This window comes from Myotis daubentonii, chromosome X (genome assembly GCF_963259705.1).
Source record: "Myotis daubentonii chromosome X, mMyoDau2.1, whole genome shotgun sequence".
In the NCBI taxonomy this organism is placed as follows: Eukaryota; Metazoa; Chordata; class Mammalia; order Chiroptera; family Vespertilionidae; genus Myotis; species Myotis daubentonii.
The window spans coordinates 11668552-11801872 of NC_081861.1; the positions used below are offsets into that span (position 1 = coordinate 11668552).

At 48.0% G+C, this 133321-nt stretch overlaps 2 protein-coding genes and 1 non-coding gene across 30 annotated transcripts; all 3 read right to left on the reverse strand.

Annotated features, from left to right (window-relative positions):
- Positions 1–30033: 30033 nt before the first annotated feature.
- Positions 30034–31512, reverse strand: PNMA5 (PNMA family member 5). Its single transcript, XM_059679172.1, has one exon. It carries the CDS (start codon positions 31372–31374, stop codon positions 30043–30045), a length of 1332 nt encoding a protein of 443 aa, XP_059535155.1. The 5' UTR covers positions 31375–31512; the 3' UTR covers positions 30034–30042.
- An 11660-nt stretch (positions 31513–43172) lies between these two features.
- On the reverse strand, positions 43173–110325 carry ZNF185 (zinc finger protein 185 with LIM domain). Of its 28 annotated transcripts, none has more exons than XM_059679949.1 (25): positions 110185–110325; positions 93847–93925; positions 93533–93638; positions 93036–93101; positions 90516–90554; positions 90334–90411; positions 89634–89723; positions 88595–88681; positions 87498–87581; positions 87145–87186; positions 85680–85763; positions 85161–85250; positions 79183–79269; positions 75624–75725; positions 74552–74650; positions 72249–72344; positions 71303–71392; positions 64817–65014; positions 56565–56777; positions 54138–54248; positions 52743–52823; positions 50553–50624; positions 48500–48602; positions 46370–46468; positions 43173–45401 (listed from the first exon to the last, which is right to left on the reverse strand). In XM_059679949.1, exons 2-24 carry the CDS (start codon positions 93878–93880, stop codon positions 46370–46372), a joined length of 2151 nt encoding a protein of 716 aa, XP_059535932.1. In that variant the 5' UTR covers positions 93881–93925; positions 110185–110325; the 3' UTR covers positions 43173–45401. The 28 variants fall into 28 exon arrangements, with proteins under 28 accessions (XP_059535932.1, XP_059535931.1, XP_059535930.1 ...); XM_059679948.1 differs by having other exon boundaries at positions 56565–56762; positions 93533–93656; XM_059679947.1 differs by having other exon boundaries at positions 93533–93656.
- Positions 110326–122101: 11776 nt separating this feature from the next.
- LOC132225418 (small nucleolar RNA SNORA27) lies at positions 122102–122214 on the reverse strand. Its single transcript, XR_009450927.1, has one exon. It is a non-coding gene; the product is annotated as a small nucleolar RNA SNORA27 (small nucleolar RNA).
- Positions 122215–133321: the final 11107 nt, after the last annotated feature.

Here is a 133321-nt window from a genome sequence, read left to right on the forward strand (position 1 = left end):
ACCCTGGCAGGTAGGTACTAATATTATCCTTATTCCACTCATGAGGCTCAGATAGGTTAAGGCACAGGATAAATGTACCTTATTGCAGGTAGAGCTAAAATTGGATCCTAAATTGTTACCCACAGCCCATTCAGTAGACATTTCTCCCCTGGGGGCTATATCCACATTAGAACTTCCTTCCATTATTTCTGTCTACTCACAATCCCTGTCACATTTACAAGAGAGGAAATTGGCTCAACTTCAGATTTGCAGGTTTCCTTCTGCTCAATCATGTATGAAGATGGCAAACTTTTCTAAAATTGTCTTCCTCCAAAAGTAATTATTTACTTTCTATGGCATATGGAATGGGACCTTGTCAGGATCCTTGAAAGTCTACAATGTGTGTCTTTTGTCCTTAAAGACATCTCAGAGGATACTCAGCATTCATCTCTCATAAAATGCTTGGTTTCCAGTTTCTAAATCAGCTTTTTGTGATCCTAGAAACGCAATGAAATAGGATGCTGATCTACTAGTAAAGGACCTCATCCTGATCTGAGTTTTGCCACTCTGAGGGCTCAACCTTCTACTCAACTTACAGAGGCAGAAAGTGCAGCCAAGAGAAGGGATGTGACCAGCCCAAAGTCGCACAGTGAGTGAATGGCAAAGATATGAGGCCTCAAGGAGAGATGTTCAGTATAGCCAAGGCAAAGAAGCATCTGGAATTTTTCTGGAAAGAGCAATGTAGAGGTCCCAGCCAGGTGCAGTGAAGCAGATATGAAGATGTCCTGGATGTCTAGAAAGAAGGATTTGGGGACACCAGGGTCGAGGTGATAGTTTTAATATGTTCAGTTTTTGGACCCTTTTGCAATTGGAGTTAACCTTAATCCTGGTGTAGGGGCTTCTCCACTTTGTGCCCAAAGGACAGTGAAGAATAGTGTCTCCTCTGCTCAAATAGAAGACCCTTGAAGCCAGTACAAGTGAGTTATTTTTATTTAAGAAACTTGTTTTTTTTTTTTAAAAAAAATTTTAGGTTCACAGCAAAATTGAGTGGAAAGTACAGAGTTTTCCAATATACCCCCTGTCCCTCACACATGCACAGCCTCCTGCACTATTGGCATCCTGCACTAGTGGTACATTAGTTACAATCAGTCAGTGAACCTACCCTCACACATCATCATCACCCAAAGTCCATAATTTACATTAGGGTTCACGCTTGGTATTATATATTCTCTGAGTTTTGACAAATGTATAATGACATATATCCATCATTACAGTATCATACAGAATAATTTTACTGCCCTTAAAAAGCCCCTGTGCTCTGCCGATTCATCTCTTCTTCCCCACTAAATTCTGGAAACCACTGGTCTTTTTATTGTCTCCATAGTTTTGTTTTTCCCAGAATGTCATGTACTTGGAATCACAGTATGTAGCCTTGTCAGAGTGACTTCTTTCAGATATTAATATGCATTAAGGTTCCTCCATGTCTTTTCATGGCTTGATAGCTCATTTCTTTTTAACACTAAATAGTATTTCATTGCCTGGATGTACCACAGCTTATTCATCCATTCACCTACTGAAGGACATCTTGGTTGCTTCCAAGTTTTTGCAATTATTAATAAAGCTGTAATAAAGATCCTTAAAATTATTTACTAATCTTTATTGTTGAAAATATTACATATGTTCCCATTTTTCCCTATTGGCGCCCTCCATCCCGCCACTGTACCCCACCCTAGACCTTCACCACCCTATTGTCTGTGTCCATGGGTTATGCATATATGCATACAAGGTCTTTGGTTGATTATTTCCCACCCATCCACCCTCCCCAGCCTTCCCTCCAAGATTCCACACTCTGTTCCATGCTTCCATGTCTCTGGATCCACTCCGTTTGTTATAAACATGTTTGTACAGGGTTTTGTATGGACATAAGTTTTAAGTTCCTTCAGTTGAATACCAAGGAGCACTATTGCTAAATTGTATAGTGAGACTATGATTACCTTTGTTAGACCTGCTGAACTGTCTTCCAAAGTTGCTGTACTATTTTGCATTGCCACCAGCAATGAATGAGAGCTCCTGTTGTTCAATATCCTCACCAGCATTTGGTGTTGTCAGGGTTTCAAATTTTGGCCCTTCTAAGAGGTGGGTAGTGGTATCTCATTGTTTTAATTTGCATTACCTTGATGACATATGATGCATCGTGGCATATGTTTAGTTGCCATCTGTATATCTTCTTTGGTGATGTGCCTTTTCAGGTCTTTTGCTCATTTTTTAATCAAGTTGTTTATTTTCTTATTGTTGAGCTTTAAGTGCCCTTTGTATATTTTGCATACCAGTCTATCAGATGTGTCTTTTGCAAATACTTTCTTCCAGTCTGTGGCTTACTTTCTCATTCGCTTGATACTGTCTTTCATAGAAGTTTTCAATTTTAATGACATGTAGCTTATCAATTATTTCTTTCATTGATTGTGCCTTTAGTGTTGTATTTAAAAAGTCATCACTATACCCAAGGTAATCTATATTTTCTCCTCTGTTTTCTTTTAGGAGCTTTATAGTTTTGTTTTACTTTTAAGCCTATAGTCATTGTAAGTTAATTTTTGTGAATGGTTAAGGTATTTGTCTAAATTCATTTTTTGCATGTTGATGTCCAGTTATTCCAGCGCCATTTGTCTAAAATAGCAATTTTCAACCCTTTTCATCTCATGGCACACACAAACTAATTACTAAAATTCTGCAGCACTGCAAAATTTACATATATTTTTTGCAGATCTGTCAAAAATAGTTATAATTTTTATTCATTCACATCAATGGCTATTGTGTTGGCTGTTGTCATCTTTTATTTGACAATCTAAGGGAAAAGAGGTCAGTGCCCAGACTAGTCAGGTATTGCATGTTTTAAAAATTCTTGCAGCACACCAGTGTGCTGCAGCATACCAGTTAAAAATCACAGGTCTAGGCCTGACTGGTTTGGCTCAGTGGATAGAATGTCGGCCTGCAGACTGAAGGGTCCCAGGTTCGATTCTGGTCAAGGGCATGTACCTTGGTTGCAGGCACATTCCCAGTAAGGGGTGTGCAAGAGGCAGTTGATCAATGTTTCTCTCTCATCAATGTTTCTAACTCTCTATCCCTCTCCCTTCCTCTCTGTAAAAAATCAATTAAAAAAATCACAGGCCTAAAGCACCATCTTTGCTCCTTTGTATAAGATCAGTTGACTGTATTTATGCTGGTCTATTTATAGGCTCTCTATTCTGTTCTATTGATCTATTTGACTATTCTTTCATTAATACCACAGTCTTAATTACTTTGGCTTTATAGTAAGTCTTGAAGTAGGGTAGTGTTAGTCCTCCAACTTTGTTCTCCTTTAATATTGAGTTGGCTTTTCTGAATCTTTTGCCTCTCCATATAAGTTTTATTATTTTTAAAAATATATAGTTGTATTGATTTCAGAGAGGAAGGGAGAGGGAGAGAGAGATAGAAACATCAACGATGAGAGAGAATCATTGGCTGACTGCCTCCTGCATGCCCCACACTGGGGATCAAGCCTACAACCCTGGCATGTGCCCTGACTAGGAATCGAACTGTGACCTTCTGGTTCATAGATCCATGCTCAACCACTGAGCCACACTGGCTGGGCAAATTTTTTTACGTATGTTTTTGTTTATTTTAGAGAAAGGAAGGCAGAAAGAGAGAGAGAGAGAGAGAGAGAGAGAGAGAGAGAGAGAGAGAGAGATCCCATACACATGTGCCCTGACTTGAAATCAAAATAGCAACCTTTTGGTGCATGGGGTGGTGCTGGGCCAACTGAGCCACACCAGCCACGGCTCCATATAAATTTTAGAATCAGTTTGTTAATAACCACAAAATAACTTGCTGGGATTTTGGGGGGGACTGCTTTGAATCTATAGATCAAGTTGGGAAGAACTGGTATCTTGACAATATGGAGTCTTCCTATTTTTTTTTTTTGTATTATTTGTTTTGGATCATTTCCCCACTTAACTGGGAGAAGCACATAACCTATAATATTATAGTACTGGGAACTGGGGCCTGAATTGATGCTTTGAATGGAGATCCTGTTGAAAAAATATAATGATGTTACAGAGAGAAATAGTGGAAAATAAGACTAAGCAAAGAACTACTTGTTTTTAGGTAGGAGGAAGATGGGTAATAGTGTCATGGATGAAGAGCACATTGGTTCATTCAGATAATGAAAAACACAAATTAGAGATTTTGTATACTTCCTGTGTATCATTATTCTTCATACAATTTTTGCTTTGGACTTTAGGGACCCTTGGTGGTTGTCCTGGGAAAAGGTGTCTTCCCCCCCCCCCCTTATTTCAGTCTGGCCTTTGCTTTCACATTTATTTGACTTGACCAGTTAAATCACCATGATTGCCACTCTAGAGTACATGATGACTGGAGGCTCCCATGAATGAGGTTGAACTTGACACTTCTGGCGAAGATACAGGAGGTTCAGTGATGCTTTAGGCTAGAGAGTGCTGCCTAGCCTGCCTTTGGGGTGGCAAAGGAGGATTGGTCTGTGGTGACAAAATACTGATATTGCCCACTTGAAATCAATAGTGGTTAAGTCTGAATTTGGACCAGCTGGAGTGTCCTTATCTTGACCAATAATTCATGTAGTTAATCACTATACTGGAAACCTTGATCAACTCATAAAGAAATAAGGTTTTGTTCATGCCTACCTGGTGCTGTCTTAAGTCCTAGTCCTGGTCAATGATCTTATGTATGTGTGAGTGGTGACATGCCAGTAGCTGGTGCTAGACTTCACATTTCTAGTTCCAGAAATGTCAGGTTTTCTGTTGGTCCTTAGGGAAGGCCATCAGTTTCTCATTTGATCTGTATGTGTGTGTGTGGGGGGGGGGGCGGTGGGGGAGGATCAGGTCTCAAAGGGTGCTGAATTCATAGACCAGGATAGTTCCCTATCCAAATACTCCATTCAGGGGCTTACCATTTCTGCTTTAAACTTTTTAGTCTTTCACTTCAAAACATCACCAGTAGTTCTTAGCAACCAAGGGGATGGAGGTGGAAACACACAGTATGTTTAGCTATCCCTACATGCATGCATGCTCTTGATTGCCACAGCATAATTTTCAGTATACAAAAAGTTCCCCTTGCTCCCATAACCAAATGAGTCACAAAACCTAAACTCCATACTTCAGTGATAGCTTAAACTTAAATCAATATCTGTTAAAGAAAATGAAAATAGCTTTTGGAATCACCATTTTATAAAGGGAGTCTTAAGTGTCTTTCTCCTTAATAAGGAACATACATCATTTACATCTAAATCCTCAGCCCCAAGGGCATGAGTAGGAGAGGATTGGAAGCAAGGGAGTATTTTCTAGGTGACAGAATGGTGGTTCAGGGATTCTCCAGGGTGTGGTTGGCTTTGCAAAAAGGAGTATTTCCTGAGCTGGGTCTGGAAATACCAAATCTAGTTGGCCTCTAAGAGACTTCACTTTGAGTATGTTAATTTTGCAAATTAAGCATTGAGCTTCTATGGCCACATACACTTGGGTCTCTGAAGATAACAGGGAGCCAGCCCAGATAGCTTCTCTGTTCTGGACAGACAAGTCAAAGAGATAAAATCTTAAATGCACCAGCACCATTAGCTGCCAATCCTCTGCAGTGGCAACTTCAGTGCCCTTTCTCTGCATGGGATCCAATGTCGAATCAGGGAGATTCCCCTGGGTTGACAACAAGGGTTCAATGTGCACATCAGAAAGTTTTTGATAGCAGTGTCTTTGTTACCACTAAGAACAAATAGGGACATATCTAGTCAATCTGAAGAATACTAGAGGCTAATTTGATTTTTTAAAAAGCAATGGGGATTCTTGAAAATTTTAAATTATGTTGCACAAAATAAGAAAAAACAACATCAGAAGGCTGATGAAACTGTAGATGACTAAATTAGAGAGCTGGAAGTTAATGTTGTGTAACTCTCCAGGAAGACATAAAAGTGGAAGCCATGAAAGAAAGAGCATTATCTGGATTTCCCAAAAGTAAAACAAAGGAAAAAGGAAAACAACTTCTTCCATTTGGATGTGGAGAGCTTCATGTCCTGGGGGTCTCTGTCTCTCCCACGCACCTCCCCATCCACACAGCTTTATAGGATCTTGTCTTCCTCCCTGTGTGTTCTCCAGTGGGAAAGCTTGTTCCAGAGGATTCTAACCTGGCTGAATGCAAGCCTCCCAGAGCAATTGCTCAGAGCTGCCTGGGCAAATCAACTTGAACTCTAGTTGAGACATCCAGACAGGTTATGATCCACCTGCATTTGGATAGCATATGTACCGCATGCACATACTCCATGCATGAATCGTGAAGAAATATCCCAGCATCCTGTGGGGAGACCATATCCCAGGCCATCCAGGCTTGTGAGAGGCTGCAAAAGGCACGGCGATATCTCCAACACCTCTCAGAGGCCTCCTCCCTTCCTGAGTCCAGAGACTGCTCTTTCTGGACCACTGCTGGTGCTAGTGGGAGGTCCCAATGCGGTCACAGCCCTGGAATCCAGCCTGGGCCACTGAGAGCCTAACAGTTAAAACCTCGTCCCGGTTCCCACCTGCTTTTAAAGGCGTTTAAAACACAAAGGACAGTCTGATATAGCAGGAAGGTAATTTTCATTAAATTTTTAGAAGTGTTTGATTAATTTTGTCCCCAATATTTAAAAGTTTGTGGAAAGTTACTTTGTTAAATTCATAAGTAACAAGGGACTATTCATTCAGAAGAATCCTGGTCATTTTCCTTTTAAAAATTAATTAGTTGCTTTCAACTTCATAAGACTGATAAAAAGGCATTAAACAAAGTAGAAATATCAGTCAATATTTCTCTCTATGCCTTACCCCCTTCTCCTGAGCCTTACACACAGCCATGGGTGGTCTCTAAGGTGGCCAAGGGCATCATGACCTCCAACCGGTCTCTGTCTCCATTTATCCAACATCCTGCCATCCACAGCCATCCCATGTCCCCAATTTTCTTTTTTTAAAAATATATATTTTTATTGATTTCAGAGAGGAAGAAGAGGGAGAGAGATAGGAACATCAATGGTAAGAGAGAATTATTGATAGGTTCCCTCCTGCACACCCCCTACTGGGGATCAAGCCCACAATCTGGGTAGGTGCCCTGACCGGAAATCAAACCGTGGCCTCCTGGTTCATAGGTAGACACTCAACCACTGAGCACCAGCCAGGTTCCCCTGGATTTCTTGTGTACCACTGTGATGGCAAATGTATTCTAGCGACAAATTTCAGCTAGAGGGCCATTAGTTGAGAATTCATTAAGATGGTTCCTGGTATTACTGGCCTATGACCAAGCCTTTCCCCCAGAGTGCTCCTTAAACAGCTGAGGGCCCTGTAACTCTATTCACATTTTCCCTCCTTTACCTAGCTCAAAAACTACTCATGGGGGAGTAACATTGATCCAAGCTCTCAGCTTCCCTTTCTATTTCTCTTTCCACTTTGCAGTCACAGGAAGATCTCCAAAGTCCAAACTTTTATGCTAATTCCACTGCCTCCCCCACTGCAGTCTTTGTATGTAAGCATGTTGGCAGTTGCCCCTCCAAGACTCCTAGCTCCTCTGTGACCATCGGATCTTTAGCTTTGTCTCACTAGGCTTGTGTGGAAGTTGTGGCTGACACTTCAGTGAGTTAGATTTGGTCCTGTATGAGTTTTCTATGGCTGTTGTCACAAATTGCTACAAACTGGGTGGTATAAAACAATAGAAATTTATTCTATCACAGCTCTGGAGGCCAGAAGTCCAAAATTAGTATCACTAGTCAGAAACAACTTTGGCAGGACTAAGCTCCCTCTGGATACTCTAGAGGAGGAACCTTCCTTGCCTTTTCCAGCTTCTGTTGGCTGCCAGCATTCTTTGGTGGTGTCCACATCACTCCAATTTTCAAAGTCAGAATTTTCCAATGTCTCCCTGCTCCTTCATATTCCTTCTTCTCCTCTGCATGTGTGGGCATGCATGTATGAGCATGCGTGAGCACGCGCGTGCACGTGTGTGTGTGTGTATGTGTGTGTGTGAGAGAGAGAGAGAGAGAGAGAGAGAGAGAGAGAGAGAGAAATTTCCTTTGCCTCTCTTATAAGGATAGTTGTGATTAGATTCAAGGCCCAACTGGATAACCTAGGATAATCTCCCCATCTCAAATTCCTTAATCATATCTACAAATTCATTTTTCCCAAATAAGGTGATATTTAGGTCAGGGATTAGAATCTATTATATTTGGGGACCTTTATCCTGCCTACTATAGATCCCAATTTGTGCCCCTGCTTTAGCCCAACCTACTGGGCCTACCCTTCCTTTCCACTGATATGTTCTATTGGAAAGTTCCTGCAGATAATTATTTAATAATCCAACACAGTAAAACAAAATTTTGGCTTTCTGGTTTAAAAATTATTTTTGACCTTTATATACTTCACCTACCTGGGAGCAAATAGTTCCTGGCTCTGGCTTGGGAGGTAAAGGGTGATTCTTACAGCTGTCAGTCGCTGACAGGCCCTCATAGTAATAGGCTTAGGTTTTTCACATACTTCATAGTGGTATATGTGCAAGATAAACACACTACTCTCTTATATTAATATAGGTCATGCCACATGACATAATCGCAATGTCATAACATGCCATTCTTTTTTAATTCTTTAAAATTTATTTTAGAGAGAGGAAGGGATATATATATATATATATATATATATATATATATATATATAGAGAGAGAGAGAGAGAGAGAGAGAGAGAGAGAGAGAGATTGGTTGCCTTCTGTATGCATCCTGACTGGGGATTGAACCTGTCACCTTTTAGTGTACTGGACAATGCTCAACCAACTGAGCTATACTGACAAGGGCTAGCATGTCATTCTTTTTTTAAAAATATATTTGTATTGATTTCCAAGAGGAATGAAGAGAGGGAGAGAGAGAGAGAGAGATAGAGAGATAGAGAGAGAAACATCAATGATGAGAGAGAATCATTGATCAGCTGTCTCCTTCACGCCTCACATTGGGAATCGAGCTCACAATCTGGGCATGTGCCCTGACCTCCTGGCTCATAGGTCAATGCCACACTGGCCAGGGCTAACATGTCATTCTTGACATAATTTATGCAGGAGTGATGATGGAAATGAAGACAGCTTATGAAGGGTACACTGAGTCACACTCTGTCATTTTCACCTCTTTATGTAATATTCTGTCTGAAGTTTATGTAGATACATGTCAAATGATAGCACTATTTACCTTTAAGGAAGAGAGAGTTTCAGGAAGCTTCAGAGGGACTTCTGGTTTTTACTCAATTGAATCATTTACTGTCAACATTAAATAAATATTTTATTTGTTTAAGTAAAAAAAAGACAAAAAATATATCCTATATAATAAAACCCTAATATGCAAATCAACTGAAAGGCAGAATGACCGGTGGAATGACCATCGCTATGACACGCACTGACCACCAGGGGGCAGACACTCGATGCAGTAGCTGCCCACCCCCCTCCCCTCCCTGCTCAACACAGGAGCTGCCCCTATTGGAGGTAGCTCCTGTATTGAACACCTGCGACCAGCGGCAGTGATGGGGGGGTGGCGAGCGTGCGCCACCAAACCACCAGTCAAGGTGGGTGCCAACGGGCCCCCCCTTTTATCCCGCTCGCCGGTTGCCCCACAGATCAGCCCTGATCGCCGGCCAGGCTTAGGGACCCTACCCTATATATTGGGAACAGTCTCTTAGATTTAAAAATTAAAACCTGGCAAGGCTACTCTAACACGGAAAAAACAGGATGATGCGGCGATGACATGCATGGACTCTGGCTTGCACATTTTGTGGTCAGCCCTGATTCTGACACTTATAACTGTGTGACAAAGCCAATTACTTAACTTCTCTCTGCTTCAGTTTTCCCACCCACAAGATGGGGAAAATGGTAGTACTGCCTCAGAAAGATCACGTTATGTACTACTTTTTATAATCAGGGCAAAAAAAATGTAGCTGCCCATACAACAACAAGATGCCTTTCACCTGTATGAAAAGTATGGTCATTGGTGCATGCAGCATCCTGGATTGTGAGAGAGATGTCCAACTGCCGGTTTAGGCCCACTCACGCAGGCTGGGCTGAGTCTCTAGTAATTATATAATTTAGAATTCAAGAGGGAAGACAATACACCAAGCAATACTTAGACAATGATCCCCATTAAGTAAAATAAAACCAAATTATACATGTATATGTTTACATATATGAATGTTAAAGGAATAGGGAGAGAAACCAAGATGGCGGCATAGGTTAACACCGGAGATTGCTGCCTCGAACAACCAATCAAAAATACAACTAAAAGATGGAATGGACATCACCCAGAACCACAGGAAGGCTGGCTGAGTGGAAATTCTACAACTAAGAGGAAAGAGAATATCATACCCAGACTCAGAGGAGGTGCAGTGCTGAAGTGAAATACTAAGGTGCGGAGTGCATGCGGAGCGGGCTGGTTGCGGAGGGCGCAGTTGTTGTTTTCAATCCAGAGGGAGTTTCAGACTCTGAGTTCCAGATCCGGGCGAGTCTCTAGGGACCCAGACTCAAACAGGAGAAGCGGGACTGTCTGGCTTTGGTCGGAACTCGAAGGCAGCTTTCTCTCCGAGGTTTGCAGCAGTTGCTGGGACTCTGTGAGGCAGAGCCCCTAGGGATGGAACTGAGAGCAGCCATAACTGCTCGCTCCGGCCCGCCCTGTAGATCCCTGGGGACCCGCCCCGCCCAAGCCCTGTGCAGAGCCATTTGCCGGATAGCCTCAGGCAAACACTAGATTAGCACCGCCCTAGAGATCCAGCACAGAAGTTCTCCCACTGCAGACACAGCTGACTCTCATAGCCAGTTGGCCTGGAGGTCAAATCACCCCCAGTATTGCCAACAAAAATCAAGGCTTAACTACAACAAGACTGCACACAAAGACCACAAGGGGGTGCACCAAGAAAGCATAAAAAATGCGGAGACAAAGAAACATGACAGAAATGGAGGATATAGAGCTAAAAACCGCAATTTTAAGGTCTTTCAATAATTTTCTAGAAACTGCCGATAAATGTAGTGAGATCCTCAAGAAATCTAATGAGACCCTCGATATTGTGATAAAGAACCAACTAGAAATTAAGCATACACTGACTGAAATAAAGAATATTATACAGACACCCAACAGCAGACCAGAGGAGTGCAAGAATCAAGTCAAAGATTCGAAATGCGAAGAAGCAAAAAACACCCAACTGGAAAAGCAAAATGAAAAAAGAATACGAAAATAGTGTAAGGAGCCTCTGGGACAGCTTCAAGCGTACCAACATCAGAATTATAGGGGTGCCAGAAGATGAGAGAGAGCAAGATATTGAAAACCTATTTGAAGAAATAATGACAGAAAACTTCCCCCACCTGGTGAAAGAAATAGACTTACAGGTCCCGGAAGCGCAGAGAACCCCAACCAAAAGGAATCCAAAGAGGACCACACCAAGACACATCATAATTAAAATGCCAAGAGCAAAAGACAAAGAGAGAATCTTAAAAGCAGCAAGAGAACGAAACTCAGTTACCTACAAGGGAATACCCATACGACTGTCAGCTGATTTCTCAACAGAAACTTTGCAGGCCAGAAGGGAATGGCAAGAAATATTCAAAGTGATGAATACCAAGAACCTACAACCAAGATTACTTTATCCAGCAAAGCTATCATTCAGAACTGAAGGTCAGATAAAGAGCTTCACAGATAAGGAAAAGCTAAAGGAGTTCATCACCACCAAACCAGTATTATATGAAATGCTGAAAGGTATTCTTTAAGAAGAGGAAGAAGAAGAAAAAGGTAAAGATACAAATTATGAACAACAAACATGCATCTATCAACAAGTGAACCTAAGAATCAAGTGAACAAATAATCTGGTGATTATCATGGAATCAGGGGCATAGAAAGGGAGTGGACTGACTATTCTTGTGGGGGAAAGGGGTGTGGGAGATGCGGGAAGAGACTGGACAAAAATCGTGCACCTATGGATGAGGACAGTGGGTGGGGAGTGAGGGTGGAGGGTGGGGCGGGAACTGGGAGGAGGGTAGTTATGGGGGGAAAAAAGAGGAACAAATGTAATCATCTGAACAATAAAGATTTAAATAAAAAATAAAAAATAAAAGCATAATTCAAATTAAAAAAATGTTAAAGGAATAGGCAAAATTCTGGAAATATGCTCATTGAGAGGCTGACAGTGTTCATCTCTATGGAGGGAAGGGCACAAAGATATGAGTGTAATTTTCAATATTTCTTCTATATATCTCCTGTTGTTTGAATTTTTTACTATGAAAATATAATCATGGAGTATGGTGTTTAATTTTATGTGTCAACTTGGCTAAGCTACACTGCCCAGTTGCTTGGTAGTATCAAAAGACCAGGAAGATATTGTGGAGACAAAGACAACAGAAGAGTCACAACCAAGATGTCATCCCAAGTGCAACAGCTGATCTTTACTTAAATGATACAGAGGGTCTGTCTGAATAGTAATATTAGGTTTCTAGATAATAGAAGTGTTGGAGCACTATCACAAACATCTGGGAGGCAAGGGAAGAGATTACAAATAGGACAGTTCAGGATACACTTCTAGAATCATCCAGTCTTAGCCCACCCCTCCCTTATGTTTGGACAGACTGTAAGATCACCATGTCCACCAGGTTCACCAAAGACTTGGTAGCAGGAACTACCCATGCATTAGAAGCAGTATAGTGTAACGAAAGGAGCACAGGTCCCAAATTTTAAAAAGCTTAGCTTTGCCCTTACTGTGTAGCTCAGTTGGTTTGAGCAGCAGTCGCCAACCGGTGGTCCGCTGACCAATGGTGGTACGTGAGGTCTGAAAGGTTGGTGATTGCTGAGTTAGAGCATCCTTCCAATACACCAACGTGGCAGGTACCGTTTCCAGTCAGGGCACATACAGGAAGCAAACAATGAATGCATAAATAAGTGGAACAGCAAATCCATGTTCCCCTTTCTCTCCCTCCCCTCTCTAATCAATCAATCTTTTTTTAAAATATATATAAGCTTAGCTTTACAACTCTGTGACCAGGGAAATCCCGTCATTTCTCTTGTACCCAGTTTTTACCATTGAACAAGGAAAGGCTCCATGATCTCTGGGACTAGGAAGAGTAAGGTTTCACTGCCCTGCAGGATCTCCCTACCCACCCCATCAGCCTTCCTCTCCAAACTCTTGGAAACTGAGTCCCCCCATAGAAAGCCCCAGGGTACAGAGCAGGTAGGTCTACCAGGGAGGTCCCTTGTTGGAGGATGGTTCAGCTGCCCTACCCACATGTTCATAGCCCCTGACCCCATACAGCTCTGAAGACCAAAATCTAGGGACAACCTACACCAGGGCACCCTGTCAAAAAGGATGGGGTCACAGCAGCCCCTTTTGGCTCCACAAGCGGGCACCCAGATCCCTTCCTCTCTCCCGCCTCCACATGGACTGCGGCAGTAGGAGGGGCTTCAACACCAAGGGCAGTGGGACACTTGGGCCCATCAGGCCAGCAGGAAAGGGACAGCAGGAGCCCAGGGTTGCTCCAGAGGTGCATACTGGCCCATCTGTGATCCTTGTGTGCCATCTGGTGACCAATGTGGGCACTGCAGCAAGAGAAGCGCTGCAGAAGCCTCATTTGACCCAAACACTTTGTGGACTGTCACATTTCTCTGTAGGCACTGCGACCCTAACTCTGGGCTGCAGGAAATGGCGGTATGTACAGGCACACACAAACCAGACTCAAGAGCGCAGAAGCCCAGGGCACGCACACGCAGGCGCACACAGGAAGGTCTCACACTGGACTAAGTACTAATGTGCACATCTTATGCACTGGCTGCCCAGACCCCTGGAAGACCAGTGGGTTCTTTCTGCATCCACCTTATTTTCTTCCCAATCTAGAATTTCCTAGCTTCCCACAGAGACTGCGAAAGTGCTGGCACAGTAGCTCCAGACACTGAATAGACATGAGAATAAATTGGTGAACTAGTAAAAAGATACCTATGCTTTGCATCAACCCAGAACTCCATCCTGCCTAGTGTCACTTTCCCTCCTTTCAGCCCACTTATTTTCAGAGGTTTTGGTGTATGCCCTGAAGAAACAATCCACTGAACACACCCACCAAAGTCCTATTAAAGCACTATCCAGACACTCAACTCAGTTCCTTTACTTGGGTTCAAAGTCATTGCTCCCTGGCTGGTAACCACCTTTTGCAATTAAAGAACTAAACACCCCCAATGCCAACTGGGAGTCCCAGGTTGCTGTTGCCCCCCCCGCCCCCGACATCACCCCCGGCAGACCCTTCCTTCAATTGCCCACAACAGAGGAGACACACCTGAAACAGTCAATGACATTTATTGAAGAAAAATACTTACTGAAAACATTGAAGAAAGGGAATGACAACATAGAGGAACTTCAAATTGTCCCTAGGGCCCATAGATCTCAACACCTGCCTTAGCTGCCCCCCATTCACCAGAGCCCTCCCACCAGTCCCCCTTCCTGAGGGCCCCACATTCAGCCTTTACCAGTAAAATGGACACTAACAATGTCCACTCAATGCAGGTTTCCCTCCCCTTGTGGCCAAAATGCTGGGGCCTCGCTTATGGCCCACACAGGATGGTCAAGGACACTAGGAAATAGCAAGAGACACTCCACCATGCTAAGGAAACTGAGTCACAGGGTACTACAGCGTGGCACATCAGAGAACAGTCCCCATAGAGCCTCTAGAAGTCGCCTTCTGTTCTAGTTCAGTTCTTCCCAGGGTCACTGGATGAGCACTGACCCGCAGAGTACATAGGGGGTCTCATCTACCCAATTTTGTCCCTGTTTTCCAACTCCTCAAGTATGGGCTTCAGTACCTCCTTAGGGTGCTCCTCGGCCTCTCCTCTCTGAGCCAGGCCCTCTGGCTCACCACCTGGACTTGCCCCAGAAGCATTGCCCATGTGGATAGGCAAGGGGCTCCCAGGGGTTTCTGAGGGTCCTACCTGACCTAAGCCTGTAAGGGTGGGAGGGTTTTCATCTTCCTGAGTGACTGGGAGTCCTTGGTGGGTCCATTTACTTGATGCACTCTCAACATTGTCTTCAATGGAGGTCTCAGTGGAAAGTTCTCTGGTTAGGCAGGCCTCAGCAAACTCTTCACTGATGGGGGAAGTATCTTCAATGGCAGGAGTGGTCTCAGGAGCGTCTTTAATGGGGTGGCTTCAGCAGCATCTTAATGGGCTTCAATGGCCTTGGTACCATCTTCATGGGCTGGGGTGGCCTAGGCCATCCTCCACCCACCAGAACCTGCCCTTCAGCAGCCAGGAGCTTCCTCCTTCCCAGACCTTTGAAGCCCAGTACCCCACCTCCCCTCCCTACCAGCACCCACTTGAGACCCCTGTCTGCTTCCACTGCCCTCCTGCCTAGGCAGAGATCCAGCCCCTACCCAGGGCACTGGCCTGCGGTAATTCTGGGATTTGGCCCTAGCAAAGACACTAGTCGCCTGCTGACTCTCTCCACAATGCTTCCTGCAGACTGTGGAGCCAATCCTTGGAGATCTTTGCAGAGCCCTTGAAGCCAAAGAGTCAGAAGATCGTGGCCTAGGGCTGCGCAGTCCAGGGGTCTCCCGGGTAGCTGCTTCGGAGTTAAGACCAGGTGGACTTCCCAGGGCTCCTAGAAGCCCCGGGTAGATGAGGCAGATAGATATCTGCACCTGGGTGCAGGGCAAATGACTGGATCTAGAGAGCACGTGAGGAGGCGTCAGTGTTGCCCTGGCAATGGGGGTGCGCTTGGTGAGGCATTCATGAGGCAAGGCCTGGAGCCTACACCCATTGGCCCTCCAGCCACAAAATGACCTAGTGGGGGTGTGGGGAGGTGAGGAGGAAAAGATAGCAAAGAGAAAACTCATTGTTTGGAGTGGGGGCTGGCAGGCTGGAGTCAATAGACAGCTGGGTGCTTCATCCCTAGTGCCTCTCTCCATGCACAGGTCAACGTCACCATGCCAGGAACCTCAACAACAGACACAGAATGGTTGTTCCCTACTCAAGAGCCTCATCACAGCTCCTTATGGTGCAAAGCCAGTGGGGACAGGACCTGCAGAGGAACACATCTGGTGTTTCCTGTGACATGTGGGGCCTGCATTGACCAAGACAGCATTCCATGGGTCTCTAAGGCTCTGCTCATTTTTCTTCATTCTTTTTGTTTGTTTATCAAACTGGATAATCTCATCTGACCTATCTTCATTTGCTGACTTTGCTTCTGACTACTCAAATCTGTTTTTGAATCCCTTTAGTAAATTTTTTTTGTTCAGTTATTGTACTTTCCAACTGCAGAATTTCTATCTGATTCTTTTTCATAACTTTGATTATTTATTATATTCTGTGTTTGTTGAGATATTATTCTTGTACTTCCTTTAGTTTTCTAGACATGGTTTCCTTTAGCTCTCCCCTCACCAGGGTTTATTGTTGCTGCTCTCATTATAGTAGTAATTGTTTAGTGAGTTTTCTGAACTAATTGTGTAAAGTCTGTATTCTTTGTCATATGTGCCATGAACTATCTGTTTGGTTAGCTTGGTGATTGGCTAATGATTGGACATATATTTCCTTCAATGCCTGGAACCAATGAATCTCCCAGTTTTTTATGAAGATCCCTCTGTGAATGGTTTTCAACACTCAACCAGGCAGTTTACAATACTAACTTAACCTTCACTTCCTACTTGCTTAGAGCCTTAAAATCGGGCAGATGTGAGAACTTGGGGCCTTCTAAGGTCTTCCTTGAGCATGCATATATCCCTGCAAATTCACATGGTTTCCTAGACTCCCAGGAATATGTCAGATCTTAACACAGCCTCTATGGAAATCTGTGGTGTAATAAGAAATGTATGTTTAGTCTCTGTCACCAGTACCTAGCACAGCACTTCTAAAAACCCTTGTAATTTCCTAAAAGATAGGAGTAATAGGAACATGTTTTGTTCTAATATATAGTCTTTGTCCTTGGTTCATATGATAGAGTTCCTAAATCTCTTGTAATTTCCTGAATGATAAGAGTGTTTTTTTCTTCGAATAAGGTGATTCTTGGTGGACTCCTGGATAGTTTCAAGAGGAGGCTGGTCACCAGAGAGATTAAGCCTTAATTAGAAGCCTGGAAGTTTCAGTCCCACCTCCCAACCCCCAGGGTGGGGGAGGAGGGGCTTCATATTGAGTTAATCATTAATCATGCCTACGTGATAAGACCTTAATAAATAAATAAACCCAGATAATGGAGTTCAGAAATATTCTGGGCTGACAAACACATCTATATCCTTGGAGGGAGGCACTCCATGGATTAGAGGCTTCTGCACTCAGGACCCTTCTGAAACTTGCCCTGTGTATGTGGTCATCTAGCTATTCATTTGTATACTTACTAAACTGATAAATATAAGTTAACGGTTTCTCTCAGTTTTGTGAGCCATTCTAGCCAATCATTAAACCTGAAAGGGAGGTTGTAGGAACTCCTAACTTTATAGTCAAGTGGTACAGAAATGTGGGTAACCCGAGGTCCCAATATTTGCTATTGGTGTCTGATCTGCAGACAATCTTGTGGGGTGGAGCCCTTAAACCTGTGGCATCTGATGGTAGCTCCAGGAAGTGTCAGAATTGATTGAATTATAGGACACTTATTTGGAGTCCAAATTGGTTGGTGTCCAGAGGAGGTGGGGGAGAAACAACCTCTTAACATCTCATTCCTCAGATTTTTCTTTTAAGCTTTTGGGTGGATCTACTGTTTGCCCTGGTTATTATCTATTGCCTGAGTCAGCTATGCTAAAACACTTGCAAACAGATGTTTCCAACAGATACTCCAGTTGAAAGATTTTTAGCACTGGTGACCTCTAAGGTCAAAAAACACAAACCTTTTGAGTGGGGTCTTCCAGGAAGCTACCCCAGACAGGTTAAATAATGACAGTTCTTTGGGGCTGAGACTTTTAAAAGCTCTACCTCCATTCTTTTCCCTCCAGCAATGTGGGTTGTTATTTTTCAAGGCATCTGCTTAGGTAGAGTGCGGGGGATGAGATTAAGGCAAGTTAAAACACCACAAAGCTCACTCTTGCTATTGAGATTAAACCATTTTTTAAAATAAATAAATATAACTTGGGTTGGTTCAAGCAAGACTGCTTAATTTCCAGAGTTCTGAAAAAGTTAATTCTGACATTTTTTCCTACTTTTCTCATCCCTTTCATGAATGGGCACTTTTGTAGGTCCTTACTTCACAACTTTAGCTAACATCTCCATGCCATTTATTTCTCTTTCTGATGACACTCAAGATCATGAAAACTGGAGGCTTTCCTGCACAGCTTTCCAGGGTCCATTCTCATTCTCTAGTTCTCCAAATGTTGAGTGATGACTGCTTGGTTTGGCTTTTCTTTTTATTTCAGAGAGTAAGGAAGAGGGGTAGATAGAAACATCAACGATGAGAGAGAATCATTGATCAGCTGCCTCCTGCATGCCCCAAGCTGGGGATTGAGCCCACAACCCGGGCATGTGCCCTGACCGGGAATTGAACCGTGACCTCTGGTTCATAAGTTGATGCACAACCACTGAGCCACACTGGCCGGGCTGGTTTGGCTTTTTTTTTTTTTTCTGGTTTGCAGCTAAGCGTCTCCATTCATGAGACTGGTACATAGTCGGGATCTCAACTTAAAAAAAAAAAGACTTTTTATTATAGGTAGAAATAAACAAGGCTGGAATGAAGTGGGGGAGGGAGAAGTGGGATGAAAGTATAGCATGATAGAATAGTAGACCAAAAAATATTTTACCCTGAGGCCAGCCTGTTTTAAGGAAGGCTTATTATATGTTAACTGGGGCTGAGAATAGACCAAAGTTCAGGAGCTTGGGGGAAGAAGAGAAGCTGACCTAAACTTTGCCTAATAAGCATTTTGGTTCCAGTTCATCATTGGGGACAAAACAATTTAGCAAATAATTTATGAGGCAAAGAATAGGAATCTGGAGAGTCTGTGTCTGGCCTTGTCATAGATAAACAAGAGCGGCATCTCTGAGTCTTATCTGAGTCCTTTGGGGAAGGGAGGTTATTTAAAATAAGTCCTTTCTCAGAACACAAAGAAGGAAGATTGCTTAACCTTTGTTGTTTACCAGAATCACAGGGCTCAGGTAAAATTAAAAATGTTCAGTCCCCACTTTTGTTCAAGATGAATATGTATCATCACTGAACAATTCAGATGATTATAGATCTTCTGAATGGGGCAATGCGGGGTTTAAAAAATAGTCTTCAGGCAAGTTGTAATGTTGCTCTTGCAAAATCATTTGAACCATCCTCTGAGAGATAGTGGTAAATGTCAGTGGTTTTAGGGTCCTAAAGATCAGGCTCCTTAAAAGAGGAATGGTAAAACGAAGAGAGAAATAGTAATGTAAAGGTTTGTATTCAAATATAAGAGGACAGTGGATGAAAATCTTTCAATTATGTAGCATTGTTTGTTGAATTACTTTATGCTCTTTGTGTCATTGTCCACAGTCTTGGTTACTTCTCATAAGAGACATGCATGATCTGAGCATTTTGCCAGATTTCCCTGATGACCTAGACAGTGGCTTGGTCAGAGAGAAATCCAGCCCATGTAGGGTCCATTCTGGTGAGAAGTACTTAGATTTATGTCACATCTTCAGATTTACCTTGCAACGCTTCAGATTCTGGGCTAGGGAAGGAGGGAGAGTGGAAGGACAGCTTCAAGGCAACCTAGAGTCCAGATAAGGATCTGAGCAGTCAGGTTTTAGGTCCCAGTGATGCCAGGTGAGATAAGGTGGGGTGGTGGTGGTGGGAATTGGAAGCATTATTTTGGAGGGTTGAAACCAGATCTTGAAGGAAACTGGAAGAATTGAAAATTTTGTAAGGTTTGTGCAAAGTGACAGGATGTAGGCCAAATTCATAGGTAGGTAAGAAAACCATCAGTTACTTACAATTTACAAGGAGGTGCAAAATAGCTGGATGACTAAACAGGAACAGAATCTGACAAAGTACAATAGAGTGCTATAGCTTTCTATTGAACCATTAAATCTATCTGTAAAACTGCCCTTCTTTCAATTAAGGGTTATTCTTGATAACAAAATAAGTATGATCTCATTATATTTGGCCTGAATATTTACATAGGTGCAGCAAGAATGGTAATTTTCCTTTAAAGTGGTAATATATGCCTTTTAAAATAGCTTATTGAAATTTAAATTCCCATGTCATACAATTAACCCATTTAAAGTGTCCAATTAAATAGGTCTTGGCATATTATATTATTTTTTAAAATTATGGTAAAATGTATATAACATAACATTTGCCATTTTGACAATGGCATTTTGACATTTTTAAGTGTATGATCCAGTGGCATTAACTACACTTACAGTGTTGTGTCAGATACATGTTTTAAAGTTTACTTAGCTGGAATATTTTATAAGGATTCTCAGACTGGACATTTAAAAGGTGAAAGATTTATACGGTCTGAAGAGAAACCAGAGCATCAGACTGGACATTTAAAAGCCTCTCAAGGTTAGGAAGCTAAGCCAAGAATCATCACCAGATTTCGCCTCCAATACCTAAAGATTTGAGTGATTCCTCTCTTCTTTAGGTCCCCTAAATCTTCTAAGGTTCCAGGGCCTTCTGAGAAGTGACATTTCTTACCACTTGGAAGCCTGGGAACCGTGTGAGTCAGTTATCAGGCTGTGTGTGTGTGTGTGTGTGTGTGTGTGTGTGTGTGTGTGTTTTCCAAGAGGGCTTTGGAAGTAAGCATTGGCTTCATAAAGTCAATCTTAACTCCTTATTAAAAATATCTGGTCACATATGGTTCTATGAACGTCATTATCAAATATGACATTCCAGTGTATATTTGAGTATGTCAAATAAAAATAAATCTGGACTTAAGCAGAGACTTTAATGTGAAAGGGAGAATGCTTTGATCTCAGAAATCTACAAACATCTCAAAACCAAAGAGAAAAAGGCTTTTCTTTTATAGAGTAAGGAGGAGCAAGAAGAGATGAGCAGAAGCTTTCAAAGAAAGATTCTGGAAAAGCAAGAAGATATAAACAACAGACCTGACAGGAAAAGTTTCTGTCTAGGGTCAGCTAATTCTCAAAACAAGTTGACTTGGCAGATGTTCATCTTTGGGATTGTTCAGGCTTGGGAACAAGTAGAGTTCAAGGACTTGGAGGAAGGAGAGAAACTTTCCTCAAGTTTGGCCAAGACAAGGCACAAAGTAAAAAAAAAAAAGTGGGGGGGTAATTGTGAACACTTGGTCAGTCCCTGCTGTTATGATGGACAAAATGTGTCCTTAAACAATATTAGGAATGAGCCCTAACCGGTTTGGCTCAGTGGATAGAGCTTTGGCCTGCGGACTCAAGGGTCCCAGGTTCGATTCCGGTCAAGGGCATATACCTTGGTTGTGGGCACATACACAGTAAGGAGTGTGCAGGAGGCAGCTGATCGATGTTTCTCTGTCATCGATGTTTCTAACTCTCTATCCCTCTCCCGTCCTCTCTGTAAAAAATCAATAAAATATATTTAAAAAAGAAACAATATTAGGAATGAGATCAGAGTCCATGAGGTTGGTCCAGATAGTTTTCAGGGGTGGACTGACCTTCATGTTCTTGTTGGCTCTGAATGACTAGTTGTGCCATCAGTTGAGAGTGCTGTTGGAAGGACAGCTGTTGGGGGTCATTAGCATTTAATAAGATAGACTTAGGAAAACCATTAAAAATAGTTACTAAAGGTTGAATAGGGAGTAATACCAAGACTTGCATCCTAGAAGAAGTCAGTCAAGATGATTCCTAGACATTGGACCTAACACATTTTGATGGTACAGTGAGGATGGCAGGAGCAATCTGATAAATTTCTTGGATTTTCTGAATATTTCTGGTGATTGCATGGATGTCAGGGATGTTTTTAGGAACAAATATACAGCAGTCACTTCAGACTACTGTACAAATGCCCCATTGAGAAACCAGAATCATGTCCAATGTTGGACTATTTTAGAGGACCACTCACTGGAGTTCCTGGAGTCCTCTGCTTATGAAGTTGGTGGTTTCAGGAAGGTTGTCAACAGTCATAGTTATTTTCTGGAGCAGAGCCTATAAATTGGGGGAGTTCTGGCGAACCTTCTGAGTGGTTCACACAGCATCAGCTCCAGGTACAAAGGTTGCCATGCATGATTTACTACAGCAGTCAAGTCTTTTAAGTTTCCTCCAGTCTCTTAGCTTTTTATTCCAAGGCTAATTGAGAATATGGAGAAAAACAAAGGTCCCAGACTTCTTCAGGGGCTGGGATTCTGTGCCTAGACTTATAGCTATAACACAATTATGTAATTTTGGAATCATATGGTGCCTGGAAAGAGGTAATAGTGTGGTAAGGTAAGAAAAGAAGGTAATTAAAGGACAAGATTAGCTAGATAACTGGTCCTAGTCCAAGGAATAGGTGCTGTTTTTTTTTCTCAATTTGTATTTTTTATTCCCACAAGGTAGCCAGAGGTGGAGGTGCAGAGCTGTGAGCCAGACCGGGCCCAGGGGCCTTCCTCTGGCAGAGGTGCATGCCAGGTTCTTGGGTCTGCCCCACCAGCAGGCTGGCTTTTAGACAGACTGTCATGGGTGCCAGGTAGAAGCTCCCAGGGGCACAGGCGGTGGGCTCAGATGCAGGGGTGCACATTTGTACTCTTGCCACATATGGAACTCCGGTCCTAATTTGCATTGGTGGCAAGGCAAATATGATTGCAAATACTTAAGCCCACAAAAAAAGCTCTTGGTTATGTATGTTACAGTGGAAGCATAGGTTGACCTTTAAACTAGATGTATATTAGTAATATTTTACCCATACAAATTTAATCTAGGGAAGGCTAAGCATTTTTAAAGTTTTGACACTTCCGTGCAGTTTTATGATATTAAATAAACCTAGTCCTTTTGAACCCTCTCAAAGAAAAAATCCTTTGTGATTTTCCAGGAACCCTCTGGGAGATCCCCAAACTCTGAGATTAAGAAGACATCAGAATTTTATTTTAGGAAAGCAAAATGACAAAAGTTGTCAGGAAATTTGAGCACTTGGTTAAAAGGAAGCATTTGTCAGTGAGAAACACTCCTTGGCTACCTATTAAACCAAAGTGAAAATAAAAGATTGTCAAAATAAACATGAGAGAATATGGTTGGAAAAAAAAAAGCCCTGTGCTCTTTTAGAAGTAAGAAGACTTGATTCTCCTAAATCTTTAAGAACGTGATAAAGTAGACTTAAAACACAGGAAATTATTCTGATAAAACACACAATCTGTGCTTTTTAAGGCAGATTATGAAAAAGTAAGGGAAAAGCTTTTAAGATCTATGAAGAGCAAACCAATAATCCAAGAAAATTTTGACATTTTAACAGAGAGATAACCAAATCCTAGTTTTGTACCTGAATAATATTTGATGAAAAGGTGTTTTTTAAAAATATTATGAAAAAACTCATTGAATTTTGGCCATAAGTAATGAAATTCCTTTTTCATGAATACTCTGTAACTTCCTGTATCTATTCAGGTTTTGTCGGACAGTTTCCTCATTATCATTTTTGGACAAGCAGTCACTTTATTTTAGGACAAAATTACTCACTTTTTCCTTAACAAAAACATATTTTGCATACCTTGCATGCAAAGTTGTCCCACATTGCCATTATTGCTGCAAATAGTTTTGTTAACACATATCAATTATAATTTTTAACCTCCAGTAACTTTTAGTTTACAGGGAAAACTAGGGAGTATATCAGTGTGAACCATCTGTCATGTGACAGCATTATGTGGCAAACTAGCAAATATTCTGAATATACATTTGATAATATTTATAGGTATATACATCTTTACAGTACACTTTCTCAGTGTGCAAAGAAAGAGCATTTTTATTAACAGATCCTAATATACTTAGCATCTCTGTGCCATACAAAAATAAGAAGGAAAAGGTCTATAAATTTAAACTTATGCCTAGTAATAAATTTTTCAACATTTTTTCTTACTGAGAAACGATCTAGGCATTTAAAGAATATCTATTACTTGTCTTAGTTTACCATAAGTCTAAGCTTATAAGTTACCAAAAAATATTGGAAACTATTTTTAACCAAACATATTATAACACACAATTATTGTTGAAATAATAATGAGTCAATTTGAATAAATTTAGATTTATTTTTTTGTAATCTAAAACATCTAGTAAATGTAATATTAATTTATTTGACTAGTAAACCTGTATAAATTTAGGAAGAACATATCCAGGTAAAATAAAAAGGAATGCTTGTATATGCTTAATGCTGATAACTGAAAGACAAAGCTAGTTTTATTAAACCAACAATATTAAACTATTCTTTGCCAAAACGTTACCTTAATTATATAAAACTTGAATTATTAAAACACTTGGGTTTCTACATTTCTAGGAGTTTTAAGTATATTTAATTTATATAAGCACCTAATTATCTCTAAGCCATTTAAGACAGAGCTCCTTTAAGATAAAAGCTAGTTTGGCAATACCATCTGGAGATAGGAAGCTATTACATAAATGCACATCAACACACAAACAGATTTAAAAAGAGATCTTGTGGCTTTAATTCTAAAATTTTTAGCCATGAGTCAGGTTTAAACACAGAAACGCAAATCTTGCTGTTTAATTTTTTTAAAAAAAGTTGGCTTTTTGCCCCACCTTTACATTTTTACTAGAATTATGTCTGTGGCAGATGGAATAAGTTGTGGTTAGTTGCTCAATAGGAGAGCTAAAGCATACCACCCATGTTTGTAAAGGGGACATTTTAGTCCTGTGTAATCTTATGAACTAAATTTTGGGTGAGGGACAGAGAGACATCCAACAGCCTCCAAAGCTGAGTAAATAAAATATCCAGAGTGTTTCTAATTAGAATGGTCACCCTCAGGCTTTTGTTTTGGGGTTCCTGAATCCCTGGAGAGCACCCAAAGAGGGCAGGGGCAAAAATATCTAGTGACTATAGGCAGTTGAGAAGCTGAAGTTGGAAGGAAAAGGTCTGGAGGAGTGCATAGAACGATGAGGGGAGTAGGGGTGTGGAAGGGGGGCAGAGAAAAGGATTCAGGGGAGTTGAAGGGAAGGTCTAAGGTGGTAAAAAGGAGGAAGAAGGGCCAGGGATGAGAGGAAGGGAGAAATCTTAGATGAGCCAGTTTGGGAAGAGCCCAATTTTTCCAAAGAGGCCATTAAAGTTAAAATGTTGCCCATTTCTGAGATATTGAACTGAATTAGTTCTGTAATACTGAAGCATGTAGTGAGCAGGAAAGAGAAAAGGGGTATTAGCAGATAGTTAAACCAAAGAGAAAAAACTTTCACAGGGCCAGGAAATACTCTTACTTGTTTAAATTCCCACACTCCCTGGGTCTGAGGGCTAAGGGAACACCCCATTCAATTTCCAGGTTCAGAAGCCTAAGGACCTCCATCCTTGAGCCAATGCAACCCTTCCATGGGATCTCTGAGATCAAAGAGCAGAGAGAACTACCTAACCCCAACTCCCACCCTGAGAGCAATCTCTGGGAAAAAGGGTGAGGGAACCTCCCTCATTCTCCCAGTTCATAGAGCCATAGAGCCTTTCCTGCAATTTCTGAGGCCAAAGAGCCAAGGGAACCTTCTCCAAATCTCCCAGATGGGAGAGCTGATATAACCTCCTATGCAGTTTCTGGATTCAAAACACCTCCCCCTTCCTAGGCCCTCTCCCAACTTCTGGGTTTGAAAACCAAAGAAAGTCCTGCTCAACCTCCTGGGAGGCAGCACCAGGGAACCCTTCCCCCACCCATGCCATATCTGGAGTCAGAGGGGGGAAAACAGAGGCCTCACAGAAGGGTCAAAGCAAAGTCCCTTTGCCAGAAGAATCAAAGTAACCCCTTACTACCAGGTCACTGCTGGCTCAGGCTGACGTTGGGCCAAAGTTCAGGGGTCTTTGGGAAGCAGAGGAGCTAAACCAAATTTTGGTAATAAGCACTCTACTCTGTTCCTACTTATTGATTAGTGGAAATGAGACAAAGAAGGGAAATTTGGAAGGTCCTTGTCTAGTCTTGTCAGACATAAAACAACAGGGGCATCCCTGAGTCATATGGGGAAAAGGGGTTGTGTGAGTTTTCACAGTCTGCCATAACAAGGTACCACAGACTGGGTGGCTCAACACTGGAAATGTGTTGTCTCATAATTTTTGAGGCCAGAGGTTGGAGATTAAGATATGGTTGCTTCCTTCTGAGGGCCATTAGGGGGAGCTGTTTCAGGGCTCTCATTGGCTTGCTGATGGCCTCCTCTCCCTGTGTGTCTCTTCACATCATCTTTCCTTTATGTGTGTCTATTTATCTTTGCACCCAAATGTCCCCTTTTGATAAAGATACCAGTTGTATTGAATTAGGGTCCCCTGATAACCTCACTTTAATTCCATCTCTAAAGACCCTGCCTCCAAATCAGGCACATTCTGAGGCACTGGGGGGTTAGGACTTCAACATACCAATTTTGGTAAGGATGTAATTCAGCCATAGCAGTTCCTCACAGTAAGTCATTTTTCAGGAAATAAAAGGATAGATTTTTAAAATGAATTTATTTTTTAAAAAAATATTTTTATTGATTTCAGAGAGGAAGGGAGGAGAGAGATAGAAACATTGATGAGAATCACTGATGGGCTGCTTCCTGCATGCTCCACACTGGGGATAGAGCCCACGATGCAGGCATGTGCCCTGACCAGGAATTGAACTGTAACCTTCTGGTTCATAGGTTGATGCTCCATCACTGAGCCATGCTGGTCAGGCTAGATTTCTTAACCATGGCTCTTTTCCAGGGTCACAGGATTCAAGGGAGTTCAACATTGTCAGCAGGCCACTGAGGAAGGAGCAGGGCAGCTGGAGGTGCTTGCTGCCAAAGTGCTCCAAGGAAGGACTTGCTTGGGGCTCCAGGAGCAGGAGGCGTCTAGAGGGGGATTGTGGCCTTGAGAGGCAGCCCCCAAATGACTGGGGCTTTGGGTAAGGAAAAGCTCATTGGGCAGAGGGGGCTCCCAGGCACTGGCAAATCCCAGCTATGGGGAATGTGGGGTACAGAGAAGCAGAGGACCTGGACCTGTCCCCCAGGTCTGGGGAACTGGATAGCAATCACCTGGGCTTCAAACTTTGCACTTTGAGCTCCAGGTAAAGGAGCCAGGGGTAACAGGGAGAAAAGACAACAGGGGAAAAAAACTCACACTAGTATCTTTGTAAATACTCTCCCTTTGGGGGAAGCGGGCAAAAGGCTGGAAGGGGTAGCCTCCAGGGGCCAGGTGGCAGGCAGGGAACTCTCTTTTCTGTGCCAGCCCAGAAGGAAGAGAGCTGATCCCCGGGGCCCAGGAGCTAGCCCTCCTCCTGTTAACTCTCCATGGGAGGGGTGGGAAAGTGGCTACCAACACATAGTCCACCTAGAAGGATTCCAAACACACCAATTGCCCAACACACACACACCCTCACACACATTCTTTTCTCTTCAGCTATCACGCACCTGCATGCCCACAAACATCCCTCCATGGCTATACCAATGCTGGCCACTTGTTAGCTGGCAAGGGTAGGCTGATCACAGAAGGGTAGGCAGGCACCCAGCCCCACCCTGGAATCCAGCACCTGGCAGGGGCGTCCCAGGTGTCCGACCTCACTCCAGGGCCCTTCTGTGGCCAGCTGGTCTCTGGGACTGTACATCTGACCTCTCTGACCCATATGGGTACTCTGAGCCCCCACACCTCTGCCAGGGATCCTGTGGCCTCTGGCCTGCCTTCTGTCCTTTCCCTTCCCTTCAAAGTCTAACCCACTTATTCCTGGTGGATCCCAGAGCTTCCTGGGGATGCAAACAGATACTCTCCTGTGCTCACAAATTCCTGCTACCTACACCATCCAGCCCAGAGGACTTCACAGCCCTCATGGACCCTGTTCCTACCATACCCCAATGCTGACTTGGAGTCCCAGGCCATCATTGCTCCCCAACCCCGCACCCAGCAGACCCTTTTCTCAATTGCACATAGCAGAGGCGAATCTCTGATGTAACAAGAAAATTTATTGAAGAAAAACATTTACTGAATCCAGTGAAAAAAGGGAAGAACAACAGTAAAGAATTTCTAATAGCCACTAGTGTACATAGTTCACACCCCCTCCTCCTGGGGTCCCTGACAAGGTGCCTCAGCTCCCCCCCACCACCACGGCCCTCCCACCAGCCTCCCTCCCTTAGGGCCCCACGATTGGTCTTTGCAGGACTATGGACGCTGGTGATGTCCACTCACTGCAGGGCTCCCTCCCCCTCTGGATGACATGCTGGGGCCTGGCCCTGCCCTAGGTCTGTTCGGGTGGCAGATGTCTTCAAGTGCCCCTCATTTAGGCCTGGGAATGCTGCTCAGGGGTGCTCCCAGGCAGGCTGCCCAAGGTGGCAGGATTTGGGGCTGGGGCTGGCCTTGGCATTGGTGGCTGAGTGGTGGTTCGCCAGGCCAGTTCCTGTTCTCCTGCCTGCTGGCTCCATACCTCCAGTGGCCCTGCATAAACAAACAGAACAAAAGACTGCCCCTCCCAATAACTCCCCCTCCTCCTGACCTCCTCCTCCTCTCCTGTTCACCTCCTGTTCTCCTCCTCCTCCGCCTCTCCTGCTCACCTCCTATTATCCTCTTCCTCCTCTCCTGCTCACCTCCTGTTATCCTCCTCCTCCCCTGTTCACCTCCTGTTATCCTCCTCCTCCCCTGTTCACCTCCTGCTATCCTCCTCCTCCTCTCCTGTTCACCTCCTGTTATCCTCCTCCTCCTCCTCTCCTGCTCACCTCCTGTTATCTTCCTCCTCCCCTGTTCACCTCCTGTTATCCTCCTCCTCTCCTGCTCACCTCCTGTTATCCTCCTCCTCCCCTGTTCACCTCCTGCTATCCTCTTCCTCCTCTCCTGTTCACCTCCTGTTATCCTCCTCCTCCTCCTCTCCTGCTCACCTCCTGTTATCCTCTTCCTCCCCTGTTCACCTCCTGTTATCCTCTTCCTCCTCTCCTGCTCACCTCCTGTTATCCTCCTCCTCCCCTGTTCACCTCCTGTTATCCTCCTCCTCTCCTGCTCACCTCCTGTTATCCTCCTCCTCCTCTCCTGCTCACCTCCTGTTATCCTCTTCCTCCTCTCCTGCTCATCTGTTATCCTCCTCCTCTCCTGCTCACCTCCAGGTTATTCTCCTCCTCCTCCTCTCCTGCTCACCTCCTAGTTATTCTCCTCCTCCTCTCCTGTTCACCTCCTTGTTATTCTCCTCTTAGTTTTCCTCCTCCCCCTCCTTCTCCCCCCTTCTCCTCCTGCTTTAGAACAAATTTCCACCACCTCCCCACCCCCCGCCCCCGCACCCAAGCCAGCTGTGGTACTAGCCCAAGTCCCCATCCCGCTGCAGGCTGAGCCCATGCTCTCCCCTGGGGCTCTCCTCCCTTTGCCCTCCTGCCCCTATAGTCTTCCCAGGCTGCAGGGGGAGGAACTGCCTGCAGGCTGGGGCCGGGCTGTCCTGGTCTCACTGGCGCAGGGGCTCAAGGGTGGTGCCTTCATGGGGCTTCCCTAGAGCAGTGTAGATAATTCTGAAGACGGGCTGGACCCTGCGGCCTCCCTTCCGGGGGATCACCCCATTTCCACCGCGCAGCTGTTCCTCACAGGTGCTGGCTTCTTCTGGCAGGGGTGGCCCAGGGGAAGGTTCTTCTGGGCTTGGTGGGCCTGTAGGCATTCTTAGCTCTGAGTCCACAGGGTGGGCATTTCGGGGTGGCCAGACGACAGGGCCCATGCCCGAGTCCTCAGCTGCAACTCCTTCAGCTTCTGCCATGGTGGGGCCCCTGCTCATGACTAGAGCACCCCATGTTCTGGGTGTGCTGGCCGCCTGCTTGTGTCGCTGGCACCTCTTCAGGACTCTATACTTGTATTCCCCTGAGGGGAATCTGGTCTTGTGGGTGGGGTTCCTTTCAGCTGCTGGAGGATGAGGGGGGTTAGCCTGTACCTGACTGCCCTGCCCCTCTGCCCCACTCAAATACTCTATTTGCATGGAATGCCCCTTCCCCTTGTTAAAATTTCCCTGCTGCTTGCTAGGGGAAAGGGTACCTGGATTTTCTGAGCCTGTACTGCCTAAGACTCGGGGTGGCTCGTGCCCCCAGCCCCCGCCTCGTTTCCCGACTCTCCTACAAGCTGAGGCCTCTCCCTTTCTGGCGATTTCGGTTCGACCTTAATGCATGTGATCAGGCTGTGGCTCCCCTCTGCCCTATTGTAGCGGGGCACTTTCCTGCCCCTAAATGACACATTGCCAGTCCCTTCCTGGATGGTCTGAGTGCTGCTATCACAATACTGCACTGCCTTCTGGGGGACCTGAGGTGCAGAATCACTGACTTCCTCGGACACCTGTCTGCTGGAAGGCCTGCAGCCCTTTTCTGCAGGCTTTTGCTTCTGCTTCAGCATCACCGCGGTGACCTTGCACTCCTCTTCATCTCGAACAAGCTTCATTAACTCTAGGAAAGTGGGAGGACACCCTCTCTGATCCAGGAGCTCAAGCTTGCCTCGGAGGGTGCTGCACAGGTAGGTATGAGACAAGACATGTTTCAGGCGAATCAAATCTGCGCTTCGCGCTGCTGTGGGGCTGTGCTGCAGGGCTTTGTGCAGCAGCGGCTCCAGGCGCACCAAAAACACAGAGATTTTCTCTCCAATCTTCTGAATGGTATGGAGAAACTTAAACTGCGCGGTTCTAGAGTCCTCTTTGCTCCCAAAGATCTCCTTCAGGGCATCCAGGAATTGCTGTGAAGTCATAGAGTCACTGGTGGTCCGGAGCACCCGCATGATGGACAGGGCAGAGCCACGGAGGCTCTCCAGCAAACGCCGTATCTTCTCTGTCTCAGACACTTGCCAAACCGGCATCACCTCAGTGACCTGCTCCAGCCAGGCTTCAAAGTTATCTTCGCCTGGACCTGTAAAGGCATCTCCTGAAAACAGTCTGACTTTTCGGTACCACATGCTTTCTTTCTCAGACTGCGAAGCTGTGGATTTCTCTTGGGGAGCATTGCCTGGCTCCTGGTCCTCAGTGGGAAGGGCACACCCCAAGACACTGGCCACATCTGTCATTTTCCGGCCCTCATCCCTCAGGAAGTAACTCAATTTATTGATGAATTCATCATCTGGGTTACGGGGTTTCACCACCACTTCCCAGGCACCTCCTTTTCCTGGTATCTGATTGGGTGTCTTAGCATAATTGACAGTGTCTCCCAGTTCGATGATAACTGCCTTAGCATTGTCTTCCCTTCTGAACATTCTTCCCAGCACCCTGTATGAGTACAAGGGCTGTAAGCTTGCCTTAATAGTCTCTTTAATTTCATCATCAGTACACTCCACGGGGATCCCCACAATCAGCAGGGCCTTCCTGGGGTCCAGGTCCATCCCCTTGCACCAATCCTCTAACAGTGTCAAGGCCATTGCTCTGACTTTCTATGGACTGATCTAAAACTAGGGGTAGTAATCTGCTACAGAGTTTGACCCAGACTTGGTCAATTCTGAGCCAATGGCAAGTACAAGGCAGAAGAGTCCCAGGTTTCCACGGCCTGTAATGCAAATGGGGTGAACGCATCATTACTGCCCACTTCCCACCCTCACCAGCAGCCCCTCTTCTGCCCCAACCTCCACTCACAGGGATTCAGTCCCTGCCTCCCAGGACCCCCGAAATCATTTGGTGGTGTGTAGAGTATAGAGGGGTCTCCCCAGTCCAAACTCCCCCCACCTCATCGCTTCCCTGCTGACCTCCTGCTGTGGGTTCTTCCTCAAAGTCTAAGGACTCTGCCACAGGAGTTGAAGATGCCTGCAGTGAAAAGATAGCATTAGGAGGCAGGGCCTAATGCCTGGGGACCCTGACAAAGCCCTCCAAGCAGGAGACCAGGAGAATATCCCACTCCGTGGCACAAGGCCGTGCAGGCCCAGGGCACCTGGCATCCACTTTGCCAGGGCAAATGTGGGAGGAGGGAGGTGCAGAGTTCTCCTCTTTTCAGTAAATGCCCAACAGATCAGAGAGATGGCTGGAGTTCTATACAATGCAATTGAACTGCTGGGTGTGGAGAGCCCTGGAGAGGTGCAGTGTTGTCATGGATACCAAGAACAGTGGGGACCACGGGTGGGTTTCTATCACAGACAGGTGTCATATGATAAGGTTAAGACCCTCTAAGAGCAACAGGTGATGTCACTGGCCTCCAACCAGTGAAGTGTCCTAGCAACAAAGGGGGTTGGGGGAAGTGAGGTGGGGGGTGGGCAGCAAAGATTGAGTGCTCAAAAATCAAGAGCTTATGACGTTAAATTGCATAGGCACTGGAATCAGGAACATAAAAGGGACCCAGAAAAGGTCTTCAGTGCCACACTGCAGGAGACAGACAACTGTCCCTCTAGTTGTAACCCTACAGCGAAGAGTCTATACACAATGACAGGCAGTCCCACCCCCTCTTGCTCCTTGCCAGAGTTACAGAAGCTCTTCCCAATGTAGGCCCACCTCACAGTTGCTCACCAGTCAGAGTAGGGTCCTCTGGCAGTGCAGATGCGGGGATTCCACCCTCACTCAACGTTCAGCTCTCCAGTTCTGTCCAGCCAGGCAGTTCCCGGCCCTAGGGCAGAGGGTACTGCTCCACTGGATCTGTCCCAAGAGAAGGCAGAGGTATTTTGCTAGGGTTCTGAGCCACGTGTCCCTGCCCAGGCTGTACCCATTCTGAGTCTGCAGAGCTGTTGATAAGTACCCTGTTGCAGGGATACAAGAAACTGCTCCCTAGAGTCCACTGCTGCAGCAGAAGTAATCCTACTTTAAGGTAATTGCCACACCCTCAAGTCCGCCCCCACTCCGCCCACATACCCACCCACTGTCATGGCCCACCCCCAACGCCTCTAACCCAAGACCCACCCAGCAATCCCTGCCTCCACCAGGCCCAAGCCCTAACACCAAGCTCCATCCCCACAGTACAAGTATCGTCCCCACCCAAATCCTACCCGTGCACTCACTTTCCACCCCTCTCACACCTTGCCCCACCAAGTCCCATACCCACCCAACCCGATACTCAGTTCCAGCCCCACAGAAGCTCAATTCCCTGTCCCCACACAACTCCTACCCCTGCCACTCATGTTCCACCCCTTCCTAAATCCACCACCACCAAGCTCCACCCCACCCATGCACAAGCCCTGATGCCAAGCCCCATCCCATCCTCCTCCTGTCACTCATGTTCCACCCCCCAACCCTGCTCACACCAAATCCCACTCCTTCCCAAGCCCCAACCCATGAAACCCCACTCACACAAAAGCCCTGTTGCTAAGCTCCATGGCAACAGAAGTTTAATCCCTGCCCCCACCCAACTCCTCCTCCTGCCACTCATGTTCTAACCTTCCCAAACCCTGCCCACCCCATGCATGCCCAAGCCCTAATGCCAAGCTCCACCCTGCTCCTGTCACTCATGTTCCACCCTCCGAAACCCTGCCCACACTAAGCCCTACCCCTTTCCAAGCCACGCCCTACAAAATCCCACCCCACGCATGCACAAGCCCTGACACCAAGCTTCACTGCTCCCCAAGCTACACCTCACCAAACCCCACCCAACACAAAAGCCCTGATGCCAAGCCCCACCCCTTCCCAAGCCACACCCCGCCAAGCTCCACCCCATGCAAAAGACCTGCTAAGCTCCACACTAGCATGTGCAAGCCCTAACACCCCACCAAGCCACACCCGATGCAATAGCCCTGATGCTAAACCCCACCCCACGCAAGTGCAGGCCCTAAGGCCAAGCCCCACCTTTTCCCAAGCCATGCCCCAACAAGCCCCATCGCATGCATGAGCAATTCCTGAAGCCAAGCTCCACGCCCCACCAAGCCCCACCCCAAGCATGCGCAAGCTCTGACGCCAAGCCCCACCCCTCCCCAAGCCTGCCCCACCAAGCCCCACCCTACGCATGCGCAAGCTCTGACGCCAAGCCCCACCCCTTCCCAAGCCACGCCCCACCAAGCCCCACCCCATGCAAAAGACCTGCCACTAAGCTTCACACCACACATGTGCAAGCTCTGACGCCAAGCCCCACCCCAGGCATGCGCAAGCCCTGACGCCAAGCCCCACCCCTTCCCAAGCCATGCCCCACCAAGCCCCATCCCATGCAAAAGACCTGCCGCTAAGCTTCACACCACGCATGCGCAAGCCCTGACGCCAAGCCCCACACCTCCCCAAGGGAGCCCCACCCTATGCATGCGCAAGCTCTGAGGCCAAGCCCCACCCCTCCCCAAGCCCGCCCCACCAAGCCCCACCCTACGCATGCGCAAGCTCTGACGCCAAGCCCCACCCCTTCCCAAGCCACGCCTCACCCCATGCAAAAGACCTGCCGCTAAGCTCCACAGCACCCATGCACAAGCTGATGCCAAGCCCTTCCCAAGCCATGCCCCACCAAGCCCTACCCCAAGCATGGGAAAGCCAATGCCAACACCACCCCTTCCCAAGTCCCTCCCTACGCATGCACAAGCCGACGCCAAGCCCCACTCCTTCCCAAGCCCCACCCCACGCATGTGCAAGCTCTGACGCCAAGCCCCACCCCTCCCCAAGCCACGCCCCACCAAGCCCCACCCTACGCATGCGCAAGCTCTGACGCCAAGCCCCACCCCTCCCCAAGCCACGCCCCACCAAGCCCCACCCTACGCATGCGCAAGCTCTGACGCCAAGCCCCACCCCTTCCCAAGCCACGCCCCACCAAGCCCCACCCTATGCATGCGCAAGCTCTGACGCCAAGCCCCACCCCTCCCCAAGCCCGCCCCACCAAGCCCCACCCTACGCATGCGCAAGCTCTGACGCCAAGCCCCACCCCTCCCCAAGCCCGCCCCACCAAGCCCCACCCTACGCATGCGCAAGCTCTGACGCCAAGCCCCACCCCTCCCCAAGCCACGCCCCACCAAGCCCCACCCCATGCAAAAGACCTGCCACTAAGCTTCACACCACGCATGTGCAAGCTCTGACGCCAAGCCCCACCCCTCCCCAAGCCTGCCCCACCAAGCCCCACCCTACGCATGCGCAAGCTCTGACGCCAAGCCCCACCCCTCCCCAAGCCACGCCCCACCAAGCCCCACCCTACGCATGCGCAAGCTCTGACGCCAAGCCCCACCCCTCCCCAAGCCACGCCCCACCAAGCCCCACCCCATGCAAAAGACCTGCCACTAAGCTTCACACCACGCATGTGCACGCTCTGACGCCAAGCCCCACCTCTTCTCAAGCCCAACCCACCAAGTCCCACCCCACGCATGCGCAAGCCCTGACGCCCAGCACCACCCCTTCCCAAGCCATGCCCTACTAAGCCCCACCCCACGCATGCGCAAGCCCTGACGCTAAGCTCACCCAAATGTTCAATCCCTGCCCCCACCCAAGTCCTCCTCCTGCCACTCATATTGCAACCATCCCAAACCCTGCCCCCACCTAAACTGCACCCCCACTCAAGCCCTGCCCGCCCCCGTAAACCCAATTTGTATGCCCAAGCCTCCTATATGCTCCTCACCCCTTACACACCCCGTACCTCAAACACCCCCCATTCTGGTCAGTGGATTTTGGGCGAGGCCAGGTGAAGGGCCAAAGCCACTTTCCCTTCAGGGAAAGGCCTGGAGCCATTTTTCCTGGATGTGAAAACTGCAGTGGCACTGGAAAGGGTTAGGTTCTGCAGTTCTCAGGCTAGTCACTATGATTAGGTGCCAGGCCTAATCTCATGGTATCCCTCTTCAGGGGAAACTTATAGCCAAATTCGACTGCAAGGGTCATTGGGTGGGAGAAGGAGAAGCCCTGCAGTTTGGGTTGCTCTCGGTGTCCAGGGCCCCACTCCTTACCTGCTGGAGATCCGTACAGGCCGGAGTGCCTGAGCACCACAGCCACGACGACGCGTGCCTGCTGCTGCTGCTGCCGCCGCCGCCGCCGCAGCCGCAATGCACACTGGGTAGGGGGCAGAAGGCGGGAAGAAGTTATAGAGTGCGCACAGCACGCTCGCTCGCGCCTGCGCCCTAGCGACTTGGGCACCTCAAAAGGCGGGGCACCTTGAAAAGGGGGGCCGGGGGCTCCTTGTCCCTGCTCCTGTCACTGCTGTGCCTGGGGGTAGAGTTCAAATCAAGCTGCGGGCAGTGTACTGCAGAGCTGGACTGTGTCCAGCCTCGGGTTAGCTACAAGCTGACCACCAGGCCCAGGAATCACTTGGGGGGTCCTGCTGCACTGTAGCCATTGGAACGGAAGCTGAAGTGTGGCAGTCTCCCATTGGCTCCCCTTAGTTGATTGACGCAATCAGTCGGCTCAGGGGGCCGGTTGCAAAAGTAAAGCCCCGGATAGCTCTTTCTAAAGAAAAGTCCTGATCCCTGCTTATATGTTCTTATGCCGCGTTCTAAGGGAGCGTGGCAAAAATACAGCTGCTACCTGCCTTTTACGAGGGCATGAACATTTTTAGAGTTCACAAAGGGACAGAAAACGATCACGGATTCCATTCACCCATTATTCTCTTGACTTTGAGAGCGAGTATTACCCGCCTAGTATCCGAACTGTTTCCCGCTCTTTTTGAAAGGTTTCTTCCACTGTGGGCAGACTGGAATGTTTGCCCCGGAGTCCGCAGGACCCAAATGCTCCGGTCCGAAATGGGCGTGAGTGGGATGCAGGTGGCGCAATGGAAAGTGTGTACAAATCTCCAGCAGATCTTGATAAAAATGAAGGTCCCACTCAGAATGATGAGGTAGAGCTAAGAATCTGCAAGCTCCTCCAGAGCCGCGCGACTCCAGTGGTGCCCATTCCTGACGGGGCTTTGGGTACCAAGGCTCTGAAACCTGTAACTACTTTTCAGGACCAGAAATTGGGGCCTTTGGTGACAGAATAGATTTCTCTTCCCTTATTAGGGATGCAGAAGAACAGGCTTTTCTATAATGTTTTAATAAAAAAAATTTAAAACAAACAAAATTTTATTAATTTTTATTTTGCAATTACAGTTGACATTCAACATTATATTAGTGTATTAGTTTCAGGTGTTTAGCATGATGGTTAGACATTTATATAATTTATGAAATGATCCTCACCCATATAAGTCTAGTACCCACCTGGCACCATATATAGTTATTACAATATTATTGACTATATTCCCTATGTGGTACTTCATATCCCCATGACTATTGTGTAACTACCGATTTGTACCTAAGTGAAATAACTCAGAGAAAGACAATTACAATATGATTTAACTTACCTGTGGAATTTAAAAAACAAAATAAATGAACAAAACAGAAACAGACTCATTGATACAGAGAATAAACTGATGGTTGCCAGGTGGGAGGTGGGGGGGGGCTTGTGGGGCTTGTGAAGAGATTAAGAAGTACAAAAGCAAACGAACTTTTAAATCAAAGGTTGCTGAGCAAGATACTTGCAGACATCACCTCATTCCCCTTTAACTACAGTTGTTTGCTGTACAGCATTGTTAACTATAGTCACCATGCTGTAAATTACATCTCCTGGATTTAGTTGTTTTAGTGTGTGTGTGCATATGTGCGCGTGTGTGCGTGTGTGTGTGTGTGTGTGTGTGTAATATTTAACATTTAAAAAAATGTATTATATTTGCCCTATCTGGCTTGGCTCAGTGGATAGAGTGTTGGCCTGCGGACTGAAGGGTCTCGGGTTTGATTCTGGTCAAGGGCACATGCCTGGGTTGGGGGCTCAATCCCCAGTAGGAGGCATGCAGGAGGCAGCTGATCAATGATTCTCTCTCATCATTGATGTTTCTATCTCTCTCTCCCTCTCCCTTCCTCTCTGAAATCAATAAAATATATTTTAAAAATTTATTATATTGAGGGAGAGGGAAGAGGAGAGAGAAAGAGAGAGAGATAGAGAGAGAGAGAGAGAGAGAGAGAGAGAGAGAGAGAGAATTATTTGTCCACTTTGATTCTTCTGTGTGCTCTGACCTGGGATGGTGTATCAGGACAAGGCTCTAACCAACAGCTACCTGGCCAGAGCACGTGAGCATAATATTTTTAAGTGAACATATTCTGACAAAACTTTACTTGAGAACCAAGTCTTCTCACTTTTAAAAATATATTTTTTTATTGATTTCAGAGAGGAATGGAGAGGGAGAGAGATAGAAACATCAATGATGAGAGAGAATCATTGATCCGTTGCCTCCTGCACACTGTGGATTGAGCCCAAAACCCGGGCATGTGCCCTGACGGGGAATCGAACTATGACCTCCTGGAAAATAGGTCGATGCTCAACCACTGAGGCACGCCGGCTGGGCTGAGAGAACTAAGGTTCTTCACAATTGCGTTACTTCCTATATTGATTTTAAAATATTTTGTCACTTTAAATGGAAAGTCCATGTAGTGTGTCTCATTAACACGTGATCTTGTTTAACCAAGTATTCAAACCTCCCAACAACTTTAATATTTTGCCTTCCTAAACTCAAATCCTCAGTGATATATTCTTGATCTCAATCTTTTTTGACAGACTTTGGAAAATCACAAGTGCCCTTTTACCTTGTAAAAACAGAGGTGTTCAAAAAAAATAAGGCTTATTTCATATATCGAGTTGGGAGGCTTTGCCAATCAATCAGAAGAGCTGCTTCACCTTCCCTAAGTTAAATTTGTGTGGGCAAAATATTATTAATACAAATATTTCAGAAATCGTATGAAATTCCTTTCCTAGAGATTGGTCAATGTCCTTGCTGTCCACACATGTCCTGGTTCTGCTTTGCCTGATATTAAACGACAGTATAGCGTTATCAGCCATAATTCTAGTTATCTTTGGAAATGCTGCATGCCAAAGAAACAACCAAATTTCTTTGTCAATTGCATGGCTTTTGTAAGTCTTTTGTATGCACAGATAGTTCTTTATTTCACACTGAGGCTTTTCTGAAAGTGCTTGTAATCAGTTGCAGGCTAGAATGCTTCATCTTCAAGAAAAAGGCACTGCCTCAGACCCCCATGAAAAATGTGCTATCGGGGCACAGGCTTCTGATGACATTGCTACACAGCTTTGAGATCCTTCCACTGGACTCAGAATTTCGAGAACTCTAGTGAAGAAGCTGATGGTTTCATGAGACTGCTAGTCCAAGACTGAGCATAACCAGAATTAATCACATGGGGCTGAATGAACTCGTGAAGGATGATTATGGGTTTTGCTTGGAATATTGCTGATGTTTAATGTGCTATTTTCTGGATATAATGAACTCCTTTCTTATTTCTCTTAAGCTATTTATAACTAATAACAATTTAATAGATTATCTATAATAATAAAAGCATAATATGCTAATTAGACTGGACGTCCTCCTGGATGTCCTTCCTTCTGGACAAAGCTGCAGGTGGGAGCCGAGGTAGAGGCAGCAAAGGCCCCTGGCTGCGGGGGTGGCAGGTGGGGACCAGGGCCAAGGCCCTCGCACTAATTTTGTGCATCGGGCCTCTAGTACTTTCTCTCTGACCAATCCCTCCAGAATTTGTAATTTATTTTTATTTTCTTTTTTTACTTTCTTTTTTTTATTGTTTAAAGTATTACATATGTCTCCTTTTTCCCCAATTGACATCTTCCCCTGCCCCCCAGGACAAGCCCCTACCGCCCCAGTGCCTGTGTCCATTGGTCATGCTAATATGCATGCATACAAGTCCTTTGGTTGCTCTCCTACTCCCTCTCCCCTGTCTTCTCTCTGAGGTTGGACAGCCTGTTCAGTGTTTCTTTGTCTCTGGATCTGTTTTTGTACATCAGTTTATGTTGTTCATTATATCCCACATGTGAGTGAGATCATGTGATATTTATCTTTCTCTGACAGGCTTATTTCACTTAGCATAATGCTCTCCAGGTCCATCCATGCTGTTGCAAATGGCAAAAGTTCCTTCTTTTTTATCTTTTTATTTTCATGGTTATACAATTATTTGCCTCGGTTCAATAAGAACCTGCCCTCCTTCTTAACAGGATGTAATTGGAAACATAACCAAGGCTCTAAATGGAATGTCATATTTGAAAGATGCTCATAGAATCAGATATGACCTGATAATTTATAGTAACAAACACTACCCTATTATTTTTTTAGGTTTTAGGTGTGTGTGTGTGTGTGTGTTTTTAGGGGGGGGCGGGGAGGGCATACTGCCACCAAGTCCTGGAAATATCTAGTTAGGAGCTACAGTTGTAGTCCTTGTCTTTTGAAGTAGGAAAACCTCTTCTTCCTTTTCCAATTGTACTCACGTAGCCTAGAAGGTGGCTGAGGTTGGGATGAGAAAGTAGCTACCAGGGCACTAGTTCAGTAGCTATTAAACACTGGGTTCCAAGTTCCCTGCTCATTAGTAAAGGACTTTCTCTATCATGTTTCTATCTTTAGACTTTCTTAATCATCCTTTAAATTTTTTTTTAGTGATTTCAGAGAGAAAGGGAGAGGGAGAGAGAAATAGAAACATCAGTGATGAGAGAGAATCATTGGTTGGCTTCCTCCTACATGTGGGATGGAGCCTGAAACCTGGGCATGTTCCTTAACCAGGAATTGAAATAGTGATCTCTTGGTTCATAGGTTGATGTGAAACCACTGAGCCATGATGGCTGGGCTAAAACCCCTTTTTGGTCCCTGGGCTGGATCAAGACATAGATGGCATGCAAATTGTATTTTCAGATATAAAACTCAGCAGCTTGGATCACTTGATAAACAGAATGATAATTCAACAGGATTCTTTATATTATCTAATAAAAAGGGAATATGCAAATTGACTAGCATGCCATAATGGTCAAGGTGGCTGCGCCCACAGTGGAGGCAGGGATTCCGTAACACAAGATGGCTGTGCCCACAGCAGAGGCCGAGTTCCCGTAACGAGCCTTAATGAGCAATCAACAGGGACCTGAGGTTGCGTGGCTGTGCCCCCCAGCCTGGTGGGGTTAGACAGGGGACCTCAGGCCTCGCTCCCCGCCTGGCAGGGCTTGATGGGGGACCTGAGGCCACACCCCAACCCCAGCACCAGGCCGGGGGACCTCAAGCCATGCCCCCGCCCTGGCAGTGGGCCAGGGGACCTGAGGCTGCACCCCACACCTGGCGGGGCTTGACAGGGGACCTCAGGACATGCCCCCCGCCTGTGGGGCTTGATGGGGAACCTCAAGGCACGCCCCTGCCCAGGCCCAAGCTGGGGGACCTCAGGCCAATGTACCCTACCCTGGGCCGGGGGACCTGAGGCTGTGCCCCCTGCCTCACAGGGCTTGACAGGGGACCTCAGGCCACACCAGCTGCCCCAGGTCAGGGGACCTCAAGGTGCACCCCCCCCCAGCCTAGGCCAGGGGAACCTCAAGCTGAGCCACCCCCCTCCATGGCGCCAGGTCAGGCGACCTGAGGTCACGCCCCCCCCCCCCCACACACAGTGGGGCCTGACGGGGGTGAAGCTGGCCAGGTCTGGATCCATCCCAATGGGGGTGGGGCCAGCCGGGTCTGGGTCTTGCACGATTTTGAGGCACATGTGGGTGGGAGGGGACTCGACTCTGGTTCCCATGGTGCACCCCAGACTCTGACAGGAGGAAGATTTTCACATACATTTTACTAATTTTCTTTCATCTCTGACACTTCTATTATAGAGAAAGGGCAAATAGCAATACTAAAATATTTCCTCTAATTAATTCCCTTTTAACATTCACCGGGTCACTAGTATATATATACTAGAGGCCCAGTGCATGAAAATTCATGTACTGGAGGAGGGGGTCCCTCAGCCCGGCCTTCCCCCTCTCACAGTCTGGGAGCCCTCAGGGGTGGTAGGCGACCGGCTATCAGGGAAGGCGATGTCCCCATCACTCCTCTGCTGCCGCCACTGCTGGCAGCACAAGCCTCACTGGCCCTGGTTACCTGTGCCTTGGGCTGACCCTGGGCAGCTGGGCAGCCGCCATCTGAGGCTTGCCTGCACCTCAGGCCAGACCTGAGCAGCTGGGCAGCTGCTATCCAAGGCTTGCCTGTGCCTTGGGCCGGCCCTGGGTGGCTGAGCAGCTGCCATCTTGTGAGGGTGTGACAATTTGCATATTACCTCTTTATTATATAGGACAGTGATGGTGAACCTTTTGAGCTCAGCATGTCAGCATTTTGAAAAACCCTAACTTAACTCTGATGCTGTGTCACATATAGAAATTTTTTGATATTTGCAACCATAGTAAAAAAAAAGATTTATATTTTTGATATTTATTTTATATATTTAAATGCCATTTAACAAAGAAAAATCAACCAAAAACATGAGTTCGCATGTCACCTCCGACACGCGTGTCAAAGGTTCGCCATCACTGATATAGGATTTGTATATGTATATGCATATATCATATAATAAAAGGCTAATATGCAAATTGTTCCCTCAGGAGTTCAACCAAATGGGAGTTTGACTGACCAGGAGTTTGACCACTCGCTATGACATGTGCTGACCACCAGGGGGCAGTGTGGAATGAAGGAAGGCTCCAGCCAGCAGCAGGGGGAAGGCTCCAGGTGGCAGCTGGAGGGCCCCGATCGGCCCTGATCGCTGGCCAGGCCTAGGGATCCTACCCATGCTCGAATTTTGTGCACTAGATCTCTAGAGTGTGTGTGTGTGTGTGTGTGTGTGTGTGTGTGTGTGTATACTAGATGCCCGGTGCATAAAAATTTGTGCACTGGCAGGGGAGGGGAGGTGGGGAGTGTCCCTCAGCCCCACTTGTGCCCTCTCACAGTCTGGGACCCCTCGGGAGATAACCACCTGCTGGCTTAGGCCCACTCCCTGGGTGGCAGATGGCAGGCCCTATCCCTCGGTGCCTGCCCCGCCTCCCTGGGTCGCACACACAGCAGGGCTGATCTGGGGTTGGGGCACCGCCCCGGGTCAGGTCGCACATGGGAAGCCCGGGCTGGCCTGCCGATCACTGCTGCCCCACCCGGCCACCCCAGGTCGGGTCGCACACAGACGCCTGCCGCCCCGGGTTGCCGATAACAGGCCTGGATGGCAGCCGGGCAGGCGGGATGGCGCTGTCCTGCCCCACAGCCCCGGGTTTAAAACATTTTTTAAAAATATAAACTGTTGCCCTGGCCAGTTTGGCTCAGTGGATAGAGCGTCAGCCTGTGGACTCAAGGGTCCCAGGTTCGATTCTGGTCAAGGGCATGTGCCTTGGTTGCAGGCACATCCCCAGTAGCGGGGTGTGCAGGAGGCAGCTGATCAGTGTTTCTCTCTCATCGATGTTTCTAACTCTCCCTCTCCCTTCCTATCTGTAAAAAAAATCAATAAAATATATTTTTAAAAAAGGAATATTGACAATGTAATATCTTAACATTTATTATAAGTGTGTACATTAATGTGGGTTAAGCAAGTATGATTAAAAACATTAGGCAATTAAAAAGAAGCAAAAGTGTACTGCAACCACCCCTCTTCCTGGAGTCTGCAGAATTCCATGCCTTTTTAGAATTGAAAGAGGTTGTTTTGGATTGAAATCAATATTGGTCTTGCAAGCTTTCTGTCAGTATCTTGCATGTTGGTTCTAAAACTCCCTTAATGGCAGAGTGTATCTTGAAGGTGGGGGAGCCAGCCTATCTTGGGCCTCTTTATTCTGCACTCCGTCAGCTGGGCCTGTACCAAGACTCAGAGATGGCATCTCCTACACGAAGGAGTGACCTTTCTTTCCCTTTCACTCATTCACTTAGCATCTATGTGTCAGTGCCTACCGTGTGCGAAGTACCATGCTGTAGGCTAGACTTCAGAAAGACCAGCTTACATTTAGTGTTGGTGATCCGTGCCATTTATTCCCCTCAGAGCAAATCTGATGCACATCTGTGCAAATAACTGGAATGTTCCACTCAATCATTTGGCAGGAAGAACAAGTCCACCAGCCAAAGTGCATAGGGCTCAGAAACTGGAGAGAGATGGGAGACATTTTCTAATTAAATCAAGAGAATAGGTCCTCATTTTTCATTAGAAACACTGTGAAGTTGTTCCTCCTCTCAAGAAGCTTGTACAGTGATGCTGGTCCCAAAGACAGAGAAGAACAATTGAACCTGAGCAGAGCATCACTGGCCTGCATCTGTCCAGCCAGCCAAAGGGTTTCCACTAGCGTGGACAGAGTCTAGACCAGGAAATAGGTCACTGAAGGCCCTGTGCTCAGACTGGCTAGCCCACTGGAGTTTTCCCTGGGTTGACAAATTCCTCTTTGGGAAGGTCTCTGAGCAAATCTCTTCCCAGATGAGAGCATCTCAGTTCAGAGCTGTTTTCATAGAAAGAGGAGAGGGAGAAGGGCAGTTTGGTACTTCATGGGGGTGGGGGAGGGACTCAGGATGCCCGGAGGAGCAGTGCAATTTCTCACCTTCCCCTCTTTGTTAGAGCATGCCTCAGGGGAGGTTTGCGGTGGGGGGTGGGTGGGTGTTGTGTTACCTGGCAGGATTAAGTAAACTCTGCGCAGTGCTTGGCACATACTCAACACTAAATTAATGCTGGTTGTTGTGGTTACTGTACTGGAGAGAAACAGCAATGGTTCTGCATAATTCAATGACCACTTTTTGAGCCTCAATACCCTCATCTGTAAACTGGGGACAAGAATGCCCTCTGCACAAAATTAGTATGGGGATTGATGCCATTACTTTGTGATGTCTGGAATGTAGTAAGGCCTGAAGAAATGTTAGTTGCTTTTCTCCCTTCTTAATCCTGCTGGAGTGTATACACTCTAAAACCTACTTTAGAAAATTTCTGTGTCAAGTTTAGGGACTGGGAATTGAGGGCAAAGGTATTAATCAGCTAAAAAGGTTCAGACATAGGTGTTCCTTTGGTCTGTAGCCTCCTAAGAATCACATCCTATAGAATTTAAACCAAATTATGTAAACTTTCTAATATATGACTTCAGGAAAAATAACCTCAACTATATAGTGAAAGGTGGGTAGAAAGAGGTAATTAAAAACTGCTATATACTTCAATCAAAAGCAACTAGCTACTTTTAAAAGTATATGGAAAGTTTAAACACGTATATATGGCAAATAGACAAGCTAAATATTGGCCTATGCCAATCTCTAGCATTCAATGCCTGCAATTTACCCACCAGGGATCGTCATCAGTCTTAAACTTGGTCCCTCAGAAGCATCAGCGGTCTCCTTGTATTCTAAAGTCCCAAAGGTACACTCAGAGATACGAACCAAAATGTGATTTGCTCTCTGTCCCAAGTCAGTACACACTGAACCCAATGCTTCTGACTCTGCCTATCATACCAGGCCACCTAAACTCGTCAGGAAGCCAACCTGCCTTAGGGAAGCAAAGATGGAATTCTTGTTCAATCCTCTTTGCTTGCGCCTGATATAAGATCATGGATGTGAAGCACTTTCTGACCTATAAAAAGCTACACACACAAGTAATTATCATAGCATCATTAACATATGCTACTAGATGTAAGCAAATTCAACTTGAGAAGGGCAAAAGCATGAAGAAATCAAATGGTGAGGGAAGAAGAGCCAGCAACTTGGGACAACTGAGGATGGCCAAACTTGTCCAGGAGTCATCAGCTTCGGGAGCTAAAAGAAAACAGAAGCAGCCATGAGATTAGAAATACACATCCCATCTAATGACCAGTCAGAGGCTCCTGTGGTTGGGTTCCAGGTATTACGGGTAACAGTGCAGGTCAATGTGCCTTCTGGAGAGAAGGTAAAATGGGCTTGTAGCTGGTGGAACACTTGGGTGCAACCCATTTCCAGTGCCTTCAAGGGAGATATTCTGGTCTGTGCTTCTAGCTGAGGAGGTGCTAAAGATGAAGGGCTGCCAGGATCTGGAAAGGCAGTGTCCTATGACACTGGGTCTCATGTGGCTCAGACACGGATGGATTCTGTTGGCTTTTAGTGTGCCAATCTATCTGCAGGCAGTGTTGACAATGTGGCCCAGAGACCATCCAAGCAGCGTTTCCTGATCAGGCCAGCCCCAAGATGGCATCATCCCCTCCCACAGATGCCTACTTACCCTGGCCTTTACCTGCTGCTATCCCCAGCTGTATCTTGCTTTACTGAACCCCTTTGGCTATTGAGTTCTGATCTTATGCTACACAAGCAATGGTGAAGGTGGCCGAAGGGCCTATAGCAGAGAGTCCTGAACCTGAATCTGAAGTCCCAGGTTGAGGTCCTGATCTTGCCATACAGCAGCGAGGTGTTTCCCCAGGCCTGTTTCCTTCCTAGGTCTTCATTTCCTTGTTCCTGCAACAAGGCTAACAACATATGCCTGGCTGGCCTCCAAGGGCTGAGGTGCTGCATTGAAGGTGCTTCTTGAGAGGAAGAGACTATAACCCCTGCAAATTGTAAGTGTTCCTGGGGAGGGTCTTTCCACCTAAGACTTCAAAGTATCATAGCGCATAGGGACAGAGGACTTGGGGCCTCCTGAACATACAAGTTAAGAGAGATAGCAGTGCCCTGGGTTGAGACTCAGAGAGATATCAGGGCACATTTCTTCCCTCTGATAATCCTGGTTGCTTGGCCTCTGGGCTACCAACACCTACCTAGAAGAGTTTCTCATAGCATTTCCCACAGTGGATGGTGTCACGGTGAATGAAGATCTGATCCAGGAGCTCACCCATTGGTTTATTGCAAATCCCACACTGAAAGAGAAAGAAAGCCAGAGGTCAGCATTCAAGTGAAGCAACATAAACGAGTGCAGTGGAGAGAAAGTACCTGACCAAGGTAGGCAGGCAGACACTGAGCAGAAGGCACACCCTAGACTTTGAAGCAGACAATTGAAAAATGGCAGAAAACAGATACAAAACCAAACTAGGAATGAAACAGCAAAACAAAACCCCACAAAAACTAGCAAGCAGGATGATCACATAGTGGGTAGTAGCCCTGGTTTCAGAAGTAGGCCTGGCTTTGAGCTCTAAATCCACTAAGCAGATCCTCAAATAACATGGTTTTGTCATAATGTTGATGAGATGCCGTAGGAACTTAACTCTTGTTTCTAGTGGTAGAAGTTGTGGTTTTTTTTTAATTTTTCAATATTTTCATTGATTTCAGAGAGGAAGGGAGAGGGAGAGAGAGAGACAAAAACATCAATCATGAGAATCATTGCTTGTCTGCCTCCAACGTCCCCCATTGGGGATCGAGCCCGCAATTCAGGCAGGTGCCATGACCAACTGGGAATTGAACTGTGACCTCCTGGCCCACAGGATGAATCTCAGCCACTGAGCCACAACAGCCGGGCTTGGTTTGGTTATACATTAAAATTGGTTTAAGAATATAACGTTATATGCTTAAAGTCGCAGAACCTATTGGCAACATTACGACCTCATTGTATTATCAATGTTTCTGTCATTTTAGTTACTGTGGACCAACACTTGAACCTCAACTTAGCCAACTGATGGTGCTGATCATTTTGGGGGTCACCTCCAGGAACACAGCAAAAATCAACAATCTGGCTTGCCACGTGCTTCACACTGTGAAGAACAGGGACACTGAAGAGTTGTTATGATGCTTCAGCCAGGGTGTCCTCCCTTTTTTTCTAAATGTAACAATACCAGCTGGTATTTTAAAATGTTATATCAACCTGATAAAGGTAAGAAAAACCTACAATTAAGGCTATTGACAGACTAGTTTATACAAATGAGCTTGAGCAACGGGGTGACCTTTCCTGAGAGGCAGCAGAGTGTAGTGGAATAATGTTGGCTCTGATGTCGGAACCAGGATTGCTAACCCTTGGTTCTGAGCAGCTCTGTGATCCTAGAAAAGTAAATCCCTTTCCACCCTGTGCTCATGGTACCCGACCTATCTTCCCAGAATCCCCCAAGAATATCAGGCCTCACTATTTTGCCACAACTCCAACTTCCCCAGCTCTTATGTGAGCACCAATTAGGCAAGTTTAAAATCACTGCCCCTCCATGTCTATGTCCCCACACCTCCTTCTTCGCCTGTGGACCGCCTCCTTTCCTTGTCCTATTCCCTCTGTGCTATGGGCCAGGAGGCAGCTGCCTTTGCTCATGTTCAGCCACCTGGAAAATACCTCTGTGCCCCTTCACTCCAGACTCCAGACCCACATCCCTCACAAAGCCTATCTGGGGACTCCCACCCACTCTGGCTGAGCCTTCCCCTAACACTAGCGCTGTGAGGCCAAATGCATTGAGAGCTACTTATTTCTCAGGCTCCTGGAATTTTGCTATTTAACAGGAGTGCTCTGGAATTAAGTATATAACTAAAAGTTGACAGCATCTTCTAGGACTTTTCACATAAGTTCAGGAATCAGGAAATGAAATGTTCATTGTCAAACCACATGTAACAATATGGTGAAAGATGTAATCCTACTTGGAGTCCACAGAACACAATTGGCCCTCAAATTATCTCCCCTGTCCCCTTCTTATTGCAAAGATCCGCTGTCTTCTTGCACTGATTCCCTACAAAGCCAACCACACAAGAGAGTCTTCCAGACTCACTTTTTCCATTTCCACATGCCCTGTTCTCTCATTAGCTCACTTTAGTCAGGCTTCGGTCCCCAACACTTATTCACTCCCTTGGACTTGGAAGCTCATTCAGCTCCCAGTTCTGCAAGGCCAATGGAATGCAATCATACTGAGATCAAGCCTTCTGAACCATTAACACTCCCTAACTCTGGACAATGCTCTCAGCAGCTACACCCCCTTCCTTACCTTAAAGCAATAGTCATGGCAGCAGATGCCAAGATGTTCGAGGGTAATCTTTGGACAGTCTCGGATCTCTCGGTTGCAGTAAGTACAGATTCCTCCGGTTGTTCTGTGAGATGAAAAACAAGAACCTGGTGGTTAGTCTGGCATGCAGACTACTAATGTGATACAGTTATACCCTCTAGTTTGATATAGCCAGGCTTAGGTTTGCTGTCAGTGTTCTTAGCCTGCCAACTTTTTCTGTGGTGTGCAATTGGCCACATAGCCCTGGGCCAGCCTAGGCCACTGTGGACCCTCACATTATTTCCAGAAAGTGCTCATGCATCTTCATACTCACTATCAAATGTGTAGACACCCTGATGTGATTCTTATTCCAGTCAACTTTCCTCTCCCTGCCCCCTGCCTAGCATAACTGCTCCCCTCTAGAACAAGAAGACCCATGCCTTCTCCTATAGAAGACATGTACCTGTATGCCAAGCATGTCAAACTCGTGGCTCGCAGGCTACATGCGGCCCACAACGAATATTTGTGCGGCCCAGCCAATATAACGGTATGTAAGAAATGTTTTAATAAAAATTCCATAACTTAATTTTTACAATATCCTTTATACATAATTATTAATAACAAACTACAATGTTCGCTAATGACTGATTACTATAATCGTGTTGCATTCATTTCCCTTATGCACCTTACACACAGGAACACCATTTGTTTCCACTAAAACTAGCAGTGAATATTTTAGCAGCTGATGGCCACATCATTAGTCTCGTACTGACTTATTTGGTGTGTGCAACAGGAAGTATTTCGCTTTCGGAGAACAAGAAAAATAGGTTTATTTGTGAAATAAATTGTGTCCTGTTTTACTGTTTCTGATCTAGTTATTCAGTGTCTGGTAAGTTAATGTTCAAGAAAAAATATTAATTTTTATTAAAATGTTCTATTATTTAATGTTAACGATGACTTATTTATTTCAGCCTTTTGTATTCAGCATGTCTCTATTGAAATAAACCTACATTTCTATGAAAATTGAAGCTTTTGTTTTTTTGCGGCCCACATAAACTTAAACCTTCTTTATTTGGCCTGTGTTAGCCTTTGAGTTTGACATGCCCTACCTGGCTACCTGTCATGATGGCACTTCTGTTCATGCCTGGGACAACTGAGCCCTGCCTCTCAGACCATACATTTTTGGACTCCTGTAATACTTACTGTGTGACTTAAGACATGTTATTTATTCTTTCCAGACCTGTTTTCTTCACTGTGACCTGAGTAAACTTCATCTCTAAGATTCCTTGCTCCCCTATGCCAAGAATTGAAAAACAGGACTTCTTGGCCAGGTGGTTCAATTGGTTGAGTGTTGTTCCACACCCCAAAAGGTTGCAGGTTTGATTCCTGGCCAGGACACATTCCTAGGTTGTGGGTTCAATCCCCAGTCGGGGTGTGTATGGAAAGCAATCAATCAATATTTCTCTCTCTCCTTGATGTTTTTCTCTCTCTCCAAAATCAATAAAAAATATTTTTAAAAAAGAAAAATAGGACTTCTTTTTCATTAAGATCATCCCATGATGGCTGTCATCTAGTGACAGCTTTTGAAACTGCTGAATGAGATGCTCTCTGCACCTTCATTCATTTCAAATGAATGGTTCTTTCTGACTCTTTTCTGGATTCTTGATGAGAGCAACTCACTTTTCTTCATTTCCCACCCATCTCTCTCTTTTGTAGTTCTTTTCCTTCTAGTCAGATTTGCAAGTTCATGAAGTGACCAATTGGGTTCTAATCCCAAGGACCACTCTTGCTGACATGAGCCCCTTGTGCTTTCAGACACCACCATGTCCTTTCTCAGAAGCCCTTTGTGTCTACCCTGCAGTCTTAGATGGGTTGAAGGCTTTAGTTGACACTACTGTGACATCCCTATAAGGGATGCACAGTGGTGTGACACATCTGAAAGTGGATCAGAAACAGTAAAACAGGACACAAGAGCGATCGGACTTAGTGTGGAAATCTCCCTCAACTGTTTCTCCTCTGTAGACCTGTAAGCTCCCTGGTAAGACAGAAGGCTCACCTCTCAGAGTATGGCGTGCTGTCATATGTGGGTTTCTTCTCCATGTTGAAGGAGTCCTCAGTATTGCTGATGCTGCAGTGGTGGTAAAGGAAGAGGATGGCAGAAAATGAGAGCCAGGTAACTACCACAGTCACAAGTGGGGATGCTTTTCTTATTAACACAGTGGCCACAAGCTGAGACATGACTCTGCACGGCCAGCTATCATCTGTTATGCAAAATGGCAGAGGAAGCTTTAAACTTGGTGCCAAGGAGGCAAAGTTCTCTTGGAGAAAAGCCCTTGCATGGGGGGCAAAGAGGATCTGCCATGGTGAAGCATGGCTCTGATTCTTGAGGCTGTGTATACCATGAAGGCCCCCAATTCACTGACCAGTAGAAAAGGAGCAGAGCTTTTCTCCCCATATACCTGTGTGAGCTGTAATGTGACATTCACCAGGAGCCCACTCATAGCAGAAATTAGACACTATAGATGGGAACAAAGAAAACATTCTGACATATACCTGTGCTTGGGTTATAGGAAGTGAGATTTTTTTCCTTATTCATCATCGTTTTTCAATAACAAGACTTTTTATAATACAAACTAATGGTTAAAAGATACTAGTAAAACCACTGCCAGTGAAGGACTACTAATTGCAGTCCCTGCGGTATGCTTAGTGTAGCTGCCATTCTCTCTGGAGCCATATAATAATCCCCTGAGTTAGTCAGGAAAACTGACTCAGAGGCTAAGTGACCTGCCTAAGGTCACACCCAAAGGAAGTGGTGAGCTAGATTTTCAGCCCAGGCTCTGATTTCTTCTGAGAATTAAGCTTATCTCAGAGCCTCCTGAGGCAAAAAGGGAAAACACAATGGACTGGACAATTCTCACTATCCAATCAAGAAGTCTACTGGCTTGTCATAAGACCTACCATTTTGACTGGATGTTAAATTCAATATTAAAATTAATTTAATTGTCAGAGTGTAGGAAATAAATTTAACAGAGTAGTGGGACTGGGAGAAGAAAAAACAAAAAAAGGGACAAAGTTCAGTCAGATGACACTCATAGAGGCAGATGCTAGATGGCAAGGGCAGCTCCCTTGGGAGTGCTGGAGGTTTTACATACATTATTTCTAAATTCAAAGCCTCTCTGAACAAAGATACAGAGATAGAAAATAGATCAGTGGTGGCTAGGGGCTGTGTGGCTGGTGGTGTGGAGAGTTGCTAACGGGTACAGGGTTTCCTTCTGGGGTAATGAAATGTTCATGGGGAAATGGATAGTGCTAATGGTTGCACAACATTGTAAATGTACTAAAAAAAAACCCACTGGACTGTGCATTTTAAAAAGTGAAATTTATGATATGTAAGTTATATCTCAATAAAGCTGGTGAGAAAAACCACCCTAAGGAGTTACAGAAGAAGAAATTGAGGCTCAGAAAGGTTGAATATCTTGACTGAAATAATTCAGCCACTGGGGGTGTGAGGTGGGGCTTGAACATGACCCATGGTCATCATTTCATAGCACCAGTGAAAACTGGTTCAGCATCCCCAGAGGCCCAATCCTGAAATAAGACCAGGATGCTTCCCTGTTTCTAAAATCCTCACCCTAGCAGTGAGATGGTGTGTCATAAAAAATATTCCCGGGGGGGATGCTGTCTCAGTGTAGGTTGTTTTCATTGATGTGGCACAGGGGAAACCCTCACATGGCTTCAGGAAACAAGAAGATAAAAAGATGATGAGTAAAATGTTATACACATATCAGGACCTACAGTCAACTGTGTGTTCAAATGAGGCAACTTGGCATGCTGGAAAGAGCGTGGGAACTGAAGAGAGGATCCCTATGTTCTGGAGCAAGATGAAATTAACTACATTGTCTTGTAAGGGCCCTGCCATTTCTGTAAAGAGTGATACTCTCAGTATTTCACAAAAGAAAGCTTGTAGTCTATAAAGAAACAAAGACAGGCAGAAACAGGTGGCACTGGAAGTGGGGTATAAGATGCATTAATGATAAAGGGAACACAAAGGCACTCAGGAAGAACAGCTGGAAATGCATAAATCATGTCCATAGGCAATTACATCATTCATCCATTCAATACATGGTTACACAGAAGTAACTCTGGGCCAAGTCCTGGTTGAGGTACTGGGAATGCAGGAATGAGGACGCCACAGGGCTCCGCAGGAGAAGGCTATGACATGAAAGATTCAGGGACTTGCTCTTACCTGCTGTAACGTGGAGACATCAGCTTCCCGGAAGATACCTCACTAGCATTCATGTACTCCTTCACGAAGAGAATCCCTTTGCTGTAGAAGGAGCACAATGGAACAGAAAGAGGTATACTGGGCTCTGGCTAGGTAGCTCAGTTGGTTAGAGCATCGTTCCGATACAGCAAGGTTATGGGTTCGATCTCCAGTCAGGGCACATACAAGAGTCAACCAATGAATGCATAAATAAGTGGAACAACAACTCTCTCTCTCTCTCTCTCTCTCTCTCTCTCTCTCTCTCTCTCTCTCTTAAAATTTAAGAAAAAAATAAAAGAAAGAGGTATACTGAAAGATTTCAGGGACTAGGCCTGGCTCCATGGAGGTGTTCAGGGCTAGGAGGACCCCCAGCTGGTTTGAAGGAAGCAAAGGATAATGGGAAGGCCTGAGGGCAGAGGCACAGGTGTGCCCCAGCTGCCACTGGGCAAGAAAAGTGGCAAACAGGAGCTGCTAGACTGTTAAGCCTACTGGAAACTCAGGCTGAAATCAAAGTCCATGGGTTTGGCTTGCTGTGTGTGGATGTGAGAGCCCTAGAAAGAAGGTCCCTGCAGCCAGTGGTGATATGTTGTCCTCCTTCATACAGATCTTCTCAATACTACCAGAGCCCCTGCTGCCCCCCTCCCCCCCACTGCAGACTTCAGTGCAGTGGCCTGCCCATCTCTCCTCTCTGACTGTACTTTCTTCCTCTTCTACTGGGACCAGAAGAGTCTCCTAGTCACAACCCTAGACTGTTGGTCCTCTCCACTCTGTGAATCTCCATCAGCAATCTAACCTCTCTCTTGTCACTCATGGAGCTCCGGAGGCCCAGAAGTTACCTCATGTTGGCCACGCCTCTGGCGACATTGGAAACAAGGTCTGCCTCATGCTGGGCTCACCATGGTTTCCAATATAATCCCATTTCTGTGTCTAATGTCAGCAGAGGCCCCTCTGATCCCACCCACACACACAAACCTCACTCAGCCTCCCTACAATGGTTCCCTTCCTACACTCTAAGCTTGTAGGTGTGGCCAGAAATGCACATGAGGCAGTGAGTGTGTGCCTCTCCTTATGAAGGATAACGTGAGGGACACAGACATACACTCTGGCTTCAATGGACTTTCTTTGGCCTTTCCATGAATGTCCCCCAAGAGCCATTAGCAAGGTTTTATGGATGGCAGAGCCCTAGGAAGTACCACCTCAGCCTTTCACTGGGATAGGAACTGGGGCTGCGCTATGTAACCCCTTAACCAATGGCCACTAGGAGTTGGGGGAGGCACTAGAGCTAATGTCAGAGAAGTGACATGGGATAAAAGTCCAGTCCTTTAGCTCCAGGGAGGAAACAGCCCAGAGAACATGTCCCAGGTTGTCCCTACTTACCTGGCTGAGCTGGAGTCCAATTCACTTGGGGAGGCTGGGATGTAAACGTGAGGCTGTTCAGCAGCAGCAGTGACTGTAACAGTGACCATACAGCTCGAGGGGTTTCTCACCCTGAAATAGAGGAAAGGTGAGTGTGTCCATACTGAGAGCTGATATTAAACAGGCTCAAACAGGCTTTTCGAACCCCAATCCCCAGACTGCCACTTCAAGGAGTTTTTTTAAAAAAATTGATGTTTTTAAAATAACCCTTGCAAATCACTGAGTTTTGCTCTTCCAGACTCCTGAGGTCAATCGGTGGTATCACTAACTTTACAAATGAGAAAACTCAGGCAAGGTGACCCAGATTATACCATGAATCAGTGGCAAGACCCCAATCTTCCAGCACCCACCCAAAACTCTACTGTAGTCAAGTGCCTTGGCCTGTGACTTACTTGGTTAGGGCACATCATGGGGCTACTAGGGACCTGACACCCAGTTCACCCACTCACTGGATTGGACAGCCCCTTCCTAGGATCAGCTTTCCCTCCCCACACCCTCCAGTGAACTTTACAGAGAACACAAGGCTGAGGGAGAGAGAGACAAACATGAGTTTAAGCATCACCAAGGAAGAGACTTGGATGTAGTTAATTCTGGAAGGCACTGCCCACGAGCAGAGGCAGAAAACTGACAGAATGGTTTTTCTGAGTCTCCATCTTTCAGCGGCAACACACAGCCCTTGGCCTGGAATCCCACCCCCTAGCCAGCTCACAAGGCCTTTCTCTGGCCGGGCTCTTACTTACTCTCACTCTGCTTGCTCTCAGGTCACCATTCTGATACTAAGGCTGCCACAGCTGCCTATTTCAAGTCAAGGCATCCTGTTTGGCACCACCACTGACACCACTGCCCCATATCACATCCATATCACATCTGCCCATTCTCCAGTAGCCTCAGGCCAGTTCTATGGGTGCACACTGCCCTGGACTGGACTAATTTTGGTTTCTCTCCAACATGCGGCTCCAGATCATGCTCTGGATGTGGTTTGCCTTCGCCTGGCCTAGGCTCTGGGGCATCACTCCCTTGCCAGAGAATCTAGTACCCAAGGCCTCAACTAGTCTAAGAGTGGGGAGGGGAAAAAACAATCATGATCTAGCACCTGCCTGGCTCCCCAACCACATCTTCCCAAATGATGTCATGTGTACCTGAAGCTCTAGCCATACTGAATGACCTCTCTTGTACCTTTGCACTTAACACCACCTTCTCTTTCAGGAGGCCCTTCCAGGGTACCTGCCCTCTCATCCCAGGCCTCAAGGTGCCCAGTCACTCTGTGCATATTCCTACATCACCCTATGACACAGGAATGCACCATGGAAACTGAAGGAGGTAGACTGTCTGAGAGGAAAAGCCCCATGGGAACCTGGAAGGACAGGTAAGAGATAACATACAGAACCAGAGAGAGATAAAAGCCTCAAGACAAAAGACCCGGCACATGCTCTCCCTCTGGAGAACAGCCCATGCCATTCACTTTTCCATCTCCTCCCCCCTGTTCTTACCCCCACAGGTGTGGCTCTCCTAAACTCTAAGGGTCCCCAGGAGACTTGCAATCAGGGGGGCAATGGGCAGCAGCAGCTTGTTCCAGGCTAATCCCCTGAATCTACTCCTAAGGACCCCTTTTCTCTGACTTCCCAGAAAGCTAAGGCTCTCCTGTTGCTTCTTCCATGGTAAGCCCTTACTTGTTTCACTGGCCCCAGCTTTAATAAACAATGCCTGGACTTGTGTTGTGAAATTTTTCCTGCACAAAGTCAAGCTGGCCATACACTACTAGCTTGCCATAGACAGACCTGCTGAGGGCCAGGTCCTCTGTCCAGTAACAGTATGCTGTGTGCTCCCTGAGGGCAGGCAGGCAGGGTCCTATACATCTTGTTCAATGTGTTTATGGCCAGTACAGCTGGCTCACATGAGGCTATTCCCTACTCATGGCCACTATTGGAAAAGATCTCTAGGGAGCAAAGGGAGCATCCAAATACTGTCATTCAAGGCCAAACTGGTGGTGGTGGCAGTGGAAGACTTCATTGAACTTCCTTTATCTGTGGCAGGGAGTCCCATCCACACCAGAACACACCTTCCTCTGAGAACGTCTGTCTCCTTGAATGGCAAAAGCAACCCATATGCCTTTTCCAACCCAGGTATTCATGGCACAAATGGCTGCTAGATAATATGGTTCTGTGTGCCAGGCTTGGTCTAACAGATTTGATGCCATGGCTTCAAAATGAAGCCCATGTAGACCGGCCGCGCGGATGCTCTTTGCTGGTCAGCTTCCCACTGGCTCCTAAGCAGTCACACCTGCAGAAGGTAACTGGCCTGCTCAGTGTATCAGGGTTTGTTCTGGGGTGTGGAACTTGGAAAAACCCTGACAGTAGGAGCAGGAGCCCAGCACAGTATAGTTCTTACCTGCTGGCCTGGCTCTCCAATTCCATGAGCTGCTGGAGTCTTCTGGGGCTGCTCTGACGCTCTGGAGTGCTAGGGTCTTCAGGTTGCTGGGTGGGTGCAGCCGTGTCTCCCTGGCCACCTCTCAGGACTCCGGGCTTCTCCTGCCAGGTCTCTCCCAGCTCGGTGACCACATTCTTCTCCTCAAAACCAGCCAAGGAGCTGAGGAAGAATGAGCTGAGGAGCGAGTGTTGTGGGACTAGTCCTTGCTCACCCACTGCAAACTGATGTCACTTCCTGTGAGCATAGCAGCTCCTCTCCTGGAGGATGGAGCAGAAAGGAGCCCAAAACTGCCCCCCCATATCAGAAAGCAGTCTGTCTCCTCTTCCGAGGACCCCAGCACTGCTACTCCCTTTCCACTGACAAAGGCAGCATCCTCAAGAACACCTAGAGACTGACTTTAATGAGGTTTTAAAAGACAAAGTCTTCTCCTAGCTAGGAACAGTGGTATTCCTTCACCCCTCCTCCCACTGTGATCCCCCTTTTTTTCTAAGCCTTCCCCGTTCCAGTCCATCTGTCTTACTTAAAAAATCCCAAGCCACATTTTATTCCCAGGCTCATGTGCTCAAACAGGTGTATGCAGCCAGGCCCTGCAAGCTCCCTCTTCCCCCAGCTCTCTGGGAAGGAGCTTGTCCCCAGGCTTCCCTGGCGGGCTGGATGGGGATACGGAGAGGGAGCAGGGCTGTCACTCACGCTAGAGTCTCAAGAGGGTGACCCCGCAGTAGGGGGAAGAGCCATATAAGCTAAAAGGCTCCCAGGCACCTGAGATAGACTGCCAAGCCTATTCATGATCCTCGATCGCCATCTGGTGGCCTGCACAAACAAAGCCGCAGAATAAGCCTTGCCAAAGACCTTGTCGCTCAGGGCAGCCGTTTTCTTTATTGAAGGTCTCATTTCCTGGCGGGCACCATGGTCCCAGCTCAGGGCTGCAAGAAATGGCGGAGCGCACAGGTGCTCAATCACTGGCTAGGAAGCTAAGCGCTTAGCCAGTGGTTCTCAACCTTCTGGCCCTTTAAATACAGTTCCTCATGTTGTGACCCAACCATAAAATTATTTTCGTTGCTACTTCATAACTGTCATGTTGCTACTGTTATGAATCGTCATGTAAATATCTGATATGCAGGATGGTCTTAGGCGACCCCTGTGAAAGGGTCTTTCGACCACCAAAGGGGTCGCGACCCACAGGTTGAGAACCACTGGCTTAGGAGGAAGGCGCTTGGGCACGCAGGCGCACAGGTATTGTGGCTGCTTTGTTTTTGAAGCCAGTACTTCCTTGTCTTCTTTATTGATAAAGAGTCACTGCTATTATTACAGGGCAATAGCATATTCTTCCCTTTTTTGGCAGAGGAAAAAGCTGGGGTGAGGATCCTATTGCCGCTCATAAATGGCAGTCACAACAGAACTTCAACCTGCTCCCCGTGGCTCAATCTGATTATATACCTGCCTGTACACTTCTCATCTCTAAACTGAGGATCAAAGGTGGGGTGGAAGCAGGAGCGAGGGCTCATCACTAAAGCATCCCGTTCAAAACGCACAATACTGCCTTTCTCAAGCTCATCAACCCTCCTTCCCTCTCAGCTGCTTCTTTTCTCCTCCAACAGCCAAACTTCCCGAGAGGGTTTTCTGCACTGTCTTGTCACTTCCTCATTCTCTTCTCCCTGTCAACCTTCCACCAAACTACCATTGCTTCCCAATATCCCAAACTATCAGTGCTCCTTACCCCTTGTGTCTACACCAATATGCTACCCTTTAAGGCCCCTGCCTCCATTGGAGGTTGACCAGGATTTCAGGGGCCCCAAAATCAACCATCTGAGGCTGAAAAACCTAATTGGAAAGGATCTGGATATTTTATCCAGGTAGATGAGCTTTGGAGACACCCTGACTGATGTTTGCTTTATCCTTGGTCTCTCACCGCAAATTTAGTCTACAGTCTCCATAAAATTACATTTCAGGGCAAAAAGAAATCTTAAAAGCCTCCTCTACAAATATTAGTAGGAAGCTTTACTATTCATATTGAGCAGGTCACCTCAACTTGTACCATCTCCCAGAAACACAATTAGGATAAAAATATAAAGTGAGACAAAGACAAGAACGAACCCTTATATAAATCAGTGCATTTTGTATTTCTGTGTTTATACCTGACTCATGGCTGGAAATTTAGAATTAAAGCCATAAGATCTCTATTCCTTTTTGTCTATGTGTTTCTGTATATATGTATGTTATATATGTGTAATATTTTCTTGACTCTAGATAGTATTACCAAATTAGCTTAAGAAAATCCCTTATGCTTTATTCCAAATGACTTAGAGATAAATGAGCACTTATATAAATTAAATATTCCTAAAACTCCCATAAATTACAGAAACAATTTCTAAATATTTGAAATGAAAAAAATAAAGCATTCTTATAAGAACTATCTCAAATGTTTAAAAAATTAAAGTTCAAAGGTTAGGTAAAACTCTGCCAAATAAGACGAGTTTAATTTTGTTAGTTTAATAATAATAATAAAAAACCCCAGCTATGTCTTGTGAGTTATAAATGTTATAGCTAACACAATAATATTTTTTTATTCTACTTGAGTATATTCTTCCTAAACATAAAACAGGTTTACTGCTTGAATAAGCTAGTATTATATCTACTCGATGTTTAAGATTACAAAAATATAAATTTGCTTTTAACCAAACTCATTATTCTGAAAACTTTATTTCAACAGTAATTATGTTTTATAATACATCACTTTTAAGACAGTTTTCAAGATCTTTTTGGTAATTTAAAACCCTAGACATGTGCTAAATTAAATTAATATGCATTAAATACCTAGATCATTTTTAAGTAACATAAAATACTGACACTAACCCTATTTTTAAGCTTACATATTTTTTGCTTATTTTTTGAAGCACAGAGAGGTTGTATTTAGATCTATTAATAAATGTGTTCATTTTTTCCATGCTGAAAATATACTATAAAATGTATATAACTATAAATGTTATGGGATATATATTCATAAGCTTTACTAGTCTGCTAAGAAATATTGTATATAACAGACAGTTCAAAATTATCTATCCCCTTGTTTTTTTTTCCGGTAAAATAGAAGTAACTAATTGTTAAAAATTATAATCAATATGTAGAAATGAGACTACTACAAGTAATAATGGCAAAGAGGAACAACTCTCTATGCAAGAAGAGCAAATATGTTTTTGTTAAGGAAAAAGAGAATAGTTTTGTCCTAAATTAAAATAACTAGTGATTCCAAAAACTATGTAAGACAAAATATAAATGGGTATTTTTATAATTTCAAAAGGTTCACAGGAAAGAAATTTTAATTGTCATTGTCAAAATGGACTAAAATTTAATAAGACTATAAGATTTTCTCAAAAGAGCTCTAGTATCAAATCTTATACTGATGCATAACTACAATCTGGCTTTCTCTCCAAAACTTTCTTGGCTTGATGGTCTGCTCTTAACAAAAGATCTTTATTTCTTTCTGAGTAATCTGTCTAAAAGGCAAAGTTTTTATGTCTTGCCAAACAAATGTCCTATCCTCTATGCTGACTACATCATGTCTTCAATTATTTTTAAAAGGCCTTTTCATTTTAAAGGAACTAAGAATCTTTACAGTCATGTTACTGCCTATGTTTACTTGAAATTTTGTAACTTTGATTCAATAGAGAATTAAGTATTATTTCTCACTATCCCATAATCTTATTTAATCAAATGTCCAGGCCTCCTGATAACATTTGACATTTTGCATTCCCTATACCAAATGTGAGATTATCTTTTACATCTAAAACTGATTTCCCAGAGTACCCAAAGGTTTATTTGTTCTTTTGCTTTGTAATGAGAGGTGTTAAAAATAATAGGTTTATTTAATATTCTATAAATTGCATGGAATGCATTGTCCAATCACCCCCCCCAAATAATGCTTAGTCTTTCCTAAATTAAATTTTAATGCCACTGAACTGTACATTTAAAATGGTTAAGATGGTAAATTCTGTTATGTGTATTTTACAGTTTAAAAAGACAACTTACTGGCTCCTCTTTGTCCTTTGGAGAAAGTCTAAGTCCTTGTTATGGCATAAGGATATGACCTTGCCCATATGTCTGTGATCATGTGGTCATTGTCATTTATTAGATTGATATGCTGTGTCAGTTTCCCTAAGTCCACCCCCAGAGTCAGTAATTCTCTAGGAGGACTTCGGGATTCAGCATATAGTTGTCCTCAAGACTAAGATGTACTACTGCAAAAGGATACCAAACATAATTAGCAAAATGAAAAGCCAGTGTTCTTAGTCACAGCTGTAGGTTTTTATTAAGGGCTGGTCATATAGGCACCTTCTGCCTGACACCTACCCAAATTCCCAACTCCCAGAAGGCAATCAGAGATTCAGCATAAAGCACATTGTTTGTACAGGCGATCTACGTCATTAGCCTGATCTCTTATCATTTAGGAAAAGGTTCATATGTGTGTAAAGAACTGTCTACCTTTTCAAGTTCCCAGAGGTCAGCCAATGGGTCACCTTGCAAGCAGGCCTTTCTAAGGAGAGCAGTCTGAGGCTTGCTAGGTTAACTCTTGTCTGAACACTATCCAGCTAAAATCATCTCCCCCACTGCTTCCTCATCATAAACTGCAGCCATATCAAACCACAGGGCACTCCCCACACATGTCACACTGTTACCTGTCTTCCATCTAGCATAGGAGATTCTTCTTACTCCTGGACCCTTCCCTTCAACTTCTTGAAAATGTTTTCAAGAGGAACATCTACCATCACCTCGGCGAAGCCTTCTCTGATTCTGTGAGAACAGCCAAGTCACATGGTCCTTCTAGTATGCTGCTATAGTGCCGTATCCATACCCACAGGTAAGAACTTACCACTGTCAAGGGCTGTGACCTCCTAAAGGGCAGGGACCAAGTCTTATTTTTCTGTATCCCTAGTGCAGTATATGGCTTGGCAGGAGCTAGTAACTAAGTAAAATTTGGTTTAATTGTGGAATGTGTGGTTCATTAATTCACAGAACAAATCAAGTTGCTCACATTACTCTGCTCATTCCTTCCCCTGCCTTCTGACCTACATCTGCACTCAACCTTCCCTCCTGTTTCGGAGATACAGCCCTCTCTTTCCTGCTCAAGGCTCTAGAACCTGCCACACCCTGACTTCAGTGACCCTTCACCTTCAAGTTTGCTCACTCTCTCTTTGAACTGCAAACTCACCTCATCTGGCAGGTATTTCCTCCCCTGGGCACATAAGCTTCATTCTGTAGCTGTTTATCTACTCACTATTTCCTCATCCCTCACTTCACAGCCAATATTTTATTTTATTTTTTAAGTATGTTTTTAAATATATTTTTATTGATTTCAGAGAGGAAGGGAGAGGGAGAGATAGAAACATCAATGATGAGAGAGAATCATTGATTGGCTGTCTCCTGCCCACCACACACTAGGGACTGAGCCCACAACCTGGGCATGTGCCCTGACCAGGAATTGAACCGGTGACCTCTTGGTTCATAGGTCAGTGCTTAACCACTGAACCACACTGGCCAGACCATAACCAATATTTTAGAAAGAGTTGTACACCTGTTCCAACTGCACTCCATCTCCTCACTGACCACTCCCTTCTCAATCGACCATAATCCAACCATAACCTTTTTTTCTTCCAACATGTCCTCCTTAAGGGAGCTATAAATTCTATGTTGCTAAACCTGGTGGGCCTATCTCAAGGTCAACAGCACACAGGAAAGTTAGCTCAGTCTTGCTTGGTTTTCATGACTGTACTCTTTCTAGTTTCTTCCATTTATCCAAAATTGTCTTTTTTCTCAGCTCCTCTTCCTCTAGAAGACCCTTCAATATTATTTTCCAGAATTCTGATCCATCTGCCTTTCTCTCTTGTTTTTTCTTTTTTTAAAAACTTTTCTTCTTTTTACATATATTTGATTAGAGTTTTAGAAGGCCAATAGTTATCCCCCATTTTTTTTTCTTTCTGAAACAAAAGAAAAGCAGAAAATGGAGATAAATGTCAGCTGGTGAAGCAAATGGCTTTACATGTAGAGCCAAAAGGATGACTCCCCTTGCATTCCTGAACCACAGGGACTTACTCATCCAGCCAAGGGCCTGGAAAGACCACTGGCCACAGATGCTTGTGGAGAGAAGCAGAGAATTTAAGGGGAACCTTCTGGGCTGTATATCTAAAGTCATCTGTTTCCAAAGACGGAGAATTAGGGGCCAAGCTTGGTCCCTGCAATCCCCAAATTGACAACCAAATAAGCCACTCCTTCCCAAGAGAACAGGAGGAAGAAAGACCAGCAGAATAAACAAAATTCCAGAGAAATGACATTCTACCCCCTCCAGGTAATCTCATTTTCCAGGCATCCTCATTCACTGTCTAGCCCCAGGTCTAATCTTCACTCAATTTCAGGCCTGTTTACTCATAGCCTATTGGACATTGTTGCCTGGATTCCTTACAGGCAGTTCATATTCAACATGGCTCAAGTGCCATTTGCACAACACCCCCACAACCTTGTAGTAGGCCCTTAGCTAGTTCCTGTCATGGTTGGGGGCCCACACCACCCACCAAGTTGCCAAACCATGAAATTTTTGGAACAGCCTCTGCTACCATTTTCTCTCACCTTTCCCCTTAACAGAGCAACAAGACTTATGGCCTCATCACCTCTCCCTTGGCTGAGCAGATGTCTCCTAACTGGTCTGAATCATCTTGCTTTATACCCCCGGGCGTGATGCTACACATGGCAGGTGGAAGGAATCTTCCTACAAATCACGGCTGCTCTGGTCTGTCATCTCAGTCATCTCGCTCTCCTGAAAGCTATCTGTGGCCCCAGGGGCATCAGAACATGAGTCACACTACTTAGCCTAGGAATAGGTGCCTGCTCATCCCCCCTCAGCACTTCCCACCAAGCCACCAATTAACCCTTCTTCCACTGCCACCACCCTGACTCTGTCTTTCCTTCACAGCATGTATATCAGGTAAAATCTTCTAGCTCCAACCTCATGCCACCTGCAAAGAAAACCCCTCCTGACAATCCCCCACCCAAGCAAAAGAGAAACCCAATTGTCTCCTCCTTCATCTAAAGCTTGCACTTTTTGCACCCCCTCTCACTAATGGGAACACTAAGTGATGTAGGAAGCCAAATGATGTGGCAGGAAGTTCAAAGGTGTTTGATCAGTAACTTTGGTCTGGGCTCCTACTGGGGTCAAGGACAAGAAAAGGAGTAAAAAACAAGTTGGATATTCTTAAATAAGAAAATATTTTATTTAATAGAATAGTATGGCCATAAAAATAGCTTCCTATCTCACTAACTATGGACTCTCTACGTTATAGTAAGAACCCCAGTACCACGAGGATGGATGAAAATTTTTATTTTATCCCTGCAAGAGAAGCCACAAATACCATCTACTGTCTCCTGGGGTTGAAAGAGTCTCAGCTCTCCCTTTCTAGCATTTGTCTTGGTGAGAAACCATTTGCTTGGTTTGGAAATGGTACAAGCTTTCAATTGCCCTTTCTGAAATCTTCAAGCAATACAAGTTCGCTGCATCTTAACAATCTGTCAACATTTTCGTAAGCTGTATAGGTTATGAGGTGTAGGAGCCAGCATTTCAGATGCTGTCAGGAGAGCATTGATTTGAACACTTCAACCCATACCACATGGTCACCTCCAGTCACAGTCATACTTGTCCTCTCACTGACACACACCAACACATCGCCAATCACAATCCCACTGCCACCCTCAATGCCACTGTCACCCTCTCTAATGCCTGCTTATTCATGCTCTCTTTCTCGCACTCTCACTGCTTCACCCTGTTGCTTTCTCTCACTCACTACCGTCCCCCTGTCAACACACAAATAGCCTTCACCCTACTTTGGACTCCCAACCTAAAGTGCATGTATACTGTGCCTCTCTATGCTGCTTCTACCGATAGTCCACATGTTAAGTATTAGCCAGGGCTTCTTATCTCTGAGGACAGATACCTGCTCCCACAAAAGGCCTCATCCCAGCTCCATGCACCACAGGAAGACCCCTGACACAGCTCCATGCCCAGGGAGTCACCATTCTAACTCCACAATGGGCACAAGGGTGAGCATCTGAGTGTGTGATATACCAGGCACTGGCATGAACATGGGGTGAAAGCAGGCTACACCTGGGTCATGGAGTCTGACAAAATTCCAGCTTGGTCAGGAAGTAGACCAGCATAGCGTTACCCTTACCTGCTTGCCTGGGTCTTCAAGTCCATAAACTTTTGGGGTCTTCTGGGACTGCTCTGATGCTCTGGAGTGCTGGGATCTTCAGGCTGCTGGGTAGGTGCAGCTGGGTCTCTGTGGCCACCTCTGGGGACTGCAGGCTTCTCCTGCCAGGACTCTCCCAGCTCGATGACCACATTCTTCTCCTCAAAACCAGCCAAGGAGCTGAAAAAAATAATGAGTGCCCTTATGGAGTAAATATTGTGGGACTAATCTTTGCTTACCCTACACACTGATGTCACCTTCTGTGGACATAGCAGGCTTCTCTCCTTGAGAGTGGGGCTGAGGGGAGCCCAGCATGGCCTCCATATTGGGGAGAAGACTGTCTCCTCCTCAGGAGGACCCCAGCACCAGTACTCCCTTCCTACAAAGGCCATCCCCATGTGTACTAGGTGAAGCCTGAGCCTTTTATGCTTTTGCCAACCCTTAATTCAGCTGTCCCAAACATTGAGCTCTTTGGGAGGTCTTCCTTCTTCCCTGGCTTCACATCATACCAACACTTGCACCTTCCATCACCATCCCCATCCTAAGGTGCTTCCAAGGGATTTGCTTTCTCAGCTGATGCCTCCTCCAGAATCTCTATCCTGAGTGATGGTGCTGCTACCTGGTGGCCTCCAGTGCCAAAAATGTCATATGCCGACTAGGCCAAAGGCCAAGACTAAGTCAGGTTATTAAGAGCATGAGCCCAGCATTCCATAAAATGAAAACGTAGCTCACCATCACCTTGATTCTGGCTCGCTCTGAACTCAAACCTCCGAAAATTAGCAGTCTGCCTTCAACTGATGGTGGGGCTACCTGAAGACAAAAAGCAATGCCACTAGATACCTACAGCCCTAGGACTCTTTATTTATGAAAGTTAATCCCATAGTAGGCAGGGTCCCTGCCTTCAAGCTAGAATGACAGGGGAGCAATGACCATACTTTTTAAAGAGTATGCCCTGAAAGCAAAGGGACTCTTCAGCCTCAGGTGGAGGGAACCAAAGTACTGCAACAGGGACAAACCAAACACCACCTCCAGCTGTACCTGGAAGATCTGCAGGCAAGTGAATACTGTGCCTTTCTATGCTGCTTCTACTGATGGTCTGCTGTAGCCCAGCCAGATATCAAAAATGGCCTGCTTACATAATGCTAATCTTTTAGCCAACGGGATTTCGTGATACATCCACTTCACCTTTGTCTGTGACAAACATGCTTGAACTAAAGATAAATTTGGAAGACCTAAAGAATTTGTCTCCTAACTCTGGGAGCCCTGAGCTAGCTTTACCATGGATTTAATCAAAGTCCTGTTCTATCCCACATCCTCTGTAGAATTATGGTAATAGAGGTTGTCCTCACCAAGTTTGTGAATAAAGCCAAGATTCTCTGCAAAGAGCAATTTGAGGGTCTAATGTAACACAGGGACAAGTGGATGAATAAGGCTCCTTCACCCTTAGCCTCAGAGAGGAGTCACTACAGTTACAGGAGGTATAGCCCATAAAAAGAAAATCTTAGTAAAAATGTCACAGGAAGCCTTGCTGAGCAATGTGATAGCCTAGAGGTCTTCCAGGCCCATAATGAATTATCTGCAAGTCAAGCGTTTAGAGATAGGCAAGGTAATACTTCTGGCTGTAACTAGATCAAAGATCTAGTAGTCTAATACAGATACTGCCAATTTTCGACACAGTAACACTCTCTGCATAGAAGAGAACACCCCTTTCCACTATTGTACTACCTCCAATAGACTCTGCGACAGGTTAACAACAGGTGTCCACAGTGAATAAATGTGCTTAGCTTAAAGTTCACCTGTTTGTTCTTCATGCAGAAATATCATAAACCTGAAATGCCCAGATTGCAGCATAACAAAGAGTAAAATAGCTTATTTTTAGATGTAAAGCCCAAAAATAAAAGTTTAGTGGGGCCCTGGCCAGTGTTCCTCAGTTGGATGGACATATCCAGTGCACCAAAAGGTTGACAGTTTGATACCCTGTCAGGGCACATGCCCGAGTTATAGGCTTGATTTCCAGTGTGAGGCATGCAGGAGGCAGCTGATTGACGATTCTCTCATCATTGATGTTTCCCTCTCTCTCTCCCCTCCTTTCTATCTAAAAAAACCAATAAAATATTTTTTAAAAGCTCAGTCGGGGGAATATGAGCTACTCTGTATTAAGTGAAATCATGCCAATAAAGGGCAGCAGAGGCCAACTTTCTGAGTGATCTTTAATAATTACAATGGAAGGAAATATTCTTTTGGGGGCTGATTTATTTAGCTTTAAGTTTTAATAAACTTTGTGGCAGTAAATGCTTTACACATTCAAACCCATTTAACCCTCACAACAACCCTGTGTGATAGGAACTATCATTATGCCTATTCTGAAGGTGAGGAAACTGGAGTACAGAGTTGATGAGAAAGATACCCAAGGCCACAGAGTGACAGAGCTTAGATTAAATACCAAGCACAGGAGTCCATGCTCTTAATCACTGTGCCATATCACCTCTTTCTGTACGTGTGATGAAGCAGGACCAAAGTTAGAATAGAGCAGAATTCCTCAAGTTTTGTACAATTCCACTGCCCTGCAGGATCTCCCCGCCCATCCCATCAGCCTTCCTCACCAAACTCTTGGAAACTAAGGCCCTACCTAAGGAATCCCAGGGCCCAGAGCAGGTAGGTCCACCCGGGTGTCCCTTGCAGGGTGAATGGTCCAGCTGCCCTCCCCGCATGCCCACAGTCCCTGTCCCCGGACAGCTCTGAAGACTAGGGTCCAGTGTCACGGATGACTGACTCCAGGGCACCCTGCGAAATGGGATCAGGCCGCAGGAGCCCCTTTTGGCTCCTCGCGGGCACCCACCTCCCTTCTTCTCTCCCACCTCCATACGGACTGCGGCAGTAGAAGGGGCTTCAACACCAAGGACATCAGGAAGCTGGGTTCACCAGGCCAGAGCGGGGAAAGGGCAGGGGGAAACCAAGAAGACCAGACCCATCTATGATCCTCGCACGCCATCTGGCGGCCAGCGCGGGCATGGCCGCAAGAGAGAAGCACCCGGGAGGCCACTCTGGCCCCGAGCAGCCATTTCGCTTTGTGGACAACTGCCTTTCCCAATATGCACTGAGACCAGAACTTGCCACTGCAGGAAATGGCGGCCCGCGCAGGCTTACAAACGCTGGGAAGTGGTGCACACTCCAGGCACATGCGCACGCACGCACGCAGGCGCTCTGTGCACGCTGGAGCGCAGGGCACGCACACACATGCGCACATAGGATGGTCTCACGCTGGATACAGGCGCATGCTCTCTAGGCGCAGGCGCACGCACGCACGCACGCACGCACGCAGGCGCTCTGTACACGCTGGAGCGCAGGGCACGCACACACATGCGCACATAGGATGGTCTCACGCTGGACACAGGCGCATGCTCTCTAGGTGCAGGCGCACGCACTGCAGGCACGCAGGCACGCAGGCACGCACCCACGCCAGGCTTGGGCGCAAACACGCAAGCTCGTTGGGCGCAGGCGCACGCATGGTCACTGGGGGTGAAGGCGCATGCCTGCTCGCTGGGCGCAGGCGCAAACTCAGGCATGTAGGGTCAGGTGGAGGGGGGCGGGGGGAAGACCAGCAGGCGCAGGCGTAGGCGCAGGCGCAAGGGAATGCATGGCAGGGGTAGGTATGCACTCCAGGAGCAGGCGCACGCATAGTTGCTGGGGTTAAGGAGCAGGCGTGTGCACGCAGACTGGGGGCAGGTGCAAACGCAGGCGCAAACAGGCTCATAAGTGGGTGGAGGGGCGGGGCCCGCAGGCGCAGGCTTGCACGGGGGGGGGGGGGGGGGCGGGGGGTTGTGTGGCGCAGGCACAGGTGCAGGCTCACATAGGAAGGTCTCATGCATGCCTAATGCAAAATGCAAAAGCACACCCATACTCACATCTTCTGCACTCCCTGCCTAGACCCTTGGAAGACTGTTAGCTTCTCTCTGTGTCCACCCTTTTTTCTTCCCAATACAGAATCTCCTGGCCCCACATAGAGATCGTGAAAACTCTAAAACCGTTGTCAGCTTCACCACTATTGACTTTTTGTATTGGATAACTGTGTGTGGGCTGCCCTGTGCATTGTAGGACTTTGGACAGCATCCCTGGTCTCCACCCACTATTTGCCAGTATCACCCTCTTGCCAGCTGTGAGAATCGACAGAATCTGCAGACGCTGCCAAGCGACTCCTAGGGGGTAGGGAGGTATGAGGAGATGCCCCTGGTTCACAACCATTGCCCTGCAACAATGGTTCTCACCTAGACTGGACATGAGAAAAAACTGGAAGCTTTAAAAAAGATTGATGATGGAGTCCCACCCCAAAACAATTAAAATCTAATCTCTGTGTAGAGCTCAGGAAGCTTTATTTTTTTTATTTTTAAAAACACTTCCTGAGTGAGCCCTAGTGGATAGAGCGTCAGCCTGCAGACGAAAGGGTTCCGGGTTTGATTCTGGTCAAGGGCATGTACCTCAGTTGCAGGCTCCTTCCCGGCCTGGGCCCTGCTCAGGGCTTGTGCAGGAGGCAACTGATCCATGTGTTTGTCTCACATTGATATTTCTCTCTATCTTTCCCTCTCTCTTCCTCTCTCTTTAAAAATCAATGGAAAAATATCCTCAGGTGAGGATGAATAAATAAATAAATAAATATAAAACACTGCCTGAGTGATTTTCAAGTGCAGTCAGAATTGTGAAACACTGTATTCAAGAAAGTTTATATTGATTTTGCAAAGTTTTACACATCAGAAGAAAGTAGTTATCAGACTGGTCTTTAGAGTTAGCCATATCTGAGCTCTGTTCCTAGCTCTGCTCCTCACAGGAGTTCTCTGTTTCTTCCACTGTTAAACTACATCAAAAGCCAGATTCTTACCCATGTTTTGGAAATAGTAGGTGAGATCATGTATACAGAATAGTTTACACGTTAACCAGCTAAAGGTTACTGGTTCTGGGCCTTGAGAATAGACTCCAAAGGAAATATTTTAAAAACTAGATTTTTAAAGTTTTTTTTTCCCCCTGAGGATTTTCTTAGAGCCTCTTGCATTGGGACTCAGCTCTGCCACTTGCAAGCCCTTGGACAAATGCTTCTGTTTCCCCATCTTATCATTTCACAGAGTTGCTGGGAAGTTTGTAAAGCAACTAACAAAGCACATTCACTATAGGTGTCAGTTATTGTTTTCACCCTATTAATTGTCAGTGAAATTTGCAACAGAAAAAGTCACATAGTAAGGCCTCCTACCTTAGAAATCCCTTGCCTACCCCACCCCCAGCATCCCAGTTTCACTGGAGGTCACAAAAGTAAAGAAGTAACTGCAATGTGGCATGAAAGTACAAAAAATGCATCCACCTTTTTAAACACCTAAATTGGACCATGTTCCTCTTTGGTTTAATCTTGAAATAAGATCCAACCTCTTTAACATGGCTTACCAAGGCCCTGCGCCATCTATGGACCCCCTCACTGGCCAGGCTCCAGCCACTCTATGCTTCGGAACATGCTGTGCACGTTCCCACTACAGGGTTTTTAGGTTTGTAGTTTTCTATGTGCAGCTTTTTTCTCCTTTCTCTTCCTAGAGTTAGTTCCTTCTCCTCCTGAGAGGAGCTCCCCTGAGTTACCTCCATCTCTCTACCCATCTAAGCAGTAGCCCTCCTCATTGCCATCACTCTATCTCAGCACCCTGGCTAATTCTTTGAGAGCAGGGTTCTTCCAAGGAGGCACAGAGACCTGGGTTCTAAGCCTTTGTTCTTCATTATAATTAGGGGGAAATCTCACAGGATTGTGGGGAGGGCTGTACGTGACACTGTGAGCAGTGGGCTGTGTACCAAGTGGGTGCCCAAAAGTTAAGTAACTGATGCAATCTTTAACAATATCTGGTGTTGAAGGCAAATCATCTCAGGCCTACCTCAAAAAATCTCCTGTTTCACCGTTACCCCTTCAAGACCTCTCAGCGCCAGTCACACTCAGCTACATACAGTGTCCAGAAAACACCAGGTTGATTGGAGTCCTTTGTATACACTGTTCCCTTGGCTCAGAGGACTCCTATTCATCTTTCAAGATTCAGCTCAGAGGCCACTTTCCCCATGAAACCACCATGCCTGCTCCCCTTCCCCTGCTCCAGCATGAGATATTCCTGTCTGGACTAGGCTTTGCCCTCCATAAGCCATGTCTGATTTGTCTGTGTGCTTCAGCCTCCAGCGCAGGGCAGTTGTTGTCCAAGTGGTTGCTGACTGAAAGAGTGGGTGACTTTCTGATTATGGAGGACTTCCTGGCTAAAGGCAACTCAGTGTAGCAGAAGGCTCCACAGACCCAGAGGGAGAGGCCAGAGGGTTTCAGCTGGGGCTTCAACCTTTGCTATGTGCCTTGGGCCAGCTCATAGACCTCACTAGCCTCATTTTCCATCCAAAGGCTAATGCAAACCTAAGCTATCTTTCTCCACCACAAAAGCTCAGCTCTGTTGGCTGGTGCCTTACCCCTTAAAATTTGCCTTCATGTCCTCCAGGTCTGCTGGGCTGTCGCTCTTCCTGTTAGCTGGTACAGCAGAAGCCAAAGTAGCATCGGAGCTGAGGGAGGAAGCACACAGGCCCACTGAGGCCTCAGACCAAAGGAGACTGGGGGCTTAGGCCTTTCCCTTCCCAGCTGCCTTCTCACAGGAAAGGTGATGCCTATATTTATCAGCCAAGGGTGGCCTCTCAGTCCTGCCATTAGTGTGGCACAGATGCAAACTGTGAGCCCTGGCTGTGGCCTTAGCACCTGAGTTCAAGACAAAGCACTACCCCTGACCAGTGTGGGGGTCCCTGAGGAAGTCTCCTGATTTTGGATTCCCGTGTCCTTGTCTTACCTACACCTCTTGGGAGTCCAGAAAGATTGTCCCTTGCTAAGTGCTCCACACACCCACAGCAAAAGGAAGATTGGTAGATGAAACAGTGTAGAAGCCTACAGCCTGTCAAGACACAGCCTCTTCCCATTGTACTTTCATGCCCCTGGGGCTATGCATCCTCCCCAGCTGCCTCACTCCACATGCTCCCTGGGATTCCTCTCTCTGGTCCTCCTTGCTGGTCCAGGCTGCAGTACCTACGGGAGAGGTTCACTGAGACCTCCTATCAGGGTCTCTTCCCAAGTTTTGCCTCCTGATGCACCCCTTCTGCTACCTCACCTTGAGTCCTTATGAGTAGGTGCTGGGCTGTTTGGGTATCCTGACTTATCATTTGTCCTCCTACCCCCACTGTCCCTGGTGCCTGTGTTGAGCTGCATGTCAGGGACCCTCCCTACCTTCCATCTCCTGTGGTGATCACCTGATAGGAAGGTAGCATGGAGCTAAGAAGTGTGAAGTGTATTCTGGGGAACTGGAGTTGAGGCTGAACCCTGAAGGCTGTGTCTGGCAATGGGAATGGTCACCAGATAGTCACCCCCCCTTACCTGGTGACCACTAGTCCAGGTTTGCGACCATGAGAGTTGGCACCATGCACATCATCATCATCCAGGAGAGGCATGAAGCCAGCAGCTGAGCACACCCTGTGGAAGGAGGTCAAGCTCAGTTTGGGTTCAGGATTTTGTGTCTGTCTACTCTCTCCTGAGAGGGTGGCTTCTGACCCTGACAGATGATGAGAACTGAGGAGTTGCTCAAATGGATGTTCAGGGAACAATACTCATATCTCACAGCTGCCTGCCACCAGGACAGTGAAGCCTAATGGTTAGGTATCCCTGGAGGCATCTTGCCCAAATTCAAATCACAGCTTTGTTACCTCCCAGCTGTATGACCTTGGATATATCATCTGACCTCTTTGGGCCTTAGTTTTACCATCAATGAAATGGTGATAATAATTGTGTCTGCCTCACAAATTTTCTGAGAAGAGAAAATGAGTTAATAGATACCAGGTACTTAGAAAAATGCCTGGGCCCTAGGGTGTGCTAAAGTGATCCTGTTATTAATATGGGGCTCTGTGGCCACTTATATTCCATCTGTATCCATAAACTTGATACAGATTGAGTGGGTGCTCTTTAACCCAGCCTTCCCACAGGTTGGTCACATTCTCTGTCTTTCAGGCAAACTGACTCTCACGGTACACCAAGGAGTCACAGCTCACAGGGCATCTTATCACCTGTACAATCTTGCACCCTTCATGTATGTAGCACACTTACTTACTTAGAGTTCCTGGTATTTGTTCCTAAACCTGTTCATGCCAGTTGTACTTGCAACCATAATCACTAAATTAGTAAGTAAACTAATGAGAAACAATCTTTTCTTTAGAAAGACAGTAAAAGCAAGTTTCTTAAAAATCAATATAGGCAAGACAATGTAAAAGACTGGGTTAAAAATAATAGAAATCTAGAAGATTCTCCAGCTTATTTTGAAAGGTAATTTGAGGTTTGGCTTCATTTTAAAGAAATTGAAAGCAGAAAGCAAAATGTTGAGTTTATGAGGATGTGGAAACAAGAAGGATGATATGGATGAACATTCAAAAATGAAGCAGCCAAGAACCAGACCCAATCACGCTGGCCTGGGAATCTTCCATGATAGCCACCAGCCAATTGAGTCAACCTGCATGACTTGCTAGCCAGCACACAACGATGCAGGCTGCAGGTGCTCTTGCACAGTCCCAGCTCAGAGAACTGAGGTCCCAGCAGCGGTCTTTCCTGGTACCTGCTGAGGCACAGTGGTCAGAGGCTGGAGCTGCTGTCCCCTTCCCATGTTGGCTTGGGCTCCTGGATTTGGAAACCAGGACTCTGGGTCCAAACATTAGTTGTAAACTATTCAAGTTAGTGAAGGCAGGGGGCCCCCAATGGGCTTAGGGAAGCAGGGGCAGCTGAGAAAGAAGTGGGGAAAACAGTAGGCAGAAGCTCCCCCTTGGGATGCCTTCCAAGGCCTGACTGCCCTAGGGCAGGGTGCTGGTGAGCAGCATGCAGTCAGGCTCTCTGCAGATACTGGCTTTGCCAATCCTCTCTGGACATCTGTCCTGAACCATAAAGGTTCTAGCACAGCTTGGAGCTGAACGATTGGTTCCAACATCTGCATACCTAACCTTTGTCAACTAGGGTGACTTATGCTTGATTTGGAACTACCTGGGAACAGATGGGACCTTGTTACTCCCCAAATCACCCGAGAAAGTGGTCCCTGACCCTCCCCAGGTCCAACAACTTAGGGCCCAGTTGGACATGCTTGTCTCCTAGCTAGTCTCACTGAGGAAGCTGCTTTTCCTCTCATTGAAGCTCAGTGCAGAGCTGGCCAGGCGATGAGAGTAGGGCAGGAAAAGGAGGCTTTGGGTCTTTTGGTAGGGAAGGGAGAAAGCAGTTTCTAGTTTGTTCTTAGAGCTTAGCCAATAAGCAAGAAGGTATCGATTTATCCATCATTTGGTCGTTCATCAGTTTGTCCCTTCACTAATTCTCTTCACATTTATTCTACCCAGCCAGTGCCCACCCAGGCATGGCTGGACCTCCAGTTGTAAGTGGGCCCTTGTGCCTGCTTTGGAGGAGCTTGAGAGCCAGTGGCAGAGGGGATGAGGAGGAGTAATATTCAAGCATAGGTATTCCCAGAAGTGGAAATCCCAGGGACAAAGGATGTGGTGGGGTCTGAAGTGTTGGAGATGGGAGACGCAGTAGGAAAATGACCAGTGCTCCACCCCCAGCAGCTCAAGAAGTTTTAGCTGCTTGACCCTGGCCTGTCATAAGGGACATGAGAGAATCAACAACTCTGGGCCACCTGCCTCCCCTGGGTAGCTCACCCTCCTCTCCCAGAGCTGATGTCTGCTCCAGCCAAGCCTTCAGGTGGGGAGCCTGTGGCTCTGGATCCCACGTTGCCATCCCTTGAGTGTGCACTTGACCTGTTGTGGAAAGAGAAGCATTTGATGACTCTGATTGGGTTTTGATCTAATCTAACTCAGATGTCCTGAGAGTAATATTCTGGGTCTCAAGGACCAGAAGCTTGGGTCCTGGGCTGCCATCCTGCACAACTCCAACTTGAAACAAATCAATATCAGCAAGTATTCCTGCCTTTCTTCCAAACCTTTTGGGCTGGGAGGAGGAGTGGAGCCAAACTCAGGAGGAGGGTGGCACAATGCATGTAGGGAAGGGGTGGGCAATGGTTAACAGAACAAGGCATAGAAATTTGGAGCCACTTATAATTAAACCATAGATTCCAAGGCAGAGACAAATCTCCCCCACCCATCCTGGGTCCCCTTCCCTCATTCCCATGGCTGAGTCCCAGCTGAGGGTATGGGCCTCCATACTGAGAAGATGGTGGGCTCTTATCCACTACTGGCCACCAGCTACCTGCTGAGTATATGCCCAACTCTCAGCTACTGATCACCACAACTGGCTTCCCCTGGTCAGTGGGATGGTAGTAGGACTATCCCCTCTGTACTCATCCCTTCTGGACTGATCATTCCTCACCATGCCTCCACCTCCCATCATTGCCTCCTTTGTGCACAGGTCATTCTGGAAGTCCCTGCTAGATGCTTTGCTGGGGCCCATACATCCTTTGGTCACTGACTATCCCATAATGACAGCCTGGCGGCCTTGCTTGTCCTGGCCATTGGCAGGGATGCCTTCAGTGGAGTAAAAGCACAGTGAGGTTGGGCCAAGTGTGGAGTGGGGGTGGCCTGGCCTGAAGTTTGTATTCCTGTGCAACTTGTTTCCTGATAGGCCTTCCCCTCTCCAAGCCTCATGTATCCCTTCATTCATTCTTCCCACAGATATTAACAGTGAACACAGTGAGTAGGACAGTCCTAGTCCCAGCTCCAACCATGGACCTTGGACTGGCGGCCACGTGGTCTCTATGTCCCTCCACTAAGTTACCTTTCAGAATCTGGATTGGGTCCCTTAAAGGCCTCACCAACCAAATCTCTCTTGGGCTCTCTGGGGCTGAGGGCTTCCCTGTCTTTGGAGTCTGGGGAAGACCTATAAGGAAAGAAACATAAATTAACCACTCAGAAGCCACCCACACTCAAGTGGAGGCAGTTACCTCATCTCCAAATGCCAGCTGTCTCCAAGGAACTTAAAACCTGATATTAGAGGATTGGCCATTCTCAAAATCTCATTACTAATAACTACTTTTGATTGAGGGCTAGACCATGACTCTGTATGCATTAACTCTCCACATTGACCCCAGGAGAGAGGCACTGTTATTATCCATGTCCATTTTCCAGATGAGCAGAATGAGGCACAGAGAGCCCGAGTGAATTATCCTAAGTTCCGCAGGTAATAAGGGGAAGAGCCAGGAATTGAACCCAAGCAGTCTGACTTCAGAGTCCTAGACTATAATCATCTGTGGTGTAAGACTGATCCTAACCTCCTACTTCAACCTCCTTCTTTTCTCTCTGAAGTCATCAGGGAGCTCCATTGTGCCAAAACCAATAGAGATACTCCTGTTATTACTGTCATTCAGGACAACTGACCCAGTGGGACATTTTCACTTTCTCTCCCCTGTCCATCCATCATGATTCTGTGACACTCTACCTCCTTTGCCACACCTTCCAAGTCTCCTTTGCCTTTATCTCTTTGGACCTTTAAACATTGGTGTTCCCAGTGTTCATCTCCATTGGCATGCTCCGACACCTTGGCCACCTCCTCTGCTCCCATGGCATCAACTGCCTCCCTTTGCTTGTTTCCACCTCTCCTCTGTGTTCCTGACCCATACCCCCACTGGACCTCTGGCAGCTAACACTGAACCTGGCCAGACCTGACTACTGTCCCCCAGCTGCCTTCAGGAGGGATGACCAGCCAGCTACCTCCTCCACACTATGGTCTGTGCTCAGCTTACCGGCCCCTCTCTCCTTGATTCCTTTGATATTGTAACCCATGTAGACATCAACATTGAGCCCCATTTTATCAGCTCTCATCTGTCTGCATATACAGAGTAACATGGAAATATCTTGAGCCTTGACTTCTCTTCCGAACCTCAGCAACAAACTCTCAAATTCCTCCTAGTAATATGCATGTGGATGCCTACAAATAATCTCACTAAAAAATACTAAGTATTTATATCACCCTTTCCCTTGGTTCTCACTAATATAGTGAGTTGTGGAGCAAAAGGTGCAGGATGGGAGCCAGGGAGCCTGGGTGGGTGTCCTTCACTGTGTGACCCTTCAGGATCTGTTTCCTCACCTGTAAAATGGACATACTGACTGCACCTACTTGGGGAAGGGGCAAGGCAGGGCTTGCAGAATTCTAGCTTTCCTTTTTCTAACTTGATTCTCCTGCTGCAAAGTGGGACAGGAACTCTTAATGGGCTGTTGTAGCTTGCCCACTCCCAGACCAGGTGTCAGAGGCCTTATGGATTCTTTGGAGGCAGCCTGGCTACCTCCTGCATTTCTAGGGGTCACTTTGCTCCTGTTTCTCAGAGACTGGTCACCTTCGAAAAACCAATGAATTAGCTTCCAGAGTTGCCTTATTAAAGACATTGTCACAGCGGTTGATTCTCCATCATTCCAGTAACAAACAGGTCTGCATTCCTGTCCTGGGCCATGCCCTGTGTTGGAGCCCAAAGAAAATGAAGTTGCTGCCCTCCAGGTGCTCAGGGTTCTTGGGGAAAACTGATCCATGAGAGGACAATTGTGTGGAAAATTCTCTGGTGGAGATATGAACACAGCACTGTGAGAGCTCAGTGGGGAAAGCCCCTCACAGATGCTGCCTCAGAATGAAATGCAAGGAGGGAGGTGCCCCAGAGAGGGGACATCTGAGATGGGACTGAAAAATGCAGAGGAGAAAGGGCATCCCAGACAGAGTCTACAGCCTGCTGGAGGCACAAGGGGAAGAGCCTGAGAGACTGAAGTGGATGGCCCAGGGAGGGAGACCACGAGGGGAGCTTGTGAAGAGGGTGAAGGGAAGGCCAGGCAAGGTATCAAATTCAGGCTGCAGAACCTAAATAGGGAACCCCATTGTAGGGTTTTCTCCAGTGGGCTAGCATGACTATTTCTGCCTTTAGGAATGTTGCTCAGTTAGAGATGTGGAGGAGGGGCTGAAGACAAGGCCCTAAAAGACGGTTGCAGATAGCTGAGTGAGTGATGGTGGAGGCCTGCGTCCAGGGGAGGGCAGTAAGGACAGGAATATCTCAAAAATAGAATGTACAGGCTCGGCCAGCATGGCTCAGTGGTTGAGTGGCCACTTATGAAAGAGGAGGTCACGGTTTCATTCCTAGTCATGGTATATGCCTGGGTTGTGGGCTTGATCCCTGGTGGGGGGCATGCAGGAGGCAGCGGATGTATTACTCTCTCTCATCAGTGATGTTTTTATCCCTGTCTCCCTAACCCTTCTTATCTGAAATCAATACATATTTTTTAAAAATAGAATGGACAGGACTTAGTTTCTGACTGGGGCAGAGCTGTAGAGGAGGAGTTAAGGAGGAGAGTAAAGGGACCTAGAGATTTATGAGGACTCATCTTTGATGTCACTTCCTCCTGGAAGCCTTCTCTAACCACCCCCATACCCATGCTTGTGAGAAACCCCTGCTCAGAGTTCCCAGTGCCTCAGGGATTATCTCTGGCCTCCCTCCCCAGACTCCAGGCTTTATAAGGCAGGGTCCCTGCCATATGCATCGCAGCTGCCTCCCAGGCCCTGGCATTGGGCCAGATGTTCAGCAGGGGCTCAATAATCACTAGTTGGGTAAATAGCTAAATGAGAGAGAAAGAGAGAGAGAGAGAGAGAGAGAGAGAGAGAGAGAGAGAGAGAGAGAGTGTTGCAGAGAGGCAGGGAGTCATCTCTCCCTTGGCCTGCCCCTCCAGGGAGAAGTGGCCCCTTCCTCATCAGATCTCCTCTTGCCCAGACCCCAAACCCCAAAATTTTGCCTGCCTGTTAACTGTCCATTTGCCCACTCCCCCAGGGCAGGGGCTGGGCCTACTGTGCTTTCTGCTAGTTGTGGCCCCTGTCCCTCGTCCTCCCCAGCACTGGACATGGTGGCATCATGGGCTGTCAAGGCTGACCCAGAAACTCCACCCCATTCCCGTGGCTCCCTTCACACAGGCAGTGCAACTGCTCCAGTGACCTCATGGCACTTCGCAGACTCTGTGTCCCCACCAAGCACACCTGGCCTGTCTGGTGTTCAGGGCTCAGCAGGGCTGAGACACCACAGCTGGTTCATGTCTACATCTGCTTCCCCCACCAGGCAAACAGTCAGCACCTCCACCCAGGGGGTCTTCTGGGACTCTGCTGGGTCCCCAGAGTGGAGCCTGGCCTCCCACAGACCAAGTGCTTGCTCCCCAATAGTTGTGGAGTAAAAGAATGAGATGGTGGCAGAGAACCCAGGTCGACCATGTCTCCCACCAACCAGACTCCAGGCCTCATCATTTGCCTGCTGGTTCTTCTGGCCCCATCTCTAAAATGGTGTGGAAGGAGCCCAGACAACAGCAGGGTCCCGTACCTCATTCCTTCCAGGTCTGGGGCCACCAGGCGGAGTCCTGCCCCGGGTGTCATGATCTGCAGGCGGACAATTTCCTCACCTCTTGCACTGTAGCCAAAGGAGAGAGCCATAGAGTTGCTGGTAAGAAAAGTCTCCCCATCTGTTCTGGGCATCCAAGCGCATTCTCCCTCAGCAGCCTCCTGGCTAGTGCAGTTGGACACCTAGACCCATTGCCTCCCCCCACCCCCTGGTTCCTGTTTTGCCTCGGATCTTCTTGGTGCTGCAGCTGAGCTTGGTCCACTGATATCCAGGCCCCAGAGGAAGGGAAGTGAAGGACCCCTTTACCAGTCTTCCACCTTCAAGTCCAGCCCCCTTCAGGCACAGAGAGGGGCCATTTGGGTGGAAATAGAAGCACCCAGCCCCAATACCCCATCTGTAACTGCTACAATGAACCCTGCCTGTGGCCTGACCAGAGTGTCCAAATAGACTGTGTGAGGCCAGTAGGAATTCTGAGTTCATGAGCTAATGTGAACTGAGATTAATAAGATGCCTAGGAAACCTACAAACCAAATTTAAAGTGAGAGCTAGTGGGAGAGGGATAGTGGAGACTGAGAAATGAAAGAAGGTGACCAGGCCTGTGAATCTGCAGAGGGTCAGACATTTTCAGTGCTCACTGGTCCCCTTTGAGGGTTCCTGTGCTCAGTCAGAGCCAGGTCCCCAGGTGACGGCACACATCCCTTCAAGTCCAATGTATTTTGGGGGGGGGGCCTGACACCCAGCAGCCTCGGGCCATAGTGATGGCCAGGGCTGGAGATAACCTAGAATTCTCTGGATTTGTGAGGTACCCTTCACCCCAAATCACACCTGTTCAGGTCCACTCCTTCCTTAGGTTGCCCCTGGGCACTGGGATACAGATGGGGGTGAGCCTCATGCCTGCCCTGGTGAAGCCCCCAGCCCAGCAGGAGGGAGATGGGAAAGAGGGAGGTAGAAGCTGGCAAATATCTTAAATTCTGAGGTCATATATGGTGCAACAAAGGAAATGAGGGGAGTGAGGGGCTTGACATGATCAGACTGCCACTTTAGAAAGGCCACTCCAGGGTCCCCAGGAAGAGGAGGGATTGGATGAGTCAGGTGAAGGCAGGGAAGTGGGGGACCCTGGGTGTTGACCCTGGCATCTGGTTCCAACCTAGACTGAGAGTCCATGGAGGGCCAGCTCAGGGTCAGTGGGTTGTTCATCTGTGTCCTTCCTGGGGACAATAGAGATAACCAGAGTGAAACGGCAGGGCCACCAAGGACAGGGCCTCTACCCTCATGAAAACCAGGAGGGGCCCAGGAGAAGACAGCTCTGATCTCTGTCTGTCTCCTCCCAAGGCAATGATGATGACAGCATAAAGCCCCTGACCGCTGCCCTACTTTGCCCCATCTAAGGCACGTGGTACCAGAGAGCAGGGACACGCTCCACTTAGGGATGTCACAGGCAAGTCAAAAATATTTTCTCACTGGTGTTTCTTGTTATGCCAGAGAGAGAATAGGAAGAAAGTGTTGCCTCAGCCTGCCCAAGCTGGCATCTCTCCCTCAACACCTTCTTTCTCCTTCGTCATCCCCCTGAGCAATTGCTTCTTAAAGACCTAGGTCGAATGGGAGCCCTTCTAGAGAGGCTGTTATGGGTTGCATTGTGTGCCCCCAAGAGATGTGTTGAAGTCCTAACCCTTGTTATCTGTGACCCAATTTGGAAATGGGTCATTGCAGATGTAAGTAGTTAAGATAAAGTGATGCTCCACTAGGGTGGGTCCTAACTCAATATGACTGGTATCTTTATAAAAAGGGGACATTTAGACACAGGAACACAAAGGAAAGATAGCCATGTAAAGGCAGAGGCAGATATTGGAGTGATGCACCTGCATGCTAGGAAGCACCAAGGATTACTGACAACACCCTAAGAGAATATTCTAGAACAAATATCCCCCAGAGCCTCTGGAGGGAGCATACAGGCCTGTCCACACCTTGTATTAAGATTTCTAGTCTCCTGAACTGTGAGGATAAATCTGTTGTTCAATCCACTCACTTTCTAACACCTTATCAGGGCAGCCAGAGCAAATTCATACAAGAGCTTTCCAACCTCTCCTCGCCTGCAGCCCCAGACAAGCCCCACCACCTCCCCAGACCCTCAACCACAGATGGCTCTAGTCCAAGCTGAAGTTCCCAGCTTGGCTAAGAGCTGCTGAAGGCCAGGAACACTTATCCAGTGCAGCCCCAGCTGCCCGTGGGAACACGGCTGACAGTGGCCTGTGCCAAAGAGTGTGCAACTCATCAGCTAAAAAAGGGAGAGAGGCAGGGAAGGGAGTACAGGTTTCACCAGCTATCTGAAAGTAGAGTGTTCCTGTAAAACCTTTCAGAAGCTGAAATGGTATAAAAAGAAGAGGCAATGAGCTGAATGCTAATTTTGCTTTTTGCCTTTTTTCCCTCTAAATGCAAAATTCTCTTCAGATTTCTTTTGGTTAGCAAAACAGATACTAAGGTAGGTCTTTTGGCTCTTTTGCAAGGCAAAGTGGCAGAAGGCGAACTTTGGAAAACCCCAAGGATATCTGTACCTCCTTCTCCAGAGCCCACAGTGCATTTTCCTCAGCAGCCAGTAGGTGGAGATATTAGCACCTTTCGTTATTTGAAGAAGGGACTTGCAGATTAGCAAGTCTCTAGTGGGCAGCCTCTGAGAATACCAGCACCCAGGCACTACACAAAGGACTTTACAAGCTTTATCCTATTTAGTATTTGGGACATCCTGGGGGGGGGGGTAGCTTTCACAGCTCCATATTTTACACATGAAGAAACTGAGGCACAGAGAGGTAAAGTCACTTCCTCAAGGTCACACAGCTAGTAAGGGGCAATGCCAGGGTTTTGCCTTGTGCTAGAGGCTGTGCTCTTACTCACTGCTTCCCAGGTACTCTACCAGGCAGCATGCTGGGGCACAGACTGCAGGTCCTGCCCTGGTTGGGTGAGGCAAAGCGCCAGGAGGCTTGAACAGTGTGCTGTGACAGGGAAGCAGCCAGGCCTGGCAGCCCTCAGGCCAGTCAGTGTGTCTGGGAGAAGGTATCCAAATGAGCTCAGTTCATAAAGTGGGCAGCAATTATCCTACAGCAAGAAAAACTAGATTAACCCAAGAAAGTAGGCCCAGGGTGCATGGAGGGAGGGCACCTTCAATGTGTGAGCAGTGTGTATGTTGGGGAGGTGGATGTGGACACTGGAGCTGAGGGGCCTTTGGGACATCCAGGCAGGTCTTGGGTCTGGAGCAAGATTGGAATTCCAATGGAAGGAAAGAGACAGCTGGAGAGCCCTGAGGACACAGTCTGTGGGCATCCTTGTGTGGCAATTCCCCTCCCAAACTTTCAGCCTTCCTTGAAGTCAGTAAAGGGTTTGACACCTAAGACAGGAGTGTTCCTCCTGGTTAGCCTGATGCATGAGATGAGGAGCTGACCTTCAGACTTGAGCTAAAGGGGACAGAACAGGGTTATGTGCCATAGGTGAAATAGGAATTGTGCCAGTTAGGGTGATGGGACTTCGTGAAGGGAGTGGCCTCAATAGGACCATGTCTGGGAACAAGGCTGTGATATTCTTCTGTCCCACTCTGCCATACACCAGCTTCTTCTGAGGTGCTGCAAGACCCAGGGTATGGTGAGTCACTGTTCCCTATGGGACTTGGATTCTTTTCAATTCTTTTTTAAAATGTTTTTTATTGATTTCAGAGAGAGAGAGAGAGATGATGAAAGAGAATCATTGATCGGCTGCCTTTTGCACATCCCCTACTGGGGACTGAGCCTGCAACCCGGGCACAAGCCCTGACTGGGAATTGAATCAGTGACCTCTTGGTTCATGGGTCGATGCTCAACCACTGAGCCACACAGGCCAAACAGGGCTGGGATTCTTGAAGGGAATAGCTAGGCAGATAGGAACTAGGCTTGGGGGACTGATGATGGCTGCCTGGGCCAGTTCAGGGCCTGACTGGGTCAGGTCAGAGAGGAAAGCTGCCCAAGACTGGCCAGCAGCTCACCTGGATGCTGCCTGGTGGGGACTAGATATTTGGTGATTGCAGAATCTGAGGAAAGCAGCACCGTGAGAACCATCATGCCTGCCTGACCAGCCATCCTTCCAGGAGGAGGCTGACTTGTCTTGAGATACCTCTGGTGTCTGGAACATTCCATAATCTGTCTCCTGGGACTTTACAGGCAGGTTTTATCTGAGATGGCCCACTTACAGAACTGGGAGACAATACACTTCTGTTGTTTGAGCCACCAGCTGGGGTACTTTGTTATGGCAGCCCCAGCAGACTGAGACAGCTACCTTGCTATGACAACCAAGTAATGGATATTAGACATCTAAAGGAAAATGTCAAACTATCTTTCAGATGTATAATATAGTACAACCAAATTCTCCTCCTATATTCTGTTTTTAAAAGCATATAAAACCATTCATTGCTTTAAAAAGAGAGAGAGAGAGAGAGAGAGAGAGAGAGAGAGAGAGAGAGAGAGAGAGAAATAAGGAAAATCAGAGCTATGCACTTTTTTGGGCTGAACTGTGTCCCCTTTTAAATTTGTATGTTGAAGTCCTAACCCCCAGGACCTCAGAATGTGCCTGTATTTGGAGATAGGATTTTTTAAGAGGTGATTAAGGTAAAATAAGGTCATTGAGGTAGGCTGTAATCCAACCTGACTGGTGTCCTTATAATAAGAGGAGATCAGGACACAGACATGCACAGAGGGATGACTATGTAAGGACACAGTGAGAAGACAGCCATCTAAAAGCCAAGGATAGCCCTAGCCGGTTTGGCTCAGTGGATAGAGTGTCGGCCAGTCCACAGAGTGAAGGGTCCCAGGTTCAATTCTGCTCAAAGGCACATACTTCAGTTGCAGGCTTGATCCCAGGCCCTGGTCAGGGTGCATGCGGGAGGCAACCAATGGATGTGTTTCTCTCACGTCAACAATTCTCTCTCTCTCTCTCTCTCTCTCTCTCTCTCTCTCTCAATGGAAAAATATCCTTGGGTGAGAAATAACAAAAATATAAATAATTAAATAAATAAATAAATGCCAAGGAGAAAGCTCTCAGAAGGAGCCAACCCTGCCAACACCTGGATCTCAGACTCCCCACCTCCGGAATTGGGAGACAATATAGTTGTTTGATTCACCCAGTTTGTGGGACTGGGTTACAGCAGCTCTAGCAACCTAAGACAGCCCCCATATCCTATCAGTCACTCAGTTCTATTATTGATTGCTACTTTCTGAAGAGTTCTCAAATATTTCCACTTGTTCAAAAGTTCTTATGGACAAAAGTTCAGACAAACAGGGAAGATCAAAAGAGGGACTGAATGAAGAGAAGAGGTTTTCTGGCAGAGAGGCCCCTGCTGCCACCTCCTCCCCTCCCCTCCCAGACCCAGCCCAGCAGAAAAGGTCTGCAGCATTGCTCTCCACCACCAGTGCTGTGGCAGGGGATCTGTCTTTCTCCTGGCACTGAGGAGATGACCCTGAGGACTGTAGACACATCCAAATGGTTGAGGGGCTTGAGTTGGGGATGGGAGTGGGGCTTGCAGCGGCATTATGAGAGCTGGAACAGTCCCTGTAGTCCCCAAAAGTGACCTGTAGGGATAGGTGCTCTGCCCCTTTGGCCTCAGGGTCTTCCAGGGGTGCCACAGAGGCACAGCTTTTAGAAGACCTGGATTTGGGCAGAGCTGCCAATCCAGGCAGATGCTTTAAACAGCAGCAACAATAGGGTGCTCTCGACAGGACTTTGCAGGATTTAGCACAAAGTACAAGGAGGTATTGAGTGTTCTTCGTCCGCAGACAAGAGAGAACCATTATCTGCTTGGACACTCAGGGCTCAGAAATCAGGGCAAATCAGGGCCCTGCCTAGAGTGAGATCACCAATGCTCTGCCTGCTCCTGCCTTGTCACCCCACTGCCAGATCCTCCCATCTGACCAGCTTACAGTCCAGAGCCAGCTCACAACACCCACCTGGGCTCCAGGCTCCCGGCAGGGCTTGGCAGACTTGGCATCCGCTCAATCCAAATTGCCCGAGACACTTTGGCTCGGCCTCCATCCGCACTGGCAAAAAAAGGCATCTGTGAGCGGTGCTGGGGACTGTGGAGCCTCCTTTCCCAGCAGGAGCAGGAGGACAGGGTTGGCAGGTTGGACTTGGCTAACTTTTAGGAGAGCCGTGAACAAACCTGAGAATGGCAGGGTTGGCGCCCCGGTGGCGGACCCGCTCCAACCCCGTGACACAGATAACCACTAAACAGACAAGAGTTCAGTGCTCTCTTCCTGGAGGCCAGGCTGTTTTGCTGGATAGCCCTAGGATATCCAGCCAGATAGGCCCTCACTGATTTCCGTGCCCCATCCTGTCACTGGGCACGTGGGGACACTGACTCTGAGGCTCTGCAAGGAGGTGACCTGGCAGAGGTTCCACAGTGACTGAGTGGCAGGCAGGCCTGGCAGCGACCAGCCCCAGGCAGAGATGGGTGACTGATTGATTACCTGCTGGAGCCAGGAGGAGATCTTGTCAGAGCAGGTGGGTCCTGCCTCTTCTCAGAAGGCCCGTCCTCCTCCACCACCTCCACCCTTTGGGCAAGAAGAGAAACAGATGCACCACTTGCTCAGCTGCACCTGAAGGACATGCTTTCTTTCAGTGGAGTCAATGGTCATAAGGTGGCTCAGGCTGGGGGCTCAGTGACTCCACCTTGGGATAAGAACAGCATACTATGTGGAATAGTGTCCCTCCAAAATTCGTCTGCTTGGAATCTATGAATGTGACATCATTTGGAAATAGGGTCTTTGCAGATGTAATCATGGTTAGATTAGGTTATGCTGGAGTAGAGTGGTCCCTAAATCCAATGGTTGGTGTCCTTATTAGAAGAGGTGAATTTGTATACAGACACACAAAAGTCAAGTGAAGCTGGACACAGAGACTGGAGTGATGCATCCACAAGCCAAGGATGCACCAAGGGTTGCCTATAGCTCCAGAAGCAAAGAGGCCTGGGACAGTTTCTCCCTCAGAGCCTCCAGAAGGAACCAACCCTGCTAACAACTTCATCTGGAGCTTCTAGCCTCCAGAACTGGGAGACAATACATTTCTGGTGTTTATGCCACACAGCTTGTGGTACTTTGTTATAGCAGTCCCAGGAACCTAATACAGCCATCAAGAGCACACCACCCTCGGCTGGCTGCATTCCCATCAGCCTTTCTGGTCTTCCAACACAGCAAACTGTTCCCACCTCTGGGCCTCTACCTGGGACACTTGATGTGCTGGCTTCTCTTTGTTTTTTTAGTCCTCATCTCATTATGAAGGTCTTCTGTGTCTACTCAGTGGAATATCCCTAAAATTCAGCTTTCCAGAAGTTTCTTCCTTGGCCTCCCCAAATATTCTCCTCTCCCAGAAGATGTCCTTTTCACCTAATGGTGACACCCCTCCCTTACTCAGCTGGCATGTCCTGATCATTCCTTATTAAACCTTCTTCACCCTTTAGGGTCTATCTCCAATGTCATGGTCACTTCCAAAGGCCTGGCCAACCAGGTAGGGATTCCCAATAGCAAGCCTCTGGACTCTATCCCTATGATGACTCCTGTGTGGGCATTGTCCAGCCTATCCCTGATAGGATGGGAGAACCAGGGAACAAATCCTATGTACCCCCATAACTACTTATGCTTCAAAACCCCAGAGGCCCTTGAAATACTATGGGTCAGAGGCCCAGCCCTATTAGCTACTGGAAAATGGGAGTGTCCAGCCACACAGAACTAGATGCCAGGACCATATGTGCCATCCAGGTGCTCGCCTGGCCTCCAGACAGAAGCAACCAGCCTGTTACAACAACCCCTGCTGAAGGCCAGCAGCCTCGCTGTAACCCATGACCCTCTCCCCAGTGCCCACACTACACTGTTGCCAAAAGGAGGCCTTTTTCATGGTCAAAAACAGACCTCTAAGGCTTCCCTTGCTGACACTTACCTCTTTGCAATGAATGGGGCCTGCAACTCTTGAACAGGGCTTCTGGAAAGGAGATAGAAAGGTTATGTGTTGGGCAGAATCCTGGAGTAGATAGGTGACATCATGACCACTCTGCCCCAGAGTGTCCTGGGCTTCTCTCCCATTTCTAGCACCTTGTCTGTCCTGATGGCAGCAGCCAGACCCCTCAGTTTTCCAGAAAGTACATCTGAGAATCTCAGAAGGTCCAGCTAAGAGGGCCCACTCATCCCACCCTTCACTAGGTAGAGGAATAGCAAAGACCTTAAGAGACAGAAACTGTTCCAGAGCATGGAGCTGGTTGCTGGTTGAGCTGTGTCACTTGCTGTGCAACTCACCCCGTGCTCTTCTTGGCCGCTGACAGGACGTAGGAGCGCTCCCGGGGAGCTGTCTTCCTCACCACACTACTTGCAGCTTCTGACCTGCAGTAGCAAGGGGGCATCTGGTACATAGGTACTCAGGATGGCTTGGGCCACCACAGCAAGGCAAGGGGTCAAAGCCAGCTTGGCACCTGCTCTGAGGACCATTCAGTGGAAAGTAGAGACCAAGGGAAGGGAAGCCCTTGTTTATCAAGCAATGAATGCTGTCAATCCACATTGGATCATTCCTTACACACCAGGAAGGTGGGTGCTAGTATCACCCACGATTTACAGATGAGGAAACTGAGGTATAGGTAGTTGCAGTGGCTTGTCCAAGATCACACATTTAGCTGGTGGCAGAGTGGGCAGTCGATGCAAGGTGGCCTGGCTCTTCCCCAGTACCTTCCAGGCCAGGGACCCCAGCCACTGTAAACTCTGACCTTACAATTGCCCAGCTGCCAGGCCCTCAGAAGGGGCTTTGCTCTGTTTCTTGAGTCACAGAGGGGCCGGAACACATTGGGATTGGGAGGGAGGCAGACTGAACCTGGGGAGCTTTATTTCCTTGGGTGCTAGCAACTGCCCAAACACCCAGCCTTACTTTGGGGTGAGGGACATTGGAACCTCTGGAGGCTGGCCCTGTGCCCCAGGCATTCAGGACCTATCCTGACTCTGCACACACAGCACATACATAGAGGGTTCTTCTGAAGGTCCCCTTTGCTGCCTACTTTGGTCCAATTTGCTCAGAACCCTTTTTAAACAAACCGATATAAAGTCCTGAAGCACATCCCTTTCCACCCTCTGTCCACAGATGAGGCTTTCCCCCATCACTTGTTACCTAGGTTCTACCTCATAGAATGTTCATAAGAGGTTCCCCTGAACCGGCCCAGCTACTTGGGTGATTCTGGGACTCAAGGGATGACACCTGTTGCTAGCAGCCACTCCTTCAGCCCACAGGCCAGCAACGGTGTCCTAAGTGTTGTGCATTTCATCACCCTAACTGGCACAATTCCTATTTCACCAGTCGGTGCAGACTTGGGCCCAGCCCTGCCCATGGGATGCCCAGCGGGTACTGTTACCTCCGTTTCTGCTCATCAGAAGAGAAGGGCACATCCTCCTCTTCATCAGCCCCCGAGGTTGAGCTGCGCCTGATGTTGTAGGGTGCCCTGAGGGATGGGGAGTGGGACGGGTTGAGGATGTCAGAAGTTATGGCACCTCCTCATCTTTCCTCCACCCCTGGTCCCTGTCATAGGCTGCCACTCTCAGCAGCTTTGTTTCCTGGCTTCCAACAACACCAACACATGTTGACATTATTGCCTCTGGGCATTTTCTCATGCCACTCTTCCTCCTCGAGAGCCAGCCCTCCTCTCTCTCCCTGTTCCGACCCTAACTGTCTTCTAAGACCCAGTTCAAGCCTCACCCCTTCTCCAGAAAGATACCCTAGCTGCTCCATGTCACTGGACTATGATGACAATGAACAAAAAATATAAAGACTGGGGGGGTAGGGGGCGGTATTGGGAACCATGGGCACAACCTACAATTCAGTCCAGAGCCCCCATGCCTGGGCACACAGGAAGGGAGCTTTTGGTACAGTCCACAAGTGCAACCGTAGAGGGAACCCCAAAGATTTATATCCAAAAGCAGCTCAGATTTAAGCACAAAATGCCCATAACTGATAGACTGCCATGGCCAGCAGCATGCTTAGGATAATCAGGCCCTAGCCCAGCCTGGCACTGCCTGGCCCAGCCCAGGCTGAAAGCCCAGCCCAGAGTACAGAGGCATGTCCAGGAAACAAAGTCAGCCAGAAGCAGTCCTAGGGCCATGTTACCCTTTCCCCAGACCCACCACCCCCTTCTACAAACTTCCTACATATCCTGCTTTGCCTCAAATAAGAAGTGCAGTGTGCACAGGCATCCAACTTTCTGGGACTTGTCACCCTCTGGTGGGCTCCAGGTCACGCATCACCTGGCAGGGACATCAGGCCAGCAGGATTAGCACCCTGAGACTGTGCTAACAGGCAAGCAGCCCGCTGCCCTCAGAGGGCTGGTGTTTGGGCTCATCCCTTGGGCTTATCCCTTGGAGGAGGGAACTGAGCTGGGTCTGCGATTGTATACTCACAGCTTCTTGTAGTCCTCAGTGGTCATCTTGTAGCCAGAGGAAGAGGGGCGGAGAGGCCCAGCAGGAGCTGCTCTCACCAGACTGGCCATGCTGCAGAAGCAAGGAGTTTTCATGTGCCTACCCCAGGCCCCTCTTGCCTTCAGATTTACCCACACAACCCAGCAGGCACATGGGAGGTGAATGAGAGAATGCTGGTGGCCTTTCTTCTGTGCTCCCAGTCCTGCCATTTACCTAGAATCTCTGCAACATCCCGAGTAGGGAAGCCCTCCTGCCAAGAGCAACCCAGTACCCTTGACCCTGCCTTTCTGATGGAGTCTGAGTTCAGCCTGACAGCAAGGTGCCATCTCAGCCTGCTGGGAAGGTAGCTGAAAACACGCAGCTCACTTCAGTCAAAGCTCCCTGAAAATCAGGACTGGCTCAAGGTCGAGGTCACCATTAGTGGCCCAGGGATTCCCAGAGATCAGAGAGCCCAAATGGGCCATGCATCCTCCTGGGGACTTCCAGTATCTCAGGTGCAACTGCATCACCCCCCAACCTATCTCTGGTTACTCGTGTTGTTCTCCAAGGCCTTACCCTACACAAGGAAAAAGCTGCCACCTCCCACCCCTCAGTGACAGGCAGACTACTCTCTCTGCCACAAGCCTGGCCCAGGCCCTCACAACTCCCCACTGGTTGGCTGGCCAACACCCCATGGACACACCTTTTTGGAGCTCCATTGGCCTTAGGAAAGTGCTGCTGGGGCTGGGACGAGCTGTCGATGGGCTTGGTGAACACACCCCTAAAAGAGAGCCCAGAAGAAGCAGCCCATTAAGCATCCAGGGAGAAGCCAGGGAGCAGTGCAGGTGGGTGTGGGGAGGCAGGCAGGGTCCTGCCATCACCTACCGGATGATATAGCCAGTGGAAGCCCTTGTGCTCGCAGACCTGCCAAGGAAAAAGAAGGCATGACGTGAAGTGATGCCTTGCTGGAGGGCCCTAATTTTTCCTGTCTCCAAGGACAGCAAGTTGGCTTGGCGGTGGGTGTCCAGTGCAGTCAGAACAAGAGGAGCAGGAGTGGCCAGGAGCTTCCCAAGAAAGCCAGCCACTACGCACCCCTAACCTGGTTTCTGCTTTGCTCTGTCTGTACCTCTCATGCTGCCCAGGAAAAGTGCCTGTGTCTGATTGTTCCAAGCCCAGCATGGTCCTGACTCACAGTAAGTGCCTAGGAAGGTGTCCCCGGCTGGACATTTGCTGCAGAGGTGTTCCCTTCAATTCTGGCTTCTCCCTGGCTTACCAGATCCTAGCTCTCTCCTGAGTGAGAGCTTTTCTGGGATTGCTAACAGCCCTTCACCCTCTGTTTTCTTTCTTTCTTTTTAAAAAATATTTTTATTGATTTCAGAGAGGAAGGCAGAGGGAGAGAGAAATAGAAACATCAATGATGAGAGAATGATGAGAGAGAATCATTGATTGGCTGCCTCCTGCACGCCCCCCCCCCCACACACACACACACTGGGGATTGAGCCTGCAACCCGGGCATGTGCCCTGACTGGGAATTGAACTGTGACCTCCTGGTTCATAGCTCGATGCTCAACCACTGAGCTATGCCGGCCGGGCAATCACCCTCTGTTTTTGAAGCTGACCCAGCTCAGGCTGGACACTCCATGGCCAGAGGCTGGGGCTGAGGACATGGCAGGCAGAAACCATGGCTCCTGACCTATTCCCCACTCCACATATTCCCCACCCCCCTGCCTTTTCTAGGAAAGTTCATGAGGTCCTAAAGGGCAGAGCCCAAGCATGAGTCAGCCAAGGCCAGCTGACCGTCCCTTGCCCTCCTCTGGGGCTTCCCCTCCTCCAGCCCCTGGGACACCCACAACACACATATTTATGGAATTTGGGGACCTGAGGGCATAGTGAAGGCTAAGTCAGTGGCTTGAAAGCATTAGGCTCCATGTGCTGGGCACTTTCTGATTGGGAGCAGCCAAGGGCACTCAGATCTCAGGAGGTTGGAGGTGGGAGCCAAAGGCTGACAGTGAGGACAGGAGATAAGGACTCTGTCCATGAACAGAGGAGCTTGGGGATGAGCATCAGGGTTGGGTCTAAGGGGACTTTGTGCAAGCAGGCAGGCAGGGCAGCACAAAGCCCAAGTGTTCTCCATCTCAACAGACACTGTACTTGACTGAGGACAACCTCCTGGAGGTGACCAAGTTCCAGGATCACTTAGGGTGGGACCGGAGAAAGAAAGGACACTTGTACCCCTTCCAGACACAATGAGCATTTATGGCTGAAATACCTGTGTGCTGGGGAGGCTAGGCCATGGCCCCTTGCTGGCCCTGGACCCCTCTGGGAAAGAATGAGAGCCCATGTTTATGTAGACTTCTGGGCTCCCTTGCTCTGGGCCCTGAGTCACAGTACCCCAGGACGTGCTTTCCAAATGCACCCCCAAACTAAAGCCCATGGTGAGAACTGTACCCCCAAAGTAAACAAGCTCCACCAAAGAATAGACTATGTTTGAACTGTCCACAGGTCCTTGCCAACCTCGCCGTTGTATGTTCATCTCTTTACTTGAGTTGTACCTGTGGTCCTTTCTAGGATGTCAGTTCCCTGAGGAGAGGGCTGTCTCCTCTGTGCTCAGCATAGGGCCTGGTGAGTAGCGGGCACTAAGTCATTGAGGGATGACAGGCAAGGCCACTGTTACCAAAGGCAGCCTCTGGGGCTAGCAGTGAATTTGGACCCCTTCCTTCCAGCTGCTGCCTCTGCCTCTATGACCACTTGAGAAAGGCCTTGGCAATGTACTCACTGCCAATTGACGGCTGTTTAGAACAAGGATCAAGCCTGAATTTTTGGCTCCGCACCCCCTTACTTGTCAGGAGCAGTTCCTGTAGATCTGAGCAGATGTTCTCACGCTTCAGAGCCTCCCTGGACACCTCTTTGCAAAAGTCTTTGAAATAGAGAGGGGATTATTCCCCTTGGACAACTGTCAAAATGTGTCAGACTGAACGTGGGAGACAGCTGTTGCAAATGTGTGAGTCTCCCCTGACGTGCCAGTTACCAGGTGCACTCAGCAATCAGGACTACCTATAGAGGGAGTCATGTGCAACTTAAAGCACCTCACAGACATTGTCGTACTCCCGGCAGGGGGTTCTTAATGACAAAGTTTTGGTTACAGTTGACAGGTGGAACCATGGAGGCCCAGAAGAGGAGGCAGCTGGCCCAAAGGCCACACAGCAAGGCCAGGAAACTGGACCCAGTTGACTCCTCCTTTCCCTTTCCTAAGAGAGAGCAGAGCGGGGAAAACCCATCCTTCTTGTGGATTTTAAATGTCATGCTGCAGACCCTAATGTCCCTTCTCAGCTCTGGCTCCATCCCTGTCTTCTGAGTACTGCAGCATGGGGCCCACCCACCAGCCATCTGGGTCCCACTTCTTACCTGGCCTTCGGGACCTCCCCAGGTGATGAAAAGGATGTGGCACGACTCCGACCAGAGGGCAGCTCTCTGGGGAAAGAGAGTTCCCAAAAGAGTGGCTCCCAGGCCCTGAACAGTCATCCACCCTATGGCCTCCCTACTAGAGACTGACTGCTGGGCCCCAAGGCAGCTGTGAGAAGTGCGGTACATGCACCCCAGGAACTTGGCCCACCATTCCCATTTCACCTTCTCCTCCCGCAGCTTGCCTCCATATTCCACAGGCACTCGCACATGTACACCTCAGCACCCAGGGTTTTCCTTCCCTGTGACTTTGGTTGAGTCTTTCCCTCAGCTGCATTGCTTCCCCCTGCTCCAACCTCCCCAGCTGACCTATGGTCACACTGCCTGGCTGAGCTCTGAATGGGGGAAGCCCCTCAACATTTCCAGGTCAGGACAAGACTCGTGGATCACAACCCCATCCCCACCCGTTGCTGTTGGCCCTCCCGACCTCCTGGACTTACAGGGTGTGGCCCTCTGATTCATCCTGCTTGGTGATCCAGCTCTTGTCCCCCTTCAGAGTGGTCCGCACCTTCATCTGCCTGAGGACGTTACTGCGTTCCTCCTCGCCTGCTGAGAGAGGCTTCCCTGACATGGGCAAGGTTACACAGCTTCAGAAGGGGAGCCCAGCCCCAGGACCCTGGGCTTCTTTTCCAGTCCTCCCAACATGTCTCTCTCTGCTACCCAGGCAGCGCTCCTGGCCCTGGCAGGGCCAGCCTGGGAAAAAGCAGCCACATACCATGCCCAGGACTGGAACAAGAGGGAGCCTGGACCTCACCTTTGGTGCTGCTTCCGAGAGCTGAGATGCTCATGGTGTCTGCTCTGACAGTCACTTCTCAGTTGATTCAATAGGGCTCCTGGGGCAAAGGCAAGCATATGGCTGTCACTTCATACATTTATAATGGCTTGCGGGTCACCGTGTGGCTCCTGGCACACCAAGACTACCCAGAAGGTCTTTTGGGCCTTGGGAAGCAAACACTCATGGAGTCCTGGGTGGCAGGTACATTGAGGAGCATCCACAGTCCCCAAGTGTGAACACTTCCTGGGTCTGCCACCACCAGGTGGAACACTCACATGTCTGCCCAGGGTCACTCACCTGGGGAACAAGGCACAGACAACCAGGAGCTGTCTGTTTGAGAGATGGCTGATGAGGGAACACTACAAGCCCTCCTAGAAAGCTCTAATGGCCAGAATCCAGGCCCCAGAATGTGTGGGGAGAGAGTGGCAGCGAGGGAACCTTCATAGTGCCACACAGAGGGCAGGCTCTCTGGAGGCCGACACTGGTGGACTCAGAAGGAGGGACTAGGGGAAGGGTGGGGGCTGTGGACAGCAGCAGTTTTGAAGTTGGACCATGTCTCAGTACTTACCAGCTGCCTGACAGACCTTGGGTAGGTCAGCTAATCTCTCGGGTCTGCCTCAGTGTTCTTCTTTGTGAAATGGGAGTTTAAAAAGTCTACCCTTGCCCAGCCAGTGTGGATCAATGGTTGTGAACCTATGAGCCAGGAGGTCACAGTTTGGTTCCTGGTCAGGGCACATGCCCAGGTTGCAGGCTCCAACCCTGGTTGGGGTCATGCTGAAGGCAGCCAATCAATGATTCTCTATCACCGTTGATGTTTCTATCTCTCTCTCCCTCTCCCTTCCTCTCTGAAGTCAATAAAAATATATAGTTTTAAAAAGATTATAAATTTTTAAAAAGTATACCCTTCCTTATTGCTGTGAGGACAGAATGCATTAATGTCTTGCAAGTGGCGGGCACCACCTGGCACAGCCAAGATCAAAGGGTGTTGAACAGGAGCAGTAACTCTCAACCTGCCCTCCCTGGGTGAGGGGACTGTGGGTGGTCCTCAATCAGCACAAGCATGGCCTGGGGGAGTGCAGCCCTGTGTGGTTCAGGAGTTGGCTCCATCTCCAGTGAGGAAAGTCCTGGGCCTCACTGCCAACTCCTAGTGGCCCTTGGTGACCCAGGAAGGGTGGAGATCTAGTAAGGGCTTGCTGCTGTGTCTGGGAAGCAGAAAATGTCCTATACTCTGCTTTCTATTCCTCTCTCTGTCTTCTAACCCTGTTCTCACTTCTTGTCTCCTCTTTATACTTCAGCCAGTTGTTGCCCTCCTGTGGCCAGTAAAGGGCTGTGGTGGCCTCTGAGGCCTTCACCAGCCCATGAAGGCTGTTTGTCGCCTGAGGGCCTGGGGTGAGGAAACCAGTTCTCCAGGCTGGGACTGGCCTGGTGTTGCAGGGAGATGGAAGGTCCACATCATGGATCTAGTCACAGCCCTGACCTGTCATAGCTGGCTTCTTGGATCTCAAGTGAGGAGTTGAAGGCTCAGGCAAGCGGGCATGATGAGAAGCAGGGGCCTTAGCGTTGCCAACACAGTTCTGAGGCAGAGCAGTCTTCCTCTTAGGGGTCTGCCACCCTCTGGGCCCCTCCAGGGCCAGGCCTGAGCAGCTGGGCCCTGCTGCCAGCTGGCAAGGCCTGGACATGTTTCCATGGAGGTCAGGGGTACACTAAAATGGGTAGGGCAGGGGGCCAAGAGCAAACCAAATTTGCCATGTCAGCAAGAGCTGGCTTTCCCATAAACTGCACCAAATGAGCAGCCCAGGAGGCCTGAGCCTGCTGTGTGCCAGGAACAGCACCTCATCATCATGCATGGGCACCCTGCATGCTCAGCCCCTGCACCAAGGCAGCCATGTCACAGTTCTACTGAGCAGAGCACATACCATAGGTGATTCTCACATGCCAAACTGTCCCATCCCAGCAACCCATTAAGTGACCCCACTGGGCAGGGTGCACAGAATCGCCTCCTGAAATTTTGGTTCCTTGGTCTCCTGGTGCTGCTGACTGACTGAGACCTTGAGCGAGTCCCCCACTCCCTATGGGCCTCAGCTTGGGAACTCCTACTACTCAGTCTTTAGGTTCCTTCAGAAACTCATCAATCTTCTCCTGGCAAACCTGTTGGCCACATTAGAAGTTTTCTGCCTAATTAGAACCAAATAAAACACTTCCCAAATAAGGAGGGACTCACACACATACAGAATGACAGAAGCAGAGGCGCCATTGGGGACTCCCAGGCCAAAGGTCTCCATTCAAACTCACCATCCCCTCCCCTCTTAGAGAGCAAAGCAGAGCAGCAACCCCATTAAGAAGCAGCTGGGAAAATCCTCTGCAGAAAGGAGCAGCTTTGGAGAATGAGGAGCCGACCACTCAGGAGGGTGTTTCCTGGGCAGCTCTCACACACTGTGTGTGGGCAGATCAATAGGGGCATCTTTTTGGAGTACAAATTTCCATGTTTTGAAAACCTTAGAAAGGGCAAGCCTGTTGATCCAGCAGTTCCCCTCACCACCATATCTCCTAAGGAAACAACTACATAAGTGAACCAAATATACAAGAGGGCGTCATCCCGGCATTTAGTGTGATGGTGAATATTTGGCAATAATCTAAATTCCAAAGTCATTTAAAAATATATAATGATCCATCATTCAAGTATACACTATGCAGCCATTACAAATGATATTGGTATATATGATATTTAATAAGACTTTGTGTGTATGGTTTTCATATATCATTATATGAAAGGCAGCTTTTAAAACAAGATGTGTAGGATGGTGCCATTGACTTAAAAATGTCCTATGTAATAAAAGGCTAATATGCAAATAGACCTAACAGTGGAACAACTGAACAACTAGTTGCTATGACATGCGCTGACCACCAGAGGGCGTGTACAGAACATGGTGGGTGTAGGCTGCAGAGGGATGGTGAAGCAGGTGAGTGGGGGCGCCAGACCAAGGGGGAGCGCCCGTTACTGTCATCAGGGTGAATCTCTGGTGGTTACTGAAAATTCTTTGCCCCTGTGCATTGCTGTCCCGCCTGGCACTCACACCTGCTGCTGGCGCCAGCTCCGCTCACGCCCACAGTCAGCACCAGAGCTGCCACTTGCACCTGGTGCTGGTGCCTGGTGCCGGTCCCGATCGCTCAGCACCATCAGCACGTGTGAGTGGCAGCTGCTGGCCCCAATTGCCCCTCAGGACTTCTCCACCTTCCCCTGCTCCTGAGGGGGTGATCAGGGCCAGTAGCTGCCTCTTGCACCTGCTGCCAGCAAGGGCCCACTCGCACCCGCTGCTGGCACCAGAGCTGCCTCTCACACCCGCTGCCAGTGATGGCCCCACTCACAACCGCTGCTGGTGCCAGAGCCATTGCTTGCACCCACTGATGGCGCTGGCCCCACTTGCACCGCGCTGTCAGCGGGTATGAGCAGGGCTGGTATGAGCAGGGCTGGTACCATCAGTGAGTGGGAGTGGTGGCAGTGGGAGCAGGGCTGCCGGTAGAGAGGGGACTGGAGGCCATGTCAGGAGGGGCTGGGTGGGGGTGCAGAGGATAAGCCGAGACCTACTCCTGTGCCCACTGTAGCCTTGTGACCCACAGTTCCTTTCAAGGTGCACGAATTCGTGCACTGGGCCCCTAGTCTATATAATAAAAGCCCAGTGACCATTATGACCAGTTGCTATGATGCACACTGACCACCAGGGGGCAGACGCTCAACACAGGACCTGCCCCCTGGTGGTCAGTTCACTCCTACAGCTGGAGCGCTGCTCAGCCAGAAGCTGGGCTCATGGCTGGCGAGCACACCAGTGGTGGCTGGAGCCTCTCCTACCTCCAGGGAAGCAGTAAGGAGTGGCGAGCCAAACGGTAAAGAGCAAGCAAGTAGGCAGTTAGGAGCGAGGGGTCCCAGATTGTGAGAGGGATGTCTGATCAGGCCTAAACTGGCAGTTGGACATCCCACGAGGGGTCCCAAACTGCAAGAGGGTGCAGGCTGGGCTGAAGGACCACCCTCCTACACAAATTTCATGCATTGGGCCTCTAGTATTTACATAAAAAATGCACATGGGAAAAAAACACCTGAAAGGATATATACCAAAATATTTGGCTCCTCTGCAGTTCTAATTTTTCTATCATAAACGTGCATTGCTTGCATGATAAAAAGTAAAGAAACAGTGGTTCAAGGAAATGAAATGGGAGTTGGGGCTGCTTGGATAGCAAAGAATGGGTCTCAAAAGCTGCTAAAAAGATAAGATGTGAGGAGAGTGTACAAATGCAGCAGGCTACTATAACATTATGTCATATCTCAATTAAAATATTACTAACTTATGTATACATTTGATTAGGATCTCATATATTTATTAATAAGGAAACATGCTTATAATGTACAATTAAATGAAAAATAACTTCTAAAACAGTATCAATAGTATGATCCCATTTATGTAAAAAAAATGCAAAGGGAACATTCTTAAAAGCTATACACTAAAATGTACAACAATCAGTTAATGTACCAAAATCTTCTAAGAATATTTTTTTAGATGACGGAATTAAAGATTTTTTTAATTTCTATTTTTTTGCTCCTCTGTATTGCTAATTTTCTTATCATTGCCTGTGTGATAAAGACTAAACAAAGAGTGGTTTAAGCAAATGATGGGTCTCAAAACTGATACTAGGTGAGCAGTACTAAGGGGGTCTAGATGGTGAGGAGAGTATATGGATACAGCTCCAGTGGCCCTGGGAATTCTCTCCCTCCTTCCAGGTGGACATCCCAGGGGTAGGTGTGGGGAGGGGGACCCCCTGTGCTGGGCTGCACTGTGCAGCGTCTTGCCTCTGGCACATACGACCTCTTCCAGGAGTCTCCATCCTCTTTGCTCACCAGATCAGGGTTGAAGGAGAGCAGAGGGTGTGCTTAGAGTCTGATCTCAGTTCTCAGTCAGGAGATCACAGCAGCAGCTGCTCCAACAGTACAATGCAGAAGCACCCCAGGGAACAAGAGGCCAGCTTCCCTCACAAAGGCAAGGGGCACAGGAGGACAGATGGACTGCATTTTCAGGTGCTGAACACAAATCCCCATCCTCAGGCCCCTCCCCTCCCACCCTTCTCAAACCACCCCCTTCCACTCACCCCCACACCCAGGCTGTCTGGCACTGTTACCAGGGAGAAGAAGACCATGGAAACCATGGAAGAAGGAGTGCTCAAAGCCTGGATGTTGGCAGTGATGGTACAAGAAGACCCAAGTACCAGGATGGGAGCCTTGGCCCTGCCCTTCCCTGGGGTCCTGGGACGTGGTTTGCAAGCATGCTAACAAGATAGGTGCCCAGTCCATGGGTCAGGACAGACATGCCCAGCAGCAGGTCTGCAACTAGAGAGCAGTAAGTTTACTGTCATCCATGCTTCACCATGAGCAAAGGAGCTGGAGAGGTTGGGCAACTGATCTCAGGCCACACTTTCAACACTTCCAGAAGGTGGAGGGTGCAGCTGGAATCTGAGCAGCAGCCATGCAGTAGCCCTGCTCCCATGCTTCATGGCTGGGAGTGCTCCTTGGAGCAAAATGTCAGGGTGCAGGTGGCTCAGGCACCCCCTCAACTGACATCTGTACACTTCCCCCAGAGCCGAGCACATGGCCTCGGCAGCCAATTTGCACCTGCTGGAGGGAGGGGACTCTTGGACTTGGGCCAGCCACACACACAGTATTCATCTAGCTGCTCATCCTGGTCCAGCCACTACTAATTCCATTCACTGGGCCCCAGAATCCCCTCCATGGAGGGCAGCCCACATCCCTGTGGGCTCTACTTCCCCTGTGCACCTGACATGCAAGATGCCAACCAAGTTCAAGACATGGAAGAGATAAACTGCTCTGACTGGGGCCCCTGAATCTCCCCACTCACCCCACTGCAAAGGTGGAGAGCGAAGCAAGATGAATGAACACTGGATCGCTGGATTGTTACATCCCCAGCCGCCTTTGAAAGCAGAACCGGAGACCTCCTGCCTGCCTGGGGCCTTCCAGTCTTAAACTTTCCTTGGCCCATGAACCCTGTCATTCAGAAGGGTCACCTGACCTGAGAGCAAAGACATCTCTGCTCCTGATCTTTAAGTGGGCTCACTTGGCTATGATGCCGTACCACTCACTAAGCCTTGGTCTTCTCATCTGTAAAGTGGTGATGAGCTACCAAGCTTGTGGACCTGTTGTCTATGTCTCCTCCAAGGCATCCCCAAGGCAGAGCACGTGTTACTTTTGAGAATTAGGATGTTTTGATGCTGGTAGATGTCCTCATCTCCCAAATGGCCTATGTGAGCATATGTCAGGACAGCCACTCCATGTACCCCATGTCTGCCTTGATGAGAAGTCTTCTGGTTCCTTAGGAATTACCATATCACCTTGCTTAGAGGCCTGGCCTGGGAGTTTCCTATACCCTGGCCTGGACCACCAATGGGGTGGATGACTCATCTGCCACCTTCTACCCCAGCTGTCCCACATGGTGAGTATCTGGAGAAGAGGTCCTCAAACTTTTTAAACAGGGGGCAGTTCACTGTCCCTCAGACATTCCACACATGCGCACTGCGGGCCCGGGATGAGTCGGCTGCTAAGCAGGACAGGCAGCGGCGGCAAAAACACCCGGCGGGCTGGATAAATGTTTTCAGCGGGCCGCATGTGGCCCGCCGGCCGTAGTTTGAGGACCCCTGATCTGGAGCCTCACTAGATATAGCCCCACTAGGCAGTACCCCTTTCTGTGCCAACTCTGAGCAAGACTTTACACTGAGACTATACTAGCCTCTCCCAGTTCAGAACCAAATCCAAATCCTCCTGAGCAGGCCAGGTCACCTCAGACACCAGGTGGGTGCCCCTAGCCCACCTTCCTGGACCTTCATCCCCTTTTTATCCCTCTCTGATTAGCTTGCAGATGTCTCTTGAGGCAGGCAGGGGGAGTTGGGGACAGGTCCTCTCTGATGCAGATGGCCTCAGAAGGCCAATAGGCATGCTCCCACTGCACCTTCCTCCCTGCTGAGCAGTCTGTCAAGGCTGCCCAGCAACCTCCCAGGAAAGGGGCCTCCAGCCCTGATTGGACAGACAGAAGCGAGGAGCCAATGAGGGGGTCCAAGGAGCCACAGCGAGCCTGGTGTCGTCAGTGGAGCCAGAGCTGATGCAGCAGCTGATGCTGGCAGATTAGCAGGAGGGTGGGAGCCGGGGAGACAGAGAGGGGGGAGTCGCAGACAGTGACGCAAATGCTTGGCTGATGCGTGAGGAGACAGAGATGGAGAGAGAAGCAGCAGGAGGAGGGGGCACCCCGCAGCCCACAAGGACGTGCTCTGCAAGACTAACTTGGAGAAAGTTTTCTAGAATAGCTGCCTTGCTTGACTCCCCAAGTTGTGCACACCTCCTTTTCCAAGCAGGCTTCTGTGTCTTTGCCCTTGCCAAATGGTTTTGAGCTTCAGCCCAGGAGGCATTCCCCAAAGAAGCCTTCAAGTCCCACAGCCCCCTGGCTCAGGGACACAGCCTAGTCCCATTCTCGGTCACACTATGTCTGCATTTCCCACTATCCTGGAAGGAAAACATGTCCATAGGAGAGAGGGAGGTGTAGAGGTGCAGAGCCCACCTAGGGGAGAGACTGCAGCAGACGTGAGAATGGATGTGGTTGTGGAGGGCCATCAACGTGGTGGCTCTCTCTGGCCCCCTCATGCCAGCCCACTCCAGGATTAAAATGTCCTCTCTGCTTCCCCTGCACAGATGGAAAGGGCTGGCTTCTTCCAGACAACTGGACGCACACCAAGGATGGGGCAAGGTAGCTGGGACTGCCAATACAGGCAGCCTGGTCCCCGCGAACCCCCAGGCCCTGGCCTGGGATCTTTGTGGCAAGGCTTTGTGTGAAAGGAGATAGCAGGCTGAGCAACTGCCCTTCTTTCACCCTGGGTGGCAGGGGAATAAGGGGTTTTGGATGTCAGGCAGAGACCTCCTAGCTAAACTGGGAGGGAAGAGGAGCAAAACACCTTTAGCTTGCCTCCTAAAAGCACGGAATATCGTTGCACACGAAGAAGACACAGCTAGGGGGCATGGGTGTTGGGGCTTGTCTGAATGTGTGTGTGCTGGCTACCATGAGGGAGCATGAGTGGGCACATCCTAGGCAGAAGAGCAAGGGGCAGGGCTTCCCCAGAGGTGAGCTGTGATACTCTGCACCCAGGGGACTGAGAGGAAGCCCAATTGCATATGCCCACATGTATGGGCTTTCCAAGGGGCCCCATTCCTGACTGGCAGGGATCCACACAATTCTGTCTCTTTGAACCAGAGCCAGCTGCTCAGCTCTGGGTGGACCTCTTAGGTATGGGCACAGCATGTGGGAGCCCAGTGGGACAGGGCGAGAGCATGCAGCTCAGAACACAGCCCATGCAGCCAAGCCCGGTGACCAAACATGAATGTGGCAAATGACATCAGGATGAAGCCATCAAGGCCTTGGCCCGCCCAGTGCAGGGGCTGGTTGCTGGACCAACCTCAGACCACGTTTTAATGAGCAGTTTCATGGGGCTCTGGGGCACGGAGCTCTCACAGAGGCAGAGCCCCAGAATAAGGTCTCCTGCGCCACCTCAGCAAAAACCTAAATGCTTCCATCTGGGTCATGAGTGGAGAGGTGAAGTGATGACAAGTCCCTTGTTGCCAAGCAACTTGTTCTTAAGATGAGTGGACCAGCCAGTTCTAATGGTTCAGCTGGTCACTGCCAGGGGTCTCAGAGTAGACAGGTGGCCTGGTGGAAAGAGACTCCTTTCTCCCACGGGACCTTGGCTTCCTACCATTGGAAAAAAAGTGTCAATGGTTAAATAATGGAAAAACAAAGCCTGCAAGGGGGATCCCAGCTGTCACACCTATTCCCCTCTGGGTCTCTTCTGAGAGTCTGAGTTGGTCTCTACAATCCAAAGGCTCCAAGCTGTCAGAGCCACCCTCCAAGGCTGTGCCACTCCTCACCTGTGTGGCAGTCTGACTTGCTGGGACCTTCCCTGGTGATGGGGGATTCTCAACATGAGGAATGTGCCTGCCCATTTTCACTGTAAATGTTCCCTTTGAACGAAGAGCCTCCAGTGGCCCCAGCATTGGGGAAAGGACTCAAAGAAAAGTCCCCGTGCCTTAGAGCTAGCTTCCAGAATAGACACTTGGGTCCTCTTTGGGTGTGTTTCAAAGAAATGCATTTGAACTTCAAGGTCAGGGTCCTCTTGTGCGTAAGCGCCTCTGGGAGGCCCCTCTCAAGCTCTTTCAGAGAACTGAGCTGTCCCAGGATTGGGGTGGTCTGTGTTACCAAGGGAAGGATGACACTGAGTTAGTCAAAGCCCACCTGCTGGAGAGCCCCACCTGCCAACTAAGGGGTGCAGGTGTCTTCTCTCAGACTGGCCTTCTTTAGAGAGCTCCCCTCTGCAGTCAGTCTGGCAGCCGCCAAGCCTGAAGGGGGCAGCAGTAACAGGAGCTGAGAAGGTGGTGGGGACACTGTTTGTTCAGAAGTCCTCAGAGACAAGCCAGCTGGGCCCATCAACTGCTATTTCATAAGAGGGGCACACTGGTGCCATCAGAGACGTGGAGGAACTTGGTCATGGTTGCAAAGCCACATATCCAGACAGTCTTCCAATTCAGGTGCAAAGGAAAGAGCACTAGAAAGGAGTCCAAGTCCTGGTTCTGTCAGAACGAGTCACTGGAAATTTCACTTCCCCTCTCTGGCTGAAGATGAAGCCCTTTTCTCAAGGTGTTCCCTGACCCTGGCACCTGGTCTTGGGTGGGGGGGGGGGGAGGCATGGGCTTCAGTGCAGCCCTCTGCTCATCACCAGTGACACGGGATGACATGCAGTGCTGTTTTTCAGAGCCTCCATCTTGTTCTGCCTTCCCTCTGGAACATCCTTTGGAGGTCAAAGGTCCAGCATCACTGGGAGAGCACAGGGTGAAGGGCAGGGGTTCCATGAAGGCTGCAGCAGGAATTACCACAGGCCAGGCTGAGAAATGCCTAAATACAAAGATGAATGGTGCCGAGGCCTAGGGCAGGACATGGCATGGAGTGTGAGGGGGCTGGGAACGCTAAAAGTCAGGGAGAGTGACCTTCACCCCCTCCTCAGGTGCCCTCGCACCCTTCCCTCCAGTCCTTTCTCAAGGCAGGCACTTGGCAAACTGTTTCAGTTTTGACCCAGGCAGACCTAAGCCAGCGCTCAGGCAGCTGACCCGATTCTCCGGGCCAACAGGGTTGGAATGATCAACTGTCCCATTTTATGAAGGTCTTGTGAATGAGGGCATCCCAATTCCTGGTCTCAGCAGCTGGCAAGAGGACAGGCGGCAGCAGGTTGCTTTCTTCCTGAAAGGGTTGGAGTGGGCGCTGCTGCTGCTCCAGGGGTTCCTGGGACCCAGAGGGTCTCAGCAGTAGTCGGGTGGAAGGGGCCCTTCAGAGGCCTGCCAGAGTGATGACTGAGCAGCTTGGTCTCCAAGACCCCCAGTCTGCTGCTCAGCACGCAGCTCCCAGGGGCCAGTGTGAGGGGTTGAGCAAAGAACCTTGACCTGCCCCTGATGCTCCAGTCCCGGGGGTTCCTGCCTCGAGGCCAACCAATGGGGCGGCAGGAAGGAAATGCACCACATGGAAAAAAGAGCAGGAGGAGACTTGGGTTGCAGAGGGGAAAATGTAATATGGAAAAAGAACACATGGGGGGAGTATTTGTAAATGTGCTTTACAGGTAAATGACTTCTGCATGAAAGTCTGGAATTTTACCTCCCCCCATCCCACCCCCAGTATCCCAGAATCTAGACTTCTCGGCGTCAGCGCTGGAGGGCCGCTTGGAGGCAGATGTCTGAGGTGGATTAGCTCTGTCCCAAAGTGGTGGGGAGCTTGAGCCCTGAGGGGACAAAGGGAGCCATGGCCACCTGGCTGCTGTCACCCTTGAGGAGCTGGGATTCCTCCTGGCTCTCCTGTGTCCAGTTTCTAGCTCTGGGAAGGCTGAATACAAGTGACTGCTGGGGGAGACTGAGCCATTTCAGACGTGTCTTGGCTGCAAGGGCCAGTAAAAGGAAGAGCCATCTGTGATATCTCTGTGGATGCCCAGTGCTGGGCAGGGTCAACGTGCTAGACACAGCAGGACCCAGGAGCCCTCACCCCAAACAGAACCCCTTGGCAGAGCAACCTATATGAGCTATGTTCATTGTTCCCACGGCCTCCACCTCCCCTGGTGTACCATGAATTGGGGCCCTGAGGAACCCTGGGAGCCCCCCTATGGGGCCTGGTCTGCCTATGTCCGCCACCCCCAACACTCCAATTGTCTCTGCAGCCTGGGAACCAGGCAATTTTAAGTCTGTCCCAGTGGGACAGAGAGGCAATCCCCATCTGCACACAGACAGCCAAGGGGGTTCAAAAGGGCTTAATGGTCATGGAGCCAACCCTGATCCCAACCAACTCTCTCTCTGCAGGAATGTCCCTGTACCCTCACTGCTACCACCCATTCAGCCTTTGCCAAGGCAGGCCCAGTGAAAGGGAAGTTCCCCCACATTTGCCCCTGACTGCCATTGTCCCAGTTACAGGTGATCACAAATGAGGCTCAAGAGGAAAAGCAGTGCCAGCCCCCTTTCCCCACCCACAGTATCTCCCACTTCAGCTGACCTCCGGCAGGCCCCCTCTTCCTCCTGGCAGCTCTCTCATACCCAGCTCCCTCCCAGTGCCCTTCTTTCTCACCTTTCCCTCCACTGGAGTTTCTGTGTCCCCTGAGCTCCACTCTCACCTCTTATCACTGTCCTCATTTTTTGGATAAAAACATGGAGACCCAGAGAGGAGAAAACATTTGCCCAAGGCCACCTATTCATTTATTCAAAAAGCATTTATGGAAAGTCAATGCCGGGCTGGGAGCTGATCAGACCGATAGGCAGCTTAGAGAAGCCTTGTGAGGGCACTGCCAGAGTGCTGCATTACTCAAGGAGATGCCCTGGGCTCGGATGCCCCCAAAAGAATGAAAGAGTGAGTAGGAGCAACTTGGGCAGAAGTAGTGAGGCAAGTCCTAGTTTTTGTTTTTATGGTGTGTGTTTTTTAAATATATTTTTATTGATTTCAGAGAAGAAGGGAGAGGGAGAGAGAAATAGAAACATCAATGATGAGAGAATCATTGATTGGTTGCCTCCTGCATGCCCCCCACTGGGGACCGAGCCCGCAACCCCGGCATGTGCCTTTGACCAGAATCGAACCTAGGACCCTTCAGTTCATAAACGCTCTATCCACTGAGCCAAACCAGCCAGGGAGGTTTTTGTTGTTGTTTTGTTTTGTTTTTGTTTTTGTTTTCAGTCTAAACCAGGCACTGCCCTGGTGAGCATTTTCACCAGGGACACCCGTTCTAGTGATTGGAATTCTTGAGCCCCTCTCCATAGCAACCATTGGCCACATCACGCTCTCTGGGAAACTGACCTAGTCATCAGAAAGTGGTGTTCTGAACCAACATTCACAGGTACCAGACCAAAGGGGCTGGGTGCATGCCTGAGGTGTGCCCACAGATGGGGCCAAGGCCAGGGACCACCTTCCACAACCCGCAGCAGTGTGGGGACTGCCCACCACTGCTCCCAGTGACACTGGGTGTGGTCACAGAGTTCCACAGCCACCTCAGCGGTCACCACCAGCGACCCCAGTTCTCCACTCCCTCTTGAAATGGGAAGTGAGCACAATCCCCACGGGAAAAGCATAGACAATGTTTCTGCAAGTGGCCCTGGGTCCCTCTGGGACATGTGCTTAGGCTGCAGATTCCTGTCTCCCCACATCAGAGTTTGAGAATGACACCCATAGAGCCTCCTGTCCTTTCATTTTCCAGTCCCTTCTCCACCCAGGCCTGCCCCTCCCACTTCCCTTATCTCTGGCCTTCTCAGTTCTCAGTCTTCCCTGTGCCTCAGTGCCCAACACGGGCAAGGGATGAGAAGACACTGGCCTAATACTTCCGTGTGTGTATGTGACATATGATAACCTGGCTCTATTCTTATTCCTCAAATGAGACTTGATTGAGTTTCTCTCTGTGCCTCGGTTTCCCTTTGGAAAAATGAACTGACACCAGCCTTGCCCACCTCTTGACCCTTCCATAGCCACTCCTCAGTGGACGGTTAGTGTCACACAAGTGCCTCCATGTCAAATTTTCCCTTTCTGAAGAAAACCACCAGGAATGTTAACAGTGGGGAATCCAGATAAGGCTCCAAGGGAGTTCTTTGTATGACTCCTACAACTTTTCTGTGAGTTTTAAATTGACCCAAGACAAATGGTTAAAAATAAAAACAGTGAAAATTTAAAAAGCAAGTGAATCAGATTTTAATAGGTATTCCAAAAATTACCTAAGAATGAAGTTTTCTTTGGCAAATCATTTAACTGTGAGTTTGATACCACATGTGTCACTGGCACAGACTAGCAGTGATTTTTAAACAACTGTTTTTCCTCAGGTGGGGAGCCTACATTCCTCCCAACCTGCCCCAACCTCACCCGGAGGACCACAGTGTGGTCCTGGCATTAAGGACATCCCTGACAGCACTGCCTCTGTATCGGGTGCCAGCTGCTTGCCGCTATGTAGCAGGTGCTCCTGGCTTCAGCCTCCCTTCTGTACAGGTGACAAAATTCAGGCCTCCAAAGGCTGTGTGATGTGCTCAGGTTTGCACAACTAGATGGTGACTGAGCTGGGATTTGAACCCAGCCTGACCTCCCAGCCCCTCTCTTACCCAAGGCTGTAAAGGTGCCGCCATGTCCCACCATTCACTTCCCTGCTGCACTTCAGGAGCCTACTGCCAGCTCTCTGACCCTTGGAAGCAATGATGCCAACCTCTCTTGAGCATCACTCTCAGGCATGTGGGCTCCCTAGGTGTGCTGCTCTTGTCCTGGCATCAGAGGGCACAGTGGAAATGCATTCAGAGTCCCTGATGGATCTCAACCACCAGAACCCAAAGGCCCAGGGCACCACGTGAGCTGCAGCTCTCCTCTTCCTGGGCCACGGTCCTGTCACATACCATGAAGGCCTGGCGGGCCTCAGGGGTCAGCTCAGAAAGCAAGCTGGATTGCACATGAGCTGGCACCCTGTGGGCTGTGGCTTGAAGCAAGATCCAGACCAAAGAGATAAGTTATCCATGGAGGCTGAGTGGGGAAGGGAGGAGGGCTCCCAGCATTGAGCCAGACTGGGGACTTCCCTCAGCATGTGACTGAGGACAGTTCAGGGACCAGCTGACAATGCTTAGGGTGGCCACGACCTGGGCCCACTGCTGAAGGCCCGGAGTCTTTGCCCGCCACATCTCAGGAGGCCACAGGGACACTACACAGAAATGCGAGGGGCACAAGACAGGCTGAGGGAGGCTGAGGCGAAGTGTTGGCTGACCCTGGGGTCACTGCCCTCAAGTTAAGGAGGAACTTAGGTACACATTGCAGGTAGTAGCTCCTTACTGAGTGGCCTCTCTGTCTCCCAAACTGGACTGTCATTCACAATTTCTTTTCAGGTTCCCTCTGCTCAGCTCTGGGTGGAACATACAGGAGCTTAGAAAGAACTGGGTGGAACATACAGAAGCTTAAGAAAAACTGGGTTTGTTCTTTTGGTCACAAGGAGGAGGTCAGACTCAAGCAGCCCCAAAGGATGTGAGGACCTTGACCTGGTAGCTGCTGAGCTCCTTCTCCTACTTCCAAGCCCTCCTCCTCTAGGAAGCCTTCCCTGATCCTCACAGTCAGAGCTGCTCCCTTGCTTCTGGCACCCACGGCCCCTTGTGCTTATGCCACTCAGAGCTGCAGCATCCAATGTGGTCATTGGCCACCTCTGTCACTGACTTGTGAGTGTCCTGAGGGTTGAAATGAACAGATCTGGAGCAGCTGCTGTGTGCCTGACCCTGGGCTGGGTGTCTTCCATCAGCTCACTGCAGCCGAGTATGGAACCCCCAGCCAGGCCAGGGCTTCCAAAGGCCATACCAGGAAGGGCTGGGGGTGGGAATTGATGAAAGGAGGGGGTAAGGTAGAGCAGGTAACACCTCGCCTCAGAAAGGGGTATCATCTGCTTCTTTCCACACTGGAGTGGCCAGAGGTGATGAGGCAAACAGCACATACACCAAGGCCAGCTGGTAAGCTGGCCCAAGGTCTGTGCATCTGTCCTGGCCACTTGCTTCTAAGCGGAAAGCAAAGCCTCTGAGCTGTCCTTGATTTTTCAGATGAGGCAGTGGAGGCCCCAGGGAAGTAGGACCCTCCCTCCCCAACCTCCCTCCACAGCTTTATGTGAGCTGGTGAGTAGGAAGTGGGAACCCAGAGCCCCTCCCCACTGTCCAGGCCTATCAGCCTATGGGACCCTGCTCCCTGTCCCCAGCCAAGTATCAAAATCAGAAGTCAAAAAAACCCATGAAACCAAGGCAAGACTGGGTCTGGGTGCCAGAGGCCTCGACCACTGCTGGGTGGGGTGTGAGGGCTCTTTCTTGGGGTTCATAGACTGTGGTCCTGAGATGCAGCTGCACAACCTTCCACAGTGTCAAGGCTGAGTGTAAATGGCTGAGTGAGAACACAGACAATTTCTACTGAACTTTGGATGTCCCAGAGCCCAGGAGCACCCACCTCTGACTGCATCTGAGCCCCCAGCAGCCCTGGGTGGCAGGTGATCTGGCAAGTCATCCCCTTAGACTGACAGAATGGCCCAGATGCCCAGCTTGGAAGTAGCAGAGAAGATGGACAGAGGGAGAAGCTGAGCTTTCAGTCTCTTTTTGAATTGAGATATCACTCTGTCTTTCCAAAGAGGACAGACTCTTGGCTCCCCCTGCCCCCATCAAAACAATCCAGCCACAGAGTCCCGCTGGCTGCAGATCCCGTTGATAACACCCAGTGACACTTGATTCGGCGCCTTCTGTCTGAGCAGCTACCTTCTCCGTGGCCCTCCAGGAGACTGCCTGGGGCTCACAAGCAACCTGCGAGCCCCCTCCTCTGGGTCTCAGTTTTCTCATCTATAAAATGGACACAGGGTGAACTAGTCCATCTGAGACTCCCTGATTCTTAGGTCTGCAATTAATTCTCAGAGCATGCTGGCCACAGACACATTCACCCACAATCAAAGCCTCTTACAGAAAGAGCGAGAGGGCAGAGGAATCAAGCCAGCCTTCTTTGCCTCTCTCAGTCTCTTTGCTCACAGTGAAAAGCAGAAAACCAGGTGCACTGCCTCCCCAGCGGAAGCCCAGGGGGGATGCTTGGAGCGCTTGAAGATTATGGATGGGGAAACTGAGGCCCGGAGTTGTCCCTGTCACCATCCTTGCTGTCACCAGACTGGGCAGGGGCCCGGTGCCCCCTGCTGCCTCTCTGCGGGGCTGCCCCGACGACGACTCGACAGCCCTACCTGGCACAGGTGCCCAGCTCGCGTGGCGGGCGGAGGGTCGGGCGGAGGCGGGGCGCGGGCTCCCTCGGCCAGGCCAGGCGGCGAGCGCGGGGCGCGGGGCGCGGCGGGGAGCGCGCAGGGCGGCGAGGAGACACGGACTGGGCTCCGCCCGCAGGAGAACAAACAGGTTTTCTCCGGCGCCCAGAGCCTCGCCCCTCGCCCCTCCCCTCGGCCGGCCCCCTTCCTCTGCCCTCTCCTGGGGTAGGTAGATGGGCCTGGCACATTCCGCACATTCTCCTGCCAGTGTCCTGGCCCGCCCGCCCCTTCCCGGACCCGCCCTGCGGGGCTGCAGGAGAAATCAAGGCCGGGGCTCCCCGCACCGAGCCCTGAGCGAGCTCCAGAAGGCTCTGCCCCTGTGGAAAACTTCCAAGCAAATTCCTCCAGGCTCGCGGCCCCGGACTGGGAGGCCTCCGCCACGTGAAGGGCCCCGGCTGCCTAGTTGCGCCCCTGCCCGCGCCTGATGTGATCTGGCCCCTGCTCGAGGCCAATGACTTCCACAGATGCTGTGGGTTAATTCTGTTGAGAACTACTGTTCCTAGATCCATTTTACAGATGGAAATCCCAGACAGGGGCGGGGAGAGGGGCAGGGGGGGAACGGTGGCTGGCGGCTGAGATCATGCAGGAAGTCCCAGAGGCTGGGAAGAAGGAGAAGAAAGTGAGGCCACACTGGGGAAGTTATCCTGGAAGGCCATCCTGGAGGGACTTGGAGCTCCCAAGGCACAGCAGCAGGGAGCACTTTGTCAGCAAGCAGGGCCATGGCACAGGCTGGGCAGGGAGACACATTAAAACATCGAGGGTTAGTGCAGTTTGATCAGTGTCATCCATTCGTGCTTTTTGAGTATGTGTATCATTCAATCAAGCTTACTGAATACTTGCTATATGTGCAAGGCACTGGATGTGGGGTGGGGTGGGGTGAGGGGGCGGAGCTAGGATGGAGGGAGCATCAAAAGAAGCCGCTAACCCTACCTGTAGGGAGGTGAGGGAGGTTTTCCAGGCAAGGGATAGTTAAGCCAGTCTAAGAGACAGTAGAGTTGGTCAAGAGTTGCCCTATCAGAATGACAGAATCAAAAGGATGGACTAACAGGTTCTCCTTCATCCAGCCCTAACAAGTCTATGTCCTAAATGGCCCTCCAATCCATGCATTTCTCTCCACGTCCACTGCAACCATCCTCACTGGTCTCTCTGCCTCTGATCTAACCTTCCTTCCTATGTAGTCTCCACACAGAAGTCTCTGTTAACAGTTACACATTGCTCCACATTTGCAACTGTTTGATGGCTTCCCATTGCTCTCAAGATAAAAGCCAAGCCCTGACTGGTTTGGCTCAGTGGATAGAGCGTAGGCCTGTGGACTGAAGGGTCCCAGGTTCAATTCCGGTCAAGGGCATGTACCTTGGTTGCAGGCACATCCCCAGTAGGGGGTGTGCAGGAGGCAGCTGAATCAATGTTTCTCTCTCATCGATGTTTCTAACTCTCTATCTCCCTTCCTCTCCCTTCCTCTCTGTAAAAAAATCAATAAAATATATATTTTTTAAAAAGATAAAAGCCAAACTCTTTCAGGGGCCCAAGGAGTCTGCTGCACCAACCTCTCTGCAGGCCCAGCCACGCTCCCCACCGGATTCACTACATTCCAGCCACACTGGTCTCCTTCTGCCTTTGTAATGCATCACAAGTCCCATCTCCTTGGGGCATTTGCTCCTGGCACTCAGACTCCCTTTATGTATTTTGTCCACTTGTCTGACTAGTGAACTCAGTCATTCCACAAAACTTATCTCATGCCCATAATCCTTCTCTGACTGCACAGGCCACTCAGTCAAGTTGATCATTTCCTTCTGTGTGCTCCCTTAGTTTTCTCTGATAACATCCATTTAGCATACTGGCCACCATCCTTTCTTGTCCTAGATGGTGAACTCCGGGTGGGCAGGTGCCGGTCTGAGTCATCACTGAGGCATGGAGACCAGCACAGGGTGTCAGAGAGGATTTGCAGAAGACTGAGGGTTGTGGAGATTCTGGAAGCTGCCTTTATTTTTCTCTTCCTGGAGGAGGTAACCCTGTGTCTGTGTGAATATGTGTGGTGGGTAAAGGTGGGGGGATTGTATATAAAGTCACTTCAGTTCATCTCTGTCTCTTGCCAACAACCATTTTTCTGCTTCTAGTCTGGTGGCCAGCATCTATCGCCTTCCTGCCCCACTCCTGCATTGAGCTGCTGGTGGCTGTGGATGTATCTGGCTTGGCATCCTAGCTCCTAAACATACCTAATATATGACTTAGAGTGTGTTGCATCCCCTCTCTGGGCCCCATTCCTCTTCAAGAGACCCTATCTTAAAGAGATAAAATGTAAAGGACACAGTGATGGATTTGATGTAGGGGTGAGGAAGAGGTGGCCTTCCCTCCCAATGCCACCACTGGGAATGCGTAAGTTCGCTCTAGAGCCCAAAGTCTGGGTGGACCAGCTAGAGAGCACAATTAAGAGTGGTGTCCCAAGCCACCAATGGCCAGTCAGCAAGGGGAGGGCATCAGCTGGGTTGCCCCAGGGCCTCAAGCTCTTCCCATGTCCCAGGTGATTCAGCCCTGCCCAGGCCAGATCTGCCACGACAGCGTCAGCCAAAGGGACCAGCCTTTCCTCAACTCCTCCCTCCCTGCTACTCTGCCAGGCCCTGCAGCTGATCTCACTTGCAAACGGGTTTGACTCGAACAGTCACTGCCCTGCCCTACCCTGCCCTGCCCTGCCCACTTGTTCACTGCCCCAGTAGAACGCCCCCACCCCTGCCAGAGCCACCCCAGCCACCTCATCCAAGCTTCAGGGCCCCTGCCAACTTTATCAGCCTCTTCTTTGACTCCTTGCCCTCAGGCACCTGGATCCAGACACACCAACTGCTCTCATACCATCAGGCCCCTACACAAGATGTTCAGTTGGTGGTGACCTCCTCCCCATTCTCAGTCGCAACATTTACTCCTTTATAAATTCTCCTTGGCCTAGAATTTGAGGGCCAAGACCCTGGTGGTTGCTGTCTGCCCCAAGTCTGGGCTCTAGCTACCCTTGCCTGGCTTGAACTTGGCCCCATTCTTGTCTACTCTCAGCTTCTCTTGTGTCTTGGCTCCTATCTCCAGCTTTAAGGCTGGCCAAGCTCTGGCAGAATCCTCCTGAAGCCTGCAGCTCAGGCAGTCTCTCCATTGGCACAAAGACCCTTAGGTGCTGCCTCTAAGTAGGGTGGGCTTAAGGGTGGGGCTAAGCTTGCCTGCCTGGGTAGGAAAGAGGTCTGGAAAGTAGAGGCAGGGGTGGAGAGGTCCCCTATGCAAGTGAGGCCGTAGCCCATGAGCAGACAATGGAAATAGATTCTCTGGGAAGCCAAGTTGAAGCAAGCAGATGAGTACAGGGATAGGTGGCTGTTTAGAAAGAACTTTCCAGAAGTGCTCACAAGATCCAGGAAGGCCCCTCTGATCTCCAGGGCTGGGAACGATACTCAGGCATGCCAGTCTAGCTGAAGAGTTCCCAGGCTAGGGAGGGGGATGATGGATGGGGCACTGAAAGCTGTCAGGCCTCAAAGCCAACCCAGGCAGTCTCCCCACACCAGAAGGCACTGGAGATGAACATCTGACCCAAACTCTGCCATTGTGTAATTTGGGAAACATAAGTCCAGAGAGGGATGGCATCAAGCTGGGGTCACATAGCCAGCCTGAGGCATAGCTGGGACTAAAACCAGGGGTCCAATTGTTCTGAATGGAGCCCCCACCCAGTCTGGGTGCTCAGGTTCATGTGTGGGAAGGGCTGGGCTCCTGTTTGCACCCTAATCCCCTCCTTCCCTCCCTTCTAGGGCCCGCCCTGCCGCCTCATCCTTCTAAGCTCTTCAACCAGTTTCCACTTGCTGGGTGACTCCGCAGGCTCCAAGTAGGGTGGGTCCCCTGGGGGGCAGGGGTCCCCACGTGTGGCTGCACCCACAATGGCCCCTAGAGACCTGAACCTGCAGGGCCAGCACACTGAGTGAGACCCTGCCTGCCTGGTCTTGCATTTAGAGCTCCCCTGCCCCACCATCAGCCTGCACTTCTGGCTAAGGGACTGGTCCCCCTCCCTGGCACTCACACATACTCTCAGTCACCAAATGCCCCCTTTGGGCCTCCTTCCTCCAACGCACTACCGCCCCCAGTCTTGGCTTGGAACAACTCCCAGTCTGGTGCAGAAGGCAGACCAGTTCAGCTCCAAGGAGACGAATCCATGCTCTGTGGACAGTGGCTCCAGTGGGAGCAGGGAGGCCATGCAAGCAGGCCTCCCTGGCCACTGGGACATCTCCCACCCTTGCAGCATGAACTTCCCGCTGCCTTTTGAATCTACTACTTTGAATAAGCCCAGGAACTTCTCCACCATCAGTCTTGGCCTGTGTGACCTGATGCCCCAGAATGCAGACTGCTTTTTGTCTTTGGCTGTGAAGCAGCCCCAGGCCAGGCCTCTGGAGGACGAGTGCGCAAGCCGAGCCAAGGCCCCGCTGGCAGATAATCCCCACATGCCCTGAAGAATGGCTTTTTGCTGCTTTAAGAATCATCCACAGATCGGAAAAAGAATGTTCTAATTGGAAAACCTCCCCGCCATGGTTTTCCGGAGTTTTAGTACAGTTGGCCGGCACAGAGGCTCCTGGGATAAGGAGGAAGGGAAGGAGGAGACAGTAGGCTCCCTGCCCAGCGCCCCCTCATCCCTGGAGCTCAGCCACTCCCGCCAAGGGGCCATACTGAGGGTCTAGTCTGTCGGCAGCCTCGGGAATCAGCTGGCCCTGCTGGGAGCCATGCCCCTGAGTCTGGCCCAAGCCCCACCCCTGGGGGCCCCCAGCTTGTCTATCTCAGAAGCAGCCTGGGCTCTAGGACCCTCTGATGCCCTCTAGGTATTGTGAGTCCAGGTCCAGAAGAGAAGAGGTGTGGAAGCCACCACCTGTTGAAGAAACAGGAAGCCTGAGTCAGTATTGGGGTTTGTGTGGTGCCCCCAGAACTGACTGGGGACCTGGGTTGGGAGACCTGGCAGGGGGATGCAGTCTGCATGGGAAAATGGACTTCTGAACAGTTAGATCTGTCTGGAGAGGGAGGGAGTTTTCACTCAGGGGCCCTGCTAAGCCTAGCTTGGCAAAACCGCTGGCTGGGAAGCCGAGGCCACAGAAACCTGAGGGTCTGTCCAACTCCGAGAGTTGCTGATTTGTTCCTTATGGTTAAGCATTGCCCTTGCACTTGGGAAATGCCCACCTGGGAAGGGGAAATGCAGCGGATCCCTGAAACTCCTTCACACAGGAGAGCCAGGCTACTGTGATTCACCTCTTACAGGATGTATGCTTCTCTGTTAGTCTTTTTTGGAAACCTCCCTCCCTGGGGGCTCAGCTGCCTTGATTTCCTCCAGCCTTTGAGAGAGTAGAGGGGAGAAGTGTTTGGAGGCTGCATCCTGTCCATCTGAGCAGGACAAGGGGCTGCTGGCCCAAGTCCCCCCTGGGTGGAAATTCAAATATTCTCAGCATAGAGGGAAGGACTATCCATCCCTCTTGGCCCCAGTAACCTGTATTTGAGGACTATGAACTCAACCAAATAGCTCTATGATCTCTGGCACTGTGCTCTCCTCCCTTCCCCCTCTTCCCCCACCTGCCCTGTTGTGACCTTGAGGACCGCAGCTACCTAACCAGCACATATCTCTAGAACTCTACTTGTCTTTATAGTTGCCACTGGCCACATGTGACTATTTAAATTTAAATTAATTACAATTAAATAAAATAGAAAATTCAGTGCCTCAGTCACAATAGTCTAGTTTTAAGTGCTCAATAGCCCCCATGTGGCACAGCACAGATAGAGAACATTTCCATCAGCACAGAAAGTTCTGGGGGACAGAGGCACTCTAGCTGCTTTACTTCTTCCTTAACTGGAGCCGGGCTCCCTCCACTAAGCAAGGTACAGCCTCCCCAGGGGAGAGTCTTCCTTTTCCCACACCCCACCTACCTCAGATAGACTAATCTTCTCTTGGATGAAAACCTCACCTTACTTGATGCTCAGGCTAACTGACTAACACATCCAACTTCCAGGCAAATCTACACACCTGGCTCATTCTTCCTTTCCCTCCATACCTCACTGAATGTGAGGAAGTGATTGGGAGGGATGGGGGCAGGATAGCAATGAGGTGGAGTAGTGAATGTGTGACTTCAGCCTCCATGCCTGTGGAACATCCATTTACCCTCAGGCCTCCCAGTTCTTTGACCTTGACATCTCTGAAGACCTTGTCAACTACACTGCAGCCACTTTTTCCTATGGGTAGAGCCTGCATCCTGTCATCACCTCTGGAATGTCTAGTGCAGGCCTTCTACTTTCTGACTCCTACCTCCTCTTTTTCTTTCTTTCCCTCATTTCTCACATCCAATTAATCAGCAAGCCCTGGTTGCAGCTCTACTTCCAAACTATACCCTACTACTTCTCCCTACTTCCACTGCCACCACCATCCTAGTTCAAGCCAGTATCCTCTGTCAGCTCCTCCCTGCTCTCCCAGCTTCCACTTTTGCCCTGTTGCATCTATTTTCCACGAATCAGCCAGAATGATCTCCCCTTGTGTTCTCTGTCTGGGCAATAAGGTGATTCTATTCACCCAGCTGTCCAAGCTGGAAACTGGGGTGCCATCTGAGACTCATCTTTCCCTCTCCCTGACCAGGTTTGGTGCCTGCTGTGGCTCTCATCTCTTCTCCAAACTCTCAATCTCCAAGCTCCCAGCACACTGAAACCATACTGGACTTCTTGCTGATTCCCACATAAGCCTTGTTTTCTGTCTCCAAACCTTACTGTTGACTGAAGTCCTCTTGCCTTGGTTAACCCCTACTATACTCATGCATCCAGCAGGAAATCATCCCTAAGCACAAGACCCAGTTACGTGTCTCTTCCTGGGCTGCACTTCTGCCCAGCACTCATTACCCGCAGTCACTGTCTCCTGTCTGTCTCCTCCCTTACTCCTGTATGTAGGAAACACATCTTGTGCTTGCCTGCTCCCCCAGGTGCCTGGTATGGTACTGAGTGGACACACAAGGGATATTTGCAAAATGAATAAGGGAAAGAATAAAATTTACTTTCAAATTCAGTGTATGATCAAGGTAACATTTAAAGTCAGTGGATTAGAAGTGTATCACTCAATAGATGATGTTGCACTGACGCGAGGTGGGGTGGGGGGCGCGGAACTGGATTTCCTACTTCATACTCCACACAGAAATAAACTCCAGATGGCTTAGAAATTTAATGTAAAAAATAAAATAAAACCATAAAAGTCCTAGAAGGAATCTTGGGGTGGGGACAGCCTTTCTAAGTATGTCATGAAAACCAGAAACCATAAAAGAAAAGAGAGAGAAATTAAAAACTTCTGTATGGCAAAACCCACCATAACTGTCATTAGACAAATGACAAATGAGGAAGAGTTATTTGTACCACATATGACAGCCAAAGGCTTAATCTTCCTAAAATAAAAAAGGGCTCCTTTCAAAGCAAGCAATAGGAAAATGGGCCAGCAAAATAGGGAACAGACAATTCACAAGTGAAGACTTACTGAAGTCCATTAATATATGAAGGAAATGCAACTATTCCTACCCCTCCATCAGATATGCCAAGGTTAAAATGGATCTTCAAAACATGGGTTACATGGGATATGGGAAAATGGTTACTCTCATGTCCCAGGAGCCATAGGGGTGGGAGTATTAATTGCTGTGACCTTTCTGGGATGGCGAAATATGTAACAAAATGAACAGAGAGGACTTCCTTTGACCCAGCAATACTGCCATTTAAAAATTACTTTTATTATCTGATATATAAATGGTATACATGGATAGTATATAAAATGTGATGTATATAAACATCTACCCACCAGCCAGCACCGTTATCTATGACTTCCATCTTCAGTCTTGATACTCAGGATGACCTGTCCTGGCTTGAGATGAAAGGAAAATTTCTCTGCTTGTGCCCTTGATCACATCTCTTGCCACCTACTCAGGGACATCTGGCTAACATTTTTCCCTTTCTCCCGAGTCATCAATAATTTCCTCTTGGCTGGATCATTCTATAATTCTTCCCACCATAAAAAAAAAAAAAAAGCTTGCTCTTGGCGTGCGACCTAGTTCACGGCGACATGGATCGGAATCGTCAGTAAATACGGACCCATTATGACACCTCCCTCAGGAAAATGGTGAAGAAAATTGAAATCAATGAGCATGCCAAGTACACTTGCTCCCTCTTTGGCAAAACCAAGATGAAGAGGCAAGCCGTGGGGATCTGGCACTGTGGTTCCTGCATGAAAACAGCCGTTGGTGGTGCCTGGACCTACAATACCACTTCTGCCGTCACAGTAAAGTCAGCCATCAGAAGATCAAAGGAATTGAAAGACCAGTAGAAGCTCCACAGTTTGAAACATTGTGAGCCTATAATAAATGGGTTAATTTATATGACAAAAAAAAGCAAAAGCGTTTTCTTGATCCCACCTTCCCTTCCATTTATTTATTTATTTCCCTTTCCCCTTCTTAGTAACAATCCTGAAGATAATTATCTATACTCCTTGTCTCTGATTTCTCTTCTATCTCTTCCAGAATATCACAGAAATGGCTCTTGCCAATGCCACCAGTGCTCTCATCTTGTTAAATCCAATAATCAATTTAAGTTCTCATTTTACTAGACATGTGAACAGCATTTGACATAAGAAATGCTCCTTCTGGAAACACTTTTCCCTTGGCTTCCAGGACTCCTTACTCTTCTACTTTCCCTCCTATCCCACTGGCCCCATTTAAGTCTCCTTTGGCCTCTTTTCATTGTCCGAATCTCCTGTCTTTAAATACCATCTGAAGGCTGGTGACTCCCAAACTTACAATTCCAAGTCAGCCTTTCCCCTGAATTTCAGATTCCTATATCCCAAGGTCTATTTGATATCTCCACTTGCATACCTACTAGGCATTGTACTTGGTGTCCCAAACCAAACTCCTTACCAGCCCTTCCAAATCCATTCTTCCTGCAGCTGTCCCCACCAAAATTGATAGCCACATATCCTTCTATGTGGCTGGGGCCAAAAACCTTGGTGTGATCCTTGACTCCTCACTTTCTTTCACTCCTCACATCCTATCTGTCAGGAAATCCTCCAGCCTCACCTTCCCAATAGATCCAGAAATCTCCCTACTTTTTCCCAACTCCACTACTTGGTGAATTTCTAATGGTTTTGCTGTTAACAACACTGCTCTAAACATTTGTGTACACATCTCCTGATTACATGGGCAAGAAATTCTCCAGATGAATGGTTGTCAAAGTTTTGTGGGCATCAGAATCCCCTTGTGAGCTTGTTATAGTGCTAGGCCTCACTCCCAGGTTTTCTGATTTGTTTAGGAATCATTTGCATTTCTAACAAGATCCCAGCTGATGCTGATACTACTCGTTAGGAAATCACACCTGGAGATCCACTGCTTTAGGGCTATATGATGCCCAGGAGTAGAAAGCCTGGGTCATAGGATACGTGCATGTTCAAACTGATAACAGAGCATTGATTTTCTTTCCTGTCAGCAATGTCTGAGAATGCCCAGTGCTCCATATCCTTGCCAACACTTGATGTTGTCAGATGTGTTATTGTTGCCAATGTAGTGGATGCAGTCTTAGCTCATTGCAGTTTTGAGTTGTATTACTAGAATTTATGCTCAGATGGCAACTGCATGGGGTAGGTAAGAAAGACAAATACTAGTATGCTCATTGCAATATTTCTTATGATATTAAAAACTGGTAATGCCCTAGCCGGGGGTCAGTAGGTTGGGTGTCATTCTGTGCACCAAAGGGTTGCTGGTTCCATTCCTAGTCAGGGCACACGCTTGGGTTGCAGGCTCGATCCCTGGTCCCTGGTAGGGGGCATGCAGGAGGCAGCCAATCAATGTTTCACCCTCACATCAATATTTTTTTCTCTCTCTCCCTCTCCCTTCCCCTCTCTCTAAAAATCAATAAGAATATTTTTTAAAATGCTAACATTTAGGTTACATTTTTATCCATAGGTGTGTTCAAAATTTATCACAGGTTAATATGCAGCTGATCAAGATGATGATTATAGGTCTCTAGTTAGGGACCTGGGAAATGCCTATAATATGTTCTTAAACAAGTGGGGAAAGCAGTTTACATAAGATACATGACAGCAGGTATAGCATTACTTCATTTCTGTAAACTTGTCCGAAGGCATTGAGAAACATCTTTAATAATGTTAACACTTGTTATCTTTAGGAGATGGATTTGGAGTTACTTTTACTTTTTTAAAAAATGTTTTCTGTAGTGTTTGGTTTTTTAAGTATACATATCTCTTTTTCTTAAGAAAGTGATTTTTAAAAAGTACACCCTTATATTTGTGTTTGTATATGCTAGAAAGTATCTGGAAGGTTTCATATGACACTGGTTTGAGCAGCTGCCGCTAGGCAGTGGGTTTGTGTGGGCTGAGTGGGAAGGTACTTGTACTTTGAGTTTTCTCTTTATTCCATTCTCCACTCTTTGAATTTTTATGACAGTATTACTTTCGTAATAAAAAAAAAACACTAATGAAAACAAAAAAGAAAAGAGAGCTATTCTTAACACCCAAGCCAGCCCTGTCAACCCCTGCCAGCCCCTGCTGCTATTGGCCCAGCCCAGCCCACCAAGCCATGCTGAGGCCCCTGCCGACTTCACAGGCAGCCCACTCAAATCGTGCCAGACCTCCTCTGGCTGAGGAGCTCTGGAGCTGCGGAGCCAGGGCCAGCAGTTGGGCTGCTCAGGAGGGAACTCCTCCTGCTTCTGGGTGATGCATTGAGCCAAGTGTAATATGTTACCCCCACAAAGCCTGCAGCTGTGGGTTCCCCCACTGTCTGTGCTGGAAGGAGAGGCCAGGCCCCCAGAGGGCCCAGAGAGAAGCCACTAACACAGCCATGGAACTGACTGTCACAGGCGGGAAACTCCAATAATGAACCGGTGTTTATAACAAAGCACTTTTAAGTCTGTAAAGGTCAGTGTTAAGAAGGAATAACTCTGCAAAATCAGAAAATGTAGAGATGGTGAACGTGAACTCTTCTACAACAAACTTGTACGACAGAATCTGGGGTTACCCAGAATTGAGAAAGAATTAATTTGACCTAAAACAGAGACTTCACACAGAAGGAATTGGATGCACATGGAACTGTCTACAGCTGTTCTTTTCTCAAAGGCCACTTTTCTCAAAGGTGAGCTTTCTCCTCACTGTAGCCCCTCTGAGCTATCAGCGATTGCCATGTCAACATATGTGCTCCCTTCACAGAACACATCATGGTTTTTCTCTGTCTCCCCCATAGCCCGTGACCTCTAGAAGGAAGAAACCGGCTCCCATTCCTCCCCTCCTGGCACACACTAAGCACTCAGTTCATGCTGGAGCAATGGAATGGGTTCCTCTCCAGTATAGAAATAAAATGGAGATGACATTCTGTAAATGCTCCCTTTTCAAAAAGGGAGACAGCTGGCCGAGAGACAGCTGGTATCTCAAGGTAGAGGATGACAACTGGGTGTCCCCTGGCATCACTGTCCAATCTGCAGTGGCCCAGCATGTCCATCAAGCAGGTGGCACACGGGGCTCACCTCACACTGCTGGATTCTAGACCAAGGCAGTCTCTGTGGACAAGTGGGTCCCTCCCCAAGGAGTAACTTGGAGGTGACAATCTCTTGGATATATTCTTTCTCGTTAATAAAACAGCTGCACAAAACAAAAACTTAAACCTAGCGGTTGCACTCGACCCTCCCCCACCCCATCACACTGTGGATGGCAGGGCAGCCAGCCTTTAGCTGTCTTCGTACAATTACTACATTTGACCACTGTTAACATTTGTGTAATAATATTTATTCACAAGTAAATATGTGGTGTTTTATTTCTTTTTTTTTTCTATTTTGTTTCCTCTGACAGGATACAAGACAAACACCCAGCTTGCTTGAGTTTTAAAAGGTATTTCCTTTGCCCTACATGAATGACCAATACAGTGGGGCCTTGACTTATGAGTTTAATTCGCTCTGAGACCGAGCTCGTTAAGGAGCTCGTTAAGGAGCTCGTTAACTCAAATTACTCTATCAACTCAATGCAAAAAATCGGCCAAGAGACAGCTGGTATCTCAAAAAACTCGTTAGTCGGGACACTCGTAAGTCAAGGCCCCACTTTAAAGACATAAGTCCAACTGGCAAAGTAAAAAGCAGGTAATGTGGTGTGCTTTAAAAACATGTTAAACTGTATTTTTTAAATTTACATTTTAAAAGTCAAAATTATCAAAATATCAAGATTACATAAAATTCCATGAAGTCACCCCAGAAGGTGTCCCCTGAACCCCAGACCCTACTGTCTCCTTGTGATACAGGACAGAGGAAAATGACACCTGGAGGCAGGCTTCAGGTAGCCCACGTATATGTCCCAAGTGCCTGCCTGTGCCAAGCCCAGTTCCCAGGTGGTTCTGTCAGGTAGGGGAGAACAAATGCCCAAGAGGCTTAACAAGTGACTGAGTCCTGAGGGAAGAGCTAGTGTCAGAGGGAAGAGGAGCCACTGGCATGGGATGGGAACCAGTTGGGAGAGGGAAGCGGGACATTGGAGGAAAATTGAAAGAGATGGTCCTGGGAAGAGTAGGTGGGAGGGGAGCCTGGATATGGCAGAGACTGTACCCATTTAGAGCGGATTTCCATGATTCCTTGAGCTTCAGGTCTAAAGGAAGAAGGAGGCAGAGGTGAAAGGTGAAATCATGTTGTTTTGGAGTGGCTGAGTGCTCCTTTGAGTTACAGGTTAATGACTACAAAAAGGAGGGAGAGAGGGAAAGAAGGAGGAAATCTGCTGTCAGTGAAATGCCACCATCAGGTCAAGGCTTTTTGTAGCTTATCCCTACATGTAAAAGTTGGATTCACAGCTTTTTTTTTTTTCCAAGACAAATGTCTTTATTCCTTTATTATATTTCCCCAGGGGGAAAGGCAGCATGTGCTTTAAAATGGAGAAAAGAATATCAAATGCCATAAACCAACCTTAAAAGGGGGGGGGGGACTCTTGCTCCATGAGCTTGGGAAGGAGGGGAAGAGGTCAGCAAAATGGCTTGGGCGGGGCCCCTCCCTATGAAGTCAAGACTCCACATCAAGCTAAGTAAACGTGGAGTCACATTTGTCTGTCTTCTATTAGCTCATCTTGTGGCCACTTTGATGTAGGTTTCTTGCACCAACAAAAATGTTCCTATGTGGCTGGGATATACTTTCATCTCCCTTTTCCCTGGCCTCCACTCCCAGCTTTGGCAAGGGAGGCCCCCACTGGCCCTCTCCTCCTTTGGTCTGAAGGGGTTAAAATGTTTGACCCATCCATAGAGAGAAGGATAGATGCTTGGTGTGCATTAGAACAAGGAATGGGAATGGGGGAGGGGGGAAAGAGAGAGAGAGAGAGAGAGAGAGAGAGCGCGCGAGCCTGTTTGCTTTAGTTACCTGCACAAAGGTTTTATTCAGGAATTAGAGAAGCCATGGGAAATAACTGAGGAAGGGCATGGGGTAGGAATCTAATCTGAGGGGCAGGTAATAAAATTGGTTTAGAAGATAGAGACTCTCCAGGCCAGTGTTGCTCAGTGGTTGAGCATCGCCTTATGAGCTAGGAGATCACAGTTCCATTCCTGGTCAGGTACATGCCCTGGTTGCGGGCAGTGTACCGGCAGGCAGAAGGCAGGCGATCAATGATTTTCTCTCATCATTGATGTTTCTATCTCTCTCCCCCTCTCCTGTCCTCTCTGAAATCAATAAAAATATATTTTTAAAAAAGATAATGAAACAGAGGGAATGTTGAGGACAGAGGCCAAATGTGCCAGGGCAGAGGCAGCTTTTGGTGGACCCTGAAGGCCACAGATGGCATGGCCTCACCTAGGCCATATGGGAAGGGTTGTGTGTCTGTAGAATGATAAGGAGGGCCAGGGAGGAGCCCTGCCCAGCTCCATGAGGAAAGAGCCTACAAAGAAGGGGTCAGAGATCAGGCAATAACAGTTACATTTGTCAAGATTCATCTGGTTGCAAGGAGCAGAAACCTACTAACCCAGCCTGAGCAGGGAGCAGAGGGGAAATGGAATACGCTCTGGGGATGACCTGCTTGCTCCCCAAATGATACCAGGGGCCATTCGAAAACAGTTGTTCCCCTTAAAAAACTGAAAATGGAACTCCCATTTGACCCTGTGATCCCACTTCTAGGAATATATCCCAAGAAACCGGAAACACCAATCAGAAAGGATATATGCACCCCTATGTTCATAGCAGCACAATTCACCATAGCTAAGATTTGGAAACAGCCTAAGTGCCCATCAGTAGATGAATGGATTAGAAAACTGTGGTACATCTACATGATGGAATACTATGCTGCTGTAAAAAGGAAGGAACTCGTACCATTTGCAACGTCATGGATGGAACTGGAGAGCATTATGCTAAGTGAAATAAGCCAGTCAATAAAGGAAAAATACCACATGATCTCACTCATTCATGGACAATAGAGACCATTATAAACTTTTGAACAATAATAGATACAGAGGCAGAGCTGCCTCAAACAGATTGTCAAACTGCAGCGGGAAGGCCGGGGAGGGTTGGGGGGCAGGAGGTAGGGGGGTAAGAGATCAACTAAAGGACTTGTATGCATGCATATAAGCATAACCAATGGACATAAGACACTGGGGAATAGGGGAGGCTAGGGGACTGTCTAGGGCGGGGGGATAAAATGGACACATATGTAATACCCTTTGTAATACTTTAAGCAATAAATAAATAAATAAATAAATAAATAAATAAATAAAACAGTTGTTCCCACTAAGAGTCAGGTACTTTTCGAATCCCTGGTTGAGAACCTGAGGCATTAAATGCTCTTACAGTCAGAAGACAGCCAGCAATAGTTGCGGCCAGATACCTTCCACCAGGATGTACAAAAGGTGGAAATACAGGCCTCAAAGCATCCCTATGAGATAAATACTATGATTATTCCCATTTTACAGATGAGGAGACTGAAGCCCACAGTCACACAGCAAGCACGAAGTGGATCTGAGTCTGGCTGTCTCGCTTCAGAGCCTGGACTCCTAACTTCCATGTCTATTACCTCACTGAGCTCAGACTGCTCAATTAGCAGGTTACATGCAGAATCAGGAACCAGGGGGAATTTGTGGGAGTCGTGCTAGCCATACTAATAGTGAGGCTAATATTTATTGTAGGATTATTATGTACCAGGCACAATGCTAAGTGCTTCAGTTAGTGGGTGTCCTGAGAAAATCCTTTAGGGGGCTTGGATCCCCTTTTTTCCTGCCACTTTGTAAGGAAGCTTTCTTCTTTTGGTCAAAATTAAATTATTGGAATCCTGCAGGCCTTAACTATAAGAGAGGCTTTTGCAACCTGCTGCTTATGCCAGAGTTTAAACATCTGTGCAAGATACCACATTTGAAAAAGAAGCGTATGATTGGCTTTTAGCAGGATATTTCTAAACAGATCAGGGGATGATTTGCATTTGGGCAGCCTGACCTTGAATATCTGACTGCTTACAAAGAGAATGAGGACTGTACCTCACCAGCCCCTCCAGGAAATGGCCTATGTCTGTCTGTCTTCGGTGAAGAGGCAGGGGGAGATGGTGGCTCACTCCAACTGAGCCCTCTAGCAGAAGCATTACTACTTCTGGGAATGAGCAAGGCAGAGCTGACCCTGTGGACTGCAGGCTTCCCAAGGGAATCCACCCTTGTTCCCCACAGGTATTCAGCACAATTTGGGCCCTTCCTGGAAGCCAGAAAAACAGTGACCCTTTCCTCTCCTATAGGCCAGAATGCTACCATGGTCAAGACAAGGACATTGGAGCTCCGAGCCATGAGGGCATTTGCCCAAGGTGACAGAGCTGAGGAGTGTGTCATTTCACAGCAGTCCAAGGCAGCCAGAGCCTTTTAGGAAAGTAACTAGCTTGCTCTGGAGACACAGCTACCTGGCTCTGAAAGCCCTAGAAGGCACGAGATGTTGGGATAACTTTTGAAATATACACATGCCCAGGCTCCTCCCGCAGAACTCTTAATTCTCAACTTAGAAATGAGGTCTAACGATTCCAATTCACATCTTTAGTAAATGTCCCTGAAGAATCAGGTATGCAGCAAAGATTGAGGACTGTGGCTTTCAAGTGAGGGGGATTTTCAGGGAAGTAATGCAGGGGTAGAGCCCAAGCAGTTGTGAGGCCAAGAACCTTCCTCAACTCAGATTCTCAGCCTTGGATACTGTGGCGTAAAGGCATCAAAGGTACAATTGAATGATGTGCACACTGATTTAAAATGCATTTCATGGAGGGTGGGTGAATGGGAAGAGATCAACCAAAGAATGTGTATGCATATATGCATAACCTGTGGACACAGACAATGGGGTGGTGAAAAGCTGGTTGGGGGAGGGTGTATGGGGATAGGCTAGAAGAGTTCAATGGGACTAGGGGAAAAGGGACATGTAATACTTTCAACAATAAAAAAATAAAAAATAAAAAAGCATTTCATTAGAAAATTTGACTGTTGGTGTGCTACTATTCTCAAATTGAATTTCACCATTTACATTAAGGCCATTGGCCCTCCAAGACCTGGTTTGCAATTGCACCCCTGCACCGATACCCTAGGTTCTGATATAAGATCCTTTGCCTATGGTCACTTGGATAATATTTTTGTTTGCCTGTTTTGCTTTGTTGCTTTCTGCATTTATGCTCATCAGTGGGATTGGCCTGTCATTTTCCCTTTCCATTCTGTTCCTATTAGGGAACCTTCCTTCTTTTTCTAGTCTCTACAGAGTATTCTTTTTGTAAGACTGGAATCTTTTCCTTGAATGGTTGGTGGAATTCACCACTGAAACCATGTGGGCCTGGAAATTTTGTTTTGGGGGGAGATGTATCAGTCAGAGTTCAACAGAGAAACAGAATCAGTAGGAGATATATAGAGATGTATTGCCAAGAATTGGCTACATGATGGTGGGGACTGGCTAGGAAGCCCGAAATCTATAGCACTGGCTGTGGAACCCTCTGGCAGGAGCTGAAGCTTCCATCCACAGGAGGAATTTCTTCATCAAGAAAACATCAGCTCTGCTCTTAAGTCCTTTCAATGAACTGAATCAGGGCCACACTATTCCAGGGTTATCCAGGATAATCTCCCTTAAAGTCAATTGATTATGGGCTTTAATCACATCTATAAAATACCTTCTTAGCAATACCTAGAAGAGTGTTTGATGGAGTAACTGTGGACTATAGCCTAGACAAGTTGGCATGTAAAATTGACCATCATGGCCCTAACCGGTTTGGCTCAGTGGATAGAGCATCAGCCTGCAGACTAAAAGGTCCCAGGTTCGATTCCAGTCAAGGGCATGTACCTTGGTTGTGGGCACATCCCCAGTAGTGGGTGTGCAGGAGGCAGCTGATCGATGTTTCTAACTCTATTCCTCTCCCTTCCTCTCTGTAAAAAGTCAATAAAATATATTTTAAAAAAATGACCATCATGAGGTTGGTGAGGGGCGGAAGCTTTTAATTGCTAATTGAATTTTTAAAGAGTTCTTACCAAAGAATAAATTTTGGTTTTGTCAATCCTCTCTGTCGTATTTTTTCTTTTTCATTAATTTCTGTCCTTACCTTCATTAATTCACGTTTTCTTTGGGTTAATTGCTCCTCTCCTTCTAATTTCTTGAGATAGATACTTAGCTCATTAATTTTAGCCTTTTCTCTTTTTCAACCACACACATTTATGGCTAAAATTTCCCTCTAAGCATGATCTTGACTATATCCCACAAGTTTTGATATGTAGTATTTTCCTTATTAAAATACTAAAAATATTTTTAATTTCCCAATATGATTTTTGACCTGTAGCTATGTAGAAGCATGCTGCTTAATTTCCAAACATGTCAATCTTTTCCAGCTATCTTTTTGTTATCAGTTTGTAGCTTATTTTATTTTTGTAGAGGGTATACTCTATATGATTTCAGTCCTGTTCTCTGTCGACATTTTATTTTGAAATCTCATTCATTTTCTTAAACATTGTAAATGTAGCTCTTTTATAATGGTGTTTGGGAGACATTACCACAAGTGAACCTGGGAAGGTGGGTGAAGGTTGCACTGGGAGACAATACATTTTTGTTGTTTAAGCCATTCAAACTGCAGTAGTTTGTCACGGCAGCCCCAGCAAACTTATACAGGTACACACATTCAACACAATTGCATATATATGTTCAACAAAGACATGTGCAACAATAGCCATAGCAGTGCTATTTATAATAGCCCAAAGTAGCCAAAGTGTCTGTCAGACAGAACAAGAAAGTTGCAGTGTCCTCATGTTCTATAATGCTCCACAGCAGGGAGAATGAGCTGCAACTACAAACACACACAAGAGCACCAAATTCGGAGTTTCATTTTTCATATTCTGAAAGATTGGAAGAGAATTGTGCAGGGATGGCCTTCCTTCCTTTGTTATTGGACAATGATGGCCTTTGTACCACAGATGATGTTCCAGCCCACCTGCTGGGGCACACAGATGAGGGCAAGAGCCCCTGGATGTTGGGTAGAGGATGAAAGGGAGTCTGAAAGGAGTCAGGGAAACCTGGGATAGGGCTGTTGCTATCATCCAGGTTCACTTGTGGCAGAGTCAAAGGCAAAACTCCAGTCCTGGTCCCCTGATTCTGTGCACCACAGCCTGTGCATTTCTATCTACTTGGAAGCCCGGTGCAATCAGGAGAGCCCCAGCCCTGCCCCTCCTGCTATGACCTGCAAGCCTTGGTCTGAATCCCTCCCCACTCTGACTTGGGACAGGCTTCTGCCTCTAGGCCTTATAAGCAGCTACTTGCCAGTTCAAGTCTTGCTCACCCTCTGGGGTCCTGAACATAAAGGGAAGATAAATTCTTCTTGTGTAAGGCAGGAGGTGCACAGATCCTGAGGGCCACAGAACTTGAGGGTCATTCTATGGAAGATTTGAAGGTACATCTGAGGTTTTGTAGGCTTTTGTTTAGAGCTGCCAGTAAGACCATTTTAGCAATGTGGGACAGCGCAGAGGTATGTAGTACACACACACACACACACACACACACACACACACACACACACAATCACAGAAACCACTTGGATTGTGCGTGCTTGATTGGTGAAGAGTCCCCTAAAGCTGGCCATTCTGAAGCCTGTGGAGCTGAGGCGGGTTGGGGGGCCTCCCTGACCAGTGATTCGTGGAACAGTTGTGAAAGGCACAACATGTTACCACAAGACAAGGCTCATAGCCTAGCAGTCACCAGACTTCACTTGTGGCTAAATCTGGGCACAGAATGGAGATGATGTCACTAGAGCTTCACATTATTTCATCCAATTAACCAAGAGTTAATTAGTATGTCCAAAGTACTTTGAAGCTGAGGAGCTCTGTTTATTCATGACTGGATGGAAGCAGCAGGCCAGGAGAGGCAGCACAGGGGCACTGACATTGGAATGGGAAGTTGGCCAGGCCTCTGCCTCTGACTTGCTGTAAGCCTACTAGGAGACGCTTGGGAAAGAGTCTGCAGATTGTCTTGGGGCTGCCACAATAAATTGCCATACACTGGGGGACTTAAAACAACAGATATTACTCCTCTCCCAGTTCTGGAGGCCAGGAGTCTGAAATCAAGGTGTCAGCAGGGCCACTCCTTCAGAACCCTCTAAGGGAGGATCCTTCCTGCCTCTTCCAGCTTCTGGTGGCCCCAGGCATCCCTTGGCTCATGGCCACATCACTCCAATCTGTACCTCCGTCTCCCCATGGCTTTCTCCTGTGTCTGTGTCTCTGTTTTCTCTTCTCACAGGGCACCATCATATAGCATTAGGGTCCACCTGAATTACCTCATCTTAACTTGATTACATCTACAAAGACCCCATTTCCAAATTGGGTCACATTCACAAGTATCTTTTGGGGGGACACAATGAAACCCATAACACCGCCCATCTGATCTCTGGTGGCTACAAGTGCTTCATTCCTATGAGTTTCCCTCCCTCACTCCTTTCCTCAGCATAGGAACCTGGGATTGACTGAGAAGGCCAAAGGCTTCTAGAAGGAGCTGGACAGAAGACTCCAGGACGGGATTGTCATTGTAATAGCTCTTCTTTCATGAATGGGCTTTTCTTCTTTTTTAAAAAAAATGTTTTTATTAATTTCAGAGAGAGGAAGGGAGAGGGAGAGAGGGATAGAAACATCAATAATGAGAGAGAATCATTGTTCAGTTGCCTCCTGCACTCCCCCTACTGGGGATCGAGCCCACAACCCGGGCATGTGCCCTGACTGGAAATCGAACTGTGACCTCCTGGCTCAACCACTGAGCCACACCGCTGGGCTGGACTTTTCTTCTTGAAATAATCTCAGCTCTCCCTAAGTCTTTGTCCCCTTATCTGAACAATGAGGGTGCTGGCCTATATGCCCTCACTGAGTTCAAACACTGGAGAAGGAAGGTTAGCCTGAGGGGTTGCTAGAGTTTGGCTCCAGAAGTATGCTGGGTGGGGCTTGACTATTCCCAATGAACTTGGGTCCTGGAGAATTTCTTCAGTCCCCAGTCATTACAGTTTTCTCATTGCTGGATTCTCATGCTAGTGGCCTACCACAGTGAAGGATTCCTTTGGTGAACCCCCAAGGCAGCTTCTGCTTTCCCTTCCATTCCCTTCAGCTCAGCTCTGTGGAGCATTCAAACTGAATGGGGAGAGGCAGGCTCCAGGGTGCTAATGCCTGTGCTGGCACTGCAGGGGTCACAGGGAGGTTATGAACAGGTCCTGCTTTAGAGGACTCATCAGTCTGGAGGGAGGTAGATACAAGAGCCAGGCATGTTGGGCTGGTGTCATCAGTGGAGGAAGCTCTGAGCAGGCACAGTGGGAGGCTAGAGGAGGGCACAGTGGGAACTTCACCTGGCCTGGTTGCCAATCCAGTAGAGACTTGCCAGGCAGAGGGCAGGAGGCATTCCAAGGAGAGCGCCCAACATGCTTCCATTAGAAATGGGCCTCCTAAGCTAGTAGGTTTTCCTGTAAATGTTCTGAGCAGACTGCCCATGGATCCCCAAGTCTAGAGAGGCTATAGATGTCAAAGGTTATCTTGTGCCCCTCCACAATGAAATCGGCCCCTCAGCACCCAGTGGTCTGAGCAAGAATTAGCTTTGGAGATCTCTGGAGCCCTTAGGTCTGCAGTGGCATGGGGTGACCTCTGCTGAACTACCAGCAGAGCCTTGGAGCTTTGGGTCTTATCCCTGCCTTTCTTGCAGGGCCCAGTCTCTTCAGGCTTGGTCTTGGTTCCACTTGGGCCCATGTTGGGAGCCCCTTTGGTCGGCTATGAGTAGATGGCCTTATTTTGGGCAGCCTTCACTTAGCCTCTGAGCTTCATTCTTCCAAAAGCTAATCCCAGCCCCAAACAAGGCACAAAGAGGTGTGTCCAATTCCCAGTGCCTCCCCTCCCAAGATGAAAGTCCCAGGATCAGAGGTCACAGCCCTGGGCCTGGAGGCAATGTTGAGACAAACACTGGTTCACCTGGGCCACAGGCTTCTCAGGCCTTTCTGAACCAGCCCTACAGACCCACCCACATTTCTCAGCACCTTCTAAGCCAGCATCATTCTGTTAGTGACCTCTGTACAAGTTTTGCAATCATCAGTTGGTGCCAAACTAGCCATGGAATGATTAGAATAGTATTTGGCAGATGACTGCAGGGATCCAGCACAGTTTGCTCAAAGCATTTGGCCTGTCAGAGGTAAGTTGGAACATTGGGTAGACAGTCCTTTGGCACTCTACCCAGGGGCTTGCCTCCCCCAGTGAGCTTGGCAGAGGCTGCCACACCCTGGATTCATGGCTTTGGAACTTGTTGGAACTTGTCTGGTCTTTGGTCCCCCTTCTAGCAGGAGGCCTGCCTTATACCTGTGCCTTTCTTCCATGCTTAAGCAGCTTGCTTAGCACCCTCTTATGGTGCATCTGCCCATATTGATCAGTCTTCAGGTGTGACTCTACCAGGCTACCTACTCAGCTAGCTGCCTCACTACCTTGTACTGAGGTTCAGATATAACCTCATGCCTGACTGGTTTTGCCAGGACACTCCTGCCCTGCTGACTATTGGCCCAGAGGGGTCCCTTTCTAGATATTATGTACATCTAGCCATTGTGGTAGGTTGAATAATGGCCCCCAGAGGTGTCCATGTTTTGAGGAGATATGATAATGAAAGCATATTAGAGTGATGCCACAAGCCAAGCCACTCAAAGCTGAAAAAGACAAGAAAATGGGTTTTCACCTCAAATTTTCCAGAAGCAACCAGCCTTACTAACACTTTGACTTTATCTGAGTGAAACTGATTTTGGACTTCTGACCTCCAGAACTATAAGAGAATAAATTTGCATTGTTTGAAGCTATTAAGTTTGTGGTAATTTTTTCATAGTCACCACAGCACTCTCATAAATCCAGTGTTCCTACCCAGTGGAGAGGTAAGGAAGGGGTTTAGGCCACTCAGGATTACCCTGGGAAATTGAAAGGCCATTGGGAAAAATAATGTTGGGCCAGAGGGCCGCCAGCCTGAGGTTAAGGCCCAGTTCTTCCCCAACCAGCTATATGTCTTGTGAAAGCCCTACCTCTAAAGAAGTGGTTCTCAACCTGTGGGTCGCGACCCCTTTGGCGGTCAAACGACCCTTTCACAGGGGTCGCCTAAGACCATCCCGCATATCAGATATTTACATTACGATACATAACAGTAGCAACATTACAGTTATGAAGTAGCAACAAAAATAATTTTATGGTTGGGTCACAACATGAGGAACTGTATTTAAAGGGCCCGAAGGTTGAGAACCACTGCCTAAAGGCTTCGGGCTTTCCTGTACAAAGTGGAGATCATAATAAACAGGCTTGTTGTGACAATCAAAGGAAAGAACACTGGTCCATGTGTCTGTCCATCTGTATATTTGGGAATGTGCTGGCTGAGGGAGGAGGTGTTGAAAAAAAGCCAGCTGTCTGCCAGCCTTCCCATAACTCTGTTCCTGTCATCTCGCTCAGCATTCATCTTTGGTCTTTTCTCTAATCCCTTCCTACCAAAACCACTCAACAAATCTGGAGTGTCTACAGCATGACTAGTATTGTCTGGGGAGGGAGCTGGAGGGGTCCGCAAAGTCTAAGAAAATCTG

Coding starts and splice junctions, on each gene's coding strand:
- PNMA5 (XM_059679172.1), bottom strand. CDS start 31,374: ATGGCCTTGACACTGTTAGAGGATTGGTGCAAGGGGATGGACCTGGAC.
- ZNF185 (XM_059679947.1), bottom strand. CDS start 93,880: ATGAGCATCTCAGCTCTCGGAAGCAGCACCAAAG. Junction 87,582..88,594: donor TCTGATGAGCAGAAACGGAG/GTAACAGTACCC, acceptor TTGCTACTGCAG/GTCAGAAGCTGCAAGTAGTG. Junction 75,726..79,182: donor CCAGACCTGGAAGGAATGAG/GTACGGGACCCT, acceptor CTTTCCTTATAG/GTCTTCCCCAGACTCCAAAG.